The sequence below is a fragment of the Dasypus novemcinctus genome, chromosome 28, assembly GCF_030445035.2.
Source record: "Dasypus novemcinctus isolate mDasNov1 chromosome 28, mDasNov1.1.hap2, whole genome shotgun sequence".
Taxonomy (NCBI): Eukaryota; Metazoa; Chordata; class Mammalia; order Cingulata; family Dasypodidae; genus Dasypus; species Dasypus novemcinctus.
Window position 1 is genome coordinate 14,859,118 of NC_080700.1, and position 144,179 is coordinate 15,003,296.

Genomic DNA, 144,179 nt, shown 5'->3' on the forward strand with positions numbered 1-144,179 from the left:
AAAACTACTGCCCACGCCTGAATCCCCACCCCTCGCCGTTGGCCCCAATAAAGTCCTCAATCCCCCTGCCTCCCCCCCTTCCAGTGGCAACCCCCCCTCATCCGTCGCTCCCCAGCCATGGCCCCCCCACTAAGTATTCCAGTCCCCTTCTCGCGTTAATCTATGCATCCTACTTATCTCTAAATACTTCTCACCCCAACCTCACCAAGAACTGTTGGCTCTGCCTCTCCCCCTCCCTTCCTATCTATGAGCCTGTCGCCGTTAACTTCACATTCAATGAATCCACTTCAGTATACCCAGCCGAGTGCAACTGGAACACTTCCTCCATCCCCCTAACCTTTCAATCTGTTTCCTCCACAGGACGCTGTGTTCATTCTCATCAAGGTTCCCACCCCTCCCTTAGTGCTTGCTCTAACTACTCCTCTCCCAGCACTTCCGCCAAGTTCTTAATCCCCCTTAACACCTCCCAATGGCTTTGCACCTCCACCGGGCTAACCCCCTGCCTCAATGTTGCCACCCTCAACGCTACCCATGACACTTGCCTGCTCATCCTTCTCGCTCCTCGAGTCGTTTACCATTCTGACCACGAATTTTTCCGCTGCGTGCTGAGCAGACAAACCTCCCTCCACTTACAAAGGAGAGAGCCTGTCACCGCAGTCCTAACAGTCGCTACCCTTCTAGGTCTTGCAGGGGCAGGCACAGGGATCGCCACCCTCGCCACACAGTCCTCCGCCCTCTCCTCTCTCAGACAGGCCGTCGACGAAGATATCACCTACCTTCAAAATGCTGTAAAACATCTAAAAAATTCTCTCAATTCTCTCTCTGAGGTAGTCCTCCAGAACCGCCGCAGCCTCCTTGACCTCCTCCTCCTTAAGGAAGGGGGTCTCTGTGCCACCCTTGGAGAGGAGTGCTGCGTATACGCCAACTCCACCGGCTTAGTCGAGGACAACCTGAGAAAGGTCCAGGAGGGATTGGATAAGCGCCGAAAAGAGCGAGAAAATGCGAACTATTTTTCCAGTGTTCTCCATACCCTCCTCCCATACCTCCTTCCATTTTTAGGCCCACTCATCATCATCATCTTAGCCCTCACTGTAGGACCCTGGGCCGTCAAAAAAATAGTCTGCCTCGCCAAAGACCAAGCCAACGCGGTATTCAGCTCCTTTGTGCAGGTTCATTATCAACGCCTTGCCACTAAAGAGCCACCACCAAGCCATCCGCCGCGCTCCACCCGCCCCCGCTGCAAACACCGAACCGCACGCCTGTAACCTCCTGTCTCCCTTTCCTCACTCATCTCCCTCCTACTCCCCCAATCGGGCGAGGGGTTCAGGAACATCACGACCCCGTTTTGCTGGCAGAGCTCGGCGCGCGCCAGGCGCCGGCGTGCGCCGACCCCAGCAGCAGGCACATGCGTCCTGGCCAGACGCTGTGTCCTCTGCAGCTGAGAGCAGCTGGGAGGGCCCTCTGCTTCTCGCCACCAGCCAGTCCTCGTGGTCTCCCTCCTCCCCTCATCTTACCCCAGTACCCCGTCCCATACTGCCCCTGCTGCCACCAGTTCACCTCCCCTGAAGCACATACTTTTAAACAAAAGGGAGCAATTGTCCCCGTCTCCTTCCCACCCAGTATTGGCAGCCAGCGCTGCCCCTCCTTCTCCCCTTCTCCGTCTTCCGCCTAGCCGTTATCTAGACAGCCCACACTTTCTCCTTCCCCTCCCTTGCTCCTAACCTCTTAGCCAGCTTACTGTCCAGTAACCGCCTACTGTCCAGTAACCGTCTACGCAAGTAACAGCACCGGCCGGCACCAATCAAGTCCCTTTACATATACCTAGACCCTATAAAACCATGTCCCCTTCAACAATAAAGCAGACTTGTGCCTAGACCTTGTCTCCATGGTGTTTTTGCTTGCACTGCGCGTCCCCCGTGCCTGAGCGGAGAGAGCGAGGGCCCAACGGCTTCGTGCCAAACCCCCTCCTCTCCTTCGGCCACGAGTCAGCCCCCGTCCAGAGAGCCCGCCCGGCCAACCGCCGACCCTCCCGGAGGTCCGCCGCTGCCCGCATGCTAGCATCAAACTTTGTTCTGCACCTTCATCACCTCTCTCAGTGCTCTTAGAATTGAAGAGAGTTAGGGACATTCTATGGATTAGGGTTTGACTTAAGGGAATGTAGCAGTTGATATACCCAGAAATCTAAAACTTTTCCCACATCAGCAATAAAGCTGCTTCCCTCTCTCATCTTTCATGTGATCACTGGAGTAGAACTTTGAATTTCCATTAAGAACTTTTCTTTGCATTCACAATTTGGCTGTTGGTACAAGAGACCTAGCTTTTGGCCTTTCTTGGCTTTTGTCCTGCCTTCTTAAGCAAGCTTAATCATTCATAATTATGAAAGACTTTCAAGGTGGTAGGGTGGCACCATGTGGGAGCGTGGCGACAGCAAGGGTCGGCTCGTCTCCAGGCGCCGGTGCGAGTCGGACCCGGGTGGCGGGAACGGGCGTTAAGGCCCTCCGCTTGGGGTTCAGGCGTACTGCCCGCCCCTCTGCCCAGCTGCACCTGCTTCCCCCTCAGTGGCCTAACACCGCCTCTCCCCCGAGGGCCACCGCCGCGCCATGACAGCCCCGCCTCGCTGCCGCCGAGAACCCTGGCTACCCCGTCTTCTGCCTGCAACCAATGATGCACCCCTGCATGAATCTATCAGCCGTCTGCCGCACCCCGGCCACACCCCCTGCCCCTCCCCCATCTTCGCCCTATATTAACCGCTGTACTTCCTGAATAAATCAGACTTGCGCACAGATCCTGGTCTCCTCGGTAGTCTTCTTCCTACCGCGTGTCCTCCGCACCTTGCCGGCCCCGGAGCGCCTTCTCGGAAGGCCCCTCCATGTGTTGCAGCCCTCCGCCCGAGCCCACACCGCCCCTGCAGCGGACCTCCGGGCGAGCCCACACTGCGACATTTGGCGTCCAACGTGGGGGCAACAACTTCCCGGCCGGACCCCCACCCGACTCGCCCGCAAGGTAAGGACCCCCATCTTCGCTAGGCCCCACCGTCGGCGCCATGGGCGGCCGTCTTTCCTCCCGCCAGGCGCCTCAGGTTAGGGCCCTTGCTGGCCTTTTAGACACCAATCATATGAATGTCTCAGTAAAGCAGCTCCAAACGTACTGGGACCTTTTGCTGCCTTTCAACCCCTGGCTCTCCACTTGCCAGCTGTGGGACCTGGACACGTACACTAACCTCATTGACCGCGTCACGGCGGCTATGGAGTATGAGAACAAGCGTTTTCCCCCCAGCCTTCTCCCGACGCTCATCGCCATTCGCTCATGCCTCCAGGGCACCCCCGTCAATCGGGATGCTTTCCACTGCACCTGCGGTAAGAGCAAGGGAGAGGGGTCTCAGTCAGACAGTGATTCCGACACCGAGTCCTTGTCCAGCTGCCTCAACAATGCCCTGGACTCTTGCCCGCCCAACCGGACGCGCCTACCTCGCCCCAAGATGGCGAACTTCCGCCTTCTTCTTGGGAGGATAAAGGGAAGTCCCTCCCCCTATACCCGCCCCCTCTGGCCATGGCGCCATCTTGGCCCCTGCCGGAAGAGGAGCGGCCGCCATCTTACAAGCCGCCTACCCCCTGGGGCAGTCCGCCATCTTGTGAGGCGCTGCCATCTTGGGACGAGCCACGTTCTCACCCCACACCCTGGGCACCCCCCGCCGCGGATCCCTCATCCACCAGAGGGCCCATGGGTACTTGGCCCCCACGGGCAGAGGACCCCATGCATCAGACGCCACTCTTATACCCGCTGAATGCCGCCCCCTCGCGGCACCATCCGCAGGATTGGTACCCCTTTACAGCCGATGAAATAAAAAACCTCCGCAAGACTGTTAGAGAGGATGGCCTTGGTAGCCCATACGTCCAACATTTGCTTGAGGAGCTTAGCACTCAGCTCGCGGTTCCATATGACTGGGTTTCCCTCGCTCAGGCCATTCTAACCCCCGGCCAATTCATTGACTGGCGTGCTCACTTTACATCAGAGGCAGAAAAGCAAGTGGCACACAATGCCTGTGTCGGGGCTCGCCATCCCCCGGACGCTTACACAGGCACGGGCCAATTCGCCAATCCGGCCCAATATCACAACACCCCCCCCCCGAGTTCTGGCTCCAACTTTGCGAGCTGGCTTTACGCGCTTTCTGCAGCTGCTCCACCACCAGACCTGAGCGACTTGCCAAGCTAGTCCAACGAAAAGACGAAGACTTCGCTGACTTCGTATCCCAGGTTCAGGAGGCCTGCAAGCGCAAGGTCCCTGGCGAGCGTGCGCAACAAGCCCTCGCCCGGGAACTCATTCTGGAAGGGGCCACCAATGCCTGCCGACAAGCCATTCTACCAATGAAGGAAAGGGGAGTACACGACTGGATCCTGGCCTGCTCCCACATAGACCCGCAGGCCACCGCGCTGGCTCAGGCCATAGCCATGGCCATGTCCCTCTCCTCCGACTGCTTCAAATGCAGAGAAACCGGACATTTTGCCCGCGAATGCCCTCATGCCGCCCGACCACGACCATCCACGAACACGCCTCGAGACACCGGAGGAGCCAGACCACGCGCGCCTCCCACCCCATATCCCTGCTACAGCAAAGGATACCATTGGGCTCGTGACTGTCGCACCGACAACAGCCAACGGCAGACTTTAAACGCGAGAGGGGGCAGGCCTCAGCCCCACCAGCAAGAGGCCGCTCACCCACGCCGCCACCCCCTGCCGTAATGTGGACCGTTCCACTGGGACCCAAGAAACCAATAATGGAGTTAGAGGTTGAAGGCCAATGGTTCGAGGGAATCCTTGACACCGGGGCAGAAATATCCTGCTTTCCAGAAACAGCCACACACAACTGGGGTGTGCTCCCCGGCCCCCGCGTCATTGGAGCCACGGGAACAGCTCCCTCATTCCAAACCAGCCGAGATCTTATTTGGAAGGACAAGGAAGGCTGCCAAGGCACCTTCCCCCCCTTGTCCTGCCCAGCATTGACAATATCCTCTGGGGCCGGGATGTCCTCTCGAACTGCAGAGCCATTCTATCCACGGCTCCCCCCCAATGATATACGCCACTGCTCGCATTACACCTCCAGCACCCACTCCTCTTGAATGGGATACTGAGGAGCCCATTTGGGTGGAGCAGTGGCCCATCTCATCCCAGAAACTGTTAGTTCTCCGAGCTCTTGTCTATGACCAGCTTGACGCAGGACACATTGAGCCATCCACCAGTCCATACAACTCACCCGTCTTCGTCATTCAGAAGAAGTCAGGCAAGTACCGGCTCCTCCACGACCTGCGTGAGATCAACAAGCACATCCGCCCAATGGGCTCCCCCCAAACGGGGTGCCCCCACCCCATGGCTATACCTAGACACTGGTGCGCCGCCACCATCGACATCAAGGACTGTTTCTTCTCCATTCCACTGCACCCAAAAGACCATCCAAAATTCGCCTTCACGCTCCCGTGCACCAATCACCAAGAAGTAGCTGAGCGTTACCAATGGCGAGTCCTCCCGCAAAAAATGTGAAACAGCCCGGCCATCTGCCAGCTTTATGTCAAGAAGGCAATTCAGCCATTAAATAATTTTGCATACATTGTTCATTACATGGACGACCTTCTTGTGGCGCATGAAGCCCCCGGAGGCCTCCAAGCCATCGTCACGGCATTACTGCGCCATCTTAACGACCTTGGCCTACAAGTCCAATAAGATAAGGTATGCATGGAGCTCCCCTTCACCTTTCTAGGCTTCAACATCCACAATACCATCACACCTGCGGCCCCCCAACTGGCCATTTCACAGAAGCTATCTCTGACAGAGCTACAGCAAATCTGTGGGCACATCAATTGGCTCTGTTCGGCTCTCCTGATCACCACCGCTCAACTACAACCCCTCTTCCCCCTCCTGCAAACCAACCAAGACCCTCCGCAGGCCGTAACAAAGAAAATCGCTATTACCTCGGCTGCGCAGGAGGCCATCCGAGCTGTCAATGATGCCCTGCGAGAATGCCAACTGCAGCGTCACGACCCCAACCGAGCCATCTTGGCGCTGATCCTGCCTACCACGGGTACGTCCACCGGGCTCCTCTGGCAGAAGGGGCCCCTTCTCTGGCTCCATACCGCCAAAAGCAAGCTCAGAAAAATCGGCCCGCAAGTCACCCTCTGGATCTCCTTGGCCATTGACCTCGTCCGGCAATGCACCCACACATATGGTACTCCCCCTGACACCATTGTGTGGCCGCTTGATGCCAAGAAAAGCACCGCGCTGCTTCTGTCCAGTCCAGACATGCAAGTCCTTGTGGAACTCTTCCATGGCGAATTTGACAACCACTACCCCAGCCATCGGCTGCTTCAGGGCATCTCCCAGTTATCCTTCATCCCTCCACCGCACCACCCCTTCCCGTCTCGCCGCCCCTACCCACATGCCACCACCGCCTTCACTGACACCTCCAAGGCACAAGTTCGCAGCTGTCATCTACTTGCCTGGTACGTCAGAGCCTCAAATACTCATCCACATCAACGTGAACTCTGTCCAGGTAGGACAGCTCCAAGCCGTCATCCTAGCTCTCTGCGCCTGTCCCGACAGACCCCTCAACATCTTCACCGACAGCCTGTACACCTTGCAAGTCTGCCAAGTCTTGGCTTTCACCACGTTTTTTCCTGCCAAAAGGCCTATCGACCAAGCACTCCTAACTCTCCAGAGTCTCTTGGAAAATCGCACGGCGCCCTGGTACATCGCCCATGTGAGGAGCCATTCTGGCCTTCCTGGACCTATCGCCGCTGGCAATAACCTCGCCGATCAAGCCGTCCAAGCCCTCCCAGCCTCAGTAGAGCGCTCGGGAGGCCGACCACCTGCCCCTCCACCTGGCAACCTCCTCAACCAAGCCAAGCTACTCCACTCTCGATTTCACTTCTCTGCCAGGAGCCTTCACAAGTTGTTCCTGGAACTTTCCATCCAGGCCTGCAAGCACATGGTCAGATGCTGCTGAACCTGTGCACCCCTTCTGCCCCTTGGGCCCCTACAGCCGCAAGGAGTTAATCCGCGTGGGCTACGCCCCAATGCCCGATGGCAAATGGACGTCACCCACGTGCCCCAGTTCGGCAGGCTCAAGTATCTCCATGTGGCCATCGACACCAACTCCCACCTGTGCTATGCCGTTCCCCTCCCAGGAGAAACAGCCAAGCACTGCATTCAGGCCCTCAGACAAGCCATCCTCTTCATGGGAGTCCCATGGGACCTGAAAACCGACAATGGACCAGCATATCGCAGCGCTTCCTTCGCCGTGTTCCTGAGGCTATACAACATCACTCATCACTTTGGAATTCTGTTCAACCCCCAAGGTCAAGGCATGGTTGAACGCACTCATCTCTTCCTCAAGCATCTTATTCAAAAGGAAAGGAGCAACCATCCCTGCCAAACACCTGGAGAAATTGTCACCTCTGCCTTAATCCACCACAACCTCCTCTGCTTTGATGAGGATGGCCTTTCCCCAGTACATGCTCATTGGGACCCGTCCTACCGGCCCACACAGGCCCCCCTTGTTAAGTGAAAAGACCCCAAGACTAACATCTGGTCAGGGCCTGCCCCCCTCCTTGCCCAGGGAAGGGGTTTTGCTTGTGTCTTTCCAGATGACGCCGCCCAGCCCATCTGGATCCCAGGACACCTCATCCGGCCCGCCACAGCTGAACCGCCTGACCCGGAGAGAGAAACGTCGCCAGCGACACCTCGCCCCTCGGATGGCCATGATGACCCTGAATGCCAAGCCCGACCCTCTCCGCCAACAAGTTCTGTGGCTACTCCACCTAGCCCAAGCTGAAAGGGCCCGGCGGCTGCTGCCACCCACCTTCACACCCCCAAAGAGGCTTCTCGAACCCGCTGCCCGGCGAGGGCCCCCCCCAACAAAATGAGCGCTGGCCCTTCCTCTTCCACCTTCTTCGGCGCTTAATAAAAGAAAAGGGGGAAATGTAGGGTGGCACCGTGTGGGAGCGCGGCGACAGCAAGGGTCGGCTCGTCTCCAGGCGCCGGTGCGAGTCGGACCCGGGTGGCGGGAACGGGCGTTAAGGCCCTCCGCTTGGGGTTTGGGCGTACTGCCCGCCCCTCTGCCCAGCTGCACCCGCTTCCCCCTCGGTGGCCTAACCCCGCCTCTCCCCCGAGGGCCACCGCCGCGCCATGATAGCCCCACCTCGCTGCCGCCAAGAACCCTGGCTACCCCGTCTTCTGCCCGCAACCAGTGATACACCCCTGCACGAACCTATCAGCCATCTGCCGCACCCCGGCCACGCCCCCTGCCCCTCCCCCATCTTCGCCCTATATTAACCGCTGTACTTCCTGAATAAATCAGACTTGCGCACAGATCCTGGTCTCCTCGGTAGTCCTCTTCCTACCGCGCGTCCTCCGCACCTTGCCGGCCCCGGAGTGCCTTCTCGGAAGGCCCCTCCGTGTGTTGTAGCCCTCCGTCTGAGCCCACACCACCCCTGCAGCGGCCCTCTGGGCGAGCCCACACTGCGACACAAGGTTATTACAAAAATATTTCAAAGTTAAAGCAGCAGAAATCCAATGTGTTATTTGTGGTTTGATCAAAAATGATATTTTGTAGGTCAGTATATTTTCTATAGTAAAATTTACTTCATTTCCAGGAAAATCATTAGCTTACTTGGAAACTCCTCTTGTATACATGAATATATTTAAATAAAATTATTTTCATTAAGAGAAAACAAATAAAACTAACCCACAATTGCCACATATTCATCAGGTACAGTCCCATTTGACAATACCACATGTGACATTAGATATTATTTTTTATTTTTTAATTGTGTTTTTTTAAGATACATAGATCACAAAAAATGTTACATTAAAAAACATAAGAGTTTCCCATATACCCCACCACACTCCTCCCACATCAACAACCTCGTACACCATTGTGGTACTTTCATTGCATTTGGCGAATACATTTTGGAGCACTGCTGCACCACATGGATAATAGTTTACATTGTAGTTTACACTCTGCCCCAGTGGGTTATGGCAGGATATATAATGCCCAGCATCTGTCCCTGCAATATCATTTAGGACAACTCCAAGTCACAAAAATGCCCCCACATCACATCTCTTCTTCCTTCCCCTGCCCTCAGCAACTAACATGACCACTTTCTCCACATCAATGCTACCATTTCTCCCATTACTAGTCACAATAGTTCTACAGTAGAATACCAGTAAGTCCATTCTAATTCATATTTTATTCCTCCACCCTGTGGACCCTGGGATGGTGATGTCCACTCCACCTCTATATCGAGAGGGGGCTTAGATCCCACATGGTTGATGGAGGTGGTTCTCCTGCTTGCAGTTGTAGGCACTCTTAGTTCCCTGTTGTGGTTGACCATCTTCACCTCCTTGTTAGCTGACCTGGGTAAGTCCAATGAACCAAAGAGTAGGAGCCACAACTCTGCTCAGGCTCAGGGCCCAGCTGGCACATGGACAGTCCAGAGATTCAAGTCTCCTGACTATATACCAACCCCAGGACCAAGCACAGGTTCAGTAAAAGTGGCAGAAGAGGCATTGTAGAAAGGTCACATCTGAGTCCAACTCTCACACACTCAGGAGCACAAAATCCAAAGTAGGGCCCACTGACAATGCACTGAATTCCAGAGTGATCTGTCATGACCACAGAACCGGTGTGTCTCCGTAGCCCTCAAGAGCACCACTACCCAGGGTTGTAATTAGATATTATTAAAAGGCATTTTGCTGCACATCAAATGGTCCCTGACCTACTGAACGGATTTTAAACAACAACAAAATTTATTTTCTTCCACATTCTATGGAGGACATTGGAGTGGCTTACCTATGTGATTTTGAATGAGTCTTTCATGAATTTACAGACAAGATGTTGACCAGAGCTATTATTGTATTAAAGGTGGACTGTGGCTGGAGAATTCCCTCCAAATAACTGCTCTAAAACTATCCATGGGCACTGACACTCCGCCCCACACTCTTCCTATCCATCAATGTTAAGGCAGAGACATTGGGGATCTTGTTTGCTGACACTTCAGCCCAGTATTCCTGATAGCTTTGCTTGACTTCCCCAGTAGTCTAGGACACTTTCTCCCTCTAGGAACATTTCCTCCCTTTCTCCTTCACTTGGAGTCAGCCTTGCATTGTGCTTGCCAGCTTTTCCAGCCTTCTAGGCTCTATCCTATTTTTGTTCACAAGCATGTTTTTGTTTAGCCTTCTTGGCATCTGCTGCCCAGAAGACTCCTATTCAGTCTGGAGTAATATAATCTGTGCTCTTCGTGTGCTGATAAAATTGTAGAGAGAAAGACCATGGGACCTTTCAGAAACACACATTCAAAAATTCCTGTTGTGTTTCCTCTTCATCTCTTGAAATTTGAAATTCCTAACAGGGCAACTGACATAGACTTCCAATCAAGGCCCTATTTCATTACATTTGACCCTATAAATTAAAAGTCACCTGTCCTAAACCTGTCCTTAAAAGATGGAGATTCCCTCACCCAAAGAGATAAACTGACTTTTTTATTCTTAAATTGCACCATTATTTTTTTTCTTTTTTTTATTTATTATTATTTTTTAATTACATTAAAAAAAATATATGAGGTCCCATTCAACCCCACCGCCCCCGCCCCCCACTCCCCCCACAGCAACACTCTCTCCCATCATCGTGATACGTCCATTGCACCTGGTAAGTTCATCTCTGAGCATCACTGCACCCCATAGTCAATGGTCCACATCATAGCCCAGACTCTCTCACGTTCCATCCAGTGGGCCCTGGGGGGATCTACAGTGCCCCGTAATTGTCCGTGAAGCACTATCCAGGACAACTCCACGTCCCGAAAACGCCTCCACATCTCATCTCTTCCTCCCGTTCCCCACACCCGGCAGCCCCCATGGCTACCGTTCCCACACCCATTTCACATTTCCTCTGTGGACATTGGATTGGTTGTGTCCATTGCACACCTATGTCAAGTGAGGGCTTAGATTCCACATGGGTACTGGATGCACTCTTCCCGCTTCTAGTTGTAGACACTCTAGGCTCCATGTTGTGGTGGTTGACCTTCTTCAACTCCATGTTAGCTGAGTGGAGTAAGTCCAATAAGTCAAAGTGTAGGAGCTGAAGTCTGTTGAGGCTCTGGGCCTGGGTGTCATATTATCAGTCCGGAGATTCAAATCCCCTACATATATCTTAAACTCAGCACCAACTACAATTCCAATAAACTAGCATGCAAGTCTTGTGAAAAGAGATCCCCTCTGAGTCCATTTCCATCACGCAGAAACACCAGCTCCAAAGAAGGGCCATCTGTCATGGCAGTGAACCCCTTCTGCCATGACCATAGAACCCGTGGGTCTCTTTATCCCTCAAAAGAACCAATACCTGGGGTTGTATCTACCTTATCTGTCTCTTAGACTCTGTTCAGTTGTACATAGGGGTATTCCTTCTGACAACCTCCAGACTCTTTTTTAGAGACTCACAGCCTTATAATCTCACTTCGCCTTTCCATTTCCCCCTTACATTAGGTCAAACCACTTCCCAAAGTCATGTTATTATATGTAGACAGGTATATTCTGCTGTTCCGCATTGAATCTTTAATTCAAGGTCATTTTCTAGTTGCTTCTTCAGCTGGTATGTGGTAGTGATCCCTCGGTGCCAGGGAGGCTCATCCCCGGGTGTCGTGTCCCACGCTGGGGGGAATGCATCACATCTACACGCTGAGTTTGGCTGTGAGAGTGGCCACATTTGAGTAACATGAAGGCTGTCAGGAGGAAACCCCCAGGCACAATGCTACTCTAGGCCTTGTTCTTTTTGCAGGTGCATAGGCTCAAAAGTGTAGCCATTAGTATCAAGAGCCCACTGTTGGGCCCTCCTTCCTTCCTGGTTCTTGCCGTTGCACCTGGAGGATTGCCGCTGCTCTCCCAGGGCCCACAGAAGTGACCCCCCGGCCAGGAGCCCAGTACCCCCCCAGCTGTTGTTTTTAATTGTTTCCACTATGAGTATATATAGACATTACCATATACCCTGGGCATATGCCCTGTATAACTCCCTGTCAACCATATATATCCTGTCAATAACATCCCATATCAGTATTCCTCCGCTGCCATTGTTGAACCACTCTGTGATCCAAAACTTCCTGTAAAGTGAATCCCAACATGTCAGCTTCAGAAGAGTCTTAGATCACCAAAATTCATATATACAATATACAGTATTTCCCCAGATCCACCATAAAACCTTTTCCCTTCCACAGCAATAATCTTTTAACTTATTCATATCATATTTCCTGAAACTGATGTACAGATTCCGAAACTATAGTTTTCAAACAAGGTAACATTTGTGCTTACTATGTGGTCCATACTTTAGGTTGTACAGTTTTCTAAATTTTTTAGTTATCCTATGTTTTGTCTTATGGTTTTCATTATTAGTCTGTCGTCCCCTATATGTTTTTGGTGTAATATTAGCTGTTTTATATTCATCCTCGTGTACTCTCACATAACTCCTCTTTTGCCCCCTTATTTATCTTTGTTCTATCCATTGCACGTCCATTTTCCCCTCCCCTTAGGGCCCACAACGCCTGCCAATCTAATGCCCTGGGAGCCGTCCTTTCTCACGAGGGATACAGTTCTCTCTAATCGACGGCATTAGTCTTCCCCAGGATATGGGTCCACCCCACCCAATGGTAGAACCCACCTTGGCAAAATGAGCCTTCAGCTATTCCCTCCGGAGTCCGTCCCGCATCAGACCATACCCCCTGAGCGTCCTAACCAGGTGTCCCTCCTATTTATACTTTGATACGTTTTACTCAACATTTAGTTCTCAACGAACTTCTGCACTCTCCCATGTTTGTATGTTGCCCCTCCCTCCCACCTATTTCTTGGACCATATTACCCCTCTTCACATCCCCAGCCCCCCTCAAACCCAGAAAATCCCACCCGAAGGTAACCCCTTGCCCCCATTTTGTCCCTTATTTGTGCTCATACTTACCCCCAGCTCATCACAGATTTCACCCCTACAGACATTAACTCACATCCTTCCTCCATCCCCCGATTTCCAGTAAGCCACTTTTCCAGACTCTAGCTCTCTGAGGCAGTTAACTTATTTCATATCATTGAGGTCATATAGTATTTGTCCTTCAATGCCTGGGTTGCTTCACTCAACATAAGATTCTCAAGGTTCATCCATGTTATCACGTGCGATTGTAGTGTATTGGTTCTTACAGCTGAGTAGTATTCCATTGTGTGTATATACCACATTTTATTGATCCACTCATCTGTTGATGGACTTTTGGATTGATTCCAATTTTTGGTGATGGTGAACAATGCTGCTATGAACATTGGTGTACATATATCGGTTTGTGTCCTTGTTTTCAGATCTGATGGGTATATACCCAGCAGTGGTATTGCTGGGTCATATGGCAAATCTATGGATAATTTTTTGAGAAACTGCCAAACTGTCCTCCAGAATGGTTGGATCCTTCTGCATTCCCACCAGCAATGGATGAGTGTTCCCCTTTCTTCACATCCTCTCCAGCATTTGTATTCTACTGTTTTTTTCATGGCTGCCAATCTTATGGGAGTAAGATGGTATCTCATTGTAGTTTTGATTTGCATTTCCCTGATAGCTAGGGATTTGGAGCATTTTTTCATGTGCTTTTTAGCCATTTGTATTTCTTCTTTGGAGAAGTGTCTGTTTAAATCTTTTTCCCATTTTTTAAATGGGTTGTTTATCTTTTTGTTTTCGAGATATATGAGTTCTTTATATATGCAAGTTATAAGTCTGTTATCAGATATATGGTTGCCAAATATTTTCTCCCATTGTGTGGGTTCCCTTTTTACTTTCTTGACAAACTCCTTTGAGGTGCAGAAGGCTTTAATTTTGAGGTAGTCCCATTTATCTATTTGTTCTTTTGCTGCTCGTGCTTTTGGTGTGATATTCATGAAGCCATTTCCTATTACAAGGTCCTGTAGATGTTTCCCTACACTGCTTTCTAAGGTCTTTATGGTCTTGGCTCTTATATTTAGGTCTTTGATCCATCTAGAGTTGATCTTTGTATAAGGTGTGAGATGGTAATCCTCTTTCATTCTTCTACATATGGCTATCCAGTTCTCCAGGCACCATTTGTTGAATAGGCCATTCTCTCCCAGTTGAGAGGGTTTGGTGGCTTTATCGAATATTATATGGCTATATACATGAGGTTCTATATCTGAACTTTCAATTCGATTCCATTGGTCTGTGTGTCTCTCCTTATGCCAGCACCATGCTGTTTTCACTACTGTAGCTTTGTAGTATGTTTTGAAGTCAGGAAGTGTGATTCCTCCTATTTCGTTTTTCTTTTTCAATATGTGTTTGGCTATTCGGGGCCTCTTTCTATTCCAAATAAATTTCATAGTTAGTTTTTCTAGTTCCTTAAAGAAGGCTGTGTTGATTTTTATTGGGATTGCATTGAATGTGTAGATCAGTTTTGGTAGGATAGACATCTTAATAATATTCAGTCTTCCTATCCATGAACAGGGAATATTCTTCCATTTATTTAGGTCTTCTTTGATTTCCTTGAACAATCTTGTATAGTTCTCGATGTATAAGTTTTTTTACCTCTTTAGTTAAATTTATTCCTAAGTATTTGATTTTTTTATTTACTATTGTGAATGGTATTTGTTTCTTGATTTCCTCCTGATCTTGCTCATTATTGGTGTATAGAAATGCTACTGATTTTTGCGCATTGATCTTATAACCTGCGACTTTGCTAAACTCATTTATGAGTTCTAGGAGCTTTGTTGAAGATCTCTCAGGGTTTTCTATATATAGGATCATGTCATCTGCAAATAATGAAATTTTGACTTCTTCCCTTCCAATTTGAATGCCTTTTATATCTGGTTCTTGTCTCAGTGCTCGAGCAAGTACTTCCAAGACAATGTTAAATAGGAGCGGAGACAATGGGCATCCTTGTCTTGTTCCTGATTTTAGAGGGAAGGATTTCAGGATTTCGCCATTGTAAACAATGTTGGCTTTAGGTTTTTCATATATACTCTTTATCATGTTCAAAAAGTTTCCTTGTATTCCGATCTTTTGGAGTGTTTTTATCAGGAAGGGGTGCTGTATTTTGTCAAATGCCTTTTCTGCATCTATAGATATAATCATGTGGTTTTTTTCTCTCAATCTGTTTATATGGTGTATTACATTGATTGATTTTCTTATGTTGAACCATCCTTGCATACCTGGGATAAATCCTACTTGGTCATGGTGTATAATTCGTTTAATGTGTTGTTGAATACGATTAGCAAGTATTTTGTTAAGTATTTTTGCGTCTAGGTTCATTAGAGAAATTGGTCTGTAATTTTCCTTTCTTGTGGTGTCTTTGTTTGGCTTTGGTACTAGGGTAATGTTGGCATCATAGAAGGAATTAGGCAGTGTTCCTTCTGTTTTGATTTTTTGGAATAGTTTCAACAGCATTGGTGTTAGTTCTTTCCGGAATGTTTTGTAGAATTCACCTGTGAAGCCGTCTGGCCCTGGGCTCTTCTTAGTTGGGAGATTTTTAATGACTGATTCTATCTCTTTGCTTGTGATTGGTTTGTTAAGATCATCAATTTCTTCTTTCGTCAGTATGGGCTGCTTATGTATTTCTAGGAATTTGTCCATTTCCTCTAAATTGTCATTTTTGTTGGAATATAGTTTTTCAAAGTATCCTCTTATGATAGTCTTTATTTCTGTGGGGTCAGTGGTGATATCACCTTTCTCATTTCTTATTTTGTGTATTTGCATCTTTTCTCTTTTTTTCTTTGTTAGTCTCGCTAAAGGTTTGTCAATTTTGTCGATCTTCTCAAAAAACCAGCTCTTGGTCTTGTTTATTTTTTCAAGTGCTTTCTTATTTTCTATTTCATTTAGTTCTGCTCTTATCTTTGTTATTTCCTTCCTTCTTCTTCCTGTTGGGTTACTTTGCTGTTGTTTTTCTAATTCCTTCAAATGTGCAGTTAATTCTTCAATTTCTGCTCTTTCTTCTTTTTTGATATATGAATTTATGGCTATAAATTTCCCTCTCAGTACCGCTTTTGCTGCATCCCATAAATTTTGGTATGTTGTGTTATCATTATCATTTGTTTCAAGGTAGTCATTGATTTCTTTTGAGATTTCCTCTTTGACCCACTGTTTTTCTAAGAGTGTGCTGTTTAATTTCCAAATTGTCGTGTGAAGTCTGGGTCTCTGTCCCTTGCAAATTTCCAGCTTGACTCCACTGTGGTCAGAGATATTGTTTTGTATGATTTTGATCTTTCTGAATTCATTAAGCCTTTCTTTGTGGCCTAGCATATGGTCAATCTTGGAGAATGTTCCATGTGCGCTTGAGAAAAATGTATATCCTGCTGTGTTTGGGTGTAATGATCTATATATGTCTATTAGATCCAGCTCTTCTAATATACTGTTCAAATGTTTTGTTTCTTTGGTGATTCTCTTTTGAGATGTTCTGTCCAGAGTTGATAGTGGTGTATTAAAATCCCCCACTATAACTGTAGATGCATCTATTCTTTCGCTTAGTTTTTCCAGCGTTTGCCTCACATATTTAGAGGCGCCCTTGTTAGGAGCATAAATATTTATGATTGTTCGATCTTCTTGACAAATTGTCCCTTTCACTAAAATATAGTATCCTTCTTTGTCTCTCACAATTGTTTCGCATTTAAAGTCTATTTTGTCTGATATTAATATAGCTACTCCTGCCTTTTTTTGGTTGTTGTTTGCTTGTATGATTGTTTTCCAGCCATTCACTTTCAACCTCCATGAGTCTCTGGGTCTAAGGTGTGTCTCTTGTAGGCAGCATATAGATGGGTCGTATTTCCTTATCCAGTGTCCCAGTCTGAATCTTTTGATAGGTGAGTTTAATCCGTTGACATTCAGTGTTATTACGTTTAGAGAGTTATTTATGGTAGCCATATTTTGGTTGGATTTGTGTTTGTCATATTTTGTTTGTATTATTTTATTTTCCCTTTCTATTTTTGTCTTTCTTGTTGCTTTTACACTCTCCTCCATCTCTGACTGTCCTGTTTTTTCCTTTCTTCCTGCAGAATTCCCTTAAGAATTTCTTGAAGGGGAGGTTTCTTGTTGATATACTCTTTCAGTTTCTGTTTATCTGTGAATATTTTGAACTCTCCATCATTTTTGAATGCTAGTTTAGCTGGATAGAGTATTCTAGGTTGGAGATTTTTTTCCTTTAGTACCTTGACTATATCATACCACTGCCTTCTTGCCTCCATCGTTTCAGATGAGAAATCAGCACTTAATCTTATGGAGTTTCCCTTGTATGTGATGGTTTTCTTTTCTCTTGCTGCTTTTAGAATTTTTTCTTTGTCTTGCGCATTGGATAATTTGACAAGTATATGTCTTGGGGTGGGCCTGTTGGGGTTTATGAGCAGTGGAGTGCGCTGTGCTTCTTGGATATGTACATTTGTCTCTTTCAGTAGATTTGGGAAGTTTTCATTCATTATTTCCTGCAACACTCCTTCTGACCCCTTTCCCTTCTCTTCTCCTTCTGGAATGCCTATAATACGTATGTTTGAGCGTTTTGCGTTATCATTCAGATCCCTAAGTCCTATCTGGATTTTTTCTACCTTTTTATTGACCACTTCTACTATCTGTTTGATTTCCAATGCACTGTCTTCCACATCACTAATTCTCTGCTCTGCCTCTTCTAGTCTGCTGATATTTGCTGCAAGTGTATTTTTGATTTCTTGAATTGTGGTGTTCATTTCCATCATATCTGTTATTTTTTTGCGCATGTCTGCAATTTCCCCTCCAAGTGTTGTCTTCACGCTGTTAACCTCTTTCATTACTTCATCAAATTTGTCGGTGATAAATGTTCTGAGATCTTTCATTGCTTGTGCGAAGTCCTGCCCCCCTTCCTGATTTTCAGTTTGTTGATTGGATTCAGCCATGTTTTCCTGATTACTGGTTTGGTTTGTAGATTTTTGTTGCTGTCTTGTCAACATTTTTTCTTGACGGGTTTAATCAGTTCCTTAGCTTCTTTGTCTAGTCTTAGAGATTAATTAGCTGTTGTTTTTGCGTGTTATATCTTCTCTTTGTCACTTTGTTCTTCTTATTCCAATTTCTTATTGCTAGTTAAGCTCACTTTAAAGGAAAGTATTAGTGCTGGGGAAAGTCAATTGTGTAAGGAAGGAAAAAGTGTGAAGTAGTATTGGTGATACATGTTTACAAAGCAACAATATGAGTTCTGGGAGGATGGAGGTTAGATCATGTAAATTGTGTAGAGTTATAGTAGTAGGAAAGTACCTATAATGAGGTAGACGACTGAATATGGGAGGAATGTGGTACGTACTAAGAGGCTATTGTTTTTGTGAGAGAGGGAAAGAGAAAAGAAAGGTAATAGTTTCAGGGACGAATACCAGATGGAAAACTAAACAAAGGTATTAGAAATTAAGAGTTAGACACTTTGTGGATCAAAGAAAGGGAGATGGAATATAGGAGAGATAGCAGATGGTGGAGGATATCAAGTTGTAGGGGAAAGGGGATAGTGTAGATAGGCTAAATCTATTCACAGAGAAATGAGGCAGTGGAGGGTGAGGAAACCCAGCAAATGTGAGGTATTTCCTGTAGGACCTATTGTATTGTTAAGGTAAAATAGTATAAGAAGAATATTGGGGACAAGAAAGAGAGGATTGAAAAAAAAAAAAAGAACAACAAGAACAACAAGAACAACAAAAAATAAAAAATAAAAATAAAAAAAAATAAAAATAAAAAAAAGCAAAGAACAGAAACCCCGCCGCCAGGCTCGGCTGGGCTCAGCTGGGCTCCGGTCCCCCGCACGCCGCCCGCCACGGCTCGGCTGGGCTCGGCTGAGCTCGGCTTTCCCGCCCGCCGCCGGCGCAGCGTGGCTGGGCTCGGCCCCCCCGCCCGCCGCGGCTCAGCCGGGCTCGGCCGGACTCGGCTTCCCCGCCCACCGCCCGCCGCCGCGGCGCAGCGCGGCTCAGCTCTCCCGCCCGCCACCCGCCGCGGTGCTAGCTGCCTCGGCTCCGCCTACCCAAGGAGGGAGTCCTCCACACGTAGCTGGGATCTCCGTGTATATTTCACAGATGGATCCTCTCTGTTACCTTCCCTCCAAATCGATGTCCAGACACCTCCGGACCAGGAAAAATCCCGAAACAGCCGGTCCCAAAGAGGCTCCGACGCCTCCCAGCCGATTCCCCCCAGGAGCTAGTAACCGGGAAGTTCACTCAGCCGCCATCTTGCCTCCCCCTCCTGAAAAGTCCCAAATTATATCTTATAGACCAGTCCTTTCTGTTACCTTCCCACCAAATCGATGTCCAGACACTTCCTGCCCTGAAAAAATCCTGAAAAAGCCTGGTCCTGGAGAACCTCCAGCGGAGCCCAGCTGCCTCTTCCCAGGAGAGACGGCAAGGCAAGCTCACTCAGCCACCATCTTGCAGGAAGCTCCTGAATTGCACCATTATTATCTATGGTTTAATTTAGGGTTCACTGTTTATATCATGTAATTCTATGGATGTTTTAAAAAATCTTATACTGTTACCATACATAGCATATAACATTTCAGCTTTAGCCAAATTCAGAAATATATGTCAGTGCTCTTATTATGTTCATAATACTGGGCTATCAGCAAAACCATCCATTTCCATCATTCCAAATAGTAACCTTAAATTCTTATTCCATATCCTCATCCTATGACATGGGAACATTTCCTAAATTTTGACTCTGAGCTTGTTTATTTTAATTATTATAAGTCAGTAAGATCATACAATAGTTCTCCTTTTGCATTTGGCTTATTTCATTGCAAATGCTGTCCTCAAGTTTTCTCCACTTTGGATAAAACTTTTTATGGCTGAATAATATTATATTTTAAATATACATGAAATTTTCTTTATCCATTCATCAGCTGAGGGACACTTGATTTCATTCCGTCTTTTGGCAATTTCAATACTGTTGCTATATACATCAGTGCGAAAATATCTGTTTGAATCCCTGTATTCAATTTTTTTGTGTGGTATATGCATAGTGGTGGGATTGGTAAGTCCTATGGTTGTTTTGTATTTAGCTTTCTGAGGAACCACCAAATTTCTTCAATGGTGGCTGCATCATTTCACATTGTCACCAGCAGTGAATGACTGTTCCAACTTCTCCACATCCTCTCCAACACTTATTTTCATTGTTAAATGGCAATCATTATAACAGGTGTGAAGAGGAATGTGCTTGTGATTTGCATTATTCTGATGGCTAATGAAGTTGAGGATCTTTTCATGGGATTTCTAGCTATTTGTATATCTTCTTTGGATATTAAATATTTATTGGATATGAATTCCAAATACTTTATCTAATTGTGTAGGCTGACATTTTACTTTCATGATGAATGTTTATTGGTTATTTCATTTCCAAACATTTTCTGCAATTTGTTATATTGGATGGATGATTTCCAAATGTTTTCTCCAATTGTGTTAGTTGACATTTTACTTTCATGATAAAATCCTGTTCTGTTCTCCATGGCCCAGGACACTGGGGAGAGGGCTGTGTTGGGTCCTGGACTCTGTAGCCTGAGGGATGCCTCCTCTGGTCCTCTGCTCTGTACCTGGCCTGACAAGACACAGGGAGAGACATCCCCTGTGATCTGTTGTCATCTCAGGGACTCAGTAAAATCTCCTTAAACTCATGGGCAACAGTCATTCCACACCCTTAAAAACAAGGAGTGCCTCTTCTGAAGTCTTTTTTTAAAACTTTCAGTGAGAAAGCATTTTATTTATTTATTTCTCTCCCCGCCCCCCCCCAATTGTCTGCTCTCTGTGTCCATCTGCTGTGTGTTCTTCTGTGACCGCTTCTATCCTTATCAGTGGCACCGGGAATCTGCGTCTCTTTTGTTGTGTCATCTTGTGTCAGCTCTCCATGTGTGCGGCGCCATTCTTGGGCAGGCTGCACCTTCTTTCACACTGGGTGGCTCTCCTTACGGGGCACACTCCTTGTGCATGGGGCTCCCCTACGTGGGGGACACCCTGCATGGCAGGGCACTCTTGCACGCATCAGCACTGCACGTGGCCCAGCCCCACACGGGTCAAGGAGGCCCTGGGTTTGAGCCGCGGACCTCCCATGTGGTAGGCGGACACCCTACCCATTGGGCCAAGTCCGCTTCCTGTCTTCTGAAGTCTTAAAAGACCTCAGTCTGGAATTTGATCTCTGTCCATAAAGGCCCATTTTTTACTGTAACACTGCTTGGCCTCATTATCCACTCAACAGTAAATCTGTCTGGCCAAAAAATGGGACCTTAGAACCCAAATTCTCACACACCTCAATAAGTATTGTCAGTGCTTAAACAAGTGGAGCAAATCCCATATGTCCAGGCCATTTTTGAACTGTGCAGGCCACTCCTCCCTCTGTTAGTTCTGTCCCACTTTTCAAATTCTTCACTCTCCTCTCCCAAAAAACCCTTGCTATCCTCCTGATGCCTCATCAAAAACATCCTTAGATCTGGTAAACAACTCAGTTCCCCCTCCCTATGTGCCATTCTGCCTGCTGCTCTAAGCCCCCCTGCCCAATCCTACTTTTCTCCCTTGTCCAGAAACTCCCCTGGCCCCTAACTCCACTTCCAGGTCAGATTCACCAAACCCTCTGTGTGGCCATGCACCCTTCCCTTTCCCTGATCTCTCTCAAATCAAGCGCAGTCTCAGGCCCTATTTTTCTGATCCTCTCATTTTATCAAAGAATTTCAATACCTAACTGTCTCTTATAATCTTACATGTTGAAACCTCTATATCATTCTTTCTACCTGTCTGTCCCCAGAAGAAAAGGGATGTGTCGGCTTGCAGCCCAGACCAACGCAAATACCCTAAACCAAAAAAATGCTGCCAATAGCCCTGTCAGAGCCAAGGCAGCCCACCCAAAAAACCTACCCATAAATCCATTGCCCTTCCAAATTCCCAGCAGCCACCCCACTCCAGGCAAGTAGGAAAGCACCCTCCAGGGCCGTGCTTCAAATGTAAAAAGCCTGGCCACTGGTCCAAGCAGTGCCCAAATCCACAATTCCCTCTGGGGCCATGCCTGCTGTGCAAGCAGGGAATCCACTGGAGGTCTGATTGTCCCCAGGCCTCTCAAGGCAAGAGTGCATCAGTTACCCAGTCAGACCCCGCCCCTGGCTTCATCCTCTCAGAACTTCTGGGACTGGCAACAGATGATTAAAGGTGCCCAGGACCATACAGGCCCCCATGCCCATCTCCAAAACAAAACCTCTGGCAACTCTGACGGTGGCAGGTAAGCCAATTTCATTTCTTATTGATATTAAAACCACTTACTCTGCCCTTCCCAAATTCCCTGAACCCTTAGCTCTCTCCTTGGGATCAACACTGATGGTAGATGAAACAGTTTCACAACCCCTCACAACCCCTCTTTGCCATACTCACTAAAAAAACACCTGTTCACCCACTCATCTTAACACATCCCCACTGTCTAACTCCAATCCTTAAAAGAAACATTTTAACCAGGCTCAAAGCACAAATACTCATTCCTTCTCTTCAGAGCCCACATGGCATCTTCTTTCTCTGGCTAATAGGTCTATCCCCAAACCCCCTTCCTCTGCTCTCCTTTTTTCTGTCAAGCTCAGTCAATCTGGACATCTGGGACACTGAAATTCCTTTCATTGCTGTCCATCACAACTAGCCAAGGTTCAACTCACAAGTCCTACCCACATCCCATTCAAACCTCAACATCCTGTCCCTCCTGATGCCCAGCAAAGTATCAAACCTACAATTACCTCTTACAAGTAAGCCTTTACCTTACTCCTGAACTTTAAGTCTAAGTGTACTCCTAAAGAACAGTAATCCGAAATACATGTATTGAATGTCTATCTGAACTGCTGAATTAGTGCTCAACTGCATTTATACTGCTCAAGTAACTGGTTGCTGATTACTAATAAAAGTGTTCCCAATAACAAGCTTGCATATTACAAGCAACAAGAATTCCAGAAGAAATCTTAGAAGCAGTAAAATCAGAGATGTGAAATAATGAAAAGCTTAGAAACAGCCATACTAATGGAGTAAGAATTATAAATAAAATTAGTAAGCTTTATGTTTCTGTTAGTTTCTCTTAATTCTTTTGTGCTAGTCTGTTTGCTCCTAAATTGAAATGAATAGCTTATTTTTCTTCACAATATGGGATGAAAAATGTGAAACTTAATGGATATAGAAAGAAGTAAAAAGTTTGTGGGAGTGCTATGTAAGACAAAACTTATAGAAAGTATTATGGAAGGTAGCATTAAGTAAGTGAATGTGTTTTATGAAGGTGAAATGCCTTAAAGTAACTATAGTCCATATGATTATGGATAATAATAAGAAATTTGTAAAAGCATTGTTTAAACTGAAATGTTTAAATAAACTAATTCCAGGAAATCATTATTAAACAAAAACTGAATTGATAATAATAAATAGTAACTTCATAACAGGAAAACCTATCAGACGCCACCTCAATCTGCATATTAAAGTGGTGGTAGGGAGAAGATTATCTTGATGGCATTGGAAATCTTAGGTTTTCATAAAATGGAAAAAGTAAACTTTCCTGTACTGCTCAAATAAAATACCTGTTAATTAATGCAACCATGGTAATTGTATGTTGTAAAAGGTTTGCTCCGAAACAGTTTCCAAAATCATTTTAGTAACTTATGTATGTAGGATGTACAAAAAGTGTGCTTATTATTAAGAAAAAAAAGACAGTACTTTTGTCCTGAGAAAAAATGACTGGTTATTAAGAAAGAGTAAAATGTGGAACAAAACCTGAAAGACTACAGAAAGTGCAGAGGTTCATGGAAAAGGAATTTTTATGGGTAAAGTTGAGTAAGATTTGGTGAATCGATCTGTAAAGATTTAAAGCTTTAATATCAAATCGTATATTTTTTCTTTTTCAATATGTCTTTGGCTATTTGGGGCCTCTTTCCTTTCTGAATAACTTTCATAGGTTATTTATTCCAGTTCAGTAAAAAATGCTATGTTGATTTTTATTGGGATTGCATTAAATCTGTAGATCAGTTTGGGTAAGATAGACATCTTACTGATATTTAGTCTTCCTATGCACAAACAGGGAATATTCTTCCATTTATTTAAGTCTTCTTTGATTTCCTTTAACAGTGTTGTGTAGTTTTCTGTGTATAAGTCTTTTACATCTTAAGTTAAATTTATTCCTAAGTATTTGATTTTTTAAAATTTACTATTGTAACTGGTATTTGTTTCTGGATTTCCTCCTCAGATTGTTCATTATTGGTGTACAGAAATGCTACTGACTTTTGCACACTGATCTAATAATCTGCAAATTTACTGAACTCATTTATAAGTTCTAGAAGCTTTGTTGTAGATTTCTCAGGGCTTTCTATGTATAGGATCATGTTGTCTGCAAATAGTGAAATGTTTACTTCATCCTTTCCAATTCCAATGCCTTTTACATCTGGTTCTTGCCTCAGTGCTCAAGCAAGTACTTCTAATGCAATGTTAAATAGGAGAGGTGATAGTGAGTATCCTTGTCTTGTTCCTTATCTTAGAGGGAAAGATTTTAGGATTTCACCATTGTAAATGATGTTAGCTTTGGGTTTTTCATATATACCCTTTCTCATGTTCAGAATGTTTCCTTCTATTCCTATCATTTGCAGTGTTTTTATCAGGAAAGGGTACTGTATTTTGTCAAATGCCTTTTCTGCATCTCTAAATAGGATCATGTGATTTTTTTCTTTAGATCTGTTTATGTGGTGTATGACATTGGTTGATTTTCTTACGTTGAACCATCCTTGTACACCAGGGATGAAACCTAATTGGTCATGGTGCATAATTCATCTGATGTGTTGTTGAATACAATTAGCAGGAGCTTTGTTGAGGATTTTAGCATCTAGGTTCATTAGAGAGATTGGTCTGTAATTGTCCTTTCTTACTGTGTCTTTGTTTGGCTTTGGCATTAGGGTAATGTTGGTATCATAGAATTAGTTAGGCAATGTTCTTTCTATTTCAGTTTTTTGAAACAGTTTAAGCAAGATTGGTGTTAGTTCTTTCCAGAACATTTGGTAGAACTCATCTTGACACGGTCTGGCCTGGGGCTCTTCTTAGTTGGAAGGTTTTTAATGACTGATTCTATCTCTTTTTTTGTGATTGGTTTGTTGAGATCATCAATTTCTTCTTTCATCAATGTAGGCTGCTTATGTGTTTCTAGGAATTAGCCCATTTTCTGTAAATTGTCCTTCTTGTCGGCATATAGCTTTTCAAAGTATCCTCTTATGATAGACTTTATTTCTATGGGGTGAGTGGTGATATTCCCTTTCTCATTTTCTATTTTATGTATTTGCATCTTCTCTTTTTTTCTTTGTTAGACTAGATAAGGGTTTGCCAATTTCTTTATCTTCTCAAAGAATCAGCTCTTTGTTTTATTTTTTCTAGTGCCTTCTTATTTTCTATTTTATTTAGTTCTGCTCTGATCTTTGTTATTTCTTTCTTCTTATTTGGAGTTACTTTATCCTTTTTTTTTTTTTTTTTTTTTTTTTACTATTTCCTCCAAGTGTGCAGTCAGTTCTTCAATTTTAGCTCTTTCTTCTTTTTGGATTTATGAATTTATGGCTATGAATTTCCCCCTCAGTAATGCTTTTGCTGCATCCCATAAGTTTTGATATGTTGTGTTGTCACTTTCATTGGTTTCAAGGTAGTTACTGATTTCTTTTGAGATTTCCTCCTTGACCCACTGTTTGTCTAAGAGTATGTTGCTTAACTTCCATATCTTTGTGCCTAATCTTGTTCTCTGGCCCTTGCAGATTTCCAGCTTCATTCCGTTGTGGTCAGAGAATTTATTTTGTATGACTTCAATCTTTCTGAATTCAATGAGACTTTCTCTGTGGCCTAGGATGTGGTTGATCTTGGAGAATGATCCATGTGCACTGATAAGAATGTATATCCTGCTGTATCTGGGTGTAATGTTCTGTATATGTCTATTAAGTCCAGATTCTCTAATATATTATTCAAAGTCTTTGTTGAGATGTTCCATCTAATGGTGATATGTTGTATTAAACTCCACCAGTATAACTGTAGAGGCGTCTATTCGTTCATTTAGTTTTTCCAGTGTTTGCCTCACATATTTGGAGATGCCTTGGTTAGGAGTACAAATGATTGTTCTTTATTCTTGAAAGATTATCCCTTTCACTAATACGTAGTGTCCATCTTTGTCTCTCACAATAGTTTTGCATTTAAAGTCTCTTTTGTCTGATATTAGTATAAGTACTCCTGCCCCTTTTTGGTTATTGTTTGTTTGTAAGACTGTTTTCCAGCCATTCATTTTCAACCTCCTTGAATCCCTGGGTCTAAGATGGGTTTCTTGTAGACAGCATATAGATGGGTCATATTTCCTTATCCATTCTGCCAATCTGTATCTCTTGACAGGTGAGTTTAATCCATTAACATTCAGTGTTCTTATTCTCAAGGAATTACTTACACTGACCATATTTTCTTTGGATTTATGTATGTCATGTTGTTTTTATTTCTCTATCTTTTTAGTTGTTCTTACACTCTCCTCCAGCTCTGTCTCTCCTGTTTTTTTTCTGCAGAACTCCCTTTAGTATCTCTTGAGGGGCAGGTGTCTTGTTGGCACACTCTCTTAGTTTCTGTTTATCTGTGAATATTTTGAATCCGCCATCATTTTTGAATGCCAGCTTTGCTGGATAGGGTATTCTTGGCTGGAAATTTTTTTTAGTACCTTGACTATGTCGTATCACTGCCTTCTCACCTCCCATGGTTTCAGATGAGAAATCAACACTTAATCTTATTGAGCTTCCCTTGTATGTGATGGTTCTCTTTTCTCATGCTGCCTTCAGTATTTTATCTTTGTCTTGAACATTGGATAACTTGACAAGTATATGTCTTGGCATAGGCCTGTTAGGATTAATGCTGTTTGGGTGTGTTGCACTTCCTGGACATGTACATGCATCTCCCTCAAGAGATTTGGGGAGTTTTCAGCCATTATTTCCTCAAACACCCCTTCTGTCCCCTTTCCCTTCTCTTCTCCTTCTGGGATGCCTATAATGTGTATGTTTGTGCATTTTGTGTTGTCATTTACATCCCTAAGTCCCTGCTGGATTTCTTCTGTCTTTTTATCTAGCTGTAATACTATCTATTTGATTTCATATGTACTGTTTCTACACAGCGAATTCTTTCCTCTGCCTGTTCAAATCTGCTATTATGTACTTCCAGTGTATTCTTGTCTTCTTGGATTATGCCTTTCATCACCATCATATTCATTATCTTTTTATGTATGTTTACAATTTCTTCAGTATGTTCTCCCAGTGTCTTCTTAATACCTTTAATCTCTTCCTCCACTTCATTAAGTTGGTCTATTATATTTTTTTGGACAGCTTTGATTAGTTGTTCATTGGTCTGCATCTCTTCCTGGTTTTTAGTTTGTTCATTGGACTAGGCTATGTCTTCCTGTTTTTTGGTATGGTTTGTAATATTTTGTTGCTGTCTGGTCATCTTTTTAACTTGAAGGGTTTATTCTGTTGATTAGCTTCTCTCTCTGCTCTAGTATTTTATTTAGCTGCTGTTTTTGTGTGTGTGTGTTTTCTCTTTGACACTTTGTTCTTCTTGTTCTGTTTCTTTACTGATTTCTATGTTCCCTAGAAAGAAAAAGATTGAGGCTAGAGGAAGCGAAAGATGTAAGAAAAGAAAAAGGATAATAGTAATAATAATAGTAAAAGTTAAAAGAGGAACTATATTAGACCTAGGAAAATGAATATTTAACTCATATAAACAGTGTAGAGTAACAGGAATAATAAAGTGGAGTACCTACAATGAAATGGAAACCTTAATAGAGGAAAATATATAGGATGAATTAAAAGGCCAGAATGATGAGAGAGGGAAAGAAAAAAGAAAGGACAAAAAGAAATGAAGTTAATGAAAGTGAACAGAATAGATGAATTAGAAATATAAACCAGAAAAACTGAGGACTAAACAGAGAGTTGGGATGTTAGAATCATGACGAAAGTTGAAGACAGGAAGCTGAAGGAAGGAGAGATAAACACTGGTAGACAAAATCGGTATATACAGAAAAGGGGAAATCAAGGCAGAGGAAACACAGCAAAAAAGAAACAAGCCAGCAACACCTTGAGCAATTTACCTCTTTGTCCATCTCTCTAGATCAGTACTCTGAAGCCTCCTGCTCCATGGGTTCCCAAAACAGCTCACTAGGGCAGGATCTTGCTCCCACTCAGCCGTTTCTTGTGAGAGAGGTGGTGAGTGCACACTTAAATCGATGCCATCTTGCTCTCCCCTCCTCAGTACTTGTTTTTTATAAAGTTTTGGTAATGGATGGTGGTGACTGTAGTACAACATTGTGAGTTTAATTAAAAGCACTGATTTATATATTTTTATAAACTTTTTATAATAGATGGTTCTGATGGTAGTACAACATTGTAAGTGTAATTAAAAGCACTGAATTACATATTTGGTTAAAAGGAGAAATTAGGTCATATATTAGAATAAAAATTAAAAGAAAAAACATAGGCTTATACAATACAGTGTACTATATTGCAAATGGACTATATATATATATAGTTAATAGTACATTTATAAAAATATTCTTTCATGAATTATAACACATGTACCACACTAATGCAAGGTGTTAATAATAGGGTGGTATAGCAGTTTGATATGGTTATGAATTCCAAAAATAGATATTGGATTATGCTTGTAATCTGATCTGTACCTGGGCATGACTGAGTTATCATTAGGGCACTGAGTCTTCACCTCTCAGTGGGTGGGGACTCACAAATAAAAGGCATGGCAAAAGACAGAGTTGAGGGTTTGATGTTGGAGTTTTGATGTTGGAGTCTGATGCTGAAGACTTAAGCTGGAGCCCAAGCAGTAAGCTCACAGAGAAAAGAGAAGCCAGCCCCAGGAAGGAAGGAACCTTGAAGCCAGAGAGAAGCAAGCCCCAGGAACATAGGAACCTGGGAAGGCTGAACCCTCACAGAGGTCAGCAGCCATCTTGCTCCAAATAGACTTTGGTGAGGGAAGTAACTTATGCTTTACGGCCTGGTATCTGTAAGCTCCTACGCCAAATAAATACCCTTTATGAAACCAACAAATTTCTGGTATTTTGTATCAGCACCCCTTTGGCTGACTAATACAGGTGGTAAATGGGAGTAAACTATATTCTAGAGTTAATAGTTAAATGATAATATTCTTTCATCAATTGTAACAAAGGCAAACACATTAATGCAAAGTAACAATAGTGGGGGGTATATGGAAATGTATTTTTTACATGTTATTTTTGTAAACATATAAATTCTCTAATTAAAAAAATAATTAATTTGAAAAAATTTATATATCACTGCATCTGTATTTGAATACCATACCTTGTATGCTTTAGAAAGAAGCAAACCCGGTGGTTTTTCCCTGAGTACATGTGCTTGAAAAACCTTATGCAGATCAAAGGTTGGATTGGACTGTCCTGATTTGGATGAGAGTAGAGAGAAACTCAAATACAAAGATGTACTTTCCTTCTTCCCCAAATCCTACTGCAATGTCAGGAGAAACATAAGATGAAAATTAACTCCATTCCAATGCTGGAAAGTCAAGAGGGGTGCTACTATCAGCTCCTTACAGCAGTGTCTGGATGATATCAAGTCAGATAACTACATTCTGGCAGCTGGAGACTCTATAATCCATACAGATAGAAGAGGACCCTATTACCTACAAAACATGAGTTTTAGCAGAAGTGTCCCTACGACAATACCTGGATCCAAGGAAATAGAGGCTGGGAGAAGAGATAGTAGGTGATCAGCCAGAAAATTAATTAAAGGATGCTGGAACTGCTGGGTTAGTGCCTCCTCCTCTGCTCTCAGAGCAGATAACTCCCAAATGTGTTGCCAAGCCCAGCATGCTGACACAGTTCTCTACAATGGGAGTTCTGATAAGTGAGGCCCCGGCATGGGTATCTGGCCTAAGGGAGTACAGCAGTGCCCCAGGTTACTCACAGACCCCAGGGCACCAGCTTACTCTACCAGGGGAACAGAAATTCCCATATGGACTAAGGAAATACACTCCAGCTACCAAAACTTGTCAGAATTACTCAACTTTTCAAAAATCAACAGCATGAAAGAGAGGTAACAAGTAATAGGGAAAAGTGAAAAAAAAATCTGTGACGTGAGCAGAATTAATATTCTTTGAGGGATTTAAGGAGGACCTGCACCATAAAAATAAACAGAAGAACCATAAGCCATAAAAAAATTTTTTGAGCTCTGGGGAGAAAAAAAAAACTTGGTAAAACAATTTACCCTCACCATCAAATCAAGAGAAGAGTTAAAGAGCAGAATAAAAGCAACTTAAGATCAAATTAGTGAGGTAAAATACCAGGTGTGGAAGTCCAAGCACAAAGCAGAAGGACAAAACATGATGTAAGAGAGGAAATATCGAGAGATCTAGGGAAGTGGATTTGGTTCAACAGATAGGACGTCCGCCTACCATGAGAGGTTCAGGGTTCAAACCCAGGGCCTCCTGATCCATGTGGTGAGCTGGCTCATGTACAGTGCTGATGTGTGCAAGGAGTGCCCTGCCACGCAAGGAGTACGCCATGTAAGGAGAGCTGCCCCACATGAAAAAAAGTGCAGTCTGCCCAGGATTGGCGCCGCACACACGGAGAGCTGACGTAACAAAAAGAGACACAGATTCCTGGTGCTACTGACAAGAATGCAAGCAGACAAAGAAGAACACACGTGAATGGACACAGAGAGCAGACAAAGGGGGTGGGAAGGGGAGAGAAATAAATAAATAATAAATCTTAAAAAAAAAAAAAAGAGATCCAAAATTTCCAACATCCATCCATTACAAGTTCTAGGAAAGGGGAACACAGAACTTTATTTAGGTAGGAAAATACCTTTTTAATATATAAAGCTGAAGAAAAGTTCAGATCTTCAGAAGGAAGGGACTATAGCATAATGAATAAGAGAAGATTTAGTGTATAAACTCCAAGCTTGCGAAGATGGGAAAAGGTTGCCCATAAAATATCAGCTCTGGTATCGGACTTCTCATCTGTAATGAAAGAGTAATTCATTCTCTCAATATTTACTGTGTGCCTACCATGTGCAAAGCACTCCCCTGGGCTCTATATATCTTTCTCTTCATGGAGCTTACATTCTACTTGTAGGAACCAGACAATAATTTAAAACATAAGTAAAATATGTAGTAGGTTAGAGGATGATAATGCGATGGAGGGAAAATGAGGCAGGAAGGTGGGATTTTAGTTTTAAGATCATGGTCATGAAAGGCCTCACTGGGGGCAGTGACGTTGAAGTGAAGTCCTGAAGAAGCCAAGGGAGAGTCCACGGACGTCTGGAGCAAGAAAAACGCAGGCAGAAGTAACAGCAAGAGCACAGGCCCTAGGCAGGCCTGGCATCTTCAAGGGGGAATAAAGAAGCCAGAGTGCCAGGAGCAAAATGAGTGGAGAGGAAGACAAAGAGGTGACAGGGTTGGGGTGTCTAGGCAGAGCACAAAGAACTTGGCAGGCCCCTTAAAGATTTTGGCTTGTAGTCTCAGTGAGATAATAAACTGTACATTGAATCATGCCCCTGCAAAATACATGTTCAAGTCCTACTCCCCAGTGCTGTGGGTGTGAACCCATTCATAAATAGAACCTTTGAATGTTATTTGTTAAGGTGTTGCCAAACTGAATGGGGGCCTAAATCCCATATGGCTAAAGTCTCTATCTATAAGCAAAATAATTATACAAGGAGACAAAAGCCCTAAGAGAGAGATCAGGATGTAATGGAGACAGAGATGCATCTACAGCCAAGGAACCCCAATGATAACTGGAAAGCCAGTTTCTCAGGGAGAAAGCATGGTTTACAAACATTGTGATTTGGACTTGTAGCTTCCAAAACTAAGACAATAAATTCCTGTTGTTTAAGCTAATCAGCATGGGGTATTTTCATAGCAGCTCTGGGAAACTAAGACAGAAGGTTTGGGAGGATTTTGAGCACAGGAATGACATGACCTGATACATTTATTCAATGTCCTTCTCGCTGCTTGGTTGAGAAGAGATTGAAGGGGGACAAAGGCAAAAGCAGGAAAGTCAACTAGGAGGATATGCCTAAGAGAATGGTGGGTTTGCCCAGAGCCATAGTAGTGAAGGTTCTATGTTGGGTGCACTGTTAAAATAAAACTAGCAAAGTGTGCTGATAGATTGGTTGTGGGATGTAAGAGAGAAAGATATCCACTAAAATAGCTAAAATTAAAAACACCGACACCACCAGGGGCTGGCAAGGATGGAAGCAATTGGATCTCTCATATATAGCTGGTGGAAGTTTAAAATGGTAGAACCATTTTGGAAAACTACTTGGCAGTTTCATCTATACTAAATATACACCTATTTCATAACAGCAATTTCAATCCTAGATATATAAAAGATAACTGAAAACAGATATCCACCAAAACACTTGTACATGAATGTTTATAGTAGCTGTATTCATAATACCTCAAAGGTTGATACAACCCTATTTCTCCCTAGCCTAAAACACCATCTCCAAAGAACAAGAGTGAGGCCAGACAGAATGCAGCAGCAGCTCTGGTGTCTACAACTTTCTCATACAAGCCAGACCCATCCTCCCCACCAATCATATCAAAGGGCACTGAACTTGGCATCACTTAATCCTATGTATGTGTGTATGGAGTGACATGGGACAATTTTATTGGAGAAGTTGCAAAGAGTCAAATTGTAATGAAACTTAAAGCACTTTTTTCATGCCAAATGTCTGACTGGATGCATTTTTGATGATGTAGTTCTTGACTTACATATGAAGTATGGAACTTTCATGATAAGAAATGAACCAGGTGCAATATAAAGTGAAAACTAAAAATAGTTACCATATGACCCATCAGTTCCACTCTTCCGCATTATCCAAGAGAAATGAAAAGATATGTTCACACAAAAAATTATGCACAGATGTTCATAGCAACGTTATTCATAATATCCCAAAGGTGGAAACAACCCAAGTGTCTGTCAATTGATAAATGGGTAAGCAAGATGTGGTATGTTCATACAATGGAATATTATTAAACCATTAAAAGGGAATGAAATACTGATATATGCTATAGCATGGATAAACCTTGATTTAAGTAGAAGAAGCCAGAGAAAAAGATCACAGATTACCACAGCTACTGTATACCAACGTCTACATCCATTCTCTGTCTTCCCACCAGGGTTGACAAAATGTTCATATTCCTATCTAAGGACATCCCCTTCTCTTGTGAACTAGATCTCAGCCTACTCTTGTCTACTCAAGGACTTCATTCTGGCCCTCTCTCCTCCACAAATTATTCTCTCTTTTGATTACTGCCATCAGCAGACAAGCATGCTATTATTTCAAGCATAAAAAAGCCTTCTCTTGACCCAACACCCCTCTCTCATGACAATATTTCTATTTCCCTTTGGCAGAAAAACTAAAACCCTTTGGCAGAGTTGTTTACACCTGTTCTAATTCCTTTCTTCCAATTCTCTCTGAAACTGCTTAAATCAACCTTATCTGCCTATCTTTCCACTGAAACTGTTTTTTTCAGGGTCACTAATAATGACTGTTAACAAACCACGGTTTTCTTCAACCTAAGCCACTCCTTTTCAGACTCCCTTGCAGGTTCCTCCTCAATTTTCCAATTTAAGTTAGAGAATGCCTGAGACTCAGTCTTTAGACCTCCTCTTTCCCTTCGTAGACTCATTTTCTAGGTACGTTCTCTACACTTGTAGTGTTAAATACCTTCTCTGTGTTGATGACTTCCAAATGTATGTCTAGTCTAGACCTCTGCCCTGAATGCTAAACTAATACATATTCCTTTGTATGTCTAAAGAGCACCTCTAAACTTACCATTCCAAAACTGCATCTCTTATATTGCCCCTCAAATCTGCTTCTCTGGTCATGCCCATTTCAGTTTATGATAATGATATAGCCTGTGCATTAAATCAAAATTATTTCCAAGAGTACCTAGTCTCCAAGATGACCAAATAAGTAATATAGGCCCTACAGTCTTTGAATGTTCAGAAGGGATGTGAGACTGAGTGTGTATTCAGGGCTGCCTCCAGACGATGTGGGAGATATGCTAATCCAAACTGGCTTGGATGTGGAGAATATGTAACTCACCTGGAGGAAATAACCTATCTGATACTAAGATCTGAAGAACCTAACCAAAGGTCTGTTTACCATCACTGTTAGTCTTCCTAATCCTATATCCTCTGTATAAAAGGGTCTGGAAAAGGCTGTTTGGGGCTCGGTTTTTATTAGGACAAGAGTCCGCCGAGCCTGGCCGGTCAAAATAAACCAACTTCCTTCTCGGTATTCTCATGTCCTGGCCTTCGAAACCGCACCTATCCGAATTTCTCCACTAAATTTCTGGCGAGCCAGGCAGGAGGCGCTGAGAAGGTCAGAGGCGGCAACAGTTGTTTGCCCCTACCGGACGTCTCCGGGGAGGCCGGGAGGGCCCGGGTGAAACCCAGCCCTGGGCGCCCCTGGACACCCCATTTGAGTCCAGAAAGAGGTTGCGGTTTTCACTGGAGCCCTTCCAGAGGAGCCGGGGACACCGGGAGGTTTGAGAGACCCTGAGAACGAAGCAAGGAGCTCCACACGTCGGATTGGTAAGACCCCCCGGGGGCATAGTGCAGGGAAGGCCTAATTCTGAAATTAGGAGGGAGTCTGATCAACTCTCAAAGAGGAGGCCCTAGTACTCCTGAGAATACAGGAGGAAGCCGTCTCCTCTCCAGGTCCAAGGAAAGGAAAGGGGGGTGGTTGTGTGCGTGTGCTTGTGGCGACTGAGTGAGACGCGGAAAATTGCTTCTGTGGCGCGAGTGCGGAGTCCCGATCCGCGGTTCCGTGGTGACCTCATACGATCAAGGGCGGTCTCGGGGGTCCCTGCAAAGGGACCCTCTTCCATATCGGGGGCTTATACCGATCCGCTAAGGTTAAGAGGCGCCTGAAATTTCCCACGAGGGACGCGGCCGGAGACGGACGAAGCGAAAGGCTTGAGTGACTGTTGTACACCGCCGGCACAGGGTGGAAATGGGAAACACACACAGTAAAACCCCGTTAGGATGTATGCTAGAAAACTTCCCCCGTGCATTCCAGGGAGAGATGTACGGCATAAGGTTTCAGCCAGGAAAGCTTAGGATGCTTTGTGAGTTAGAATGGCCAACTTTCGGCATGGGCTGGCCCCAGGAGGGCACTTTGGATCCCCGGATCATCCGTAAAGTCCACGACGCAGTGACTGGAAATCCAGGGCATCCAGACCAATTCTCCTACATTGATGCTTGGGAAAACGCTGTGAGCCAAAACCCGCCTTGGTTAAGGAAGTGCATGACTAAGGAGGCTAGAATTTGCTTAATACAGAAACCGAGGAGTGCCGTCCCAGGGACCAGACCAAACAATCACCGTGCAAAGGGCACAGAGGAAGTGCGTCCCAAGTCCAGTGCTAATCCGCCCGTTTTGAAAGGGCCAGATGAATTTGAATTTCCACCGCCTTATGCGATGACTCCCGCCCCAGCGGTACTAAGGAATGAAAATGAGCTAGCCTCCCTAAGCAGTGACCCACAGTCCTCATCCGCACAGGGAAGTGCGATGTCCGCACCATCCCCGCCACTGCTTTTCTCACCACCCCCGCCTCTGCTTTTGTCGCCATCAGAGAGGGCACCTATACTATCCCCTCAGTTGCCTTTATCGCCATCTGCACCTGAGAGCCCTACGCCATCCCCACAGCAGCTTTTACCGTCTCCGCAGTGGTCTTTGGCACCTTCGGCAAGGAAAAATGCAGACCAGCTGCTTTTACAGCCAGTTGCCTCTGGCAACGCCACTGCATCGCTGCCGGTCAGTCAGGGAGGAGACGCTAAGAGATTACAGCTCAAACCACAGGGAGCCCGGGGGGCAGAGGGAGCAAGGGAAAAGGCTGCTTTCCAGTTCCCGCTCCGTGAAACCCGGGCCCCAATCTTTTACGATGCAGATGGCCAGGTTCGGGGGGGAAGCCCGACCTTTATCTATCAGCCCTTTACGACAACAGATCTCTTTAACTGGAAAAGCCACACCCCACCATTTTCGGAGAAGCCTCAGGCCATGACAGACCTTTTCCAGTCCATCATACAGACCCACAGACCCACCTGGGCTGATTGTAAACAACTTATAATGACTTTATTGAACTTTGAGGAGAGAATGCGGGTCACACAGGGAGCGCTAGCCTGGCTTAGAGAGCACCCACCTGAGGGAACTTTGGACAGTGATCAATATGCCCGCTTGCAGTTCCCAGAAGAGGACCCCCTGTGGGATCCAAATAGCGCTGTCGGGCTCAACCGACTAGAGACATTCCATAGGGCATTAGTTGAAGGATTCAAGGCGGGGAGCCGCAAGGCAGTGAATATGGCAAAGACCAGTCAAATTCTACAGGCTCTAGATGAGAGTCCTGCTCAATTCTATGAGAGACTGTGTGAGGCGTTCAGTGTATACACGCCCTTTAACCCAGATGCTCCTGAGAGCCAAACAATGGTAAATGCAGCATTTGTTGCTCAGTCACAGGCTGACATTCGGAGAAAGCTGCAGAAATTAGATGGGTTTGCTGGAATGAATATCTCTCAGCTCATGGAAGTAGCTACTAAGGTTTATGTCAACCGTGATGAAGAAATAAAAAGGGAGGAAATTAGGAAGATGAGGAAAAAGGCAGATTTTCTGGCCGCAGCCATAGTGGAAAAGTCCATTCCTGTAACAAGGAAGGTAACTTGGCAAGCCCCAGCCCCAAGGAGAGGGAAAGGCCCACGTCTAGGGTGAAATCAGTGTGCATACTGCAAGGAGGATGGATATTGGAAGCGAGAGTGTCCTAGCTGGCCACTTGACCCGGCCTCTGCAGCCAAAGCATTAGCCAGAAAGGCCAGTGGGGTATCACAACCCAAACGCTGGGACCGTAAAGGTTCAGAGAAGAAACCTGCAAATCAGATCATTGGGCTGGCGGGAATGGAGGACTCTGATAGAGATTATTAGGACAGACCGGGCTCCTATTCCCTTGGCCCCGAGGAGCCTATGGTCAGAGTTCAAATTGGGGGCCGCACCATACAGATGATGGTTGACACTGGGGCTCAACATTCTGTAATGACCAAGCCAGTTGGGCCTCTATCAAAAAGACAAGCCACTATCGTAGGGGCAACTGGCAAAAGTGCCCAACGGCCTTTCCTTCAAGCCAGGACCTGCAACATTGGGGGAAGGGAAGTCACTCACGAATTCCTCTATCTTCCGGAGTGCCCAGTCCTCCTCCTGGGTCGAGACCTGCTGTCAAAACTACAGGCTCAAATTACCTTTAGTGCCACAGGGCAATCCACACTGATCTTGGGGCCACAAGACCCTCCGAAGGTAGCGCTAACCCTTCCTCTGCAGGAGGAATGGAGACTATTTTGCCTCAGTGAGACTGGCCAATCCATGGCCACACAGCTCCCCTTTGAAGATGTGCCTGAAGTATGGGCAGAGGGGAACCCGATGGGGATGGCACATGACATTCCTCCAGTTATTATTGAAATAAAGCCTACAGCCAGTCCAGTAAGTATAAGGCAGTATCCAGTTCCACGCGAAGCGCAAGAAAGGGTCCAGCTACATATTCAGAGATTGCTGAGTGAGGGCATATTGAAGCCGTGCCAGTCTCCGTGGAACACCCCTCTCTTCCCAGTTAAAAAGCCAGATGGAGATTACCGCCCAGTCCAGGACTTACGAGCAGTTAATTTGGCAGTAGTAGCCCTTCATTCTGCAGTTTCAAATCCTTATACTCTGCTCAGCTTAATACCAGCATCGGCAATCTATTTTTCATGCCTAGATCTTAAGGATGCTTTCTTCTGCATTAGGGTAGCACCAAGGAGTCAGCCGATTTTTGCCTTTACATGGGAAAATCCAAATTCAGGTGAAAGGCAGCAGCTGACATGGACGCGATTGCCTCAGGGATTTAAAAATGCACCCACTATTTTTGGACAAGCCCTGGCCAGTGACCTCAAATCCTTTAAGGCAGAAAGCCATAACTGTTTTCTTCTCCAGTATGTAGATGACCTCATTCTCGGAAGTTCCACCTATCAGGACTGTGCTGGTGGAACCCATGCTCTTTTAAAACATCTACAGCAGAAGGGCTATCGGGTGTCTAAGAAAAAGGGCCAAATCTGCCTACCTCAGGTCAAATACCTAGGTTACAAAATAACACAGGGGCACCGTGAATTAGGACTTGAAAGAAAGGAAGCGATCTGTAGTCTGCCTGAGCCCAATTCTCGCCGGAAGCTGCGAGAGTTCCTTGGGGCAGCTGGATTCTGCCGCAATTGGATCCCCAATTTTGGGGTTCTCACGCGCCCTTTATATGAAGCCACAAAGGGGGGAGATAGGGATCCCCTGCTCTGGGAAAGCCCACAGAAAAATGCTTTCACTGCTCTCAAACAAGCTCTAATGGAAGCACCGAGTCTCGGACTTCCGGACCTCAGTAAGCCGTTCTACCTCTATGTTCACAACCGCCAAAGCATAGCAGTAGGAGTACTCACTCAATACCTCGGTTCCTGGCAAAGACCTGTAGCGTATTTATCTAAACAACTGGACACTGTAGCCCAGGGATGGCCTTCATGTTTGCAAGCTGTAGCGGCTGCAGCCGTGCTTACAGTAGAAGCTATAAAATTGACTCTTGGGCAGCCTATTATTGTCCGGGTTCCACATGCAGTAGTCACAATCTTAGAAGCCAAAGGAACACATTGGCTTACTAACAGCCGCCTGGTTAAATATCAGACTCTATTATGTGAAAACCCATCCATCCGGCTGGAACTTGTAAAAACCCTAAATCCAGCCACCCTGCTACCCGTAGAGCCAGGGGTTCCAGCCCATAACTGCCTGGAAACATTGCAAGAAGTATATTCCAGCAGGTCAGACCTTCAAGACCAGCCATTGGCAAATCCTGACATGGAGTTTTTTACAGATGGGAGTAGCTTTATGCAGGGCAGCAATCGATGAGCAGGATATGCTGTAGTAACATCTGAGACCACAGTAGAGGCACAGCGCCTCCCAAATAACACATCAGCACAAAAAGCTGAACTCATTGCCCTCACCTGAGCCTTGCAACTTGCAGCCGGAGCCAAGGTTAACATCTACACAGACTCCAAATATGCCTTTCTTACCCTGCATGCGCATGGAGCCTTATATAAACAAAAGGGACTCATTAACTCGGGAGGCAAGAGCATTAAATACGGCACACAGATTCTGGAGCTACTAGATGCAGTTTGGGAGCCTGCCAAAGTAGCTGTAATGCACTGTAAGGGACACCAGACAAGCCACAGCCCCATTGCCCAGGGAAATCGGAGGGCAGACGCTGAAGCAAAAAGAGTGGCACGGGAGGGATCCCTATCTGAAAACCTGGCCGGTGCTCTCATTCCTCAACCCCTTAATTATCAGAACATCCAGTATACACTGCCTGTTCTTGCCCCGCAGCCTCTGAGTCACTGAGAGCCACAATATACTCAAGCTGAGAGAGAGTGGATACTATCTGAGGGCGGGACACAAGGGGAAAATGGATGGTGGACATTGCCTGATCACAGAATAGTTGTGCCACAAATATTAGCAGCAGCCGTAGTTCAAGACTACCATGAGAACACACACTTGGGAAAAACTCATCTTAAGGAAGTGTTAGAAAGATTCTTTTACATCCCAAGACTAGTCACTATCACCCATGCTGTATGCCAATGGTGTGTGACATGTGCAAAGAATAACCCTCGCCAGGGGCCCACAACAGCCCCAGGGGTCCAGAAAATTGGTAGTATGCCCCTCGAAGATCTAGTAGTTGATTTCACTGAAATGCCACGATCTGGAGGCTATAAATATCTCCTAGTCCTTGTTTGCACGTTTTCTGGCTGGGTGGAAGCCTTCCCCACTCGAACAGAAAAAGCTGAAGAAGTAGCCAAGGTTCTCCTTAGGGAAATTATTCCTCGCTATGGGCTACCGCTCTCAATTGGCTCTGACAATGGACCAGCCTTTGTCTCTGAAATCACTCAAAAGATTGCAAAGGCACTGCGCATCCAATGGAAACTGCACACCGCTTACCATCCTCAGAGCTCAGGAAAGGTAGAGCGAATGAATCGTACAATAAAGACTTATATTGCCAAGATTTGCCAAGAAACTGGGCTAACATGGGTGCAAGTACTTCCAAGTGCTCTCCTCCAAATTCGAGCCAGCCCAAGCCGAAAACTAAGCCTAACTCCTTATGAAATCCTCTTTGGGAGGCCTCCTCCCTTAATCAGAAATATAGAGGGGGATCTTAGAGAAAGAGGGAACTTATCAATAGCTCAGCAGATGATAAGCTTAGGAAAAACCCTACATAACCTGCATCGCTGGGTCCAAGAAAGGGCCCCCATTAGCTTAAGCAGCTCTGTACACCCGTACAAGCCAGGAGATGCAGTCTGGGTCAAGGACTGGAAGTCAGCTCCACTAACTCCTCGATGGCGAGGGCCCTATCTTGTCATTTTATCCACCCCCACTGCAGTTAAGGTGGCTGAAATCATCCTGTGGATACACCATAGCCGAGTCAAGCGAGCTGCCTCAGAGTCCTGGACCTGTGTTCCAGATACCCACAGCCCAACCAAACTCATCTTGCGAAAAAGGGGAACGCCGAGCCCTGCTCCTGTCACACCCCGGAAGCTGACTGGTCTACGCACAGCCGAAGATTGAGGAGGGAACACCGAGCTCTGCTCCAATCACACCCTGGAAGCTGATTGGTCTACGCACAGCCGAAGATTAGGAATCCGAGAACTGCCACGAAACTGGTGTGGAACTTGTATGCTTGGTACAATAAAACCCTCCTTCTTCCTCATTCCCCTAACAGAAGGGAAAGAGCTAAGCCAGTATATCAAAACATAAAGGAAAAAAGGGCTGTCATTACCTGGGGAGGTGAAGAATGGCCCCCTGAGCGTATAATCCAATACTATGGGCCAGCAACTTGGGCAGAGGATGGCATGTGGGGTTACCGAACCCCTATCTATATGCTAAACCGAATCATCCGCCTACAAGCGGTGGTAGAAATAATAACTAATGAAACTGCCCATGCACTGAACTTACTAGCCCAAGAGCAAACTAAATTCAGGAATGCTATCTATCAAAACCGTCTTGCCCTAGACTATCTCTTGGCAGCTGAAGGGGGAGTTTGTGGAAAATTCAATCTCTCTAACTGCTGCCTTGAATTAGATAACACTGGAAAGGTTATTGATGAAATTACAAGCAATATAGTAAAAATTGCTCATGTCCCAGTGCAAACCTGGAATGGTTGGAATATAAATAACCCCTTTGGAAGCTGGCAGTCAATAGTAAACAATTTCAAGCTTCTATTGGGAATAGTTGCCCTCTTCATAGGAGCATGCACCATCCTTCCATGCCTCCTACCTTTCATCATAAGCAGAATGCGCACCCTAATAAATGGTGTAGTAAAAAGGCAAACAGCTGCCCATCTCATGGCTCTATATACATACCAGCCAGTCCAGAGGGACTCAGACAATAGTGATGCCGAAGCTTAATAACTTAAACTCGGCCTCAAAGGGGGGAATATGATATAGCCTGTGCATTAAATCAAAATTATTTCCAAGAGTACCTAGTCTCCAAGATGACCAAATAAGTAATATAGGCCCTACAGTCTTTGAATGTTCAGAAGGGATGTGAGACTGAGTGTGTATTCAGGGCTGCCTCCAGACGATGTGGGAGATATGCTAATCCAAACTGGCTTGGATGTGGAGAATATGTAACTCACCTGGAGGAAATAACCTATCTGATACTAAGATCTGAAGAACCTAACCAAAGGTCTGTTTACCATCACTGTTAGTCTTCCTAATCCTATATCCTCTGTATAAAAGGGTCTGGAAAAGGCTGTTCAGGGCTCGGTTTTTATTAGGACAAGAGTCCGCCGAGCCCGGCCGGTCGAAATAAACCAACTTCCTTCTCGGTATTCTCGTGTCCTGGCCTTCGAAACCGCGCCTATCCAAATTTCTCCACTACAATAACCCTGTACTTCCAATTATTAAGGCAAAAAAGGAATAGTTGTTTGTTTGTTTTAACATACCCCACATCTGATCTGCCAATCCTTTAAAATATATCCCGAATATGACCACTTCTCACCTATGCTACACTATTGTCCTGGTCCAAGCCACTAATATCTCTTTGCAAGATTGATGCAAATAGACATAATAACTGATCCGCCTTTTTTTGCTTTTGATCCCTTTCAGTCAACTCTCAACACAATAGGCAAAAAGATTTCTTTCATAAAAGGAAAATCACGTATCGTGCCTTTCCTTCTCAAAAATCTCTGCCACCCCATCTCAGCTCAAAGTAAAGGCCAAAGTCCTCACAATGGTGGAAAGGGTCACTGTTGCCCATCTTTACACTACTCCAAGCCTGTATTCCCTCCCTCCACATACCAGGTATGCACCCCCTCAGGGCCTGTGTTCTTGCAGTTTCCCTCCCCAGACAGCCACATGGCTCACATCCTCACCTCCTTCAAGTCTTTTTATTGTCTGTCTTTCCCATATGGAAGTTCCAATAAGACACGGATTTTTTGTTTGTTTGTTATAGCCTCAGTGGTTGGAACAGTGCCAGACAAATATTAGGCACACGGCTGCAAATCACAAGTTTTGCTGTATCAAAGAATGAAATGCTTTAATTTAACATAGTTTGTATTTCCAATAAGATCTGTTCTATACTTTTGCAAATTTTTTGGTAAATTTTAATTAGGTAAAAAAGAATATTTACAAAATTTGTAAGGCATAAGTGATGTAGGCTATGGGTGGAAGGCTCTTTGTCTCTTCAGAGATAACCTAATCTGAAGGCTGTGGGTGTGGAACCATAAGAGGCTGCAGTCCTGCCCTTCGGGACAATGACAACAGGCTCCAGTCCCAGAAAACAGTTTAACAATGCAAGGACTATAAACTTTAAGTATTTAGGGGAAATGCAAAAAGTAAATATGCTAAAAGCTTATCTAGAATATCTGGAGTCCATGCTAAAAGCTTACCTAAGATGTGGAAGATATATATGCTAATTGAAGCCTATTGAGAACTGAAACAAAGGGACCATTTGGCCTTTCCTCTCTGTATAAAAGACATTTGAAAATCTTGTTTGGGGCTCGGGATTCAAACAGAAGTTCCCGAGTCCGGCCAGCCGTCAATAAACCATTTTTCCTTCTCAAAATCATTCCTGAGTCCTGGCCTCTCTATACTCAAATAATTGAACTTCTCTCAAATTCTACAACATAAGGAATAATAATAAAACAAACAGCAGTGTTTTTACTACCTACTTTAAGAAAGAGAAAATTACATCTCTCAAGTTCTCAGAAGTAACTCAATTTTGTATTTATCATTATTTTGCTTTTCTTCATACTTTTACTGTAATATTTATCTCCTTAACCAAAATTTACTTATTTGTCCCTGTTTTTAAACGTTACTAAAAGGAAATCATATTGATTTACCTATTTTCCTCACGAATGTTCCTAAGAGTCTATGTTCTTCTGTATAGACATAGCTGAATCATTTTTACAGCTATATGATATTCCATCCTATACCTATACTGTTTATTCATGCATTCTGTTACAAACAGAAACTTTACAATATTGAATTTTCCTATCCATGAACATGGCTTTTCAATTTATTTAAGTCTTGTTTAAGGTCTAATACAGTTTTATAATTTTTGCTACAAAGGTCTTACACATCTTTTTTAGATTTATATTTAGGTACTTTACATTTTGATGCACTTATTAATTATATCTTCTTCAAAATTAAATTTCAATTGTTGAGGTACAGAAATTTAATTGATTTTAATATACTAAACCTTGATCAACTCTATTATCAAGTTAGATTACTGGTTCTTTTATTCATGAATTTGTTTCTTTGGTTTGTTTGAGGGACCAGGGCCTGGGGATTGAACCTCATATGTAAGGTCTGCACTCAACTGCTTGAGCATTATCCGCTCCCCGTGAATTATTAATAGTTCCTAAACATGTGTATTTTAGCTTTCCTCTATTGGTTTCTAAACTTTGGGCACTTATATTCTGAAAATATGGTCTTTATAAGATTGAGACTTTAGAATTAGAGAACTTCTTTGTGACCTAACATGTCTTCGATTTTTATGAACGTTCTCCTGGGTCCAAAAAATGAGCATATATTCTCTGTGGATGCATATTTCTATACATATATTAAATTAAGATTATATAACATTTCTGGGAGCAATGTTTATGCCACAGCTAAGTTCATTTATCTAGCATGATTCTGGTTATTTAGCACCCAAGCTAATTCAGAATTAAGTGTCCTTCAGTTAGGTAGCTCTTCAACAAAGGTAGGGCAGATATAACCATCACAGTTTACCAAAGTGAGACTTCATGCTCAAAGGGTTAAATAACTAGTCCGGATTACCACAACAAGTGGCACACCTGTAGTCTGAACTTTGATTTGTTTTACTTTGTTTATAATTTAAGGCAAGAAATCTCAACTACCCCTTTATTCCACTTCTCCTTGGCATTTCAATAACCACTGGGGTACGGTGCTTTATAATTCTACACCCCAAAGCTCTCTCCCAGCCATCTCCTTTACTGCTACTTTTTATTTTCACTGAAATAAGTAAAGAAACATAAATGCATACACCTGTACTGGGCAACGGTCACGGCGGCCTCAGGCTCGGCCCTGAAGCCCGGCAGGTGCCGGCTCAGGTGGTCCTCCAGGGATCGGCGATCCAACCTGTGTTGCGGCAGCACTTCGGCCGCTTCGGGTTCGCCACTATTCCCGGGCTCCACGGCTGTCGCCGCTGCAGGCCGCAGGCCGCCACGGGGCTCCAGGGTCAGCTTTCCTCCAGCCCCAGGAGCGACTGGACCGCCCGGCCGCCGGGGCGGGGGCTGCTCTGCGGGCGGTGGTTCCAGCCAGTCACGTTCCGGGCACCGCTGCCCAGCGTGCGGTGACTACGGCTCCGCTGGGAAAAGCCAGAAGTTCCGGCTGTGTGTTCGGACATCAGAGAGTTTTCCAGTCAGCCTCAGAGCTGGAGGCCTCAATTTGTAAGAAAACAACGTGGCGGTCAAAGCTAAGGGGGAACAAGAAGGGAGAGACCTCCACCACCCCAAATGTAAGACGCCGGCGGCGCAAGATCCTGGAGGGTGCGGGTCAGAGAAAAGCTCCTCAGAACCTCCGGCCCAGGAGAAAAGAGCCTGGCGTTTCTCCTGCCCGAGCAGCGGGCCACGCGCACCGGCCCTGCCCATCGGTCTCCACGACCCCGGGAAGCGGAAGCCAAAGAGGGGAGGGGTCACCTTGAGGGGCGCGGCGGCGGCGGCGCACCGGAAGCAGCCGCGGGGAGGGGTCTCGTTGAGGGGTATAAAGGCAGCCACGCACCGCAAGTGGAACCGCGGGGAGGTGGAGACGTGTCTGTGGGCGCTGGGCCCTCCGCTGACTGAGCCGAGAGGCCGGTGGGTGCCTCCTCACTTACCCTGGTGGGCAGCGCGGGGCGGCGGGGAGGCCGGGATGAAGGCCTCGGCGGCAGCGGGCCCGGCCGTGGTGGCCGAGTGTGTGGAGCGGCTGAAGCAGGAGCTGCAGGACCTGGAGCGGCACCTGGTCGAGGAGAACAGCCGGCAGGCCGTGGGGGGCGCCCGCGGAGGGGTCGTCCGGCCCGGCGTGGCGCACATGAGCTCGGAGGTGGTGGACTCCAACCCCTACAGGTGAACGGCGCGCCCCCAGTTGATGCCCCTCTGCCTCCCTGTTCCTCATCGGAATTACGTTCCCCAAAGGGCAAGGCTACGTGCTATACTGGTCAGATGCCCTTTCTCTTTAAAAAACCGAAGCGAGTCAGCCACATGGTGCTGCTGCTGTGCCGGCAGAGGACACGAACCCAGAGTTCTCTCGCCTCTGCCTCACGAGGCCACCTCCCTCCACATGAGGCCTTAATCATGCCAGTCTCGAGGAAACCCTGCAGCTGGTGAACTTCCAGAAGGTGACGTTCACTGTAAAATCCCTTAAGCATAAACGTCAAGTTTTCTAAAAGGTTCATAAACCAGGGGCCGGGGAGAGGAGCCCAGGATTGGCACCATTCATAAGGTGCTCGGGAACGTCTCTGACCATTCTACTTCACCAGTCCTGCCTGTCCCTTTCCTTTCCTAAGGCTTCTTAATTCAGCAGAAATAATGTCTAAAATGTTTTTTTCCTTTTTTTCAGCCGCCTGATGGCATTGAAGCGAATGGGAGTTGTAAATGATTATGAGGTATGATAAACCTTCCCAAATTTTTGAAGATGATTTGAATAAATGAAAATTTCTGGTGACATATTGATGAAGTTACTAAGCAACACATACATAATTTTTCATTTGACAGAAAATCCGTACTTGTGCTGTAGCAATAGTAGGTGTTGGTGGAGTTGGTAGTGTGAGTGCTGAAATGCTGACGAGATGTGGCATTGGTAAGGTAAAAACATTTCTCTTCACCGATCATATAGAGAAATACTAACTCCTGGAGTAAATGAGGTACAGGTTAGGTTTCTTTCCTCATTACTAATGGTTTATTGATTTGTGGCATATTTATTCAGACGCTCGTTCTTCTGAGGGTTTAAGACAGATCCCCACTCAAATGGAAGCTGATGTTATTGCTAATTAAAGAAAGAACTAAGTTGTGTTCAGAAACTTTTTAGTTTGGGTGATATGACCATTTGGACTTACATGGTTTTAGATAAAGAAACTTAGGAAAGACGCTTTTAAATTGATAGCCTGTGAGTAAAACACTAAAACATCCAATATTCTAAACACATGCTTTATGCTAGATAGATTACAGCATGTGCCTTTATTACTTTGAATTTGAACTGGAGAATGATCCAGATTTTTTTTAACCCATTCATATTTTACTTTTTAATAAAATTTATTTGGATTGTGGGTGGTAAGTTTACCTATCTTTCATTTATAAAGCTAAATGTTAGATACATGGTAATTGGATAAACTTTCCACAATCATATACCTTTTAGTTTATCGTTTCGATAAAGCAAGAATTCTCCTACAAAGTACCAATGCTTTAAACATGTGGATTCACCTATGTCCCAAATTCTTTAAAGAAGATGGTTTTAAAATTGGCACTCTTTTATCAAGATAGAAAAGCCAAACAGCACAATAATAAAAATGTTTATTAAAATGTTTAATACCTCTCAAGAAGTTTTAAAAAGCCAGTCAAAAATTGCTTTTAGCAATTTTTAGCAATTTTAGCTTGAGTACTCTAGATGATTAAATAGGTTAGGGGTTCTTAACCAGGGATTTCAGGGGGTCTGTGGTCTTGAATTGAATAAAATCAACTTACTATATTTTTTCTGATCTCTAACTGAAATCTAGCATTTCTTTCACTTTTGAATGTATGCAATAAATTATAGTAGTCTTCATATATTATAGTTGTTGAATATCTCAAAAAATCACTTATGCTCTTCCATTATTCAAAATTACGGTTGTTGTCAGACCTGACACTAGTTGTTTGTCATAAAACTATCAGTTGCTACATTCTGAGAAGGGGTCTGTGGTTTTCACCTAACTGGCAGAGGGTTCCATGGAACAAAAAAGGTTAAGAAAACCCCTGGACTAGGAATACTAAAGACCATCGAGATCAGTGGTTCTTAAATTTGCATCAGAATCACAAGGCTGGTTAAGACACAGATTGCCAGACTTTACCCCAGTGGTTTTAATTCTGTAGGTTTGGGGTGGCCTAAGAATTTGCATTTCCAAGTTCCCAGGTGATCTGGATGTTATTGATTCAGGTATTACAATTTCAGAACCACCATATTCTTGTTATTCAAAGTCAAATTCATGGAGCAGCAGGGGCACCAGCACCAACATTTAGGAACTTGAAATGAAGACTCGAAGCCTAACCCAGACCTACTAAACCAGAGACTATATTATAAGATCCGCAAGTGATTCACATGCACATTAAAGTTTGGGGCGCTTGCCTGTATTTCTAACAAGTTCCCATGCTGATGCTATTGGTCTAAGGCCACATTTTGAGCAGTAAGGATCTAGATCAGTGGTTTTCAAATATTGCTGTAATTAGAATTACCTAGGGAATTTTTTAAAAATTCTGATGTCAGACTGTAATCAGAATCTCTAGGGATGGGACTCAGCTACCTGTCTTTTTTTTAAATTCTCCAAGTGATTCCAATGTGAACTTGAGTTTGGAAGCTAAGGCTCTAACTAGATAAGTTTCAGGAAGTCTTTCTTTAATATATAAAACAGATAAGAAGCTGATTCATGAGTTTTAAGTAAGGAAGTGGAAGATGAAGACCCAGAGTCTTTTCCATCTTAATAGTATCTGGAAACCCTTGAGTGCCCTAGATTACCAGATCCAGATCAGCTGCTTTACTATAGATGCTACAAGCCTAACATGTGAATTTATTTTTACCCACAATTAGCAAATTAGCATCAGAAATTGAGTTACAATTCACACCTTCTATTCCCAAGTTAGTATTTCCTACAACCTACTCATAAGAACCTATGAGACAAACTCAAATTTAATAGCTTTCCAGACCTAATAAGTATTTGTTAAATGAACTTAAATCATGTTTTGGAGAAATTTTCTATGATTAGAAAATTACCACAGAGGGATAAATGGTATCTTTTCTAGCAGTTAAGAGTTATCTAGATTTTGATATGGGTTGGATTAATTTTTTTCTTTATAGTTTCTGTATTTAGAAGAAGAAAATCCCATATTTGTTTTCATTATTAAATTTAAGATACTGAAAGTTGTATTACAGACTCCCATAATTGTAAATCAGGAAGGGACCTTGGACATCATTGGGGCCAACCTCTTTTTACTGATAAGTTATGGGATCTGTGACCCTTGCAAACACTGTGTGTGTTGATGTAACAGAGAGACAGATGCTGTTTGAAACAAGCCTAAGTATATGGCTGGAAACAATTGGTTTCTATAGTAATGTGAACAATCCTATTTGAAACGGTGTTTGCTGGCATGAGTATATGTAGTGTCATATTCACAAAAGGATTCAGGTATACTATAGTTGTAAGTTATAACATTTTTATCTTATTTAAAGGGTTCATTTATGTAATAGGTTCTTGGTTTTTAGCATAATATTAAAATTTTAGAATAAAATAGGATTTTGGCAGTTTTTAAAAATCCAAATGAATAAGATGAAAATTAATTTTCAGTGACTCATTTACTATAGGGATTCTTAACCTTTTTTGTTCCACAGACCCTTTTGCCAGTCAAGTGAAAACCACAGACCCCTTCTCAGAATGTAATGGGAGATAGTTTTATGACACTCAACATCAGATATCAGAGAAATAAAGATAATAAGAAATAAAGATAATAAGAGAAATAAAGATAAAAGATAAGTTGATTTTTTTTTTTTTTCCCATTCAAGTTCACAGATCCCCTGAAATCTTTTCATAGACTCTTGGGCATCTGTTGACCCCTGGTTAAGATCTCCTGATTTAGAGGGGCAAGGGAGCATTCTGTTTAGGGTGCAGACACTGGATTGAGAAAGTGTGAATTTGAATCCCACTTCTACTGAATATTAGCTGAGAAGTGGTTGGGCAAGTGCCCTAGTTGCCTCACTTCTGAAATGGAGATGATAATACCTGTGTACTTACCTTGTTTGTTGTTAGAAGCATTAAGTGAATTAATATGTGGCCATCTAGTGTTTTAGTTAAACTGTTTTAAACACATCAAATGTGAAGTCCACTAGTTAATTTTTTTAGTCAGTTTTTCGATAAGATTTTCACTAGAGTACCACTATTTTTATTTTAGTTGCTGCTCTTTGACTATGACAAGGTGGAACTGGCCAATATGAATAGACTTTTCTTCCAACCTCATCAAGCAGGATTAAGTAAAGTTCAAGCAGCTGAGCATACTTTGAGGTAAATGGAATAGCTGTTAAGGACCATATTAAGTGAAATCCTTGTATATTTGGGTATGAGTTAACCTGATATGTAAAATGGACCCCAATTTTTCACTATACAAATGCAGGTTTCCATTAACAAAGAATTCTCTTCCTGTTAGAGGGGTGGATTGGTAAGCTTTTATGGACCCTGAAATTTGAATTTCATAATGCTCATGTCATGAAATGTTATTTTGCTTTTGATTTTTTTCTAAACCTTAAAAAAAGTAAAAACCATTCTTAGCTTTCAGGCTGTAACAAAAACAGATGGTGGGCCAGATTTGGGCCATGGGCTTGGAGTTGTCATTTGCCAAGCCCTGCTCTAGAAGTTCCTCTGTGGTACTTGCACTGAATTGAACGAGGAACGAAAAACTTTTTGTTAGGCTGAACTTTAACTACCAGAGATGGTAATGATTTAATTTCCAGCATATAGATTGACCAAGATTGGGGTAGGAACATTTTTATAATTCTTATCAGTCTACTTGCTTTTGAACCTAGTCCTCGAAAATGCAACATGAAATAGAACAGGACTTTGGATTTTCCTTAAATAGCTTGAATTTTTCTTTATTCTGTTAAATGCTCTTTAGCTTTTTTCACTTTTTTCCTTCTTGATTTCTCTTATTATTCCTACTAGTAATCTTTATCTTTGTTCCCCTTTTCTCTCATAGACACATTAATCCTGATGTTCTTTTTGAAGTACACAACTACAGTATCACCACAGTGGAAAACTTTCAGCATTTCATGGAGAGAACAAGGTGAAAATGTTTACTTATGATTTTTTGTATAACTTCCAGTTCAGTTAAATATTTATTAGAAAATATACTGAGTTGTAGATATACATCGATATATATTTTAATATATTTTAATCTTGTAATTTTTGTGCCATTTCTGTGTATTAGGAGCTCAATTAAAAGTATATATTGTCTAAAAACAACAAAAAACCAAACCCTGTAAATTGTAATGCTATAACAAAAGATCCAAAATATAAGTTCTGTGTTCCATATGTTATTTCTACATAAAATCAGCTCTACAGAGACTGGCATAACATCACTGAAATAGTAAACTGTATTAAATTAATTTTTATTACATTCACATTTATAGTGACTGTATAAAATGAACAAAAGTCTATGAAAAAGCTGATAGGGAAATGCTAACTCTTGTGAAGAGACTACTCCCTTCAATTTTTGTAGAGGAATTATTACTACAGTAACATGTTTTATTCATAATAGTTATTCAGTACTTGCTATAAACTAATGCTTCTAAGATACATAAACATTTACTCAAAGACTGTGCGGCTGAACAAAGTCTAATTAGAATGCATTATGTCTTGAGATTTTCAAATAAAATTTTTCTGTGACTAGTAATGGTGGGTTAGAAGAAGGAAAACCTGTTGACCTAGTTCTTAGCTGTGTGGACAATTTTGAAGCTCGAATGACAATAAATACAGTGAGTATTCCTGTTGTATAAGATATTATACTTATAGATTTATGTATTTTCTTATATAGTCAATATATATTATCCATCCTAAAAATCCTGAATTTAAACCTTTTAATAATGTATATATATTTTCTAAGGAGTATCAGGAATTGAACCCAGGACCCCATACATGGGAAGCAGGAACTTAACCACTGAGCTGTATCTGCTCCCCCTGTATATTAGTTATTTTTGGTGTGCTTTTAGGCTACTTTTGAAATTTATTTCAACAGCTATAGGACTTGTCTTGCCTTGCAGATGTTGCATATTTTGTATTATTAGCCTAATCTCTCATACTGATAGACGAAAGTATAAAATAGCAATAACTTCTGATACACAATTTTTAAAAATAGATTAATATTTTGTACTACTCTTTTTTTGGTCAGCTTTAGTTTTAACTTTTGTTAGGTATTTTAAAGTAAATTTGTAACTGTACAAATTGCCAATAAAAACTTTGGTTTCTAAACAATAAAATTTTAGTTTCTCAAAAGTAAAACAATTCTTTTGTATTATTTTAACTTATCAAATGAAATTTTGGATTTTTTTGTCGCTGAAATTATTTTAGAAAAGTGAATTTTTACATAAATTTTTACTTAAGAAATCCAGTAATCTATGGTTCAATTTAAACAGATATTTATTGATTGCTTGCTTGAATACTGTCAGTTTATTCTTCAAATGAACAATGGCAATTGTTAAGAATTCCATTTATATAACTTCCCCCTTTTTTATTCAGAAAATTAATTTTTAAAATCCTTGGTAATTCATTTAGTTGACCTGAATTTTTCATGAGAAGAATTGGTGATGAACTACTTGCTCTCTTACGTTCTTCCTTTGTTTTCACCTATTTCTACTAAGGCTTGTAATGAACTTGGACAAACATGGATGGCGTCTGGGGTCAGTGAAAATGCAGTTTCAGGACATATACAGCTCATAATTCCTGGAGAATCTGCTTGTTTTGCGGTATACATTATTCATTTTGGGCTATTTTTCACTGTTAGGTACTGAATTTCTTAGGGGTATTAAAAATATAGTACACTTTACAGGAAAAAGAACACTTTGAATATGATAGAATGCTATTCAGAATATCTCATACTTCCTTTCTTTGAAACGTGTTTTCTTTTGTTCCTTTTCATGTAGTGTGCTCCACCACTTGTCATTGCTGCAAATATTGATGAAAAGACTCTGAAACGGGAAGGTGTTTGTGCAGCCAGCCTTCCTACTACGATGGGAATGGTGGTTGGAATCTTAGTACAAAATGTGTTAAAGTAAATGGGGGCTAATTTTTCAGAATAGTCTTATCTGCTTTTGATAGAAATATTTCCTGAAGAATTTAAAAATTTTAAATAACCAGCTAAGTATTTAATTGTTTTAAATATTTTGTTTTATACATGTGTGTCTATTATATATAATCATATTGTGTGTGTATATGAATATATAAGAATATTATTTCCTCCCTGCATTTGTAAGAGCTCATGTTATGTGGTATACGTTGGTATTGATATATTTATGAAGCATTTAACCAAAAGATGCGGTCACCCCTCGGGCTGAAGTGTGGTTTGCTGACCTGGCGGGGGGCGGCGGCCGCGGTAGGCCTACTCCAAACCGCTGCCCCTGTAATAGGGTGGTTGGTCGGGCCCACCGCCACCCCTGAAGGAAGCTCGGCATGGGCGCAGAGTGCCCTCGGGTCTCCCCTTCTCGGCAGCCATGCTTCCGTGGCCGCCCCTCCTCCCAGATAGTGCCACACGATGCCTTCTTTCTCCCTGCGCAGGCGCAGGGCGGAAAAATCCAGTCTGCCCTTTTCCCTCTCCCCGACAGCAGCAACAGCCAGGCGTGGGCGGAAAAATCCAGTCTGCCCTTTTCCCTCTCCCAGACAGCAGCAACAGCCAGGCGTGGGCGGGAAACTCCAGTCTGCCCTCTACCCCAGCAACAGCAGCCACCAATCACTAAACCCTGCCACTTCCCCCAGCAACAGCAACAGCCAATCCCTAATCACCACCCCTCCCCTGCCCAGTACCGCCCACTGACCTTTCTCCGGCAACCAATCAGAACAGGGCGTGGCTTCGACCAATCAGCCTTCCCCAGCCCTTATAAAACTGTTGCCTCTCCCTCAATAAAGTGGACTTGCGTGTTTACCTTGTCTCCGCGGTAGTTCTTCTGCTGTGCGCCCTCCAGTCCTGAGAGCCCCCGACAAGGGCCTGGCCTCCCTTGTCCCCAGTTCGTCACCTGCTTCTCCGGGCGACCCCGTCAGCCAAACCGCGCAACCCCTGTGAGACCGACCCCTCGTCCCAAGCGGGACCGACCCCTCGTCCCAAGCGGGACCGACCCCTCGTCCCAAGCGGGACCGACCCCTCGTCCCAAGCGGGACCGACCCCTCGTCCCAAGCGGGACCGACCCCTCGTCCCAAGCGGGACCGACCCCTCGTCCCAAGCGGGACCGACCCCTCGTCCCAAGCGGGACCGACCCCTCGTCCCAAGCGGGACCGACCCCTCGTCCCAAGCGGGACCGACCCCTCGTCCCAAGCGGGACCGACCCCTCGTCCCAAGCGGGACCGACCCCTCGTCCCAAGCGGGACCGACCCCTCGTCCCAAGCGGGACCGACCCCTCGTCCCAAGCGGGACCGACCCCTCGTCCCAAGCGGGACCGACCCCTCGTCCCAAGCGGGACCGACCCCTCGTCCCAAGCGGGACCCCACCTCTACCGACCGAGCAAACCGTCGCAAAAAGATTTAAATCTCTGCAGGCTTGACCAAAGGGTAGTGACATAGACATGAAAACCCTGGGCTTCTACTATCTTTATTTAATTATTACTAAAAATAATCTGAATGTGATTAAAAACTAACCAGGGTATCATTTCTGCTATCCAAAAACCGTATCTAGCAACCACACCTATCTAAACTGTAACTAAAAAGAAAGAAAAAGGTACCATATTAGCTAAAATTAATGTCCAAGAGTTTATGAACCAACTCACAATCATTTTATTAAAGGCAGAATACCTTTAGGTTTTTTTCAGTCCATAATTTTTATTTCACTTTACAACTTTAATTAGCTTCTTATGTGCTTCTTAAGCCTCCTATATATTAAGATCAAACTGGAACATAAAACAAGGAGGCATCCTGATCTTAGTATCCGCTGCCAGAAAAGAAATGGTAGAAAGCGTATATAAGAACTTTCAAGGTAACAGTCTAGGGCTGTTGCACGTAAGAGAAAATAGCCTGTACAAGCTTCGGTAAGCCCTAACTGAAACATTTTGTAGCATGGTACAAAAGAGAGAGAGAGAGAGAGAGAGAGAGAGAGAGAAAATGCATGGTTACAAAGTATTCTTTTAAGGATGTATCATATTTAACCAGCCCTCTGTTGGTGGACATTTGGGCTACTTAAAGATTTTTACTATTATCAACAATGCTGCATATATCTTGCGTATATCTTTATGTACTAGACTTTTGTACTGTGAACTTTTAGATGAGGAATTTGAGTAAATGCAGTTTGTTTGGTTTTTTTAGGAGGTACCAGGGATTGAACCCAGGACCTCGTACATGGGAAACAGGCACTCAACCCCCTTGAGCTACTTCGCCCCAGTACAGTATTTATCTTCACAGATATTATAGAAGTTTCCCTTCCAAAGGATGTACATTTCACTACAGTATAAGAGTACGTTTCCCCAACACTTTGATAATAGTGGCAATCTAATAGATGAAAAATGGATCTCATTGTAATTTTCATTTAATTGTGGCAAGGGCTGAGCACGTACATTTTTCTGTAAATTTTCTGCCCATCTTCTTTGCTCGGTTTTTTGTCTTTCCTTAGTGACATACTGTAAGACCTTGTATATTAAGAATATGCACTTGAAAATGTTTGTCCTTTTATCCTTTCTTTTGTACGTGATTTTTTTTCTCTATACAGAAGCTTTTCAGAGGAGTCAGATTTGACTTCTGGGATACTGTAAACATTCTATATCTTGATCTGGTAATGCTTACTTGGATGAAGATTTGTGTAACAATTCTTTGAGCTGTACATTTAAGATTATATATTTTAGTGTGTGTACATTATATATGAAAATGTTTAAAAATTAAGGATTTGGTATCATATTTCAGGAATTTTTAAGACACACTTTTCCCATGTTTTAACCTCTGAAATCAGGATGCTTCTTAAATGTTGTTGACATGTCATTGGTTTTTTTATATTTTTTAGTGATTCATAAAATAAGAGTGTGTTCCACAGTTAGTGAAATAACCTTTTATTTCATTCATTCAGTAACTCTTTAAGCATCTCCTATGAGCCAGGCCCTGTGTGCAAGATAGAGTTTTCTGGGTATCATGCTACAAAATCATTACCTATTCCAAATCATTTTTTTAAATATTCAGATACTTTCTTCTAGAACTTTTATGGTTTTATTTATATAAATCTACTTTGCTTCATTTTTCCAGATTTCTGTTAGGTTTTGGTACTGTTAGTTTCTACCTTGGATACAATGCCATGCAGGATTTCTTTCCTACCATGTCCATGAAACCAAATCCTCAGTGTGAAGACAAAAATTGCAGGAAGCAACAGAACGAATATAAGGTATATGTCAGTCTATGAGAATATATGAAGGATCATAGTGCTCAGGACAATAACTCAAGAAATAGAAACAAGTATTTAGATTTGGAATACAAGATAAACAGATTCCTCCTCAATTTTTAAATTTTTATTTGTTTGCTGTACTTCTAAAATGGAAGTAAATTTATGTACAAAATCTTTACTTGCTTTTGCTAGTATAAAAAGCCTATCTGAATTCTTGATTAATGCCTCAGAGAACTGAGAATGGATAAAAACATCTCTTGTTTGATTTCTACAGAAAAAGGTAGCAGCACTACCCAAACAGGAGGTTGTTCAAGAAGAGAAAGAGATAATACATGAAGATAATGAGTGGGGTAGGTATTCCTTTATGAATTAAAATTGCAGCATAAAACAAAATCTTCCATGGCAGTGAATATAATTATTAAAATATCTTACAAATTTTTAATGGTTATTGCTTGTTAAATTAAGATCCTTAAAATTATTATATGATCAAATTTAACTCTAGGTATTGAGCTGGTATCTGAGGTTTCAGAAGAGGAACTGAAAAACTCTTTGGGTCCAATTCCTGACTTACCTGAAGGGATTACAGTGGCCTATACAATTCCAAAAACTGTAATTTTAAAATCTGATTTATCCATAATAAATATCATATAAGAAAAACTTTGTATTTATCATCACCATGCGGTATTTGTTTCTGATATTTTACACTATATAGCATTAAGATGTGAGAAGTATTCAGTGCTAATATGGTGATATACAAAGCATATTTTAAACTGACAACATAGACATAAAATAGTTTCATTTACTCATTAACAGATCGAGTATTCTAGATTTTGATGAAAATATCAAAATCAATTTGTACATTGATAGTTTTAGCCATACCACCATTTAAAAATACTACTTCAGTACAGATCTCAAAACTATTCAAATTGCTGCCTTATTTTGAGTGGCAGGTAGGGATAATAAAGGACTTTTTCTTTCCTAAAAATTAGAAGACATATTTATTAAAGAAAATTTGCTTTATAAACTTGTTGAAAATGGTTAGGTTTACTGAGTACATACTCCTAAATCAAGAATTTTACATGCTTCTTTCCTTCATTAGTGGACAGCAAGAAGATTCTGTACCTGGGATAACAGTGGAAGATTCTAGTGAAAGCTTGGAAGACCTCATGGCCAAGATGAAGAATATATAAATAACGGACTGGCAAATATTTGATTTCCTATGTTGAAGCTTATTCCCTTGCAGTTAAAAACATTTGTTTTAAGATCAGTAAAACTTAAGGCAACATCAACTGATGTATAAATTTTCACTGAATTGTTATACTTTTTGAAAATATTTTGTTGCTTCATGCTCCCTTCCCCAACCAAATCACTTTCCCGAAACTCCTGTGCCACTCTAATAAGTAAACATCAAAGGATTATTATAGGTGTTTATGAATTTTACCGAAAACTTCATCAGTTAAATGTTTTGACTGATTTGGGGGGGTGGGGTGGTTTGTGAGAGGGTGAGGCAGGATTGATCTGATGCTGTAGTCTTCCTTTTCCAAAAACCCCTTGTCTTGTGTTGCCTGAGGATCATGGATAATAAAGTAGTATGTGATCCTCAAATGCAGCTCTATTCAATAGAGCTAGCAAGTGCAATTGTCTTTCGAATTGCTCTGTACAAGAAAGTTGCCCACTGCTACTAACTTGACCTACAATGAGTTAAAATTAACCTATAATATAAAGACATCTTATCTTCTTAAAGGTTTCCTGATGAAATACAAGTTAAAATGTAGTCATTGTAATAGTTTGTAAAGCTATCATTATGGATAGACAGATAAAGGTTCTGTTATGAAATACAAATTATATTTTATACTGTACCAAGGAAAAGAAATTATTGCATCTGTGGTATATCTGGAATCACTCTATTAATTGTGGAGCAAGAGACAGAAAATTTAGGCTCTTAAGATATCCGTATCACATAGGCTACCTTCTGAATATTTTACTTCATTTAATTTAGATTTCCTAGATGTTGTCAAGAGTTAAGCCTCCACAATGACTGACGTGTATTTTTTCCCAGGAGAGGTATCTATCTTCCCTTGATCCTGACCAGAAAACTGGTTTTCTCTGGAGGGATAACGTAACAAAAGCATAAAGAACCTTGGTTGAAAAAAATCCCTAATGTTTTGGGATCCTTGGTTGAAAAAAACTCCTAATGTTTTGGAAACCAATAAATAACCATTACCAGCAGGCTGTTTCTATTCTGAATCTTTTGTTTTGGTGAGTTTTAGTTTTGAAGATTTGAATGTCTAAATTATATATCTAGGGGGAGAAATGTTAAAAAAAAATAGGACACCCCATGTGTAAAATAAAGTTCTAAAAACTAATCAGAATGCCCCAAATATCACATGTTTTTAATATACACTTGAGGTTATCAGATCATATTGTTGTGATTCTTGTGTTTACCATTAAGAAAATAAGGGCATAGTTTGTCTTACCCTTGAAATTTATCTTTTACCATTTCTTTAAAATTCAGCTGTCATCACCTGTGAAATACTTTTTCTAGTTTTAGAGATTTTTTTTTAATTACAGAAGTTGTAAGCTTACAGAAAAATCATGTAAGTAATTTCCTTATACCTGCCCCCATTTTGCATTAGTGTGGCACTATTGTATTACAGATGAGACACTATTGTAATTGTGACATTAACTAGAGCCCACAGTCTACACTAGGTTCTCTGAGCAGTACAAGCCTATGTTTTTTTTTAACATTAATATGTAATTTTTATACTGGTAACAGACGCCACCCAAAATTTCCCCTTTTAACCACATTCAGAATATATAATTCAATGGTGTTCATTATATTTATGCTTTGCTACTGTCACCACCATCAATTACTAAAACTTTTCTATCACCCCAAACAGAAACTATGTCAATTAAGCTTTAATTCCCCACCCCCTAACCCTACACATCAGCCCCTGGTATTCAGGTTTCTGATACCATGTATTTGCTTAGTGTAATTATTTCACACCTGTAAGATCATAAAATATTTGTCCTATGTCTGGTTTATTTCACTCAACATGATGTCTTCAAGGTTAATCCATTTCACATATATCAAAATTCTGTTCCTTTTCACAGCTTAATTATACTGCATTGTGTGTATATACTACCTTGTCTCTATCCATTCGTCTGCTGATGGACACTTAGGTTGGTTCCATCTTTTGTCAATTGTGAAAAATGCTGCTATAAACATTGGTGTGCAAACATCTTTTCGAATCCCTGCTTTCTTTTGGGTACATACCTAGAAGTGGGATTGCCAGGTCATACAGCAAATCTATACTTGACTTTCTGAATATAGATTGCCAGAGGACAGGGAAGAATAGGGAATAAGGAGTTAAGGCTTAAAATATACAGAGTTTTATCTGGGATGAAAGAAATGTTTTTGGTAATGGTAGCACAATATTGTGAATATAATTAACAGCAATTGATTATATATTTGAATTTGGTTAAATGGGGAAATTTCAGGTTGTATATATGGTACTGAAATAAAAATTTTAAAAAGAAAAATCAAAACCCTGTAGAGTCACCCAAGCGCCTCAACTTGAAGATGCTACTCAGCAAGTATTGGACACATAAAAGTATTCTGTAATGTTCAATATACTTTTAAGTTATAATGCAAACTTTAGCCCTCTTTTATAAACTGGAAGGGAAAAGTGGACTTAACATTGCACTTTTGTTTTAAAACACACACACAGTAAAGTGTGGCTGCTATATCTTTCACCTTTATAATTAACACAGAAAGTTACATGTATTAAAATTATTGATTATAAAAATTATTGTATATAAATACAGCAATTGGTACAAAACAATATCTAAAATGTAACGTTTATAAAATCTGTAAAAAATACTTAATTTTCAGTATAAAATTGGCCAAGTAATTTGCATTTGAAGTAAATGAAGACACAGACTTAAGACTATTTAAGAAAGAAGATAACGAATATCACATCCAATTTTGGGGAAAGGTCAATAAATGCCAAAGAACTTGACCTTTACTGCACCAATGTGACTGTAGACCTTATGCAGATATGTACTACACGGTAATAACACAGAATATGTAAAGCAAAGGAAAAGCAGAGGGTCTGGCCCAGTCTGCTCAAGGAAAAGGTGTAGAATACAAAACATAGAATTTTTTATTTTTAATGCACCAATCAGTGATTCCTGTGACTAGTTTTTAAGACAATCCAAATCTTAAATAAATATTGTCCATTCAATCCTCAAAAATTTTCTTTAAGGTAGAGAGGTGAAAGACTACTGCTAAAAAGCATGCCCAAGAAAACAAGGTGTAAAGCTTTTGAGAGATGGAAAAAATCATGGAATTCTTGAACTTGACTCTAACTGTTCTGACAGCTCATGGAGAAGACTAATCCTTTCTTCATGTCATTAGAATTGTGTCTATATGCCTGCATTCCATACACTAGGAAAATTTTAAATAGAACAGGCACAATCATGATTCAAACATCAGTGTAGTCCAATACAATTTCATACAAATGTCAAATCACATAAAGTTAGTAAAAGTTAACTCTTCTTAAAAACCTAACATTTTTCTTACAGTTTTTAAATTCTAGTGTTCTAAATGTTTCTTAATTTTTACCCTAAGGTGCATTTGTACTGAATTGGGATTGCTGCTGTTACCTTTGTCCTTGAAGGAAAACATTAGGAGAGTGAGTTGTTTTTAAGCTAAATGCGTCTCCACTTGATGAGTGTCGTAAAGGAGCTTTTTCACCCAAAAGTGATGCTTCTGCTTCTTTTATTTCCATTGCCCTTTTATATAGTGCAGCAGCCTTTTCAAAATCTCCTCCTTCATAGCTTTGATGTTTTAAAAAATTCTTAAAATGAAAATTAACATAACCTCTTAACAATTCTAAAGGACCTTGTAGGATACAGAAAAACAAGTTACCATTTTTTTCAGCAGACAAAATATCCAAACTCTTCTCCTTTCCATCTATACTGCTGTGGAACACTGCAGTATTTTATATAGATAGTATTAAGACAGTGTAGTAATGGATGTAGGGAATTTGCAAGGGGAGGTAAGGTATTCCCTCTGTCCTCATGTAAACACAAATGAGGAAGCAAAAGTCAAACACGATTCATGGTAAATAAGCTCTGAGGACGTCAAATTGACCATTTTGCTCCCACAACCAATTAGTTACAAATGTAAACCATCCTTCACCATTTGCCATTATATACTCCTCTACAGAGCATCGTGCAGCCTTTATTTCACCTCTGGATATGCAGCAATAAATATTCTGTGTTGTCCTAAGAGGAGTCAAAGCTGCTCTAAAAGAGAGTTGGGCTGTAGAAGGAAAGTAAAAAAATTCTTACCTAAGCACAGCTAAATTTTTTAATGTTTCTCCAACTCGAGGATGCATCCGACCCAGGCTGTCTTCATAAATCTTGAATGCCCTTGCACACAATGGCAAAGCTTCAATGTGTTTTTTCTTAAAAAAAAAAAAAGCAGTAATGCTTACTTGAACACAGTGGGTTTCTGAAATTACTTGAGATTAAGCTGGCCTACTGTGGTAAGCACTTAAGTTAATATCCATAGATTAATTTATAAACAATCATAATATGAGATGCAGTATAGTAGCCAAAAATCTGAGCCTTAGACCTGACTTGGTAACCATTCGACTTTAATCGGTAAACATAAGCACAAACCTCTCCTGACTGCCCAGTGAGTACACATCTGTTCTTTACTTATCAGAGGAAAATGCCACAAGCCTAAAGACATTCTTATATAGGACTTAGGAGTCTCCAGTATTTAAATATTAAGCTCATATCCTAAACTAAACACTCAGTTGGTGTTTTACATGAAGAGGAAGGAACCATCTTCAGTAGTCTCAAGTATTAAAGGAAGCATTAGAGGATAAATAATCTAAATTTTCTTTAATCATTTGTAATGTGCCATACCTAACTCATGTTTCTCTCTAGTTTATAACAAAACATCATTCATTTGTAAAGAATTAAAATGGGGGAACTTACCATTTGGCTATAAAGAACAGCTAAATTCACCAAGGCAGTTGCCACACTAGGATGCTTTGGGCCAAAGGATTTCTGTCGAATTTCAACAGCCAACTCATACAAAGGTATAGCCTTGTCAAGTTTCCCCTAAAAAATGACAGTGAAATCTGAGGGAAAAAATGTTAAGGCAATAAAAACTATCTGATCAGAAAGCTGTTCCCATTAAGATAAAATATGGTATTAAATTATTTGAGGCAAACTGATGTGGCTCAAGTAATTGGGCTCCTGTCTACCATATAGGAGGCCCAGGGTTCGATTCCCAGGGCCTCCTGGTCAAAGGCAAGCTGGCCTGTGCAGTGAGCTGGCTTGAGTGGAGAGCTGGACCTTGCATAGAGCTGGCCCATGTGGCATGCTGACCCTCACAGGAGGGCTGGCCTGCACAGGAGTGTTAGCCCACGCGGAAAGCTGGTGCAGCAAGATGATGCAACAAAATGACACAGGAGAGAAAATAAGAGACACAGCAGACCAGGGAACTGAAGTGGCGCCAGAGATTGAACAACTCTCTCCCACTCTGGAAGGTTCCAGGTTCGGTTCCTGGTGCCCTCTCTAACAAGCAGACACAGAAGAACACACAGTGAATTGACACAGCAGATGGTGTGTGTGTGTGTGTGTGTGTAGAAATAAATAAATCTTTTAAATTATTTGAGGGAAAAAAAATCTCAGTAAAAGCATTCTTCTCAGTTCAACTGCTAAAGTTATAGAATAGAATAAAATATATGAAGAGATTATATGGTAAAAAATATAAAGGTAAAGTTATATGAATAAGAAAATACTCTGATGATTCAGAAAGCCCTTTAGGATCACCAATTTACTTCTCACTGTTCCTGGTGGTGGAGAAATGTCAGTCAGTTGCTACTGTACATAGTTCAGAGATAGCATCATAAAAACTCATTTCCACTTATCTCTTTCCCTTTAAACCCCTTCCAGACTCTTTTAACTATTTCCTGTTATTGAAAGTTGGGCAGAATTGGTAACAATGATAGCAGTGTCCACTTCAGTGCCAACAGATTATTCAAAGACTGGGCACAGTCAGGGTGGTCTGGTCCTAGCACTCTCTCTCTCATTTCTAAGGAACGCTTTAGAAACTGTTCAGCTGTTCTATGAACAAAACCCAAAATGGTTTAATTAATTTATACTCTAGAGGTCAGAATCACTCGTCGTTATGTAGAGAAATGATACAACATTTTTTATTCTTAAATCCAAGATAGTTAAAGGATTAAGCTCAAGATTCTCTCTCTCCCTCTTTCCCACCCCATCCCTTCCTGCCCTTTTCCGAAAACTAAAAATGCTTTCCCTCAAAATTTGAGGGCCTAAAATATAGATTCTAAAATATGTATTATCCACTTCTCCTAAAGACAAACCCCATAAATATTTTCCTAAACAAACTTCTTAAAACTTTAATATTAGACCTAACTCAAACAAAAGACTTTTACTTACTCCCTCTCCCTTTGATGTTAATACTAAATAGTTTTTTAAAAAAAGAACCTCTGTGAAGTTGGGATAAATATTTACATTTTTTTCTAACATCCAAAATGTCAAATCTGTTCTTTTTTTCTGACATTCAAAGAAGTCCAAAAATACTTTTTCAGAAAGTGTACACATAAATGCCATTTTTGGTATTTTATATCCAAAGAACCTGAAGGAATAAAACCAGCAATCATCCTTACTCTTGTCTTTACTCTCCAGTAATCTCAAGTTTCACTTTTCATAAACACATAAAACAAACTACAGAAGCTACAGAATAACTTTCTAAGTACTAAGGAAACACTGTGAAAGCAGAGAAAATACATGAAATTTGGCATGGTTTTTATCAGTTTTTTCTAGCGTTTAGCAATTTTTTTCTATGATAAATTTGAGAGAAATGGAAAATAGCTTTGCTTCTAAGAGACAAACGGATACATGTTTTCATTACCTGACACTGTGGTACTCACTCCAGGTTATTTTGGAGATAGTAGAGAACGCCCAGCTCATTGAGCGTCCGGGCATTATCAGCCGTGTCTTTACCTAAAGTGAGCTCTTCTAACTGTGGAACCCTTCTACGTAAAAGGACAAATTCATACTGGAGCAAACACAGAAAGAAAAGCAATCACCAAGTAAGCATAATCTGTGATTCTGGAACAATATATTGAGTGTAAAAAAATGAAAAATAAAAATATTTTTCTGTTTTCTTTTTAAAAGTAAATCACATTATTTTAAGTGTCACACTGAATCTAATGGTTACTAAGACTACACATTTCCACATGGCATCATATTCTAAAAATAAAAGCTTTTTGTGTGAAAGGATTATGAGATATTTTATTTATTTATTTATTTTTTTAAATCACCCAAATTTTAATAGTATGAGAATTAAGAATCCAACTCATATGAGATCAAAAAAGAAAATCAAAGGAAATTACAAGGTAGCTATAACACAATGAAAATTAAAACATTTCGCATCAATGACTCTAAGCGATAAAATAAATTAACTGGTAATCTCTCTCAGAAGAATATTTTTTTTTCTCATTTTATTTTATTTTATTTTTTTTATTGACTTTGTAATAATATTACATTAAAAATATATATGTGAGGTCCCATTCAACCCCACCCCCCCACCCCCCCTCTCCCCCCCCCAACAACACTCGTTCCCATCATCATGACACGTCCATTGGATTTGGTAAGTACATCTTTGGGCACCTCTGCACCTCATAGACAATGGTTCACATCATGGCCCATACTCTCCTCCATTCCATCCAGTGGGCCCTGTGAAGATTTACAATGTCCGGTGATTACCTCTGAAGCACCATCCAGGGCAGCTCCATGTCCCAAAGACACCTCCACCTCTCATCTCTTCCTGCCTTTCCCCACACCCATCGTCCACCATGCCCACTTTTCCCAATCCAATGCCACCTCCTCTATGTGGACATTGGATTGGTTGTGTCCATTGCACCTCTATGTCAAGAGGAGGCCCAGATTCCACATGGATGCTGGATGCAATCCTCCCATTTTCAGTTGTAATCACTCTAGGCTCCATGGTGTGGTGGTTGTCCTTCTTCAACTCCATCTTAGCTGAGTGTGGTAAGTCCAATAGATCAGATTGTAGGTGCTGGAGTCTGTTGAGGCTCAGGACCTGGCTATCACATTGTCAGTCCAGAGATTCAAATCCCCTAAATATATCTTAAACCCCAACATTAACTGCACCTCCAGCACATTAGCATGAAAGTCTTATGAAGGGAGATCCCATCTGAGTCCAGATTCATCACACATAAACACCATTTCCAAAGAGGGGCCATCTGCCCTGGTAGTTAACCCCATCGGCCATGACCATAACTCCCATGGGTCTCTTTAGCCCTCAAAGGAACCAATATCTGGGGGTTGTATCTGCTTTATCTGTCTCTCTGACTCTGCTCAGTTGTGCATGAGGGCAATCCTTCTGCCAGCCTCCAGACTCTTTTTTAGAAACTCGTAGCCATATAAACTCATTTCTCCTTTCCATTTCCCCCTTACTTTAGGTCAAACAGCATTTTAAAGTCATGGTATTTTATGTAGACATGGATATTCTGCTGATCCGCATTGAACCTTCCATATAAGGTCATTTTCCAGTTGCATCATCAGTTGGTAGTTGATAGTGGTCCCTCGTTGCCAGGGAGGCTCATCCCCGGGTGTCATGTCCCACGCTGGGGGGAAGGCATTGCATTTACATGCTGAGTTTGGCTTCGAGACTGGCCACATTTGAGTAACATGAAGGCTGACAGGAGGAAATTCCCAGGCACAATGTTGCTCTAGGCCTTGTTCTTATTTTAGGTTTATCAGCTCACAAGCATAGTCATTAGCATCAGGGGCTCACTGTTGAACCCTCACTCCCTCCCGGTCCCCGCCACTGTACCTGGGAGACTGTCACTGCTCCCCTAGGGACCACGACAGAGCACCACTGGCCAGGAACCCAGTACCCCCCCTGCTGTGGTTTTTAATTGTTGCCACTATGAGTATATCCAAACATTACCATGCACCCTGGACATATGTTCTGTACAGCTCCCTGTCAGCCATATATCACCTGTCATTGGTATCCCATACCAGTATCCCTCCATTGCCATTGTTGAAACACTCTGTGATCCAGAACTCCCCGAAATTTGAAGCCCAATATAATGTCATGGTCCCTTACTAGGGAATGGCATATAGCGATGGGTTTAAAGGATAAAGAACTTGGATAAAGTTAGATAAAGAACTTAGATAAAGAATGTTGACTTGAAAAAATTCCACATCCTATCTTTTTCTTCCCCCCCCCCCCTAATTATTCAGCTTTTCTTCACAGGAGTCCTAGACCACAGCAATGTATATATATAATATACAGCACTCCCACACATCCACCAGAAAACCTTTTCCCTTCCACAGTGATACTCTTACTCCCTATTCATATCATATTTACTTAAAGTGATGTACAGAGTCTGAGACATTAGCTTTCTAACAAGGTGACATCTGTGCTTACATTATGGTGCATACTTTAGCATACACAGTTCTTTACAATTCTGGTTATCCTATGTTTTACATTATGGTTTACATTATCAGTCTGTCATCTCCTATATGTTATGGTGTAATATTACATGTTTTATATCCATCCTTGTGTACTCTCAAGAAACTCCTCTCTTACCCCCCATTTACTTTGGTTCCACACATTTAACGTCCATTTTCCCTTCCACCTTGGTGCCCACATTGACAGCCAACCTCCATTTCCTGAGGAGCCACTTCCAGAGATAGATGGAATAGTGTTCAGGGCCTAACTTGCTCAACTGCCCCAATGCCCTGGGAGCCACACTTTCTCTCGAGGGATACAGTTCCCTCTATTTGATGGCATTAGTCCTCCCCAGGATGTGGGTCCACCCCCACTCTCACTACTTGGGTTTCTACCCCATGGTGTCACCCACTCTGGCAGAATGAGCATTTAGACATTCCCCAGGAGCCCGTCCTGCATCAGACCCTCCCCTCCGAGCATTCTAAACAGGTAACCCTCTTTATTATATTTTGATATGATTTTCTCGGCATTTTACTCTCCACCAACACCTGACCCTCTCCTGTGTTCGTATGCTACCCCTCCCTCCCCCCATTTTTGGGCAACGTTACCCATCCGTCCCTCCCCAGCCACCCTCAAACTCGCAAAGCCCCAACCAAAGGCAACCCCTTGCCCCCCTTTTATCTCTTCTTTGTGTTCATACTTACCACCATCTCGTCTTAAATTCCACCCCTGCAGACATCGGCTCATATCCTTCCTCCACCCTCCGATTTCCTGTAAGCCTATCGTTCAGTCTCTTGCTATCTAGGGCAGCTTGTTTATTTCATATCATTGAGGTCATGTAGTATTTGTCCTTCAATGTCTGGGTTGCTTCACTCAACATAAGGTTCTCAAGATTCATCCATGTTATCACATGTGTTTGTAGTGTGTTTGTGGATTATGAGATATTTTAGCAAAGTGAACATATACCTCAAAGCGTTTCAAAAGATTAGAAAACAGAATTAACTTGCAGATATTTACCAGCCCCAATGCTTAAACATTTAAACAAGTATTTAAAATTGCACCTAGCACTTTAAGTCATAACAAAGAAACATGCGATGTTTGGATTTTACCAGCAAGTTAAAGAATAATGTTTCTTGCTTTCAAGAGAAAGAGTTTCTCTACATTTGCATCTAAGATAAAATGTTAACTAAATTTCTTTTATTCCCTTTTCCAACTCTATAAAAAAAGAATCAAACCAGCTTTAAAATCCATCTTCCAAAGTTTAACATTGAAATGAACTTCAAAATTTTACTAATTTGTTCTCAATAATACTATCCTTTAAATACATATAAGTAAATAAGAAAATTTTTATCCTTTTTCAGAAGTCATTTTAAAATAAAGCTCCTAAATGTGAGAGTTATGCGCCTATATTATGTTATGCCAAAATGCTCTTTACCTCTTTAGTTCAAACTCAATACAAAAAATCTTTCATTACCAAGTTGCCTTTTCTTCTCATGGCTCTCTGATGAATTTTAAAGGATTTTTTCCTAAAATCTTCAGCTTGTTCGTATCTTTAAAAAAAAAAGGCAAAATAAGTCAAAAGAAACATGTTCTAAATATCATACTTCAGTGAAATGAAAATATTCCTCTCCTAGTGTAAAAATTGCTTTTGACTATTAAATATATTATTATTTCTAGAAGTGATATTCATATGGAAATATAAAACTCTAACAAAAACCTTCAGAAAACAAAATCTTATGGAATAGGAATGAATTAGTCCTCCGAGCAGCTGGCATTTGTTTTTAACTGGGTTTAACTCAGCAGGGCAAGCTAACTAAATGAAAACCCAAAATTTGAGTTTTATGTCACCTTCCATACAAGGTAATTTTTGGTCAAATATAAATCCAAAATTCTTACAAAATCTGTGTTAAACAGTACTTCTATAAGTTAGAAGAAAAAATTCTAGTATATCACTTATGATGGAACAAAAGAAATGATTTCTGATAGAGGAAGAGATTCCAATCAGTGGCTGACTGAATTTGGCACACAGGCTATAGTTTGCTGACCTCCATATTATGCTAATTAGTAGTCTCAATATTACAAAGCTAATCAGCGAATGAGACAGGACTCGAACTCAGGCCTCTATGATTCCAAAGTCTATACTACAGCCTCCACGCATCTTCAAATACAGATGAATCTTGTAGTTTTAATTTTGTTAACCCCATGAATAAAGATGAATATTATTTGAACATGGTGCATTCAAAAGAATAGAGAACAAGGAAAAGTACACAGCCACCAAACAAAGCCTATCACAAAAGTACATTAAAAACTGAAACTCTCCCTCATAAAACCAGAGTTTGACTGATCTAAATCTAACTTATTCTGCTTCTGGTACAAAGTTGCAAGTGCCTCAAGTTCCCGAGCAATATGTGGATGGTCCACCCCATAAGCATTTTCTGAGATTTCCAATGCCTGTTTATGTAACTGTTCTGCATTGCCAAACTTCTTCCACTGCACATACACACTTGCTAGCTGGTGGAGGGACTGAGCAACTCTTGGGTGATCTGGATCTAAAGCTGTTTCTCGAATTTCTAAAGACCTCTGCAACGGCACCACAGCCTGGGAAAATAAAAAGGTTAAAGGGCAATTAAAAAAAGAAATACTATAAGATCTGTCATCTGATGAACCCTTAAGAATCTTAGCACAATAAATGAAAAGCTGTACTAACCCCTTACAAGGAAAGAAGAGTAAACGTGTCAGACCTCATGAAATCCCACACCATCACTGGCTCCCCGATGAAGTTACCTGACTAAGAAGGCCTAGATCTTTGAGAAATCGCCCCAGAGTTTCGGAAAGATCAGCTAAGCAAATCATGGTCTCCTCGCCTTCACAGTCTTTCTCATACTGCTTCAATGAATCAAAATATTCCGCTGCCATCGCACTTTTGTCTATGTCAACAAACTGCCAATAACTCAGCAACTCAGCAAAGTGTCTTCTGTTTTAACAAATAACAGTAATTTCATAAAAAAACAAAATTTAAAATAGTGAAAATGCCACAATTCATATTGTGCTAGTTACACTGATCAGTAGGTAAGTATAGTATAATAAGGTAAGGCTATAAACTTGGAATGATCTCGACTTGAATCTGTGTGACCTTGAGCAGGTTGTCCCACCTTTTTCACTTCATTGTCCTTATCTGCAGAAATGGAGATACCAACACTATGTGCTTCAGGTGTTAGACAATGGCACATAGTAAATCCTCCATAGCTTGGCTGTTATCACTAACAACATTATGATTACTCAATAATAGAAATTTATCTGCATCCTTTTTAGACATCTCATGATATCTATAGTTGACTGCTGAACTTACCCCAAAATCATCTCAAATGATGGAAATTAGAACAGAAGAAACTATTGAAATACAGCAAATTATCACAGTGTCTATGTTGTATTTTCATCCAGAAACAGATTGATGAAAGTAAGCTTATTCATTTGTAAATGATATTGAGTAGGATGGCAGAGCTGGTAGACCTAAGAATGAATTTGATTTCCGAGCAAACACAGAAAAGTGGGATGGAAATCAGAAATAATGTAAGGAATTCAGTGAAGAAATTTGACTGTTCACTGAAGAGCAAAACAAATTATGTTATGAGAAGTGACTAAATTTCTAAGTGAGGCAGGAAAATCCTCATGAGGCTCAGGAGATCAGAAGTACGGCTCATAAAAAGGTGGTTCTGCCACTGATAAATTCAAACAACCTGGAGGAGACAAACAAAATAAATTTATGACTCACAAGGTAACCCCTTCTTTAATTTCAACACAAGTAAGATCCTATTTGGAGCCCAGAGTCTGATTTAAAGGCCACACTTTGAGTTGTCTGAGGTCCTGAGAGGCAGACAATATGAACAATTCTGGGTGCTTAAATTCAGTAAGCTATAAACCTGCCCCAGAAGACATTCCAGCTCTGATTTTATGTTGCAACAATTACACTATCATTTTACTTTTTCTCTTGGAAAAGAAGACTTCATGGCATATTTGCAAATTGTCCTAAACTTTCTCCCACACGGTACTTCAGGTACCACTATAAACTGGACCAGTTTTTAAATGGAAAATGCCATTGTTCTCTTTGCTAAACTGAACAACTATTTTAAATCCATTTTATTGTTTCCCTGGACAAAGATGTTCTACAACAAGTTTCTTACCTTTTATAAAGGTTTTCAGATACAAAGAGATTGAGGAGGCAATGCTGCAATTTCTGCTTACTTCCCTGCTGCTGAAAAAGCCAAGAGAGTTCGTCTGCACTTCTCCAAGTCACTCTGTCCTGACTATTACAAGAGAAGGGACAGTACTCAATGATATCTTCCCACAATGAGATTGCTTCAAACAGTCTTCAGGAAAACATATTTATCATATGCCCCTGACTCTTTAAGAATACTCTATATTGAGAAAGTTAGCTCAAAGTCATAAACTTTACCAAACTATGAAAATAAATTCAATAAAATTCAGTACCACCAACCAACCAAACTCTAAAGACATTTCCTAAAATTGAACTACCAAAAAAAAAAAAAACTTCAATGGATCTAAATATACACCCTTGGATACACAATGGCACACATATTTTAAACTATTTAACTAGAATTAAATAAAAATAATAAAAATAATCCTGACTTGATTTCACCTAAGTTTAAACCTTTGGAAAAATATTAAGGACCCAAAGGTAGAGTGTGTTGTAGAAGCTACATAAGAACAACATGGACATTTAGAATACCTTAGCTGCATGGTGAAATACTTAATGAGCTTTTGCCTATATGAAGAAATAATGCTTGGACTGTCTATATACTCCAATCTTACTGTTTCCCAAGCCTGGAGAAAAAAAGGAAAAATAATACATCTTATTTTCTCTAAGTTGCTATACATATAACAATGAATGACTAAAAAAGAATTGATAATTTTTTCAATTTTATACCTGTGTAATTGAAATGGCATTTGAATATTTTTAAATTCAGGATATATTCATGTGAAAAACATAAATTAGAATAAAGATTCCTGTACTAATATTTTAAGAATTCAAAATGAAATTGAATTCAAAATTTTAGTTAATATATTAAAGATCCCATAAATTTGGAGTGAAAAAGTACTAAAAAGAGTAAAACATATTTTAAAAATACACAATAAAGGAGAAGGTTAAATCAGTGAAATGACAGTCACACCCACAAATACCATAAAGCATACTCAAATAAAAGACTTCATTTGTATTTGTACACATCTATAAATCAACCACAGAACTGCAAATGATAATATAGTATTAGCCAATATTTACTAAGCATTTACTGCTCTGTGCCAGACATCATGTCTAAAATCTCAGAAGGACCAAGGGCTGTCTCTTTACAGTCCCTGGGATAAGCTTGAAAGTTGCCAAGGTTGTGGAGCTATTAAGCTGTGAAGAATTGGGCTGTGAATGGAGGCAGACTGACCTACAGAGGACAAGCTCATTACTATAGTGTAATTAAATGGAACATAAAAGTGAAAACAGTATTCTTTCTCTTCTAAAAAAATTCTACTTTTAAAGTAATAGCTACCCCTTTAAGGTAGTACATAAGCAAATTTTATAGCTAACCTAAAATCATTACAAAATCTTTTGTAATACCAAATTTCAATTTTGTCTTATATTTGAAACATTTAAAATAACAACATTGTAAAACCATGCAATGATATGTTGATGTTTCTAAGCAAAAAAAGAAAAAAAAGAAAAAAACCTTATTACGAAGTTATTAAAATGATATTTACTTGCAAATGTTGAAACTTGAGTCAACAAACACATCTTGTATAAACTGTGAAGAAGGGAAGTGAGGGCAGTGCAGGACGTCTCGGGATAGTTCCATCAGTTCTGATTCACTCACACCATTGTGACTAATATTGACAAGGCAGAGAATCTAGGGAGAAAAACAAATCCACATGATCATACAGCACCTCCGCAAGTAACCAGCAGTCATTTAAAGTTCTACAATAATTCTTTTGTTAACTTTTTATTCAAACTTATCATTAAAATGATGTATTAAACCAAAAAAGATTTCTGACAATAAAACACACCATCCAAAAGGCTTAATCAACTAAGAGTGCATATATAAGATTTAGCACACCAAATATAGCACACACAGAAAAAAGTTTAGTGAAAAGTAAAACTGCATGAAATGTACTATTAAAACCGATGCAGGGTTCCAATTCTGGGAAGATGGTGGAAGAAAATGACCTTCCTACAACAAACACCTAACAGTAGCTGACAATGTAACAAAACATTTCTAAATGCTCAGCTGAACTTGCAGATTAAGAAAGGGACATCCCCGAGTGCCAAAACTGAGGCTGAGGGCGATAAGGTGGCGTAGGCATGGCTGAGGTGACAAGACAGGCAGCAGGGCCAGTAACTGGGATTCGCACGCCCAGGCGAGGAGCTGGACACGGAATGCTTGCCAACACCAGCACCTCCGAAAGGCCCTACCTCCAGTTAGGAAGTGCATGAGCAAAACATGTGCCCATAGGCACAGGACAATGACAAGAACGCTTATAGATGTGAGGGTGGGACAAGAAGTTAAAACCCCAGGAGGGAAGCGGATGTGGCTCAACAGATAGAGCACCCACCTACCACACAGGAGGTCCAAGGGTTCGATATCCAGGGCCTCCTTGACCCATGTGGAGCTGGTCCATGTGCAGTGCTGCTTCATGCAAGGAGTGCCGGCCCACGCAGGGGTGCCCCCGTGTACAGGTGCCCCCCATGCAAGGAGTGGCCCCTGTGCAAGGAGAGCCGCCCAGCACAAAACCACAGCCCACTCAGGAGTGGTGCCGCACACAAGGAGCGCTGACGCAGCAAGATGACACAGTAGAAAGAGACACTGATCCCCTGTGCTGCCTGACGAGAATACAAGCCGACACAGAGAGTGGCCATTGGAGGGGGGCGAGAGAAATACATAAATAAAATCTTAAAAAAAAAAACAAAAACCCAGGAACCTACAAGCTGAGAAATTAACATAAAAATGGATTCAAGTTCAAACTCTAAAAGCAAGGTTGCTGGAGATAAAATACTCAAAAAGAAGAATTAAACACACAAGCAACAAACAATTTAAAAATGTTAATTTTAACTATATGATACTGATACTTGGAAACAAATTTTTAAAAAGATGTGCAGGACCATTACGGAGAAGACGACAAAACACTATTGAAAGACACTAAAAATTGACTGAATAAAGGGAGGGTTATTTAGGTTTCCATGGAGGAGAAAACTCACATAATTTTCCCCAATTTAATCTTTAAACTCAATGCAATTCCAATTAAAATTCATGACACTTGCTGAGCCATTTCTAAATTCATATACGGCAAATTAGCCAAGACAATTGTGAAAAATAATAATGAAAGGGGACCTGCCCAAGCAAATATCAGGACTTACTTTAGAGTTCTACTAACCATGACAGTGTGGTATTGGCAAGGGGCAGAGAAAACTGGAGCAGGAGAGTCTAGAAACAGGCCCATGGTAACATGTTAGTGTGCTACTTGACAGGGGGCTTTACATTTATCATGCAGATACACTTACATAAATGATATCTAAGTAACTTTATGAGAGCTAAGTTTTTTGTAAACAAGAAATAATAGGCATTAACTGTTAAGGAAAAGAGTTGATAATTTTGACCTTGTCAAAATAAAACTTTGTATTATGAATGATACAATAAAGTTAAAAGACAAGAAACAAACAGTACATTTTTATTTGCCAACTCTATAACAAAGGATTTGTATGCAGTACGTTTAAGAATTCCTATGCGTTTCATATTCTTAAAAATGAAAATAGTTTGTAACAAAACACCTATGAGAATTTGTCACAAGAAAAAAATTGGTATTTATGACCTAATCTTTCAGTTCTTTTGCCTTGATTTTATTATTTCTTGGTCATTTCAAACACCTTACACAAATAAAGAATTCTAAAATGTAATTTACAATCTTGGTTATACAATCCAAGTGAATTCCACCATGGCTTGGGAATTACCTGGTTCTTGAAATGAGCCTGAAAGGTTCTGCTGGTGTTTTGTTTTGTTTTATACTTTTTTTTTTAAGATATCTAGATTACGTTAATGATACATAGAAAATGTAGGGGATGCCCATCAGCCCCACCCCCAGCCCTCCCCCGCTCCCCACGCCAACCACCACCTTCATCAGCGTGGCACGCCTGCCACAACCAGATACACACGTCGGAGTGCGCCACCAAATGTGGACCGCAGCCCACATTATCGTTCACACTCTCTCCCACACAAATTTGTAAGTTACCACAAGATATACCATGGCCTGCGTCCATCACTGAAACGTCATTCAGGACGACCCCAATGCCCCGGAAACTCCCACCTGAAAGACCAATCCCAGCCTCAGCCCGAGCGCCACACAGCGCAGGCGCCTCTGCTGCATCACGCCATCTTCAATGCTCTGCAGTTACACGTTCCTGAGCTGACTTCTTCAGATATGCTGAAATGTATAATGACTTTATAGGAAGGGGTTTTTTGTTTGTTTTTTACAAAAAGACAGTTCTAAACTGTGATCAAAAAACTTTATTACTTGCAGTGCAGTTAGGATTGGCATTAATCTCACTAGAAGCAGGAATGGCTACCTTACCTTTTCTCTTCTTCAATATAAAACAAATCTAGTCAGATTTATTAAATTCTCACCCAGAAACTTTTGTTAATCCTGATCATGGGGATATTAAGTAATTTGAAACCTATACAGAAGTATAAGAAAGTTTGAAAACATGAGCCCAATGCGCAATTGTCTTTTTCATTTTACTTCAAATGAATTTATGGGTTTGTTTTTTGGTATTTTTTTCCCTTATTTTTGTAATAAGTAATCAATACAGGTTATCTTTCTAATTTAAAATATATATCAGTATTACCACTAAAAAAAACAACTCCTACACATGAGAGTAAGACAATATGTTTACAAAATGGGTAAAGGACTTGAACTCAGTTCACAAAAGAGGAAACAAGAATAGCCAACGAATATAAAAAGATGATAAATCTTAGTGGTAATCATGACAAGGCAAATTCTACCAAGACATCATTTCTGGCTAACAAGCTCACTATGGTTGCAAATGTACCTGTATATGTTTATTTCACATATTTAATCACAAATTTTAAAAGATGTTTTACCTTAATTCATGTATAAAGTAATCGTCTTTGCATACTTTTTAAATTATACTTTACCTGTTTCATTAGTTCTGTATCATTGGCCATGGACTCCTGTATAGATTGCAGAACAAGTCTATATAATGAAACAGTATCTTGACATTGGAAACACTGATGAAGTACATTATCTAAATTTCCTCTCTGCCCAGCACTGTTGGAATTGAGAATAGATTTCATTTCTTATGGCCTACCAACATTTGTGAAAGTTTGGGGGTAAATAAAACAATACTGTTTCTATTTTTTTGTACTGCAATTGATAACAGGAATTCAATAAAACATGATGCAGGAAAATGCAGTTTTATGGGGCTGCTAGAGTCATTGAGTTAATTTTGGTGTACCATTTAATTCAATTCAATTATCATATGCTGGCACTTACTATGCATTATTGAATATATGCTGCTATTCATTATGACTATAAAAATGAGTAATACAAGGGTCCTATCACCCAGAAGCATGCCACCTGTATATATACAGAAAACAGGAAAATAATTGTATGTTAAGTTTTATTAGTTAGTTACCCATGCAAACTACATTTGTTTACAGCCAGAATTTGGAAAACAACAGGCTAAAAACAATCATTAAAGAAAAGGTTTGTTTTAAAATAGTGACACAATACTTACTAGTAGTCTCTTTGTTAAACATTAAGATGTGTAAAGAACACAAAAAACAAAAGTGGTCCACGGTCCCTTTTAAAATAGATCATTTCAATAAGCATTATGAAATGTATGGAAGAAGCCTCACATTCTAAAACTGTACTTATGCCAGCTACTCAAGTTGACAGCTGCCAGATACAGTGCTACAAAACTGATGACAGTAGAAAAGGATGGTAGAAATATGGGTAACTGAAAGTTTTACAAAACTGTTTTTTCATTTAAAATTTGGTGCTTACGATGAGAGTATGGAATTAAATGCTAGAAGTACTCAATTCAGTGTCTAGAAATACGAGTTGTGGTAGGATTATTATCTATTGTGATTGATACCTAAATATTAAATTTTTTAAAACTCTGGTTTAGAATAGACTAAGGATAAAGATGTATGGAAGAAAAAAGGAGTGGAACATTCTAATGCCTTACTGAAAGGCAAAATACTAATGGATATGTATAAAAGAAGAATTTCTATTTTAAAATGAAAAGTTTATCAGGATTTTGAGAATGGAGACAATTACAAATTCCAACTCTTTTTCTTCGAAATTGAACAAATGTAAGTTAATAGTATGAAATGTTAATATCAGCCAAAAAAAAAAAAAAAACCACAACACTATACTAGGTGAAGGAGACCAGACATGGAGTACTACATATTGTGTGATTTCATTTATATAAAATGTGAATATAAATCAGTTTATAAAAATGAAGTGAGATTAGTGGTCATGTAGGTCAGAGGAAGGAATGTTAAGGGTTGTGGAATCTTCCTTTTTGGAGTAATGAAATTGTTCTAAAATTTTTGAGATGATGAATGTACAACATTGTGATTATCCTAAAAGTCATTGATTATACACTTTGGAGAGAATAGCCAGAAGCAGCAGCTATGTAGAGTGGGGGAAGCATAGAGAGATGAGAGGTGAGGCATTTTCTTGTTTGTTTGCCTGTTTTTGTTTATTATTATCATTGAAATAATGAAAATGCCCTAATAATGATGAAGCAATGAACACACAACTACACGCTTATACAAAATACCATTGGTTGTACACTTTGGACGAATTCTATTACTATGCTTTATTAATACGTCTCAATAAAATTGAAAAAAATTCCAACCAACATACATATCTACCTACATTCAAGGACACATGACAAAATAACGTTTTTGTGCCTTGGCTACATGCTCACTTTCTCAGCGCCGGGGGCCTCGAGCAAGTGATACAGAGCACTCACGGGTGGGTCCCAAAGGTGAAGACGGCCTTCTTTTGCCATCCCCAGTAGGGAGAGTTAGTATGATGAAAACTGAGCAAACATATCCAGCAAGTCATGACAATTCATGACCTACTCAATCTTCAGTCATTAATGTAGTCACATTCTCATAGGTTGCTTGTATCACTGTTAGAGTAAACAGAATCTGAGTGGCCCAAGAGACTGCTGGAGTGATCCGTTCTCAGTTCCACACGGTGAGGAAGGGTCTGCAGCAAACGCAAAACACACAGAAGAGCATTTAAATTAGCCAGCACTTACCGTGTAACCATTTTGCTGAAAAGGGTGACATAAAGAGCACAGCAGGTTGTAGTAGAACGACAGTGTAGCAGAACTCCTGCATCAGGTTCCCAAAAAACAAAACAAAAATACAAAACCATCCTGGAATTGAGCAATCTTTACAACTGAGCCATCAACAAATACCCCGGCGAGCACAACACCGTCCCTGCCGTCCCATCAGTGGCATCGCCACGGGGGAAGCCGGGCTGTGGGCAGCCCTCCTGCCACAAAGTTGCACAAGCCATCACTGTGCAAGTGCGTTTTGCTTTGAAGATACTTTCTATTATACATCAAAGTAAATCTTAAGACCAAAATCTTTTTAATGCCTATTCTATAAATGTCATTAGTTTTTAAGATGGAATGCATTTTACAAGGTAATTACTCAATGCCAAATAACCTTATAATAGTAGAGAGTTCTTATTTTTAATTTTGAGTCTCATGTAAGAAAGGCAGGAAAGCTGATAGAATGAAAGACAGCATCAAAATGAAAAACACTTACCTGCTCTTTACTCAGTTTATTGTCTACAGAGTCACATTCTGCAATTATAACAGATTTTGCATCTTTTGGATTTAAAGGATCAAGATGAAGTGTAGGCCACAATCTTTTATTTGAAGGAAAAAAAAATGAAATTCTCTTCTCATAATACAAAAGCTATAATCTACTCACAAAGGTTAGAATTCATTAAGAACTTACATTTTAATAATACCCTTATAAAGTAAGCAAAGCTAATTTCTGTTAATCATATTAATAGTAATACTAATTTATTTCATTCATCCTAACATGAGTATCATTACTTTCAACTATTAATCACAACAAAAATTATAAAATAAGGACCATATGTATTACTGTTATACAAGTAGGTGGTAAACCATTCTAATTCTATGTTCTATACAATCAGGAAAAGTGAAACATAGGTATTGGTTCCTTTAAGAAGAAGAAAAGACACAGCATGTTCCATAGGTACATATAATCCAGTCTGAATTTAATTTTCCTATAGCATGCATTCTCACAAGGATGGTGCAAATTGGTTGAGGGGGTGGTGTGTGTGAAAAAATCTTACTCTTTTTATGCACAAGCACAGACATACATACATATCATACACACATACACTGATATACAGAATATGTGTGGTATTAACATTTCATGGGGAGGAGGCAATTAGGAGAAAAATGTCTAAACAGGAAAACAGTTCTCCAGGATATCACCCCTGCCTGGCACTCCCTGTTCTCCTCATCCATAAATTAAACTGCCCACTAGACATTGCTACTTGGAGCTACAATAGGCAGCTCAGACTAATCATGTCTAAAAACTAAACTCAGGATCTTTCCCCCACAAACCTGAGCCTTCTTTGTGATTCCTATGTCAGCAGATGGAACCACAATTTACTTAAATTCTCAGGTCAGAAACTTGTATATCTTTTCCTTCTCTCTCACATGTCACATCTAAACATCACCAGATCCTAGAGATTCTATCTGTACTTTAATTCATCCATTTCTCCCATCCTCACTGATACTTACATGAAAAATATGAAAACAACAAACACATATCAAAAACAGTTTCCTTATTTGCACTTGAAACACTTTACGTAATCTAAAAGTTAGCATCCTACCTCCATGCTGGATGGCAAGTTTCTACATTCACAGAAACAATTACTCTTACATTCACTGGCAGTGGATCTATCAGCCATTCCATGTGTTTTTCAACTTGCTTAAAAATATAAAAACAAAATCAATCTATTCATTTAAAATCTACTAGACAACCCAATAAAAGCTCCCCAAGTAAAATGGAATTCTCATTAAGTTTCTCTTACTCTGTTATTAATTAAGGATAATATCCTATTTTGGGATTATTTCTCTTAGAACATTAAAAGAACAAATAGTAAAACACTGTTATTACTGCTCTGAATTCTGAACACTTAAGAAAACATTAAGCCTTCTAAAAATATGCCAAAGTGACCATTCTTTGCTAATTGTGTTAATGCAGTTGGACTTTCCCAAAAAGATACTAGTGTCTACTGACATAAGGTATACTTTTATCCACATGCTTCCTCCCTAGGAGTTAAGCAAAAATAAAATAAACAACATCAACCTCTTCTCACAAATACATCATTTGAAAGTCTGCTGCAGCCATTACTAATATTTTTGCCTGAGTATATTAGTAGTTTACAAAGTGAAAACAGTACCTGAACTTGATCTATAGAATCAATGATGCTGCTGCTGCTGCCCTGATGGTGGGCCTAGAGAGCTTTTCTAGCCAACGTGGAAACTCCTCAAGAAGCTTACTGCATCAACTACAAGATAAGAACACATGCCAATGAAGAGAGAGACACTTTATTACAGCTAGTGGGAAATATTCCAGCCCTACTTTTAAACCCAAATTGAGTCGCCAGGATGACCCAGGTGTATAAAGTGTTGATTTGAAAGCTTCTACAAAATCAAAACAAATGGATACCAATGAAAATTGGTTTATCATCAGGAACTTACCCACCTCAAAAATCTCAGAATCTGAATTAAAATGCTAAATGTTCTAAAAGCTGGCATACTATACCTTTAAAGTGAGTCGCTTAATAATTAAGGAAGACTCTGAGCCAGTTGACATGGGCCTCCCCACAAAATGAGAAAGAATTAGTGTGTTAGGGGAATTCTTCTGTTGTAACTGAATCCTGGAAGAAAAAGATAAGACTTTTTTTGAAGACTAATGAAGCCTCTTTACTGTCAACAACAAAAAAGAACTCACAATTCACTAAACATCAAATGCCACCTTCAGGCACCACATGGTCAGCCACCTTCATAAATACAGAGATTTACATTTTTACTCCATTTGTTGATCCTTTAAATAAACTTTTAAAAGTAATTATAGATCCATTCTAATTACAAATTGGCATAAACTAATTTAAGTACAGTAGTCTGTACTGGAGATTAAGGCATTAGCAAAATGAATGTATCTTTCATTATTAAGTATAAAAATATTATTTCCCAAATATGACTTAAAAGGGCTATAAAAAGGAAACATATGCTAACACTTCAATGTAAATGATATTTATGAGTGAAAGAATATACTTACTATTTCTTTTATTTTTAAGTATTGTAATAAACTAAAATGAAAGAAAAAAAAATTATTCTCATATTATTTGAAGTCCATGATTAAAAGAATTAGATTGCATTCATGGTAACAGTTATCCTGCCTTTTGGTGTTCTTTAAGATTGATTTCATTCTAAATAGCGCATATTTGTCTTATGGTTTCAAATATTTAAAATCTCAATGAAACCTTTAAGATGAAGTCAATGTTTGAAAACAAAAGCATATCACCTCCATAATTCACCTAATTCCACACCACACAGCCCTACTTCCTTACACAGCATTCCCTTAGTGCTTCTATATAAATTATGTATGTAAGTACAAATGCTCACCATTCCTATTTCTTTGTTAACCTATATCTTTCTCTTATATCCAAATTATATATATACTTCGGCATGAGCCTATTACTTTACTCCTTTTCTCTTTAATGTTTTGTACAGGTCACACAGGAAGCCAGACATGCAATAACGTGTTCTGTTGAATGAATTCAGCAATTTAGACAACAACAACATAAAACAACAACAGTTTCCACTGCATCATACCACTTGGATAAAAAGAAAAAGACTTTCCAGAACCTGGTCCTCCAGATACAAGAAGAGGTGGAATTGGTGCTGGTGCTGCCACTAGATCATTAAGTCCTTGGTAATACTAGAAACAAAAGGGAATTTAAATTGTGATGATGCACATGCCCCAGAATACTAAATACAGTTGACTTATAATCATCCTCCATCATTTAGTTAATAATAGTAATAATACCTCTCTCATAAAATAAATAAAATGACTAATCTATCACTCACTATGTAAGTATTCTGCTAAGAACTTTGCATGTATTGTTTTATCAAATCTTCAGTAGCCCTCTGAGGTATTATGTTAGTTCTCGCTTTACAGACAAGAGAATCCAAGCTTAGTGTGGTTGAGTAACTTGATCAAAATCCACAGGTACGAAACGGTGGAGACAGGACACAAACCCAGGCAGTCTAAATTATTAAAGCACAGATGTTGATGTTAGCTACTATAATATTCTTTAACATATTAGTTCTTACACAGATTTTTTACATTATTAAGTATTTTTTGAACTTGGGCATAGATTCTTGTGCACTTCAAATTCTACTAATTTGTTCAGATATTTAAGGGTGTTGATTAGACCAATAAAAAGGGACTAATCTGCCTATTGGATAAACTTCTGTGCTTTGTTTTCTGAATGTTTTAATAATTTGATTCTTCTAAGAATTGCCTTACTATTTCTACCAGGCTTCCTAAAATCCTAATCTTGGTCTGGGTGGTTACAGATGGTGGCATAATGAGCATGTGGGTTATAAATCGTAATCTATAGATGAAAATGTTTGATGTTTATAAGTTTATTTGACTCTTTCACTATACAATAAACTTAATTGCATCTCAACATGGATAATCAAAGCATAAGGGCAGTCTTCACCTTGACTCTGTTTAGGTGGGAACACAATCACAACACAGCCATTAAATGGGGACTGATCTCTGTTGGAACAAGCATGCTTACTTTCTCAAATCCCAACTCATGGGTTGAATTAGAAGCCTGTCGAAAAGTTTCCATTTGCTCTTGTTCATCATGTATGTCCCACAGAACATCACCAAAATCATCTTCTTCTGGAATGGAATCTTCACTGCCCAAATCCTTACTCTCCAGGTCTGTGTTCTCAAAGCCCAGTATGTCCTAAACACCAAGAACAAGCACATGAAAATGAATGAGTATAAAAACCTTGCAGTGTGGGACAGCACACAGGTCTGCAGTGAGCTTTACCTACTTATGAAGGCAAATCCAAGCCAGGAGGCCTTTGTACAACTACAAAAATATGTCTATAGTTATAAAAACAAACACCAATTGAGAGAAAAAGGAAATACTAAAAACAATAAAAAAGAAAACCTTTTCCTTTTATTAAAAATAAAGCTAGGGGGGTATTTGAATCTTATGGAACTTGTTTCCTGAAAAATGTTTCACAATATCTTTGGTTATATCTGGTGGATGAAAAATTTTAAAGATTTCTATTAATGCCTGAGAAATAGATTGTGTTACATTTTATAAGAATTTAATTACTAAGATGGGGTTTCTTGGTATCAAATACCTCTGCCGTTATGTCTAGTCTTCATATTAGATGACTGAAAATATGTTGTGTGTCCTTCAAGCATTAGAAGATGGTTAATAAGTTCATTTTTACTTGTGGCCATTCATTCTACCCAATGCATTTTACTTATCATGATCCTAAAATTCACAATGTTATCGACAAGATCAAAATCGGTAATAGCCTTTAGACTAAAGAATACTCCACAAATAGTGTTGGCAGAACTCGTATCATTAGGTTTGGAGCTTACTCTTCTCAGCTAACAAATCTCCATGCTGGTAATGCAAATTAATCAGAAAAGATAATCTAATCCCCTACTTTTCAATAGGTCCCCAGTACCCTGGGGAGGTGGTCAAGGGGCTAACCATGGTATATTTTCCTTTAATATGCGTTTCACTTGAAGATGGGGCTATTTTGTTTTATAATCATTATTAGCATGTTTGCTAATGTATACTTTAAAGCTGATTTTTATATTAAATATAAACAGGCATACTACTGAGCAGAATATATAACTCTTATAAAACCTCAAGATAATACTTGAAGCTTCAAAGAAAGTTTGACCTTGAGACACCTCTGTGGTCCTCTGTTCTCAGACCCTAGAGGTGAGCTGTCCTCCTCCTCTGCTGTCAGGGATCATGTGGTGGAAACATTTGAGAAGGACTTTTCTGATACATAAAAATTCAAAGTGTACAGGGAAGCTAAGGAGACTCTATTGCAAAAACCTAAAGTTTTCCTCAAATACTTACCTTTGAACGGGCACTTTTGAAATATATTTTACATATAACAAGCATTCAAGCACCAGAGAGCTCTGTGAGAAAGACGAGAAAGAAAGATGTCTAGTGTGAGAAATATCATGGTAAGATCGTGAGGACGAACTGACAACAGAAACAGCCGCATTGTTTGTAAATAACAAGTGGTTTGAAAAAAAAGTGGTTTTCTCTGGAAAACTCCATTTTACGGAAAACAGTCTAAGATATTTTAGATGAAAATCTTACAGGGTTTGCATATGTACCTGTTTAATAATGTTTTCTACATAAACATAAGTTTTATATACTCCTTCTACAGGATCTCCTGAGTGATCAATGAGCTGGAAAAAAAGAGAAGTGTGAAAGTAAGATACACAAAAATAAGAATAACAGAAGGGGGAGGGAGTAGTAGTGGTAAACACTTTTTTATACATTTTTTTAATTAGGGAAGTTGTGTGTTTACAGAAAAATCATGCATAAAATACAGAGTTCCCATATAGGGATAAACAATTTTATAATGCTAGATTATGCACCAGGACTGTTCTAAGTACTTTACATTTATCCTCACAACAACTCTACAGGGAAAATATTATTATCCCCACTTTACGTAGAAGGAAACTAGGTAAGTTCGGTAATATGTCTGAGGTCACACATTGGTCACATGGAGTCTGTATTTTTATATTTTCCAGAGCATTCAGTTATAGGGGATTTTATGTGGACAATGTTACAACAAAACAAAAAGTTTACATTTTTTTGCCTATGTGTGCAAATTCTGTCTTATTTCCATACCACTCAACATAAATAACCTTTGAAATACACCAGTATCAAATTTTATACCAGCAGTTATAACTCTACAAAATATAAAAAGCAAAATGATACTTTGCTATATAAAAATGGTACTTTGCTGAGTTTACTGAAAGAAGAAGGCCCTATCTATAAAGAACATACATATGGTTAATAAATGATTAATATTTGATAAGATTAGAATATTAAACTAGAATGGTTTCAAAAAGCCTATCAAGTGAATTGGCATGGAAATTCATTTTACATTTACAAGTATAAATCATGGTAGAGAGAGCTTATTTTACTCCTATTTTGATTAAATAAATTCAGCATTCTAGTATATTGCTTTTAAAAAGCAGTATTTATAGGATAAAGGTAAGTGATAGGAATTAATATCTTTTCTCATGGGACCTGAAAGAGTAGCTTGATACTAAAATAATTAAAACAAAGAATGAAATGGTTCTGGAGATGAACTATAATAAAAGTACACTTCTTTTTATCCTTAAAGTTCTTTGGTTTAATCTCTGCTAGTCTCAAGCTGTCTTTTCCACATTAAAAGATGCAAAGAAAAATTCTGGCTGGGCACAGAAATCCTAGAGTTGTTTTCAATATACTCTTAACACTAATTATAAACACATATATCAAGGTATCTCAGTCTACAGTATTGCAAAGCCTATAATTTGTTCTAAAATCCTGCCACGCATCTCTCAAACCCATCCTCAGTTTTTTGTTTTTCCCAATGTTCTTAGAAAGGTCACTATAAAAAGGCTTCTCTTTACACTAATTCTCAGTGAGCAGAGAGAAGACTCAGTCCTTGTGAGAAAAGCACAGAGAAGAACCTGTCATGACCACTCACAGAGCATATCTGTAGTCATATATTGCTATTTATTTCTCTCCTCTCTATCCACATCTAATCCATTAGGAAACCTGGTTGGCTCTACTGTCAAAAATTTATCCAGAATCCAGCCACTTCTCATGACCCCCTCTACTACCACCCTGGTCCAAGCCACCAGTGTCTCCTGCCTGGAAGACTACAATAGCTCCCTGACTTTGCTTTCCCCCACGACCCTCCAAACCAAGGTCTACTCTCAACACAGCAGCTTAAGACATCACTGTCACACGACCATGTCAGATCCTGTCATTCTACTGCTTCAAGTCCTCCAACGGCTCCTATGCCATTCCAAAAACGAAAAGCCAAGGTTATTTAAATCGTCTCTAAGGTTCTTCACGATCAGGCCACCTGCTGCCTCTGGCTCTCTCTCCTCCTCTGCTCTCCTCCGTCACTCTGCTCTAGCAACACTGGCCTCTGTTCTCTCCCTAAACGTGCCAGGCTCACTCCCATTTCCTCCGCTCCTGCTCTTTCCTCTGCCAAGTATGTTCTGAACCAGATAATTTTTATAATTGTACTATTAACTATAGCTCAAGGTTTAATTTAAGGCTCACTGTTTGTGTAGTGCAGTTCCACAGAGTTTTTAAAAATTGTTACTCTACGACCATATATACAACCTAGTCTTCCCCCTTTTAATTACATCCAGATATGTATTTCAGTGCTGTTAAGTACATTCACAATATTGTGCTACCATCACCATCATGCATTATACCAAAACATTTCCATCGTTTCAAATAAAACCCTGTACATTTTATGCCTCATATTCCATTCCCTATTCCCACCCCATTTCCTGGTAACCCACATTCTAGATTCTGACTCTACGAGTCTGCTTATTAAAATTATTTCATGTCAGTGACATCACACAATACTGGTCCTTTATGTCTGGCTTTTTTCACTCAACATGATGTCTTCAAGGTCATCCATGTTGTCTCATGCATCAGAACTTCACTCCTTTAAATGGCTGAACAGTGTTCCACTGTATATATATATTCGCACCACATTTTGTTGATCCATTCATCCGCTGATGGACACTTGGCTTACTTTCATCTTTTGGCAACTATGGAGAAGGCTGCTATGAACATCAGTGTGGAAAAAATCCTAGTTTTCAGTTCTTTTGGTTGTATACCTAGTAGTGGGATTGCCAGGTCATCAAGTAATTCTACACCTAATTGTCTGAGGAACTGCCGAACTGTCTTCCACAGAAGTTGCACCATTTCACTTTGCCACCAGCAATGAATTAGTGTTCCTATTTCTCTTCATCCTTTCCAATAATTGCCATTTTCCACCTCTTTAACAGCAGTCATTCTAATGGGTATGAAATGGTATCTCATTGTGATTTTGATTTGATTTCTCTGATGGCTAATGATGTTGAGAATCTTTTCATGAGCTTTCTGGCCATTCAAATATTTTCTTTGGAGAAATGCCTATTCAAATCTTTGGCTTATTTTTTTAAACTAGGTTATATGTCTTTTTTGTTAAGTTGCAAGATTTCTTTATATATTCTGGAAATTAAAGCTCTATCAGAGAAAGATGGAGAAAGACATAGGACTCTCTTCTCTTCCAGAAAAATAGCTAGAGGACAGGCAGAAATGGCCTGGAAAAATATCTTGTAGGGCTTAGCATACCAGAAGGCTGGACCCTGCCCAGAAGAGAGAGGGGCAAAGGAAAAGAATCACATTGGTAAAACTGTAAGTTAGAAGGAGCAAGTCTGGCAACTTCCCCATCCTATAGACACTCTTGAATTCCCAGGCCTTGGGGCTTGCAGCTACAGACAAAGGGGGCCCCAGAGATCCAGCTCCTCAGAAAGGGGGGAGAGAGGAATGCAGCCCAAGGCTGACTCAGCTTCTGACCCACAAATCTGGTCTGCTGTGCCCACGAACCTGTCCAGGACAGGTGGGGCCGCACCATTGTTTGTCCTGGAAGCCACCAAGGGGCTAAGGAGATCCGACCCTCTCAATCTCCCTCTCTACTGACCTGGACTGGTTGAAGACAGAGGGGAGTGGACTTATTCCCTACCTCAGGAAAGGGATGGGACTGCCAGCAAAGGCTGGAGAACTGCCTCAGAGAAGTTTGAATATAAGGCTCTTAACTTCCGGGCAGGATCCTCTATCACACTGATATGGTCCCTGTTGCAGCAAACATACTCCAACCAGGATTTGAAATGAGGCTGCCAACAATCGCCTTCTGCTGGAGAACTAAGGAAGTGCATGGGAGGAAATTAAAGCAAATATGATTTCAAATGTTTTGTCCATTAACTTTGGTGGAAAATCTTTCTATTTTTAAATTGTCAATTTTCATGCTTGCCAGCAGTAAGAGAGATGCTCTCATTCATAGCTGGTAGAAATAGGCTTTGGTGCTGTCCTTCTGTAAAATACTTTGAAAATATTCTTCAAATGTCTGCAAATGTTCATAGGTTTTGAACTACAATCTCGATACTTGAGAATCCATCTGAAAGACATGAACGTAGATCAATTCTCCATGTACAAGCATTTTTGGCATGTATTTATTACAATTTAAAAATTGGAAGTAAAATCTTGCTTTTGTCCGTTTTTGATTAGTAGTGAAGTTGGATATGTTGTCAGATCCACATTTCTTATTTGTATCTGTTCTTTAATGCTGCAGGTTTTACTTTTATAGTTTAATACTTCCACACCAAGACACAACTGTGACAAAGTTTAATCTTCAAAATTCTTACAAATGATTTTAGGGGAAAATATGTGGACTGGGAGGAAGAACATATTAAAAGAGAGAAAAAAGTTTTTTAATGCTTTTATTATTGAAATTAAAACATTTGTGGCATTATGTGGTATTAGCAGAGTTGTGAAATGGTAACAATTTTTTTTCTTAAGAAAAATAGCATGATAATAAATATGAATGACTTTTTCAAATGTATTGAAAGACACTGTGCAATAATAAATATACCTTTTCTTTTTTTTTGATTTTGTAAAAATATTACATTAAAAAAATATGAGGTCCCATTTGACCCCACCACCCCCATCGCACCCCTCCCCCCCCCCCCCAGCAACACTCACTCCCATCATCGTGACACATCCATTGCATTTGGTAAGTACATCTCTGGGTATCTCTGCACCTCATGGTCATTGGTCTACATCATGGCCCACACTCTCCCCCATTCCATCCAGTGAGCCCTGGGAGGATTTACAATGTCCGGTGATTGCCCCTGAAGCACCATCCAGGGCAATTCCAAGTCCCAAAGGCACCTCCACATCTCATCTCTTCCTGCCATTCCCCATACCCATCAGCCACCATGTCCACTTTTCCCACTCCATTGCCACCTTTTCTCTGAGGTCCTTGGATTGGTTGTGTCTGTTGCACCTCTATGTCAAGAGGAGGCTCAGATTCCACATGGTTACTGGATACAATCCTCCTGCTTTCAGTTGTAGGCACTCTAGGCTCCATGGTGTGGTGGTTGCCCTTCTTCAACTCCATCTTAGCTGAATGAGGTGAGTCCAATAATTCAGATTGTAGGAGCTGGAGTCTGTTGAGGCTCAGGGCCTGGCTATCATATTGTCAGTAAAAAGATTCAATCCCCTAAATATATCTTGAACCCCAATACCAACTACAATTCCAGTAAAGCAGCATGATAGTCTTATGAAAAGAGATCCCCTCTGGGTTCAGTTTCATCACGCAGAAACACCAGCTCCATAGAAGGGCCATCTGACATGGCAGTGAGCCCTATCTGCCATGACCGTAGAACCCGTGGATCCCTTTAGCCCTCAAAGGAACCAATACCTGGGGATTATATCTACTTTATCTGTCTCTTAGACTCTGCTCAGTTGTGCATAAGGGAAATCCTTCTGACAGCCTCCAGACTCTTTTTTTTTTAGAGACTCATAGCCATATAAACTCATTTATCCTTTCTATTTCCCCCTTACATTAGATCAAACAGCATTTTAAAGTCATATTATTCTATGTAGACAGGGATATTCTACTGATCCGCATCGAACCTTCAATTCAAGGTCATTTTCCAGTTGCATTATCAGTTGTTAGTTGATAGTGATCCCTCGGTGCCAGGGAGGCTCATCCCCGGGTGTCATGTCCCACGCTGGGGGGAAGGCCTTGCATTTAGATGCTGAGTTAGGCTTCGAGACTGGCCACATTTGAGTAACATGAAGGCTGTCAGGAGGAAATTCCCAGACACAGTGCTGCTCTAGGCCTTGTTCTTATTTCAGGCCTATAGGCTCACAAGCATAGTCATTAGTATCAGGGGCTTACTGTTGGACCTTCATTCCTTCTCGGACCTTGCCGCTGCACTTGGGGGACTGCTGCTGCTCCCCTAGGGACCACGGCACAGCACCCCCAGCCAGGGACCCAGTACCCCCCCAGCTTTAGTTTTTAATTGTTGCCACTATGAGTATATCCAAACATTACCATGCACCCTGGAGATATGCCCTGTATAGCTCCCTGTCAGCCATATATCCCCTGTCAATAGTATCCCATACCAGTATTTCTCCACTGCCATTGTTGGACCACTCTGGGATCCAGAACTTCCTGAATATTGAAGCCCCAATATCATGTCAGGATCTCTTACTAGCAAAATGGAATATAGCGATGGGTTTAAAGGTTAGATATAGAATACGTGTTGACTTGGAAAAATTCTACATCCTATCTTTTTCTTTTCCTTTTTTTTTTCCCCTAATTATTGAACTTCTCTTCACAAGAGCCCTAGACCACAGCAATTCATGTATGCAATATACAGCACTCCCACACATCCACTACAAAACCTTTTCCCTTCCACAGCGATACTCTTACAACCTATTCACAACATATTTACTTAAAGTGATGTACATAGTCTGAGACAATAGCTTTCAAACCAGGTGACATCTGTGCTTACATTGTGGTGCATACTATAGGACACGCAGTTTTCTAACATTTTTAGTTATCCTATGTTTTACATTATGGTTTATATTGTCATTCTGTCATCCCCTATATGTTTATGATGTAATATTACATATTTTATATCCATCCTTGTGTATTCTCATGAAACTCCTCTCTTACCCCACCTTTACGTTGGTTTCACACATTTAACATCCATTTTCCCATCCCCTTGGTGCCCACAGTGACAGCCAACCTACGTTTCCTGAGGAGCCACGTCCAGAGATACTTGCAACAGTGTTCAGGTCCTAAATTGCTCAGCTGCCCCAATGCCCTGGGAGCCACCCTTTCTCTAGAGAGATACAGTTCCCTCTATTTGATGGCATTAGTCCTCTCCAGGATGTGGGTCCACCCCCACTCTCACTACTTGGGTCTCTACCCAATGGTATCACCCACTCTGGCAAAATGAGCATTCAGACATTCCCCAGGAGCCCGTCCCGCATCGGACCATCCCTTCCGAGCATCCTAAACAGGTAACCCTCTTAATTATATTTTGATACGATTTTCTCAGCATTTTACTCTCAACCAACACCTGACACTCTCCTGTGTTCATATGCTACCCCTCCCTCCCCCCACTTTTTGGGCAATATTACTCATCCGCCCATCCCCATCCCCCCTCAAACCCGCAAATCCCCCTACAAAGGCAGCCTCTTGCCCCCATTTTATCTCTTCTTTGTGTTCATACTTACCGCCAGCTCATCATAAATTCCACCCCTGCAGACGTCGGCTCACATCCTTCCTCCACCCCCTGATTTCCTGTAAGCCTATCGTTCAGTCTCTAGCTCTTTGAGGCAGCTTGTTTATTTCATATCATTGAGGTCATGTAGTATTTGTCCTTCAATGCCTGGGTTGCTTCACTCAACATAAGGTTCTCAAGATTAATCCATGTTATCACGTGTGTTTGTAGTGTATTTGTTCTTACAGCCCTGTAGTATTCCATTGTGTGTATATACCACATTTTATTGATCCACTCATCTGTTGATGGGCATTTGGGTTGATTCCAACTTTTGGCAATAGTGAACAATGCTGCTATGAACATTGGTGTACATATATCGGTTTGTGTCCTTGTTTTCAGTTCTGCTGGGTATATACCCAGCAGTGGTATTGCTGGATCATATGGCAAATCTATGGTTAGCTTTTTAAGAAACCGCCAAACTGTCCTCCAGAATGGTTGGATCCTTCTGCATTCCCACCAGCAGTGGATGAGTGTTCCCCTTTCTTCACATCCTCTCCAGCATTTGTATTCTTCTGGTTTTTTTTTATAGCTGCCAGTCTTATGGGAGTAAGATGGTATCTCATTGTAGTTTTGATTTGCATTTCCCTGATAGCTAGAGATTTGGAGCATTTTTTCACGTGCTTTTTAGCCATTTGTATTTCTTCTTTGGAGAAGTGTCTGTTTAAATCTTTTTCCCATTTTTTAAATGGGTTGTTTATCTTTTTATTTTCAAGATATAGGAGTTCTTTATATATGCAAGTTATAAGTTTTTTATCAGATATATGGTTGCCAAATATTTTCTCCCATTGTGTAGGCTCCCTTTTTACTTTCTTACCAAACTCCTTTGAGGTGCAGAAGGCTTTAATTTTGAGGAAGTCCCATTTATCTATTAGTTCTTTTGCTGCTCGTGCTTTTGGTGTGATATTCATGAAGCCATTTCCTATTACTAGGTCCTGTAGATGTTTCCCTACACTGCTTTCCAAGGTTTTTATGGCCTTGGCTCTTATATTTAGGTCTTTGATCCATCTTGAGTTGATCTTTGTATAAGGTGTGAGATGGTAATCCTCTTTCATTCTTCTACATATGGATATCCAGTTCTCCAGGCACCATTTGTTGAATAGGCCACTCTCTCCCAGTTGAGAGGGTTTGGTGGCTTTATCGAATATTATATGGCTATATATGTGAGGTTCTATATCAGAGCTTTCATTTCGATTCCATTGGTCTGTGTGTCTCTCCTTGTGCCAATACCATGCTGTTTTCACTACTGTAGCTTTGTAGTATGTTTTGAAGTCAGGTAGTGTGATTCCTCCAATTTCGTTTTTCTTTTTCAGTATGTCTTTGGCTATTCGGGGTCTCTTTCTATTCCAAATAAATTTCATAGTTAGTTTTTCTAGTTCCTTAAAGAAGGCTGTGTTGATTTTTATTGGGATTGCATTGAATGTGTAGATCAGTTTTGGTAGGATAGACATCTTGATAATATTCAGTCTTCCTATCCATGAACAAGGAATATTCTTCCATTTATTTAGGTCTTCTTTAATTTCCTTGAACAGTCTTGTATAGTTCTCGGTGTATAAGTTTTTTACTTCTTTAGTTAAATTTATTCCTAAGTATTTGATTTTTTTATTTTCTATTGTGAATGGTATTTGTTTCTTGATTTCCTCCTGATCTTGCTCATTATTGGTGTACAGAAATGCTACTGATTTTTGCGCATTGATCTTATAACCTGCAACTTTACTAAACTCATTTATGAGTTCTAGAAGCTTTGTTGTAGATCTCTCAGGGTTTTCTATGTATAGGATCATGTCATCTGCAAATAATGAAATTTTGACTTCTTCCTTTCCAATTTGAATGCCTTTTATATCTGGTTCTTGCCTCAGTGCTCGAGCAAGTACTTCTAAGACAATGTTAAATAGGAGTGGAGACAATGGGCATCCTTGTCTTGTTCCTGAGTTTAGAGGGAAGGATTTTAGTATTTCTCCATTATAAACAATGTTGGCTGTAGGTTTTTCATATATACTCTTTATCATGTTCAAAAAATTTCCTTGTATTCCAATCTTTTGGAGTGTTTTTATCAAGAAAGGGTGCTGTATTTTGTCAAATGCTTTTTCTGCATCTATAGATATAATCATGTGATTTTTTTCCTTCAATCTGTTTATATGGTGTATTATGTTGATTGATTTTCTTATGTTGAACCATCCTTGCATACCTGGAATAAATCCCACTTGGTCATGGTGTATAATTCATTTAATGTGTTGTTGAATACGATTAGCAAGTGTTTTGTTGAGTATTTTTGCATCTAGGTTCATTAGAGAAATTGGTCTGTAATTTTCCTTTTTTGTGGTGTCTTTGTTTGGCTTTGGAACTAGGGTAATGTTGGCGTCATAGAAGGAGTTCGGCAATGTTCCATCTGTTTCGATTTTTTGGAATAGTTTCAGCAGGATTGGTGTTAGTTCTTTCCGGAATGTTTTGTAGAATTCACCTGTGAAGCCGTCTGGCCCTGGGCTCTTCTTAGTTGGGAGATTTTTAATGACTGATTCTATCTCTCTGCTTGTGATTGGTTTGTTAAGATCATCAATTTCTTCTTTCGTCAATATGGGTTGCTTATGTGTTTCTAGGAATTTGTTCATTTCCTCTAAATTGTCATTTTTGTTGGAATATAGTTTTTCAAAGTATCCTCTTATGATAGTCTTTATTTCTGTGGGGTCAGTGGTGATATCGCCTTTCTCATTTCTTATTTTGTGTATTTGCATCTTCTCTCTTTTTTTCTTTGTTAGTCTCACTAAAGGTTTGTCAATTTTGTTGATCTTCTCAAAAAACCAGCTCTTGGTCTTGTTTATCTTTTCAAGTGCTTTCTTATTTTCTATTTCATTTAGTTCTGCTCTTATCTTTATTTCCTTCCTTCTTCTTCCTGTTGGGTCACTTTGTTGTTGTTTTTCTAATTCCTTCAAATGTGCAGTTAATTCTTCAATTTTTGCTCTTTCTTCTTTTTTGATATATGAATTTATGGCTATAAATTTCCCTCTCAGTACTGCTTTTGCTGTATCCCATAAATTTTGGTATGTTGTGTTATCATTATCATTTGTTTCAAGGTAGCCATTGATTTCTTTTGAGATTTCCTCTTTGATCCACTGTTTTTCTAAGAGTGTGCTGTTTAATTTCCAAATCGTGGTGTGAAACCTGGGCCTCTGTCCCTTGCAAATTTCCAGCTTGACTCCACTGTGGTCAGAGATATTGTTTTGTATGATTTCAATCTTTCTGAATTCATTCAGCCTTTCTTTGTGGCCTAGCATATGGTCTATCTTGGAGAATGATCCATCTGCACTTGAGAAGAATGTATATCCTGCTGTGTTTGGGTGTAATGATCTATATATGTCTATTAGTTCCAGCTCCTCTAATATACTGTTCAAATGTTTTGTTTCTTTAGTGATTCTCTTTTGAGATGTTCTGTCCAAGGTAGATAGTGGTGTATTAAAATCCCCCACTATGATTGTAGATGCATCTATTGTTTCACTTAGTTTTTCCGGCGTTTGTCTCACGTACTTAGAGGCACCCTTGTTAGGAGCATAAATATTTATGATTGTTTGATCTTCTTGACAAATTTTCCCTTTCACTAAAATGTAGTATCCTTCTCTGTCTCTCACAATTGTTTCACATTTAAAGTCTATTTTGTCTGATATTAATATAGCTACTCCTGCCTTTTTTTTTGGTTATTGTTTGCTTGTATGATTGTTTTCCAGCCATTCACTTTCAATCTCCATGCGTCTCTGGGTCTAAGATGTGTCTCTTGTAGACAGCATACAGATGGGTCATATTTCCTTATCCAATGTCCCAGTCTGAATCTTTTGATAGGTGAGTTTAATCCGTTGACATTCAGTGTTATTACTTTCAAGGAATTATTTGTGTTAGCCATATTTTTATTGGATTTGTGTTTGTCATATTTTGTTTGTATTTTTCCCCCATCTAGTTTGTCTTTTTTTGTTGCTCTTATACTCTCCTCCAACTCTGCCTGTCCTGTTTTTTCCTTTCTTCCTGCAGAACTCCCTTTAGAACTTCTTGAAGGGGAGGTTTCTTGTTGATATACTCTTTCAGTTTCTGTTTGTCTGTGAATATTTTGAACTCTCCATCATGTTTGAATGTTAGTTTAGCTGGATATAGTATTCTTGGTTGGAAATTTTTTTCCTTTAGTACCTTGAGTATATCATACCACTGCCTCCTTGCCTCCATGGTTTCAGAAGAGAAATCAGCACTTAATCTTATGGAGATTCCCTTGTATGTGATGGTTTTCTTTTCTCTTGCTGCTTTTAGGATTTTCTCTTTGTGTTGAGCATTGGATAATTTGATGAGTATATGTCTTGGGGTGGGTCTGTTGGGGTTTATGACCAGTGGAGTGCGCTGTGCTTCTTGGATATGTACGTCTGTCTCTTTCAGTAGATTTGGGAAGTTTTCAGCCATTATTTCCTGCAACACTCCTTCTGACCCCTTTCCCTTCTCTTCTCCTTCTGGAATACCTATAATACGTATATTTGAGCGTTTTGCATTGTCATTCAGGTCCCTAAATCCTAGCTGGATTTTTTCTATCTTTTTATCGACCCCTTCTACTATCTGTTTGATTTCTGATGTACTGTCTTCCACATCACTAATTCTCTGCTCTGCCTCTTCTAGTCTGTTGATATTTGCTGCAAGTGCATTTTTGATTTCTTGAACTGTGGTGTTCATTCCCATCATGTCTGTTATGTTTTTGCGTATGTCTGCAATTTCCCCTCCCAGTGTTGTCTTCATGTTGTTAACCTCTTTCATTACTTCATCAAATTTGTTGGTGATAAATGTTGTGAGATCTTTCATTGCTTGTGCGAAGTTCTGCTCCCCTTCCTGAGTTTTAGTTTGTTGATTGGATTCAGCCATGGTTTCCTGATTACTGATTTGGTTGGTCGATTTTTGTTGCTTTCTGGTCATCCTTTTATCTTGACGGGTTTAATCAGTTCCTTAGCTTCTTTGTCTAGTCTTGAAGATTAATTAGCAGTCATTTTTGTGTAAGTGTTATATCTTCTTTTTGTCACTTTGTTCTTCTTATTCTAATTTCTTGTTGCTGGTTAAGTTCACTTTAAAGGAAAGTATTAGTGCCAGGGAAAGGCAATTGTGTAAGCAAGGAAAAAGTGTAGAATAGTATTGGTGATATATGTTAACAAAGCAAGAATATGAGATCTGGGAGGATGGAGGTTAGATTCATGTAGATTGTGTAGAGTTATAGCTGTAGGTAGAGTACCTTTTATGAGGTAGATGACTGAATATGGGAGGAATATGGTATGAGCTACAAAGCTATTGTTTTTGTGAGAGAGGGAAAAAGAAAAGAAAGATAATAGTTTCAAGAGTGGATACCAAACAGAAAACAGAAGAAAGGTATTAGAAATTAAGAGTTAGACACTTTGTGGATCAAAGAACGGGAGGTGGGGGGTGGAATATAGGAGAGACAGTAGATGATAGCGGATATCAAGATGCAGGGGAAGGGGGATAGTGTAGGTAGCCTAAATCAGTTCACACAGAAATGAGGCAGTGGAGGATGGGAAAACCCAGCAAATGTGAGGTGTTCCCTGTAGCACCTATTGTATACTTGAATTAAAATAAAATAAGTGGAAAATGAGGGACAAGAGGGAGAGAGAAAACCGAAAAAGAAAAACTAATTATAATAAAGAAAAAAAGAAAGACGAGCAGAAAGGAAGAAAGAAAAAGAGGGTGGGCAAATGGTGGGGAACAGGTAGGGGGAAGAGAAATACAGGTATACACGTGCCACAATTGCAACACTATCTAAACCAACAACGAAAAAAACCCCTAAATAACTGTATAAAAAAAGGACTTTGGGGGACACGCTAGGAGAAAAGACTAGGGGATAATGCAATATTAGCAATCAGGGCATCAAAAAGAGTAAAAAATAAGATAAAGTGAAAATAAAAACAAAACAATATGAACCAATAAAGATAAAATGCAAACGTTAAGGTCCAGGGCACTCAAGGACCCCAGGTAGACCCCAGGGCATGATGGATTCAGGAGTGGAAAGTCTGAGACACTGAAGACTCAAGAGGTGTGAGTCTGGGGTGTGGACCACCAGAGTCCAGGGGACCCAGACCTGGCAACCTCAAATCTGGTCAACAGGAAGCTTAGGAGCCCCGTAGTGCAACACAGTCCTCAGGGATCCCCGTAGCTGGGTGCCAGCCCCGTGGGGGAAGCCAGGTCTGCAAACTCTATATTTAATGTCTGATCACTGCAATTCACCTACTCCTCAGGGTTTCAGCCTTTGGACAGCTCCCTCCCTGTGCTCCCACACAACGGCCACTTGAGGGCACCTCTACACCACAGCCAGTTCAATGACCCAGATCCCAAGCCCCGCCGGGTGGGCTGGGCTTCAGCTGGAAACGCCGAAAACAGACTCCAAGACCGGAAGTCCCAAACTTCGTAAAATATTCCCCAATCGGCTTCCAGACGTGTCCCCCTCCCTCACTGCACCCTACAACAATCTCCCAATTGTGTCCCCTTATTGCCAAAAATCCAATTCCGTTGCAGATCGGCAGCCGGACCTGTGGGGATGGGGCTCCAGGCGGAAGCGCTACCCCCCCGTCCGGCGACCAAAACGTCCCCCGCTTCACAACAAAACACCGTCTGTCTCCCAAAATCGATCTGCAAAGGAGTCCTGTCCCATCAACCCCCCACCAGCCGGCCCAGTACCCACGAATTCCTCAGCACCACAGAGCCTCCAAAATAAGGAAAAAAACAAACAAAAAAACAACCCTGGCCGCGGCGGCTTCCCGAGCTGCTGCAGCGCCCGACACCGCGGCTCCGCCCACCCAAGGAGAGAACTTTCCGCGCCCAGCTGGGACCTCCGTTTATATATTATAGAAGTATCCTCTCTGTTACCTTCCCACCAAATCCACGTCCAGACACCTTCCAACCAGCAAAAATCCCCAAAACAGCGTGGTCCCAAAGAGCCTTCAACACTGCCCAGCTGCCCCCTGCAGAGACGTTACCAGGCAAGTTCACTCAGCCACCATCTTGCCCCCTCTCCACCTTTTCTTACTACCTGTAAAAAAAAATTTTATCCAGCCTTTACAACCTCCTTTCCCAAGGCCCTTAGAAGCAGGTCTGCAACCCATTACTGGGTCCAGGTCCAGATTTTAGCAACTAACAGGGACAGTCCTAAAGACCCAGATCAGGTTAAACCAAGAATCAAAGAACAGGAATAACACACAGTTTTTCCCACTAAGTTCCTATGAAAGAGTGATTGAGCATCTGAGTAAACTCACCTTCCTAACCAGATTCCTAGACATCAGCAAAAAATTACAAGCCATACTAAGAAAATGGAAGAAATGGCCCAGGGAAAGGAATAGACCAAAGCCCCAAAAGAGACATTGAATCTGAGACAACTAGTCAATGAGATGTACACAAATTTCCAAAAGAAAATTAATGAATTGAAAGACAATATGGCTAAAGAGATAACAGCAAGAAAACATGGATGAAGCACAAAGAAGAACCAGAAAAACCGAACAGAAAAGTAAGAGAGCTCATGGCAAGGAAAGACATGAAAGATAAGATCAGAAACACATTAGCAACATATAACAGCAAATTCGAAATGACAGAAGAAAGAATAAGTGATACAGAAGACACAACAGACAAAATTGAAGACAGAAAAGAACACAGAGAGAAAAGAATGGTAAAAATGAGCAGGGGCTCAGGAAGTTGAATGGTAACACAAAAATGCAATGATGTATATGTCATGAGAAGGGAAGGGAAAAGGGGTAGAAAGAGTGTTTGAGGAAATAATAGCTGAAAATTTCCCAACAATCATGAAAGAAATGGATTTACATGTCCAAGAAGCACAATGTATCCCAATCAGAATAAATCTGAATAGACCTACCACAAGACACATATTACTCAGAAGATCAATCATCAAAGATAAAGAGAAAATTCTGAGAGCAGCAAGGGAGAAACAATCCGTCACATGTGAGGGATGCCAAATGAGACTTACTGTAGATTTCTCATCAGAAACCAGGGAGGTTAGAAGACAGTGGTATGATACAATTAAGAGATGAAAAAAGAAAAACTGCCAGCCAAAAATTCTTTATCAAGCAAAACTGTCCTTCAAATATGAAAGTGAGTTTAAAATATTCAAAAATGAACAAAAACTAAGAAAGTTCATAAAAAAGAATCCACCTTTGCAGGAAATATTAAAGGGAGCCTTACAGACTAAAAGAAAAAGACAGGAGAGAGAAGCTTGCAGGAGAGTACAGAAGACAAGAATAGCAGAAAGAATAACCAAAGAGTAAATAAGACAGAGGAAAATAAGATGACATATGAAAATCAAAGAATAAAATGGTGGAAGAAAATAATTAACTTACAGGAATATCATTGAGTGTGAATGTCTTAAACTCCCAATCAAAAGATATAGGCTGACAGAATGGATTAAAAATAAATGAGCCATGGGAAGCGGACTTGGCCCAATGGATAGGGCATCAGCCTACTATATGGGAGGTCTTTAGTTCAAACCCCAGGCCTCCTTGACCTGTGTAGAGCTGGCCCATATGCAGTGCTGATGTGCGCAAGGGTGTCCCCCAAGTAGGGGAGCCCGGTGCGCAAGGAGTGCACCCTGTAAGGAGAGCCACCCAGCGTGAAAGAAAGTGCAGCCTGCCCAGAAATGGCACCGCATACATGGAGAGCTGATGCAGAAAGATGATGCAATAAAAAGAGACACAGATTCCGGGTGCTGTTAACAAGGATAGAAGCGGTCATGGAAGAACACACAGTGAATGAAAACAAAGAGCAGACAACTGGGGCGACAGGGAAGGGGAGAGAAATAAATAAATAAAATAAAATAAAATAAAATAAAATCTTTAAAAAAAATACATGAGTCATCCACATGCTGCCTACAAGAGACTCCTTTAGACACAGGGATACAAACTGGTTGAAAGTGAAAGGTTGGAAAAAGAGATCTTCATGCAAACAGTAGCCAAAAAAGAGCATGGGTAGCTATACTAATTTTGGACAAAACAGACTTTAAATATAAAAAAGTTATGAGAGATACAAAAGGCCCTTATATATTAATAAAAGGGACAATCCACCAGGAAGAATTAATCATAAATGTCTATTACCTAACCAGGGTACCCCAAAATACATGAGGCAAAATCTGGCAAAACTGAATGGAGAAACAGACATACCCACAACAATAGTTGGAGGCTTCAACACACCACTCATATCATTATATGGAACAACAAGATAGAAGATCAACAAGAAAACAGAGAACTTGAACAATCTGATAAATGAGCTAGACCTAGCAGACATATATAGAATACTGCCTCCCAAATCAGCAAGTTATACATTCTTCTCAAGTGCTCATGGGTCTTTCTCCAGGATATACCACATGTTAGGTCACAAGCCAGGTCTCAATAAAACAAAGAGAATGAAATTATATAAAGCACATTTTCAGGTTGCAATGGAATTAAACTGGAAATCAATAATAGATGGGATAGAAGTAAAATCACAAATGTGTGGAGGCTGAAAAACACACTCCTAAATAATCAGTGGGCCAAAGAAGTAAGTGAAATGAGTAATGAAAATGAGAACATAGCTTATCTAAACTTATGGGATACAGCAAAGGGAGTGCTGAGAGGGAAATGTATAGCCCTAAACACATATATCAAAAAAAAGAAAAAAGAACTAAATATCAAAGATATAACTGAACAACTGAAGAAATTAGAAAAAGAACAACAAACCATTCCCAAAGAAATCAGAAGGAAAGAAATAATAAAGATTAGAGCGAAATAAATGAAACAAAAAATAGAGAAAATCAACAAAACCAAAATCTGGTTCTTTGAGATCAATAAAAATTGAAAAACCCTTAGTTAGACTAACAAAGAAAAAAAGAGAGAAGATGCAAATAAATAAAATCAGAAATGAAAGGGGGGAAATTACGATTGACCCCACAAAATAAAAAGGATTATAAGAGGATATTATGAGAAACTGTTTGGGAACAAACTAAACCACCTAGATGAAATGGACAAATTCTAGAAAAACACAAACAACCCTACACTACAAGAAATAAAAGAATTTAACAAACCAATCACTTTTAAAAAGATTGAATCTATCATCAAAAATCTCCCAACAAAGAAAACTCCAGGAACAATCCTGTTTAAACTCTTCCAAAATATTGAAGAGAAGGGAAAATTATCCAAAACATTTTATGAAGGCTAACACTACCCTAATGCCACAGCCAGATAAAGATGCTATAAAAGGGCAGTGGACTTGGCCCAGTGGTTAGGGCATCCATCTACCACATGGGAGGTCTGCAGTTCAAACCCCGGGCTTCCTTGACCCGTGTGGAGCTGGCCCATGCGCAGTGCTGATGTGCACAAGGAGTGCCCTGCCATGCAGGGGTGTCCCCTGCATAGGGAGCCCTATGTGCAAGGAGTGCACTCCATAAGGAGAGCCATCCAGTGCGAAAGAAAGTGCAGCCTGTCCAGGAATGGTGCCACACACACGGAGAAGTGACATAACAAGATGACGCAACAAAGAGAAACACAGATTCCCATGCCACTGACAATAACAGAAGTGGACAAAGAAGATGCAGCAAACAGACACAGAGAAGAGACAACTGGGGTGGGGGGGAGGGGAGAGAAATAATTAAATAAATAAATCTTTTAAAAAAATAGTATAAAAAAAGAAAATTGCAGTTCAATATCTGTAATGAACATAGATGCAAAAATTCTCAACAAAATATTTGAAAATAGAATTCAACAGCATATCATGACTTATACACCACATCCAGGTGGAATTTATCCCTGCTTTTCAAGAGTGGTTTAACATGAGAAAATAAATTAATGTAGTTCCCCATATTAATAAATTGAAGGAAGAAACTACATGATTATCTTGATGGATGCAGAAAAAGCATTCAACAAAATCCAGTGTTTCTTGATAAAAACACTTCAAAAGATAGGAATAGAAGGAAAATTCCTTATTATGATAAAGGAGACTGAAAGATTTCCTTCTAAGATCAGGAAAAGACAAGGATGCCCACTGTCACCATGGTTATTAAACAAGTGCTGACATTCTAGCTACTTGAGCTAATAAATGAGTTCAGCAAAGTGGCAGGATAAAAGATCAACATGCAAAAATCAGCAGGGTTTCTGTACACTAGTATTGAACAATCTGAAGAGGAAATCAGGGTAAAAATTCCATCTACAATAGCAACAAAAAGACTCAAATACATAGGAATCAATTTAACCAAAGAAGTATAGGACCTATATGCAGAAAACTACAAAACAGTACTAAAAGCAATCAGTGAAGATCTAAACAAACGGAATGACATTCTGTGGTCATGGACTGGAAGATCAAATATCAAGATTTCAATCCTTCCCAAATGATTTACAGATTCAATGCAATACCACTCATAATTCCAACAGCCTACATTAAGGAAATAGAAAAGGTAATTACCCAAATTCATTTGGAAGGGAAAGTGCACTGAATAGCCAAAAGCATTCTAAAAAAGAGAAGCAATGTGTGAGGAATTTCACTGCCTAACCTTGAAACATACTAGTCGAAACATAAAGATACACATTAATCAGTGGGATAGAATTGAGAGCCCAGAAATAAACCCTCAACTCTACAGCCAATTGGCATTCTACAAACCTACCAATGCTATGTTAATGGGCCAAAACTGTCTCTTCAACATGTGGTTCTGGGAGAACTGGATATCCATAATCAAAAGAATGAAAAAGGACCCCTATCTCACTCCCTATATAAAAACCAACCCAAAATGATGGAGGACCTAATTGTAAAAGCCAGGACCATAAAAATACTAGAAGAAAATGTAGAGAAACATCTTAAAGACCTTGTGATAGGTTGTGGTTTCTTGGACTTTATACCCAAAGAATTCACAACAAAAGAAAAAGATAGATAAATGGGACCTTCTCAAAATTAAACACTTTTACACCTCAAAGGATTTTGTCAAAAGGATGAAAAGGTAGCTGACTCAATAGGAGAAAATATTTGGAAATCACATATTTGGTAAGGGTTTAATATCCATGACATACAAAGAGATCCTACAACTTAACAATAAAAAGACAAATGATCCAATTAAAAACATCAAAAGACTTGAATATACCTTTGTCCAAAGAAGATATACAAATGGCAAAAAAAACACATGAAAAAAATGTTTAACATCACTAGAGATTATGGAAATGTAAATCAAAACTACAGGGAAGAGGATATGGCTCAATGGATAGAGCTTCCACCTCTCGTTTAGGAGGTCCAGGAATCTATACCCAGGGCCTCCTGGCCCATGTGGCGAGCTGGCCAAAGTGTAGTGCGCTGTGCACAAGGAGTGTTGCCCCACACAGGGGTGTCCCCTATGCAAGTAGTGCAGCCCTGCACAGGAGGAGCCACCCACACAGAAAGCTGACGCAGCAAGATTACACAACAAAAAAAGACACAGAGAAGAGACAATAAGAGACACAGTGAACTAGGGAGATGAGGTGGAGCAAGAGAATAATCACCTCTCTCCCACTCTGGAAGGTCCCAGGATGTGTTTCCTGAGCCACCTAATGAGAATACAACAGACATAGAAGAACACACAGTGAATGGACACAGAGAGGAGACAATGGGGCAGTGGGGGAGGAGGGGAGAATAAGGGCAAAAAAGGAAAACTGTAAAAAATATAAAATTAAGTCTCTTTTTAAAAAAATAAAAACTACATGAGATATCATTTCACACCTATCAGAATGGCCACTATTAAAAAGAGAACTATGAGTGCTGGAGAGGATCTGGAGAGATAGGAACACTTACTCAATTTTGGTGGCAATGTAGAGTGGTACAATCACTGTGGAGGAATCTTTGGTAGTTCCTAAAGAAGTTGACTATAGATTTGCCACATGACCCAGCAATACTACTACTAGGTATATACCCAGAAGAACTGAGAGCAGTGACACAAACAGAAAATCTGCTCACTGATGTTCATAGCAGCATTATTCATGATTGCCAAGAGATAGAAGCAACCCAGGTGTCCATCAATAGATGGATGAACAAACTGTGATGTATACACACAATGGAATATTATGCAGCTGTAAGAAGAAATGAAGTCATAAAGCATATGACAACATGGATAGAGCTAGAGGACATTAAGTTGAGCAAAGCAAGCCAAATGCAAAAGGACAAATGCTGTATGATTGTGCTACTGTGAACTAAATATATTGTGTACATGGAATTAATAACTTGAGTATGGGTCACCAGAAAATAGAATGAGCTTAGAGAATGGAGAGCTGAGGGTAACTTGTGCAGAATTTGTAAAACAGGTGTGTGTTAATTTTGGAAATGAAAAGCTGAAAGCACAACATGTTTGTAATTAGCAGTACTATTATGTAGGCATGGCAGTGGTTTAAAGGGAATGTCTAAGGTCACACATATTACTAAAAGGAAAGCTAAAAAATGTAACATGGGAATGTATAGTATGGTAATACTGCATGTGAATTATGAATATGGGTAAAACTGCATATATAAAACCATTTTTCTTTGAAACTGAACTATGTTAACATTACAAGATGTTAATATCAGACAAAAAATATTGTGCTAAATGAAAGAAACCAAACACAAAGTACAACATATTGTATGATTCCATTTATATAAAATGTAAATATAAATCAATTTATAAAGATGAAATTAGATCAGTGGTTATGTAAGGCTGAGGAAGGATGGAGGGATTGAGACGTGACTGCTAAGGAGTGTGGGGTTTTTCTTTGTGGAGTAATGAAATATTTCCAAAATCTTCTGTGATGATGAGTTCACAACATTGTGATTATACTAAAAGCCATTGATTATAAACTTCAGATAGATTGTATGGTATGGGAATATATCTCAATAAAACTTCTTTAAAATAAATAAATGTGCAGGGATATCCAGAAACAGAGCAGCTATGTACAGCAGGAAAAGCATAGAAAATTGAGAAGTGAAGAATTTTCTTGTTTGTCCACTTGTTGTTTATTATTATTGAAATAATGAAAATGCTCTAGTAATGACTGAAGTGATGAATGTGATTATACAAAGTACCACTGATTATATACTTTGCATGAATTGTATGCTTTATTAATGTATATCAATAAAATTGATGTTTTTTAAAAAGTAAAATAAAAAAAATATAAGACCTTCTATCAGATATGTGGTTTCCAAATATCTTCTCCTATTATGTAAGATGTTCTTTTACTTTCATGATAAAGTCCTTTGAGGCACAAAAGTTTTTCATTTTGATGAGGTCCCACTTAACTATTTTTTCTTTTGTTGCTTCTGCTTTAGGTATAAAGTCTAAGAAACCACTGCTAAACACAAAGTCCTGAAGATGCTTTCCTATGTTTTTTTCAAGGAGTCTGATACTTCTGTCTCTTACATATCGGTCCTTGATCCTTTTTTTTTTAAAGGAGTAATGGGGATTAGGGCCTCATTACATGCAAAGTAGGCATTCAACCACTGAGCTACACCTGCTCCCAAGCCCGTGATCCATTTTGAGTTGATTTTTGTAATATGGTGTGAGGTAGGGACCTGCCTATATTTTTACAATCATTTTTCTACAGCACTTGTTACCTTTTAACATAATACATATTTTGCTTATTTATTAAACTTATTTATTATCTGTCTCTCCTCACTGAAATAGAAAGGTCTACAATTTTATTTGGTATCCCAAGTACCAAAACAGTGCCTGGCACAAAGTAGTACTCAATACATTTGTTGAATGAATGAATGAATGAATGAATGAATGAAGGAATGAATGAGTTGATTCATTCTTAGTTCCTTAAAGACATGGAAGCAAATATCAATTTACATGAAAATATCCTTACCTAATTTCCTTGTCTTTGTTAAAATCCCACTATTCTTGATATTTCTATTATCAATTTTCCCATAGAAGATTAAAAATGGAAACCCTTTGAATTTTACCTTGACTTTGCTGGTCTTGTTCAGATTAGAAACTTGATCAATCAATTGCTGGACAGAGTTGGAACTAACTTTCCCGTCCTCCAAACAATGATAAATTAATCGTGGTTTTCCTTCAGGGTTTTTCAGAAAAGCTTCTTCACAGTCTTCCAATAAGAGGCTAGATTGGAAGTTGTCATTACTTGTGCTACATTGTACTGTGGCAGCAAACCATTAGTCAATCAACCTTAGTGCCAATAATGGGATTTTACTACAATGAATAACAGCCAGAAAACGCTCTATTGAAGAACAATCAAAGTTTTCAAAAATGGATGTTTTTGTAGATCTCTTCCCTTGTGGTATTAAAATACAATACATTTATTAGCAGACAATGAGAGGAGTTACATTCATTGTGCATTCATTTAAAATTTAAAGCGTATGTAACTTTGTTTTACTTTTAAACCTAAAAAAACTCATAAATATTGTTAAACATGACTTAAAAATAATGTATTAGACCCATGAGACTTTGCAAATAAATGGAAAATATAATTCCATTTATAAATACATGATTTCCAAGTTAATATAAATATCAACCTAAAGGATTCAAGGTTTTTCTCTTCTCTAGCCCATTAGCCTTTTCTCATCCAAGGAATAACCCAAATCCTTACACCCAAAATACACAATAGGGGACAAATGCAGGAGGTTAGAAGATAAACATGAGAGGATAAAATTCCTGACTGAGGTAAAGGTAATATAATTTTTTAAACTTTGCTAGAGGGTAACAGAACTACATTTTGTGCTACTCCTATTTAAAGTCTAGAAGAATCTTAGAATAATATACTGAAATTTTCTGCACTATAAGGCAAATTGGAACTAATTTCCCTTTCTAAGTGAAAGTTTGTCTCAAGAGAAAAATTAGTGTGTGTGTATAGGGGAGAGAACTATTACATGGTTGTGAATCTGTATGATAAACTGAAGTACCAGCCCTAAATAAAAAATAGAAAAAACCAATATTCTGTTATATATTTCTGTGCCAAGCCAATCTATCCAAATCATAGACATTTTACAAATTATAATAATCTTGACCATGTTCTACAGAACAGAATATTAGAATTTCAGAGGTTCATTTGTTACTTCTTTAGAAGCAAAGTCTGTGGCCAGAGTGGACCTTCTGTTCAGGTACATGTTCCTAACTCAAAACCACTTCCTACAAAACTGACATTTGGGACTGAAGAGGAAATGATAGGTTGTTGGGGATATGGTTCAAATAATTTGGAGGGAGGGAAGTAGATGGGGATACAGATGAAACAAATTGGTCATGACCTGATTATTTCTGAAGCTAGAGAGTATGACAGGTCAGTTGTAAGGGTGGCAATTTGTCCTTTGGGACTCAGTCAGAAAGTGGCCTAACTAGAGCAATTTGTAGAGTGGGGTGCTAGAGGAGATGCCACTTTGTGAGACTGGCCAGGAACTAAAACTGTGAGGCTGACCAGTAATGATGACAGTTCAGTCATAGTAAAGAGCTCCTGCTTAACTAAGTTCCATAAAGACAGCGGCTAAAAAGAATGGAATGGAACCAAGGATAGGGCCTAAGAAGTCCTACAAGGTGGTATGATTATCCTTTGGGCACTGAAGGCTTCCCAAGAGTGAACTCTTTTCCCTTGAGAAAGATAGATGATGCACTGAAGAAAACCAGTCTGCGTCGAGCCTTTGTACTGCCATTCAAAGTAAGAAGACTTCTCATCTACAAGGTAAAAGCACTCCAAGTGAACCTGAGCACTTAGTAGTTATTTAGCTCCTATACTTCACTCTAAGAGATTTCTTCTATGATTCTAGACAGAGTCAAAAGTATCAATGATGGGTTATATGCAAGCTTGTCTGGTAAAGTTTAGAGCCCCACATACTTGCATACAAAGTTATATCAGAGTTGATCTGCAATAAAGGAAAATGTTTGGAAAGATTAAATCCAATCAGGCAACAAACCCAGGAAGAAAAATCAACCACTGATTAGACCCATTTTGTCCTTTAGTTATGTATCTAATTTGTAAAAATAAAAAACTGTATTTGAGGCATTCTTTGGTGTGATTATATTCACATTATAAGGGACCATCCAGTTTACTGGGTTTGAGCAGTAAGTGCCTCAGGGCATTTTAAAGTATGATTCAACACCTACACAAGTATTCAAGTACACATGTAACCACACAAAGTTCAACTGCCTCTCAATCTGCATCCAAAGAAAGACAAAAATGAAAGTTAATATTGATCATTGAAATCAGGGTTGATATAGCCTGTGCATAAATTCAAAATTGTTTCCAAGTGTACCTAGTCCCTAAAAGTCCAAATAAGTAATATAGGCCCTAGAGTCTTTGAATGTTCAGAAAGGATGTAAGACTGAAGGTGTATTCAAGATTGCATCCATACAAATGTGGAAGATATGCTAAATCCAAGCTGGCTTGGAATGTGGAGAATATGTGTTAAATCAAACTTACCTAGAGGAAATAACCTATCTGATACTCAGATAAAATACTGAAGAAACTAACCAAAAGTCTGTTTGCATACAATCACCATTTGTCTCCCTAATCCTATTTCCTCTGTATAAAAGGGTCTGAAAAAGGCTGTTCGGGGCTTGGTTTTTTTATTAGGACAAGAGTCTGCTGAGTCCGGCAGGTCAAAATAAACCAACTTCCTTCTCAGAGTTCTTGTGTCCTGGCCTTTGATACTGTGCACACCCAATTTCTCTACAACATTTCTGGTGACCCAGATGGGACTGCACTGAGGTCAGAGGTGGCAACAGTTGTTTGCCCCTCCCAGATGTCTCCGGGGAGGCTGGGAGGGCCTGGGTGAAACCCAGCCCTGGGTGCCCCTGGGCACCCCACTTGAGTCCAGAAAGAGTTTGCAGTCTTTACTGGAGCCCTCCCGGATGACCTGGGGGCACCAGAAGGTTTGAGAATCCCTGAGAACAAAGCAAGGAGCTCCCCACGATGGACTGGTAAGACCCCCGAGGGCATAGTGCAGGAAAAGCCTAATTCTAAAATTAGGAGGGAGCCTGATCAACTCTCAAAGGGGAGGCCCTAGTAGTCCTGAGAATACAGGAGGAAGCTGTCTCCTCTCCAGGTCCGAGGAAAGGAAAGGGGGGTGGTTGTGTGCGTGTGCTTGTGGCGCCTGAGTGAGATGCAGAAAATCATTTTTGCGGGGCGAGTGCGGAGTCCTGATCCGCAGTTCTATGGTGACCTCATACGATCAAGGGCGGTCTGGGGTCCTTTGCAGGGACCCTCTTCTGTATTGGGGGCTTATACCAATCTGCTAAGGTCAAGAGGTGCCAAAAGCTCCCGCGAGGGATGCAGCCAGAGACGGACAAAACGTAAGGCTTGAGTGACTATTGTGCACCGCCAGCACAGGGTGAAAATGGGAAACACATACAGTAAAACCATGTTAGGTTGTATGCTGAAAAGCTTCCCCTGTGCATTCCGTGAAGATGTGTATGGCATAAGGTTTCAGCCAGGAAAGCTTAGGATGCTTTGTGAGTTAGAATGGCCAACTTTCAATGTGGGGTGGCTCCAGGAGGGCACTTTGGACCCCCAGATCATCCACAAAGTCCACGATGCAGTAACTGGAAATCCAGGGCATCCAGACCAATTCCCCTACATCAATGCTTGGGAAAATGCTGTGAGCCAAAACCCACCTTGGTTAGGGAAGTGCGTGACTAAGGGAGCTAGAATTTGCTTAATGCAGAAACCAAGGAGGGCCATCCCAGGGACCAGACCAAACGATCATCGTGCAAAAGGCCCAGAGAAAGTGCATCCCAAGTCCAGTGCCAATCCACTTATTTTTGAAGGGTCATACGAACATGAATTTCCACCACCTTATGCAATGACTCCCGCCCCGGCAAAACTAAGGAATGAAAATGAGCTAGTCTCCCTAAGCAGTGCCCTGTCATCATCATCTGCACAGGGAAGTGTGACACCCACACCATCCCTGCCGCTGCTTTTGTTGCCATCAGAGAGGGCACCTATACCATCCCCACAGTTGCCTTTATTGCCATCTGCACCTGAGAGCCTTATGTCATCCCCACAGCAGCTTTTACCATCTCTGCAGTGGTCTTTGGCACCTTCCACAAGGGAAAATGCAGACTAGCTGCTTTTACAGCCGGTTGCCCCTGGCAATGCCACTGCAGTGCTGCCCATCAGTCAGGAAGGAGATGCTGAGAGGGGGCAACCCAAACCACAGGGAGCCCCGGGGGCAGAGGGAGCAAAGAGAAAGGCTGCCTTCCAGCTACCTCTCCATGAAGCCCGGACCCCAATCTTTTACGATGCAGATGGCCAGGTTCAGGGGAGAAACCAGACATTCATCTATCAGTCCTTTATGACAATGGATCTCTTTAACTGGAAAAGCCACACCCTACCATTCTTGGAGAAACCTCAGGCCATGACAGACCTTTTCCAGTCCATTATACAAACCCACAAACCCATCTGGGCTGATTGTAAACAACTTATAATGACTTTATTGAACTTTGAAGAGAGAATGCATGTCATGCAGGGAGCTCTACCTGGCTTAGAGAGCACCCACCTGAGGGAACTTTGGACAGTGATCAATACGCCCGCTTGCAGTTCCCAGAGGAAAGGATCCCCTGTGGGATCTGAATAGCGCCATTGGGCTCAACTGACTAGAAACGTTCCATAGGGCTTTAGTTGAAGGATTCTAGGCAGGGAGCTGCAAGGCAGTGAATACGGCAAAGACCAGTCAAATTCTACAGGCTCTGGATGAGAGTCCTGCTCAATTCTATGAGAGACTGTGTGAAGCGTTTTGTGTATACACGCCCTTTAACCCAGACGCTCCTGAGAGCCAAACAATGGTAAATGCAGCATTTGTGGCCCAATCACAGACTGACATCCAAAGAAAGCTGCAGAAACTGGATGGATTTGCTGGAATGAATATCTCTCAGCTCATGGAAGTAGCTACTAAGGTCTATGTCAATCGTGATATAGAAACAAAAAGGGAAGAAAATAGAAAAATGAAAAAAAAAGGCAGATCTTCTGGCAGTGGCTATTGTGGAAAAATCCATTCCTGTGTCAAGGAAGGTAAACTGGCAAGCCCCAGCCCCAAGGAGAGGGAAAGACCCATGTCTAGGGCAAAATCAGTGTGCATACTGCAAAGAAGATGGACACTGGAAGCGAGAGTGTCCCAGCTGGCCACTTGACCCGGCCTCTGCAGCCAAAACATTAGCCAGAAAAGCCAGTGGGGCATCACAACCCAAACACTGGGTCCGAAGAGGTTCAAAAAAAAACCCCTGCAGATCAGATCATTGGGCTGGCAGGAATGGAGGACTCTGATAGAGATTATTAGGACAGACCAGGCTCCTATTCTCTCAGCCCCACAGAGCCTATGGTTTGAGTCCAAATTGGGGGCCACACCATACATATGATGGTTGACACTGGGGCTCAACATTCTATAATGACCAAGCCAGTTGGGCCTCTATCAAAAAGACAAGCCACTATCATAGGGACAACTGGCAAAAGTGCCCAAAAGACCTTCCTTCAAGCGAGGAACTGCAACATTGGGGGAAAGGAGGTCACTCACGAATTCCTTTATCTTCCAGAGTGCCTAGTCCCCCTCCTGGGTCCAGACCTGCTGCCTAAACTGCAGGCTCAAATTACCTTTTTTTTTTTTTTAAATTTTTTAAAATTGATTTTGTAAAAATATTACATTACAAAAAAATATATGAGGACCCCTTCAACCCCACCTTTGATGCCACAGGGCAATCCACACTGACAAGGGCCACAAGACCCTCCGAATATAGTGCTAACCCTTCCTCTGCAGGAGGAATGGAGACTGTTTTGCCTCAGTGAGACTGGCCAATCCATGGCCATGCAGCTCCCTTTGAAGATGTGCCTGAGGTATGGGCAGAGGGTAAAACCCAATGGGGATGGCACATGACATTCCTCCGATTATTATTGAAATAAAGCCTATGGCCAGTCCAGTAAGCATGAGGCAATATCCAGTTCCACGCGAAGTGCAAGAAAAGGTCCAGCTACATATTCAGAGATTACTGAATGAGGGCATATTGAGGCCATGCGAGTCTCCGTGGAACATTCTGCTCTTTCCAGTTAAAAAAGCTGATGGGGATTACCACCCAGTCCAGGACTTATGAGCAGTCAATTCAGCAGTAATAACCCTTCATTCTGTGGTTTCTAATCCCTAATACTCTTCTCAGCTTAATACCCTCATCGGCAATCTACTTTTTATGCCTAGATCTTAAGGCTGTCTTCTTCTGCATTTGGGTAGCGCCCCGGAGCCAGCCAATTTTTGCCTTTACATGGGAAAATCCAAACTCAGGTGAAAGGCAACAAACATGGATGCGATTGCCTCAAGGATTTAAAAATGCACCCACTATTTTTGGACAAGCCCTGGCCAGTGATCTCAAATCCTTTAAAGCAGGAAGCCATAACTGTTTTCTTCTCCAATATGTAGATGACCTCATTCTCAGAAGTCCCACCTATCAAGACTGCGCTGGTGGAACCCATGCTCTTTTGAAGCATCTACAGCAAAAAGGCTATCAGGTGTCTAAGAAAAAAGCCCAAATCTTCCTACCTCAGGTCAAATATCTAGGTTATAAAATAATGCAGGGGCACCGTGAATTGAGACTTGAAAGAAAGAAAGTGATCTGTAGTCTCTCTGAGCCTAATACCCACCAGAAGCTGTGAGAGTTCCTTGGGGCAGCTGGATTCTGCCGCAATTGGATCCCCAATTTTGGGGTCCTCACACGCCCTTCATATGAAGCCACAAAGAGGGGGAGGGAATCATGATCCCCTGCTCTGGGAAAGCCCACAGAAAAATGCTTTCACTGCTCTCAAACAAGCTCTAATGGAAGCACCAAGCCTCGGACTTCCAGACCTCACTAAGCTGTTCTACCTCTACCACCACAACCACTAAAGCATCGCAGTAGGAGTACTCATTCAATACCTTGGTTCCTGGCAAAGACCTATAGTGTATCTATCCAAACAACTGGACACTGTAGCCCAGGGATGGCCCTCATGTTTGCAAGCCATAGCAGCTGCAGCCATGCTTACAGTGGAAGCTATACAATTAACTCTTGGGCACCTATAATTGTCCGGGTTCCGCATGCAGTAATCACAATTTTAGAAGCCAAAGGAACACATTGGCTTACTAACAGCTGCCTGGTTAAATATCAAACCCTATTATGTGAAAATCCATTCATCCAGCTGGAACTTGTAAAAACCCTAAGTCCAGTCACCCTGCTACCTGTGGAGCCAGGGGTTCTAGCCCATAACCACCTGGAAATATTGCAAGAAGTATATTCCAGTCAGCCAGATCTCCAAGACCAGCCACTGGCAAATCCTGACATGGAGTTCTTCACAGATGGGGGTAGCTTTATGCAGGGCAGCAATCAACGAGCAGGATATGCTGCAGTAACATCTGAAACCACAATAGAGGTGCAACGCCTCCCAGATAACACATCAGCACATAAAGCTGAACTCACTGCCCTCACCCAAGCCCTGCAACTTGCAGCTGGAGCCAAAGTTAACATCTACACAGACTCCAAATACACCTTTCTTACCCTGCATGCACATGGAGCCTTATACAAGCAAAAGGGACTCATTAACTCGGGAGGGAAGAGCATTAAATGTGGCACACAGATTCTGGAGCTACTAGAAGCCATTTGGGAGCCTGTCAAAGTGGCTGTAATGCACTGTAAGTGACACCAGACAAGCCACAGCCCCATTGCCCAGGGAAACTGGAGGGCAGACGCTGAAGCAAAAAGAGTGGCATGGGAAGGATCCCTATCTGAAAATCTGGCCACTGCTCTCATTTCTCAACCTCTTAATTATCAGAACCTCCAGTATACACTGCCTGCTCTTGTCCCGCAGCCTCTGAGTCACCGAGAGCCACAATACACTCAAGCTGAGAGAGAATGGATACTCTCTGAGGGTGGGACACAAGGAGAAAATGGATGGTGGGCATTGCCTGATCACAATCATTATTAGCATATCACAAATATTAGCAGCAACTGTAGTTCAAGACTACCATGAGAACACACACTTGGGAAAAACCCATCTTAAGGAAGTGTTAGAAAGATTCTTCTACATCCCAAGACTAGTCACTATCACCCATGCTGTATGCCAACGGTGTGTGACATGTGCAAAGAATAACCTTCGCCAGGGGCCCACAGGAGCCCCAGGAGTCCAGAGAACAGGCAGTATGCCTCTTGAAGATCTAGTAGTTGATTTCACTGAAATGCCACGATCTGGAGGCTATAAATATCTCCTAGTCCTTGTTTGCATGTTTTCTGACTGGGTGGAAGCCTTTCCCACTTGAACAGAAAAAGCTGAAGAAGTAGCTAAGGTTCTCCTCAGGGAAATCATTCCTTGCTATGGGCTACCACTCTCAATTGGCTCTGGCAACGGACCTGCCTTCGTCTCTGAAATCACTCAAAAGATTGCAAAGGCACTACACATCCAATGGAAACTGCACACTGCTTACCATCCTCAGAGCTCAGGAAAGGTAGAGTGAATGAACCATACAACAAAGACTTATATTGTCAAGATTTGCCAAGAAACTGAGCTAACATGGGTGCAAGTACTTCCAAGTGCTCTCCTACAAGTTAGAGCCAGCCCAAGCTGAAAACTAAGCCTAACCCCTTATGAAATCCTCTTTGGGAGGCCTCCTCCCTTAATCAGAAATATAGAAGGGGATCTCAGAGAAAAAGGAAACTTATCAATAGCTCAGCAGATGATCAGTTTAGGAAAAACCCTACAAAACCTGCATCACTGGATCCAAGAAAGGGGCCCATTAGCTTAGACAGCTCTGTACACCTGTACAAGCCAGGAGATGCAGTTTGGGTCAAGGACTGGAACTCAGCTCCACTAATCCCTCAATGGCGAGGACCCTATCTTGTCATTTTATCCATCCCCACTGCAGTTAAAGTAGTGGAAATCACCCTGTGGATACACCATAGCCGAGTCAAGCAAGCTGCCCCAGAGTCCTGGACCTATATTTCAGATACCCACAGCTCAACCAAACTCATCTTGCAAAAAAGGGGAACACCAAGCCCTGCTCCAGTCACACCCTGGAAGCTGACTGGTCCACGCACAACTGAAGATTGAGGACAGAACACTGAGCTTTGCTCCAGTCACACCCTGGAAGCTGATTGGTCTACACACAGCTGAAAATTAGGAATCCGGTTTAATCTGTTACAATGCCCCTTTGGCTATTTTTCCTACTTCTAGCCCTAACCCTCTCCTGGTCCCAGGCTGACACCACAGAGTGTGAGCCATGTATTCAAAGGTGCGGACAGGGGCCCATGTCAACACCGCATTAATATATCATAGTCATTACACCTGCAAGGACCAGATAACAACCTGTCAGTTGCAGGAAATCTTCTATAGTGTCTGTAACACATCTGGCCAAATAACCTGCTATGACCCTAGACCCCCAACAGTCTCCCATAAATGAGAAATAAGAGTGCTTGATCAAAATGGAGAGCTACTTTCCTCCACCTCAGTCACTAGCCAGAACCAATGAGTGTCCCTCCTATTTGATGCATGTCAAGTTATAGACTCCGGAATACCATGGAACACAGATTGTGGAGGGCTCAGCTGGGAGCAGACGTATATTCATAACAATAAGCATATGTGTGCTCCAGAAATAAAAAGTGCAGCCCAAGGAGGGGGGGGGGGAGGTTTGGTGCAAATACATAGGTGCATACTACTGCCCCTACTGGTCTTGTGTCACCTGGGCCACCTGGAACACAGACATAGCTAAACAAACGGCTATCCTCACCAAGGATATGGCCCTGGCTAATTGTCACGTGGTCAATGTAACCCCTTAAATCTCACTATCCTTAAACCTGAATCCTGGCAGACTCAGGGAGTCCAAATGGGCCTCTGTATTGATGGTAAAGGAATAGACCCAGGAGCCTACATCTGGGTTGGGTATTGGGAATACCCACTCACAAATAAAGCCCATTCTGTGTTCCACTCCTTCTATGAAGAAATGGAAAAGCCCTTTTCCATCCCACAGGCAGCAAGAAACCTCTTTATAAGCCTGGCTGAAGTGGTAGGGGCAGCCTTAAATGTCTCCTCATGCTACATATGTGGAAGTACTAATATGGGAGACCAATGGCCCTGGGAAAACAGGGAATACAATTACAGCCAACCACATAATGCAACTGACCTCCCAGCTGTCCCCCAAGATAGTATGTGGCCCTTGTAAATTTCTGTCATAGGAAAATATTGTGCTTCAAGGGCCTGCCTAAGCTCTTCTATAGCTGTTGGAAACCTAACATGTACAGGGGGAAAATTCCAAAATTATATCACAAATACAGCAGAGCCTTGGGGAACATGGAATGAATCTGACCTCATTCTCATAAATCATTCTTTTCCCAAATTAATCACAGTGTGGAACTCCAATGCAAAGGGCCCCTTTATTGCCCCAAATGGTTTGTAGTGCATTTGTGGGAAGGCTGCATTCTGAAAACTTCTGCAAAACTGGTGTGGAACTTGTATGCTTGGCACAATAAAACCCTCCTTCTTCCTCATTCTCTTAACAGAAGGGAAAGAGCTAAGCCAGCCAGTATATCAAAACATAAGAGAAAAAAGGGCTGTCACTAACTGGGGAGGTGAAGAATGGCCCCCTGGGCATATAATCCAATACTATGGGCCAGCAACTTGGACAGAGGGTGGCATGTGGGGTTATCGAACCCCTATCTATATGTTAAACTGAACCATCTGCCTACAAGCTGTGGTAGAGATAATAACTAATGAAACTGCCCATGCACTAAACTTACTAGCCCAACAGCAAACTAAATTCAGAAATACTATCTATCAAAATCGTCTTGCCCTAGACTATCTCTTGGCAGCTGAAGGGGGAGTTTGTGGAAAGTTCAATCTCTCTAACTGCTGCCTTGAATTAGATAGCACTGGAAAGGTTATTGATGAAATTACAAGCAAAATAGTAAAAATTGCTCATGTCCCAGTGCAAACCTGGAATGGTTGGAATTTAAATAATCCCTTTGGAAGCTAGCAGTCAATAGTAAACAATTTCAAGCTTCTACTGGGAATAACTGCCTTCTTCATAGGAGCATGTACCATTCTTCCATGCCTCCTCCCTTTCATCATAAACAGAATGTGCACCCTAATAAATGGTATAGTAAGAAGGCAAACAGCCGCCCATCTCATGGCTCTATATACATATCAGTCACTCCAGAGGGACTCAGACAATAGTGATGCCGAAGCTTAATAACTTAAGCTTGGCCTCAAAAGGGGGAATATGATATAGCCTGTGCATAAATTCAAAATTGTTTCCAAGTATACCTAGTCCCCAAAATGTCCAAATAAGTAATATAGGTCCTACAGTCTTTGAATGTTCAGAAAGGATGTAAGACTGAAGGTGTATTCAAGGTTGCATCCAGATGGAATACGGAAGATATGCTAAATCCAAGCTGTGGAAGATATGCTAAATCCAAGCTGGCTTGGAATGTGGGGAATATGCAACTCACCTGGAGGAAATAACCTATCTGATACTCAGATCAAACACTGAAGAAACTAACCAAAGTTCTGTTTGCATACCATCACCCTTTGTCTCCCTAGTCTTAAACCTCTGTATAAAAGGGACTGAACAGTGCTATTTGGGACTCTGTTATTATTAGGACAAGAGTCCGCCAAGTCCAGCCGGTCAAAATAAACCAACTTTCTTCTGAGAGTTCTTGTGTCCTGGCCTTCAATACCATGCACACCCCACTTCTCTACAACACTGTTACTTATAATTTTCATTCTCTTACAAAACAAACAACTGCAAAGTAACATTATATTCAAAATAACTCTTTGAAGCCTATTTCTAATTAATCTGCACTGTGACCACACAGTTTTACATGAGGATTTTTTTTTTTAGTTATTGGCTTATAACCAAATTATCCCCAATGCTTTAAAATACAATCTACCACATTTTCCTTTACTTCAGATATCTGCTTATTTCCCACTTTGACTTTGACAGAACTTGGATGAGCAACACTAATTCCAGTATTACTCACTGATGTCATTGATGTCACAAGGAAAGTTTTTTTTCTTATGACTTGCTGCTTTTAGAATTCTTGATACTCATGGTGGGAGACCCCAACCCCCAGTCCTTGGAGATAATAGGACTCAAGCAGCCACTGGATTGCAATAGTGGACACCAATCCCAAGTGCCAAGGATTCCCAGTACACGGTAATATCCTCAAAGGTCATGGGGTCCTTCAGGGCTTTTGCCTCATTTGGTAAATTGGAGCCCACACCCAGATAATGATGAAAGAAAGCAGGGTTATTAACACCAGTAGCAGGACAGGAGACCAGGGTGTCTCAAATTTGCCTTTTCCAAGCCATGGTAAGCAGAAATTTCCGTGGATTCAAACCGGAGAGAATAGGGTAGTTACCATTACAATGGTGGGCAAGTACCCACAAGGGTGAAGCCAGTCCTGAAATAACCATAAGCAAAGGCAAACTCAGTTTAGAATTATAATCACAATAGCAAGCATACAGGAGTGAGAGGCTTGACTTGAAGTAACCATAAACAAAGGTAAGTTTATTATTACAATTACTATACCAAACATTCACAAGGGAGAGGCTAGAAAAAGTAACCATTAACAAAGGTAAATTAGTCTAAGATTACCATCACAACAGTAAGTCTAGGCTAAATCCACCCAGTTGCAGTAATTTCAGCTTTTGCTGTTTTATAATATAAAGGCATCTATAAAATTATCTTATAAGTTACATTTTCTAGTACGTTTCCACTTAAAAACAAGTTGGACACTTTCATTTATTAACTGAGCAATTAAAAATATTTTATTAGTTTAACAGTAATGTTGCTAAGTTTTTCTGCTTTTCCAACAGTTAAGCTAATTCTACTTGTGATTGAATTTACATCAAATTCAATTGCAAGATAGTACTGATATTTAAAGACTCATTTTTAGATTACATTTCATCATTACCCCATTTGTAACAAGTGAACTCCAAATCTGATTTGCATGTTCCTAGGCACAAGTAGATTGATAAAGGTAAAGTAAGCACAGATTAGAACAGAAGAGATTATTTTACACACTTACTTAGCATAGGGAAAGACCTGATGGAAAGCATTCTCCAGGAACTTTTTAATCTTAATTGATAGTGCATGAGGAGGTTTCTTATTCTGCAGAGGACAGGTTTAGTAAATGGCCTAGATCTTGATTCCCCATTCCCTCCCCGTATTAGGCACAACTGAGGCTAAAGAGGACCAGCATGCTGGCTACACCAAGTAATTGGCTCCCATGTTAATTAAGAAATTAACAATCTTACCTGCCATGTCCAGGGTCACCTGAGGCTCCTCCTATTGATGATTCAAATGTGGCTTCCATCTTCTCAGGAGAATCTAGGAACAAACATGCTATTATCCAGGAAAGATCTGTGGGGAACACTCTTGTCTGATAACTTGGACTGCCATAAATTGCAGATACTGAATAGGTTTTGAGAATTGTATACCAGCAGATATGCTGCCCACTAGGACTGAAAGAGAGAAAGACAGAAAGAAATGAAAGAACAGTGACTCCAAGCACAGAGCCATGGCTGCAGGAATCTGGGCCAAAGGGACCACTTTGTGCTGGGAGAGTGGGGAACCCACCCTTGTAGGGGAGGAGGACAGAGCATTGAGCCACAGAGGAGTATTCCCAGACCTTGAAAGCTAAAGGAATTTGCCCTGCTGGTTTTCTGATGTACTTGGTAGTGTGAACTCATTTTCCCTCCAATTTTTCCCTTTTGGAAAGGAAAGATTTTACTAAGCCTGTTCCATCATGTATTTTGTAAGCAGATACTGATGTAGAGGAATTTGGTCCCTTGATGAATCATATAATTTTTGGAATAATATTCTTTATACATCCAGAAAATCTAATGGATATTTAACAGGGATCACATCACTTCTTGTATCAATTTGGGAAAGACTGGTTATTTACCATGGGGAGTCTCCCAATTCATGAACATGCTGAGACACTATTAATTTATATAATATTTAGTTTATTTCATCAGTTTTGTAGTTTTCAGAATACATTCCTATATATATTTTGTACAGATTTTGTTTTAAAATTCAGGTGGAGAAAGAAGAAATGGGAAGCAGCCAAACCTGGAACTCAGTGCAACCCAGTGGAAAAAGTAGAAAAAAATACCAAGTGCATGGCCATGTAACAGAATTACTTCTTCCCAATGCCTGTAAAATTGCCACCATTATTTCATTTATTTATAAGCTATCGTCATTATTCATTGATATGCTTATGAATTTAAATAAAAATTATATTTTATATCAAGTAATAAAGAATAAAATATTTTACCTACATTTATTACTTCTATGACACTGTTACTTTACTGTTGCTAATCCAAATTTCTGGCCTATATCATTTTCCTGCTCCATGAAAAACTTATTTGAATATTTGTTGATGAGTTCTGTTGGTGATGAAATGTCTCAGGTTTTGTTTGCCTGATAATGTATTAAATACTCCTTCCAATTTTAAAAGATTATATTACTGGATAGGGAAATTATGGGCTGCATTGTTTAAAGAAAATACTTTTAGCATTCCATTCCACTATCTTCTTACTTACCTGGTGGATCAGTTAGGATTCTCCAGAGAAACAGAAACAATATGATATATTACACATGTAAATATTAAGATATTTATTATAGGAATTTGCTCACTCAACCCTGGAAATTTGCAGGTATGAATTCCATAGGGCAGCCAAATGTTGATAAACTCAGTGAAGGTCCTGTTGAACTCCTTAGAAGTGGGTTTACTGAAGGAGAGATAAATGTTTTTCTTTCTTACTTCTGAAATCCCCATTCTTGCTTTAAGGAATCCAATTGATTGGATGAGGATATTCTTCTCATTGGTGAAGGCAATTTCCTTTGCTGTTGTATATATAATCAGCCACAGATACCATAAACTGAAAAATGATTTAAATCTAAGAACTACAGCAACAGTAACAAGCAGGCCAGTGCTTGCTTCACAAAACAATGGACACTGTAACCTAGAGAGCTGATGCATGAAATTATCTAACACGGTCCATCTGATGTCTTCTTGGAACCCCCTGACACCCTCCTTATTCTGTACTTAATCTCTACATAAGCACAGTAAGTTATATTTTTACCTAACCTGATTAATAAATTGTCTTGTGTTCAACCAGAAGCATACTCACCATTTCTCCAGAAGAAGGTACAAGTCCTTGGGTGATATTCAATTTTACCCTTGATGTGCTTCAACTTAAATACTGTAACACAAGGTTATTAAAATTTAAGCTATATATCAAGGGGATAAGAGGAGGAATAAAACAAATATATTTACTGTATGTATATATACAAACATATTCATAATAAAAGGGAATAATTCTTATTAGCATTAGACCCCTCATTTCTGCAGCTCACCAGGTTGTAGGTGCAGTTAGATCAAGCTTCACCTTAGAAAGGATATCTTTGCATGTCCCACATGCCTATGAATTTCAATAAGGTGGAAGGGCGCTGAGTTTTTGTTAGATTGATAGCTTACCCACAAATGACTTTAACAGCAAGTATATAGTAATTGGTACTTCTTGCTCACTAGGTTCAGTGAGTGAGCACTATGTTATCAATATAATGGGGAAGTATGGTGTCTTGTGGAAGGGAAAGATGATCAAGGTCCTCACAGACTAGATTATACCATGGGGCTTGAGAGTTAATATACCTCTGAGATAGATGATGAAGGTGTATTTCTGGTCTTGACAGCTGAAATAAAACTATTTCTACTGGTCTTTATTAATAGGTATTGAGAGGAAGCTTTTGCCAGCTCAAAGTCTTCATAACAGTGTACCCAGAAATGTCTTGTCTCAAGCAATGATATAACACTGTAACAGCAGCTGTGATTGAAGTCACCACCTGATTAAGTTTATGATACTCCATTGTAATCCTAGAAGACCCCTTTGTTTTCTGTGCAGGTCAAGTAGGGGAGCTAAATGGGAATATGGTGGGAATCACCCAACCCTGCATCCATCAAGTCCCCATAAAGGACTTGATGGACACTGACTGGGGACACTGCCATTTGCAATCCCTCAAAGAATGTGGTATTTCTTTTGGTTTAATATGTTCCTTGTTAGAGGCTCATACTCCACAGATCAGGGAGTCAATGTGGGAATTCTGCCAGTTGTTGAGTATGTCTATTCTAACTTTACATTCTGGAATTGGGAATATAACCAAAGAATGGGTACAGGGACCCACTAGACCCACTTTGGACACACCTGATCTAAAATTCTAATGATCACCTCGGGTCCATTAGTTCCTACCCTGACTACTGTACTCCAGTAATATTTTGGATCTTTAAGATTTAAAATCAATTCAGAGCCAGTGTTTATCAATACCCCAAATGTCTGAGCATTTTCATTTCCCCAATGCACAGACACCCTGGTAAAAAGTGATATGTTCCTATAGGAAAGCCAGAAAATAAACTATATAAATCTTTCATTCAAAGGATTTTGGTTTTGTAAGCTTTGTCAAGTATGGAAATTGATTGAGGGATCATGACTTTTTTTGTGTGTAATTCAAGTTAGACTTTTATTTGCTTGAGTTAGAATACCTCTGCTTACATACAGCAAATAGGAAATTACTATATAGTGTACCTATTTTACTTCTAGGTTCCCTATGATCAACAAATCAATGCCATAGGTCTCTTCAAGACAGACTATTCTGATTTCCACTTTGACTCTACCCTCCATTATGGTAGACAAGCTCTTTGTGTGTGTGTGTGTGTGTGTGTGTGTGTGTGTGTGTGTGTGTGTGATAAATGCCCCTGATTTGCTCCTGCCAATATAGGATTTGGTCATTCCTATTGGTCTGAGGGATCCAGTTGATGGCAGAAGTTCCCACAGTAATATCTAATCTACAAAGAAGAGCAACCAGAGCTCTTCAGGGTATAAGGAGATTCTCTAACAAATTCATTCTTCACAGTATTGATGAAATGTTAGGTAAAGAAGGTTAAGGAGATACAGGTTAAGTAAATAAAGTAAAGAAATTCATCTCATTTCTTTCTCTGTTGATTTTCCCAACACAGAAAAGCCCAGAAGCAGATGGTTTCAAAGGGGAATTTTATCAAACAGTGCAATAACAATTAATACCTATCCTGCTCAAACTTTTCAAAAAAATTGAATAGGAAGGAACACTCCTTAACACATTCTATCAGGCCAAAGCATACATTCATATTCCCCAAGGTTATTCTTTATATAATAGTTATTAAAATTACATAAGACTATATTTTACTCTGCATACATTTATATTCCTCATATCAATACCAGATAAAGATACCAAAATAAAACTACAGATAATACACCTTATGAAAATAACTGCAAAAATACTTGAAATACTAGCAAACTGAATACAACAGGACATAAAAAGAATTACACATGTGATCAAATTTGATTCATCACAAGTATATAAGGGTGGTTTAACATAAGGTAATCAATAAATGTAATAAACCAACACAGAAAAAAAACACTCAGTTGGGAAGTGGCTGTGGCTCAATCAGTTGGGCTCCCTTCTACCATATGGGAGGCTTTGGGTTCATTTCCTAGGGCCTCCTTGTGAAGGCAAGCTCATCCACATGCTTCAGAGAGCTGCCCAGCCCACAAGTGTTGCAGAGCGCCACCTGGCCCAAAGTGCTGCAGAGAGCTGACTCAGTGAGGTGACACAACAAAAAAAGGGAGACAAGCAAAAAACACAGAAGAGCATGCAGTAAATGGACAGAGAGCAGACAGCAAGCAAGCCTCAAGGGGGGAGGGGAAATAAAAATAAATAAATACAGACACAGAAGAACCCACAGTGAATGGACACAGAGAGCAGACAGCATGCAAAAAGCCACAAAGGGTGTGTGTGTGTGTGATAAAAACAAACAAAAAAAACACAACCATCTCAATTGATGCAGAAGAGGCATTTGGCAAAATCCAGCACCCTTCTTGATAAAAACACATAGTAAATAAGGAATAGAAGGAGACTTCCTCTACATGTTAAAAGACATCTATGAAAAACCCAAAGCTAACAAAACATACTCTGTGGTGAAAAAACACAAGCTTTCCCTCTAAGATCAGGAAGAAGACAATGATTTGCACTGCCCCCACTCTTATTCAACACTGTCCTGGAAGTTTAGCTAGAGAAATTAGGCAAGAGAAACAAGTAAAAAGTATTGTAGAATTTGAGAGAGGTTCAATTATTTGCGTATAGAAAGACCAGGACTCAAGAATGATTTTGAGAAGGAAAAATGGTTTATTGATGGTTGGCTGGACTCGGGGGCTTCCTGTTGCAAACCTGAACCCGGAACAAGACTTCTGAATTTCTTTTATACAGAGAGGAAAGGTTAAATGGTCCTTTTGTTTCAGTTCTCAATAGGCTTGAATTAGCATATATATCTTCCACATCCTAGGTAAGCTTTTAGCATGGACTTCACACATTCTAGATAAGCTTTTAGAACATTTGGTTTGCATTTCCCCTGAATATTTAAAGTTTATAGACTTTGCATTGTTAAACTGTTTCCTGGGACTGGAGTTGTTGCCATGGTCACCAAGGGCAGGACTGCAGCCTCTTACCGTCTCACACCCACAAGTCACAGACAGCTTCGGTTATTTCTGAAGAGACAAAGAGCCTCCCTCCCATAGCCCACATCATTTCCCCCCTTTGCCAAAGTTTACCTTGCTAAGCTTTGGCATAATTATTGTTGGAGCTATGAGGTGGATGGCTGTTTGTTGTTTTGATTAATTACTTATCAATCTTTAGTGTAGCATCCAGGACCTTGTTTTTAGAAGTTTAGAAGTTTTTATTCTGGACAGCAGAATCCTGGGTTGGGGGACCCCTGCAGTCATCCCGGGGCCACCAGCACTCACGTGGACTTCTAGTCAGGCTCCAGATCCATCTATTAATTTTGTTTTACTCTTAAAGAGTTTACACCTTTAATCTTAAAGGGGTGCTGAAGGGAGATGATCTCTTTTCTGTAACTGCTTCCTGCTGGCCATGGGCTGTAGTCATAGCCTAACAACGTGTAAAACTCTTATTTTAACTGAAGGAAGATAGATCTGGCCTTCTGTATGAAGTTGGATGAAGTTTTCATATGGTTAATAAGATGTTCACTCTGAAAGAAACAAACAATTAAAATTTTGGAATACTCATTTTTAAAAGAGGACATTGGATTACAGAGGTAGACAAGGTTAGGTGCTTATAAAGATGGCACCCCCTTTTAAAAGCTGGTGGGAACAGTATATATATATATTTCTAAGTTATTTATTTTCAGAGAGAAATTGCAATAGATACTTAGCTTTGTTTGAAGACACATTTCAAGCTGTTTAATGATTGGCACTCATGTGCTCTGTCAGATGCTCCTGGTGAACTGGCATCCTTTGGGCAACTGGTTTCATTCAGGATTAGTACACCAAGTTGGAAATTTTCTTAGTTTTCAGCTGTGGGAGTGATCAGAACTACAGAATAAAGGTTTTTTGTTTTGTTTTGTTTTTTTTTTTTACATTTTGGTTTTAATTGTACAATTTCTGGTAATTTTGACTTGTTCAATAGGTGACTCATTATTAGTAAGCAAGCTTCATTTTTGCTACACAGTAGAGTACAGTAGAGTAGTAAGTTGATTGACCCTGGCTGAGATTACCACTTTATTCTGTAGACATGTTTATTAACTGTTTAGAAAATGAATTTACTAGGAATTTAACATGTCTAATATACTTTTACACTTGATCCAAAATAGAAAAGATAACGTCATAATTATTAGGCATATATTTAGTGCAGAATAAAAGTACAGCACTTAATATTAACTAATGTATCATTTAATGCATAAGGATTCAGAGTTGCAATTAATAGTTTTAAGTTTCAGCTTTATAATACTTTACATGTTATTTCTCCATGGGAGCAGGCCATAATGCCAATTGTGCTTAAGTTTTACTTACAGTATCCTGGTATCATGGCTCCACTTAGCATGTTCTTCACACAGTGAGCAAGTCGCAGCATTGTTGATCCATACTGAGTTAGCATTGGCTGCTGCAGGAGCTTGAAACAGCAACATAGTTTCCATTGACTTCAGGAGCAGAACCAGAGGCTGATATAGCAAATATTTTTAATTGAGGGGTCAGTGACCAGCCTAGCCAAAAACTCACATGGAGAGGCAACCTGCAATGTATTCAAGGCCTGGTTTGAATGCACAAAAGAGTTTGACAATGTTTAAGTTTATTCCTTGTTTATATATGTATTTTAAACAAGTTAGTGCAACACATCATATTAAATGACTGTTTACTTATACAATTTTACCATGAAGATAATAGTAGGTATTTTACTTTAGTAATAGAGGGAGAAAAACTATTTTTCATTGTTAAAATGAAAACTGAAGATTCCCAATAGAATCAAGATAATTTTTTATTACCATTTATTTAAATATGCACCTTCAGACAGGTTTTATTATCATGAAGATTTTTTTTTTCTTGCCACAAATACTAATTCAAGTTTTAGTTAACAATGACTTCTAGAACTAGAACTATTTAAACATTTTCAGTTTGGAAGATGTTTTACAAACTTTTTATAATAGACTACAACCACATTGACTAGTTACCTTATGTTTCAATAAACTTATTAAGCTATATTTACTAATCAAAGAAATTTACTTTATTTCTTTGAGAGCATATCTACAATCTTTTTTAGCTAATTTTATTAACATGAACTTAAATTTTTATTACTCTAAAGATTTTGTACATATGTTAATTTCATTTATAAGTTAACTATGGGAGATTACACTTAAGCTAAATAAAATTGAAACCATTATAGTTTATGCAAGGAATGTTCTCTTTTTATTTTTTCAGGAAGCTAAAACTTTTTCTTTAAGTTATGAAAATGAATAATTTTTTTAAAAAAGCACATTGACTACCAGGTTTCAAAACACATTACACAATTAATTAATTAGTTTAATCATCTCTCCATAGAGTTTATGGACTTTACTTACTGAAATTTGTCAACAGAGCCACTAATTATTTTTATTTTTGTTGGAAAGAAATCTTCTGGAAGAAAATAAGGCTCACCTGATTGTGGAGAAGAAAAGAATTTATTCTCAATCTTGTAAGAAGGGGCACAGAACCAGAAAATATGGCTGGCACCCCAAACAAAGAAAAATGACACAATTTATACCTTTAAGCCTAGGACACAAGCTCTTCCTCTGTTTTTCCATAGATTGGATACTTCAGAAGTTACAGCCTATCTGAGAAGATCTAACTTTCCTGTGCAAAAGTTTGTGATTTAACTGCTTCCTCTATCACATTCCAACTATTCTAGTTTTTACCTGCTCCCCTTTGTCAAATAAGGAATGGAATTTAGTGCTGAATCGGTATTGACTTAGCTCTTTCTTGGGCATCTCTTTTATTGCCTATAGGACTGGCTTAAGTTGGTTTCTTTTGTTGCTGTTTAACCTGGGAGTGGGAGACTAAGGCAGTAGGCTGCCAGGTTACATTCATCAATATTTCCTTCCTTTATGTGAAAACTAAATTAATCTTTGTTTTTTTTACATTTTATGGCTGATAAAAGGCTTAAACTTGGAAATTACAGGGCAAACTGATTCTTAATTCCTTAGCCTAGTATATAGGTTTAATCTGCCACACCTAGTCTTGCCGTCAAAGCCCTTGCAAAGAGGAGGCCCTTTCCCAATAGTTTCTGTAATCAGATTTTTATATGACCTTTTCATCCTGCTTAGTCTAATTTGGGCTCCAAGAATATTTATTCACATATATAACTGCATATTTAATTTTTAACAATTAGAATAGAGCTCTTTTAAGAATTCTCAGGGAAATGGACTTGGCCCAGTGGTTAGGGCATCCGTCTACCACATGGGAGGTCTGCGGTTCAAACCCAGGGCCTCCTTGACCCGTGTGGGGTTGGCCCATGCACAGTGCTGATGTGCGCAAGGAGTGCCGCACCATGCAGGGGTGTCCCCCGCGTAGGGTAGCCCCATGCGCAAGGAGTGCACCCTGTAAGGAGAGCTGCCCAGCAGGAAAGGAAGTGCAGCCTGTCCAGGAATGGTGCCGCCCACATTTCCTGTGCCGCTGACAACAACAGAAGTGGACAGAGAAACAAGACGCAGCAAATAGACACAGAGAACAGACAACTGGGGGGGGGATTAAATAAATAAATAAGCAAATCTTAAAAAAAAAAAAGAATTCTCACTTGTTAATTTGATACTATCATCCTGATATATGAAGACATACACCGAGCAAATGGTAGGCACAAATAGAGTTAGACACAGAAACACAACTCATTGATGTTACTTATAATTTGCATTATTTTATATACTGTTTAGCTTAATTTGGGTTTCAGAAATATATATTACTTATATAACTGCATATTTAAATTCAACAATTTGAGTAAATAGGCATACATGAATAGTTTGACACAAAAACATAACTTTAGTTACTTAAAACTTTCATTTTTTACAAAATAAGTGTGACTGCAAAACATTTCAAAGACTCCTGAAACTCTTCTTAATTTGCACTATGACTGTGCAGTTTTACACTATGACCATGCAGTTTTACACAAGAATTTTGTTTCTTAACTAATGGCTTGTAACCAAAATGTTCCCAATGTTTTAACACAATTTTCTTTTGTTTCAGAACTTTATATTTTACCTTGAATTCAGCAGAATTTTGGATAAGCAACAAGATTAATTCTATGTATATTTACTGAGGCTATTTGAAGCCTCAGGGAGACAGACTGTTTCTCTCATGAATTGTCACTCTTAGGAACACTGACCGTCAAGGCAGTAGACTCCCCCCTCCCCTTTTTTTCCACCCCAGTCCTTGGAGATAAGAAAACTCCAGTGGTCGTTTAAACCCAAGGGCTAAGAATTCCACCAGGCAGCAATTTCATTTATACTTGGATTCATGAGAAAAAGCAGGGTTACTAATACCAGTAGGACAGGAGCTGTTATGAAATAACCATAGGGAAAGGCAAGGGGTGAGGCTAGGCTTGAAGTAACCATAAACAAAGGTAAGGTTAGTTTACAATTTACACTTACAATAATAGTTTCAGGCTATATTCAACCAGTTATAATTTCAGTTATTATCTTTCCACTGTTTTATAATATAAATGCATTTATTAATGATCTTAACTCTTAGTTACAATTTTTATTAATTTTTTTAACCTTAAGGTGAATTGGATACTTTTATTAAGCTACAAGAATTTTATTAGTAACAATTCTTTGAAGTCCTGCCTTTCTTAGTAATGGAACAAATTCTCATCTACAAGGTATGCATTTAATTCACCAGCAAGAGAGCACAGGCATTTAAAGATTCATTTTAAACTATGTTTTTACCTTTTTACCATGAATTCTTAGGTGCCAGCAACTGACAAAAGCCAAACATAGATTTCAAAGTGGCACTTCATTCTTTTTTTTTCCTTTTTTCCTCTATAGTCTCACAAGCCTGAAGTTCTTAGCCAGACTATTGAAAAGACTATTAAGTGCTTAGAGGTCTATTGTTTCAAACGATAGCCTCTTTTTTTCAGACAACTTTACAGATGTAAAACATTTCAAAGTATTTTTACAGTCTTACACAGAAAGAGATTTGGAAAAGTAAAGAAGCTGAGCAGAATGCAAATGTAATTTTTGGCCTTGACACCCTAGGGAGGGAACTTTACTGCATTTATTTTGATTCTGCTTTTCATCTCCTTCACCTTTCCCCTTCCAGGCAGTCAGTGCACAACAATCAAATAGGAATGTGACTTATGAATAGAAGGTGTGGACTCATTGGAAAGGGGCAAGCCACTCCCCCCTTTCCAGCTTTCTGCCAAAATGGGCAGACAGAACCTACTCAAATTTGGCACTCCTCATGGGGACCCAGCCACCCTGACTGGGGCAGCCCCAACAGACCCGGATGCGTGGCACAGACACAGATGGCCTCCAAGCCCTGGCAAAGGTGCAGACTCAGATGAGACAGCAGAGCATGCACAAACATCCAGACTCCACAGTTTTGTCCCATAATCAATTCACCCCCTTGCCAATGGCAAGGGAAGGTTCCAGCTTAAGTACATTCTACTTTACATAACCACACAACTTCAACACTAGCATTTAGCTGACACAGACAGAAGCACAATGGTTACTAATCTGACCCACAATTTCTCTCTCTATATTTTTCCAGCACGGTTGCCCTCACAGCCATCACAAACCTTAGAGAGAACACTTAACATTAATATTCAGTATAAAGACAACTCATTTGCAATTCAGCACCATAATGAAAGATTCCAGCTAGTTCTTTTTCACTGTTTAACTTTACACCCAGACCAAGCTTCACTAGAAAAGCTGATCCATTTTTCTGTAACCAAGTTTTTTTAAAAAATCCAGACCAATTTCCAGGACATTAGGACTTGAACCTATAAACAGTCCTTCCTATTATAATCAAGCCCCCACTCTTTCAGTGGATATAAGATCAGTACCAGATTCTAACATGCAGTTCGACAAACCCAAAACCCCAGGCTTTTCCCCAGTTTTCCTCTTTTTTCCAGACCTAGAGAGAATGGCTTAACCCCAATTTTCTGGGGCTACTAGGATTCTCTCGGGAGGTAATCAGCCTCCCTCTCCTAGCAATTAAAGCTAGGGCTTTCCAGACTGTGCTCACCTGGGGAGTCTTACCTTCTTCCATGTTTGGAGTTCTTTTTCATTCCCAGAATCCTTCTCTTCAGATCTTCCATTGCCCTCGATTTCTGTCGGGAAGATTCTGGTGGAGCCCACATCTTTTCTGGATTAAATTTAATCCAGGGGTGCCCAGATTGGGGTTCACCCGAGTCCTCCCAGCTTCCTCAGGGATTTGGAAGGGGCAGCAAAATGCTACCATCTCTGGCCTTCATTTGCAATCCAGGGAGAGCCCCCAAAAATGTTGTAGAATTTGAGAGAGGTTCAATTATTTGCATATAGAAAGGCCAGGACTCAAGAATGATTTTGAGAAGGAAAAATGGTTTATTGATGGCCGGCTGGGTTTGGGAGCTTCCTGTTGCAAACCCAAGCCCCGAACAAGACTTTGAGTTTCCTTTATACAGAGAGGAAAGGTTAAATGGTTCTTTTGTTTTAGTTCTCAATAGGCTTGAATTAGCATATATATCTTCCACATCCTAGGTAAGCTTTTAGCATGGACTTCATACATTCTAGATAAGCTTTTAGAACATTTGGTTTGCATTTCCCCTGAATATTTAAAGTTTATAGACTTTGCTTTGTTAAACTGTTTCCTGGGACTGGAGTCATTGCCATGGTCACTAAGGGCAGGACTGCAGCCTCTTACCATCTCACACCCACAAGTCACAGACAGCTTAGGTTATCTCTGAAGAGACAAAGAGCCTCCCACCCATAGCCCACATCAAAACCATTAAAATTGGAAAGGGAAAAATAACACTTTCCCTCTTTGCAGATGACATAAACTAATATACAGAAATTCTTGGAAAATTCACACAAAAAAAAGTCCTGGAACTAATAAATAAATTCAGCTAAATGGTATGGTACAAGATCAACACTCAAAATTCAGTAGTGTTTTTATATACTATTAATTAATAATCAGAAAAAGAAACCAAGAAAAACATGATTTACAATAGCCACTAAATTAATTTAATATCTAGCAGCAAATTGAACCAACAATGTAAAGGACTTGTCCACAGAAAATTATAAAACATTGCTGCAAAAATCAAGAAAGACCTAAAGTTAATGGCAGGACATATTTCTTCAAGGATTAGAAGACTAAACATTATGTTTTGATTTGTATTTTCCTTATGGCTAATGTTGTTGAGAGCATCTTCTCATGGGCTATCTGGACATTTGGACAACTTCCTTGGAAAAACATCTGTTCAATTCTTTTGCCCATTTTTCCATGGGCTCATATGCCTTTTTATTGTTGCAATGTGGAATTTCTTTATATATTCTGGATATTAAACTCTTACCCAATATGTGGTTTCCAAATATTTTCTCCCATTGTCTAGGTTGTCTTTTCCTTTCAGGGTAAAATCCATTCTGGTGCAAAAGTTTTAAAGTTTGAGGAGGTCCCATTTACCTTTTTTTTTTTTTTTTAATATTTTCTTGTGCTTTGAGTATAGAAGTGAATAAACTATTGCCTAATGAAAGATACTGAAGTTGTTTCCCTGTGTTTTTCTTCCAGGAGCTTTCAATTCTGGTTTATATCTAGGTCTTCATTCCAGTTTGATTTGATTGTTGTATATGGCGAGAAGTACAAAAACACCTGCATTCATTTGTACATGGTCATCAATTTTTCTCAAGCCCATTTTTTAAAGAAACTATTATATCCCCAGTGATCCATCAGTTGGCCATAAATATGTGGGTTGACATCTGAAACTCTCAATTCAATTTCAGTGGTCAGTATGTCTCTCCTTATGCCAGCACCATACTGTTTTGACTACAATGGCTGTGTAATAATCTATAAATTTGGGAGGTTCAAGTCAAGCAACTTCATTTTTCTTTTTCAAGATGGTTTTGACTATTGAAGAACCTTACCCTTCCATACAAATTTGATGACTGGCTTTTCCATTTCAGCAAAGAAAACTGTTGGAATTTTCATTGGGATTGCATTGAATCTATAAATCACTTTGGGTGAAGTGTTTAAAAACGTTCCAGCTCCATGTGATGTCCCATCAAGAGCTAGCTACTTTTCTTTAATGTAGGAATTATTAAGTGGAATTTTATTTCTATTAGCAAAGCCTATGTACTTACCATAACACAAAAGGAAAGTATTAGAACAATATTGGTTATTTCTCAAATTGATCTTACTGGTTTAAATGTGTAAAAATTTTCTGGATAAATTCAGTTGCTCAGAAAATCAGAAGAGATAAAATTGAAAACAATATATTGTCATACCTAAATTACAAGGGCTATGAATAAAAATCAGCTCTAAATTTCTTTAGTTTTTATTCCAGTGTGAACAAAACTCATTATTAAAGGACCAAATATTATAATAATAAAGACATGATGGATATAAAACAGTATATGTCCTATAATATACTTTTATTTACATTACATATATAAGAAATCTGGATTCAGCATTCTGTCATTGATTTGGGACAGGTTTTTTGTGTCAGTTCAATTAAAGAACAGGATTCAAAGAAATCTTTCTTTCTAGCTAGGGACTTTGCATTTATTTCTGCCTTACAAAGCTGAGCAAAGTACTCGAATCTTGAAATCTCATTTAATGAGTCTAAAACCTTTAAGTGACAAAAAGAAATAATGAATAAAATGATATACTATTTTTATTAGGCTTTGCTAAGGAAACCTCACAAATATTAGCAAGTTCTTATCAGATTTATCCTACCAGCAACAATAGTTTTAGAAATGTCCATGGAGCTCTCCAGCATTTTACAGAAAATGAAATGGAAGTAGGGAGCTGATATATTCTTTTACAAAGGCTTTTAGAGACCACAGTTACCATTTGACCCAGCAAGCTCACTTCTAGGTATAAATGCAAAAGTTTTGAAAGCAAGGTCTTGAAGAGATATTTGCATTATAGCAGCATTATTTACAAATGCCAAAAGCAATACAAGTTTTAACAGTGTATGAATGGGTAAGTAACACATAGTAATTTCTTCTTTACAAGGGAAATCAGAAAATACTTAAGAGATGAATGAAACCAAGACAAAACATATTATAATATAAGGGATGCAGTGAAGGTTATACTCAGAAATTTATAGCTGTGAATGCCTATATTAAAAAGGAAGAAAGATATCAAATTAAGAACTTCACTTGACATGTTAAACTAGAAAAAGAGCAAAGTATACCCAAAGTTATCAGAAGGAAGGAAGATTAGAAAAGAGATAAATAAAATAGGGTAGAAAAACACTTGAGAATAAACAATAAAAAAGTTGGTTATTTTTAAAAATCAATAATATTAACAGGACTATCTAGACTCACAAAGGAAAAAAAGGAAAGACACAAATAACTAAAATCAGAAATGAAAATGGTGATGTTGCTACTGATCTTACAGAAATAAAAAGGATTATAAGCAAATACTGTGAACAACTATACACAACAAATTATATAATCCAAATGAAATGGAAATTTTTCTGGAAATACACAAATTACCTAAATTGACTCAAGAAGAAAATGAAAACCACAGCAAGCTTATAAGAAGAGATGGAATCAATAGCCAAACACCTTCTATCTAAGAAAGCCCAGGACCAGATGGCCTCACTGCTGAATTCTACCTAGCATTTTTTTTCTCTTTATTTTTTAAAAATGTTACATTAAAAAAATATGAAGTCCCCATATACCTTCCAACCCCCTCACCCCACTCCTTCCATATCAAAAACCTCTTTCATCTTCATGGGACATGCACTGCATTTGGTGAATACATTTTGGAGCACTACCTAGTATTTAAAGAAAAATTAACACCAACCCTTCTCAAATTCTTGCAAAGAAAGCATTCTAGAGGAGTGGCACCCCTAACTCCTTCTCTGTGGCCAGCTTTCCCGATTGCCCAGGCCCCTCTACCCCCAGAAGGACCCTGTCCCTGTGGCCTCCTCTCCTGCCATGGGCCTCCTGGCCTCAGCGTCCAGAGACCAAGATGTCTTGAGAGCAAAAAGCCCACAGGGAGCCCCTGAGGCTGGTCACTCACAGCAGCCAAAGGGTCACCACCGAGAAGCCACAGTGCTGCCTGTGAAATGCCACCCTCTTGGTTCCGTTACCAGATTTTGTTTAGGTTCTTGGCTATGCTGCAGAAATAAATTTCAAGAACATGCTGCGTGAGTGAGGCCAGTAATTTATTCAGGTAGGGAGGGATGAGTAATGGGAGAAAATAACAGATCAGGGGTCCCCGGTAGAGAGGAAGGGGGTGAAAAGTGATAAAGAGGGCTGATTTACAGAATTTCCCATTATAGATTATATATCCCCAGGTTTACTTGCATGGCCACATGGCAGAGGAAAAATGGTGAGAGCAGTGCACAGAGGGCAGGTATGGGACCAGAGATAAGAGAGTGGGAAAGCAAGAGCACTTAGCTCTGTGCCTGCCTTTTGAACTCTAAATTATCCCACCCCTTTGCTAATGGCAGGAGAGAGATTCCAGCTGCTTGCTGTTCTGAGTGATCATCCCACCCATCAATTCCCTGTAAGGGCCCAACCATAAAGTCCTTAGGGAATATCCAGGGTTTCTTCTGGCTTCCAGAGGAAGTCTCTGTTCTGAATGGCAAGATCTTGTGGGTGATGGGTCTTCCAGCAGCCATTTTGGGGGTTATTGATGCCCATGTGGACTCTGCCAGGTTCCAGATCCGTCTATTGAGTCCCTATTTTACTAGCGGACTTCCGTTCCATGAGAGGAGTGGGGTGTGGGTGGAGACCCACCTGACATTCCTGCAGGCAAGGCTTTGTTGGCTGAGGTTGAGGCTCGGTCCCCATGGCCCTACTGCACGCAGGCCTCCCTGGTACAGCTCCACAGTTGGTTTCTGGTTGGTTTCAGGGAAGGGGAGGGGTGGTGCTGTCCCTAGTGTTGACCTTGGTTCTCCAGGAACTCCGCAGGTACCAGGGGACTAAAGGGACCCCTCCCCCAACACACACAGGAGCCTGGGCTGGGGGTGTGTCTGTCTAGTCCGCCCCCGGGACGTCCTGTAGAGGTCGCCCTTCTGAGCCAGGCCTCACCGGAGTCCTCCCTCCACCCCCGCCCACCCCCTGGGCCACCCCCTCTTCCTGCTCCGTGGCTGCCAGACCGAGCCACCGGCCGCCTGGCCCCGGGGAAATGAGAGCTGTTTGCCCGCCAAAGACCATGCGGGGACCTGAGGCAGCAGGAAGGCCGAGCCAGGGCGCTCCAGGGCTCCCCAAAGTCAAGGAAGGAACGGGGACGGGGTGGGGGTGGGTGGGGGGGGGTGGCACGACCTCCCCCTGCTGAGGGGCGGTGAGTCCCCGGGGGGGAGAGGGGGTCCAGGGCGGCCCAGGGCGCTGAGTCTAGGCCTAGGGCCCCGCAGGCCTCCAGTGTCTGAGCACGCCTTGGGCTTGGCGTGGGACCCTCCAAGCGTCGCCCACCCCAGACTGGAGCTGCCCTGGTGCCCCTGCCTTGCCGCCCCGCCGCCTTCTAGGAACTACTGGAGCACACCTACCGTAACCACGAGCGACAGGACTACAGCCTGGAGAACCTGCCGGAAGCGCACGTGAGCCAGGTGGACCGCGCCCGCGCTCGCACTTGTGCGGGAACGCGTGGGAGCCGGCAGACCTGGGAGCCACGCCAGACGGCCGCGCGCAGGACTAGCAGAACTAAGCACCCCGCGCCCGGGGAGTTTTGCTCCCGTCCCCCAAGTCCCAAGAGGTGGAGGCGGTAGGCCTGGGGCGTTGACCCTACCCTGCTCCATGCTCAAACACTGTACAGCTCCCCTTTGACAAATACGCTCTTGTTTCAAATGTAAAAGCACAGTTCCATCAAGTCTGCGGTGAAACTTTTCCACAAGCACATCTTGGGGCGTCAGGGAATTTAATACACAGCTTTTCTGGAGGTGATCTCTAGTTTTTTGAGCCTGAGAAAAGTTTATTGGGAGAGGGGAATCAAGTTTTCATATGGTTTCCCAAAAGTGATGTACATTTCAATAGATTTCTATTTTTTAAAAATCTGTGCTTTCTTGTGACTTTAAAGAAAAACAAACAAACAAACAAAAAGAGAATATCATTTAGTATATACATACCATGGAATATTTTCAGGTGTAAAAAGAAGTGAAATTCTTATACACGCCATAACTGGATGAACCTTAAAGACATCAAATTGAGTGAAATAAACCAGATACACAAGGACATATATTGTATTAATATAATCTCACTTTTATTAAATAATTAGAGCAAGCAAACTCAGAGTCAGCATCTAGAATATCGGTTACCAAGGGATGGGATGAGCAGAGGAAATGAGGCGCTAATGCTTGAATTGTACAGAATTTCTAATTGGTTTGATCATAAATTGTGTTAATGGATGGTGATGATGGTAATACAACGTGAAGATAATTAATAGCACTTAACAGTAGTTGTCAGTATGGTTAAAAAGGGGAAAGTTTAGGTTGTATATGCATTAGTAGAATGAAAATAAAAACAAGCAAGCATAGTACTACACCATGCAAATTGTGAATGCTTCTGTAGTTGATGACCTTTCATGATGTGTAAAATATGTACTAAACTAATGCAAGTTGTTAATAATAGGGTGGCATATGATAACTCTATATTTTATTCATGACATTTTTGTAAACCTACAACCTCTCTAATTAAAAAGCAAAATAAAGGAAGGATAAACAAACAGGAAAAAATGAATATTTAGATTATCCCACCAGACTAATAACCATACCCAATTGAGGTTTATTTTGAGGGCAAAGGGAATATGGAATGAGCAGTGAAAAAAAATAGTAATTATAAATACCAATAAGGCCTTGCGTCTAGCTGCAGAAGTAATGCATGTATTGTTATGAGTATCTTTCTTATTTTGTCATAAATATGTTTGCATGTATGTACATGTGGTTGCTGTTATCTGTTTTATGACATTTCCAACTAATTTTGAAGACTGTATTCATTGTCATGTGCTGTCTCTGAGGTTCCTGTTTCCCTATCTCAGCAGTCAGTGAGTGACATATTTCCTTCAAAGCCAGGAGTTGAAAAAAATACTAAAAAACCTCTTCCATTCTTTGCAGATTGGTTCTGAGCTGCAGCACTCCTTCTTAAAAAGCCTGGCTGTCTCCTCTTCTGGCTTGACCTCCTTCTTTTGTGGGTCCTAAAGATCAGCCAGAAGTGCAGTCTTAGGGTGATGTCTCCAGTACTGGGCATGCACAAGAACCCTGGATAACCCAGGGTTTGTGTTAGTTCTACAAGGCCCTTACTCCAATAAGAATCTTACTCCTCAGCCTTGTCCTGTCCAGGCTTGTAAGTTTCCCTGCTGCTTGACAATTATGTGTTGCTTACTGAAGGTAGAGTATGTCTTCAAATGCTTTTACCAAGTGCCACCTGTAAACCTGCTCTATCTTGAGATGGGTGAAATGAATGTCAATCTTTATCTCAGTCCTGCAAGGAACCCCCAGCGTGGACAAAATTCACAATCACATTTATTTTTGGTTTTTAAAGGTCCATATTTGTTCCAGTGTACACCTTGTGTTCACTATGTCACAGTAAATGGATTTGCAAGGGTGTGGCAGGAGAATAGACAATCCATATGAGAAGTTTCCTACAAATTAGTGAAGATTAATTTAGATGTATTTGGAGAAATATAATGCTTTATTGTTAAGATGTGTATAGGCTAGTGAGAACGATGAAGTAATATTTATGGTCCATGGATGAGTCAGAATAATTGAAGGAGCCAAGTCTTTGAGTTTATGATCCTGGGAACAGACTGGTTTTATGTAGAAACAATGGAAGTTCACCTATTTTAACAAGATATTTGGAGGGAAGACAGTCTGTAGGTACAGATATATTTGTTTTATATATTTGATAGTGTGAAATTGTTAACCTTAGCTTATGTATGCTCTTACTTTGAAATTAAAATAGCATTAGTATTTATAAACTAAGAGTGCAATGGTAAGGCTGCTGGAATTTGAGGGAAAAAGGAATCAAGTCTTATAGATAAAGAGACGTTATTGATGGCCCACTTGCACTCTTAGACCATAAATTTAAGTTAAAGCAGTCAGCAAGATCATGCCTTATTCTGAAACCATGTTCAGCAGTGAGGATGGGTCCAGAATAGGCAGAGTTTTGATTTTGCCTTATTAGTAAAGCAGGCACAAAGAGCAAGGGTAGTTAATGAAGTGTGAGATGAACTGATTATATTGAACAATGATGAGATGAATATATGAGAAATACTGTCAATGATCATGAAATAATTGTGAGATAAAATTATGAGCACCTTAAAGGAGTGTAAGGCATTTGAAATTGAAAATTGATGATGAAGAAAATACAAGAATGGACATTGAATTTAGATTTGAGGAAAAATAAGGATTATTAAAGTCATGTGTTTATACACACCCACCTTAAGTGTTTGATTGCCGAAAGGACTCACAGGGGTCAAGCAGTTTACACTTAGGTAAGAGCTTTACAACTGGAAAAGGAGAAAACAAAGCAATAGGGGGAGAACATTACGCATTGCAAGGATCTGACAATATCAGGCATGGACATTTTTGTACTTCCACCACAAGTCACAGAGGACACAAGCTCAATTCAGGTCTCAAGTTACCAACAATGTATACAAATTGGGAGGTGCCAATAAGTCCAAAATCTGCTGGGGTGTGGACAACTCTTATGGTGAGCTGGTCAAGTAAGCACATTCTATTTGGTCAGGCTGCACCATCAAATCCCTCTCTCCAATCCAGGCTCTCCCAAATCAGGTGCAAATCAAAAGTCTTATTGTAACTACAAAACTAAGCAGACAGGATTAAACATCTGAAATAACTCTGGGCCTGTGGAGATTAACAACCATTTATGTTTAGTTAATAGATTACACAGCTTTGGCCAAAGGTCAATAGATGTACAGAAAAGCTGGTAGTCAATGCAGACTTGCTATGCAGGTAATAAGAGAGAAATTAATAGGACTGGAGGTCCTGGAGATGCTTCCCTATAATTGTCTTTTCAGAAGAATTAGATAGTTCTGGCTTTTATATTTAGGTCTTTGATCCATTTTGACTTGATATTCTTATAAATTCATGACTTAGGGATACTTTTATTTTTTTCTGTAAATGGAGATGTCATTTTCTGGCACCATTTATTGAATAGACATTTCTATACCAATTGAGTGTTCTTTGCCCCCTTGTCAAAAATCAGTTGACCATAAAAGCGGGGTTGGATTTCTGAGGTCTCAATTCAATACTATTAGTCTATATGTCTGCCCTTGTGCCAGTACCACACTCTTTTTTAAAAATGAGGGCTTTATAACAATTTTATTTTCATTATTATTTAATTAGAAAAGTTGTATGCTTACAAAACAACTATGCATAACATACAGGACCCCCACTCATGGCCACACCACCAGTACCTTGATTGTTGTGCAACATTTGGTATGAATGATGAAAGAAAATTAACAAAATATTACTAATTCTTATGGTCTATAGCTTATATTCAGTGTATTTTCCACAATCTACCCTACTATGAGCACCATATACTGAGCATTTGTTATGGTTCATGATAGAACATTCTCATATTTGCACAGTTAACCACAGTTCATAATCCACCATGGGGTTCTCTGTGTAATGCAGTCCCATGCTTTGAATAATCCATCAAAGTGGACATTCAGTGGTTCTGTTTCCTCACACAGTTGTGCTGTCATTTCTAGAACACTTTATCATTCCAAAAGAAAAATCCATACTCCGTATGCTCCCCTATTGTTAACCCTTCCCAGTGATAAAGTATCTTCTTTGCCACTGATGCAAGCATATTAACATATTACCACTGACTATAGTCCATTTGTTGCATTTTCCAATGTATCAATGCATTTCTAAAACTTTGTAATACAGACACAGTTGTTCTATTTCATAAAAGATCATTCTTGTATATTTATTAACCACAATCCTTTCATACCACCAATTTCATTACGTTATAAGAGCCTAGTTTATCTTTCTTTCAACTGACATTTATGTCCCTAGCCTACCCTTTCAGCCATAGTCACATTTATAAATCAGCAATGATAGTTATACTCACTATAATGTCATACCATCCACTCTATATATTTGCACACCTTTAAAGTCAAACTTATTCAATATTCTAGATATATTAAGCATCAGCTCCCCCTTCCAAACCCTCATTCTATCTCCTAGTAACTTATACTCTAGATTTTAACTCCATGAGTTTACTCATTTTATTTATTTCAAATTAGTGGTACCATACAATATTTCTCCTTTGGTATCTAGTTTACTTCATTCAACTTAATGTATTCAAGGTTCATTCCTGTTGTCACATACTGAACCAATTCACTTATTCTTACAGCTGAACAGTATTCCATCATACATATAAAAAACATTTTTTAATCCATTCAACAGTTGGTGGACACTTGAAATTTCTCCCATCTTTTATGTTCAGCGAATAATTCTACTAAGAATATATTGGTGCACAAATATGAGATTGGACCTTGCTTTTATTTCATCTAAATATAATCCTAGTCTCAGAACAGCTGGATTATATGCCAGAACCATATATAGCTTCCTGAGTAACTGCCTAACTGTCTTCCACAAAAGATATACCATTCTACATTCCAACCAACAGGGAAGGAGTGTTCCTCTTTTTCCAAATCTTCTCTAGCATTTGTAGTTTTCTGATTTTTAAAATAATATCCATTCAACTAGGTGTGAAATAGCTCATTATAATTTTGATTCACGTTTCCCTAATTGCTAATGATGTTGAACTTTTTTTCATGTGATTTTTGTTCATTTATGTTTCCTCTTTGGAAAAATGTCTATTCAAGACTTTTGACATTTTTCAATTGGTCATTTGTCTTTTTATTGTTGAATTGTATGATCTCTTTATATAATATGGGTATCAAATCCTTGTCAGATATGTGGTTCCCAAATATTTTCTCTCATTGAGTAGCCTGCCTTTTTACCTTCTTGAGACAGTCTTTTGAATCACAAAGTATTTAATTTTGAGGGGGTACCATATATCTACTTCCTTCTTGTAGTTACCATGCTTTGTAAGGTTTAAACTAATGCTAGAAGAAGTAGAAGACCTCAGCAAACATCACAATTAAGGAGTTTGGAATAGTCATCAAGAATTTACACTAAGTAAAAGCCCAGGACCAAGAGAACCAGCAAGATGGCAGCAGAGTAAGGATCTCCTAGAGTCAGCTCCTGCTACAGGGCAGTTAGCAAACACCCAGAGCTCTCTGGAGCTAGCCGAAGAACCTGTTTGGGGGCTCCAGGAGACCAGAACAGCATCCTGAAATGTCTTTGAAGGAGGGGAAGGAGGAAACTGCCCATCTGCAAAGAAGACTTGTAAGTAGAGGCTCCACACCCCAAAGGCTGGTGCCCATCCTCCACTGGAGGCACTAGCCACCTCCGGACTGTTCCACTGCTGGAATTGAAAGCTCCACTTCCCCAAAATGGGGGAGGAAGAGACGGTTGGGCACCAACTTCAGCTACTGATGAGGAAATTCAGTGGGCTACAGTGTGATCCAGAGAACAGCTAAGGTTTGAGCCTGTCCATGTTAGAAAAAAGCTGGAAGCCACCATCTTAACTCTGCCGCTGGCATGAGCAGAAGCGGGGTGGACTGAGGATCCCAGTGCTGATGGGGACCAGTTTCTTCCCATCCAGATCATATTGCAGATCTAGTCTAGCCCCAGTGCCACCTCCAGCAGGAAGGAAGCTGCAGGGACCTGTGGCAGTCACTCTGGGAAATTACCGGCCAAGCTGCCAAGGCCAGTGACCATACAACTCTGGCAGCACAAGCCACCCTAGGAGCTGCTCTGTGATGGGAATTGGAAGCTCCATTTCCCAGAAACAGGGGAGGAGGAGATGGCAGGTTGCCAATTTCAGCTACTGATTGGGAGATTTGACTGGCTAAGAGATAACCCAGGGAACAGCTGGGGAGAGAACCAGCCCAAGACAGAAAGAGGCCAGTAGCCACCATTCTGACTGCCCCAGCCTGAGGGGAAGTCAGGCTGACAGAAACTCTCAGTGCTGGCAGGAACCAGGTTCTTTCACACAGATCAGCCTACAGCCCTAGCCAAGGCTTCAGCCCCGCCTATGGTACGGAGGAGGCTGAGGAGCCCTGCATCACCCTATACAGATAACTGCAGAGAACTTGGCCTGGCATTGACTGAAAATCAGAAGTCTATGAGGGCAACTGGGGTCATCTTGGACCCACACTGCATAGATTGCTGCTCACATCTGCAGCTCCATCCCTGCCCTAGGGAGGGGAGAAAGGAATGTGAAGCTTCATCAGTCTTTCTGGACAACTACAGTCTAGGCCTGAACATGGATTATTCCACATAGCTGTGACTTTGTCCCTACCCCTGGCAAAGGAGAAAGTTGGAAGAAGCATCATTGGTCGCTGATGCAATGAGGGCAGCTTGAGCCTCCACAGCTTACAGCACCAACTACATGCTTGGTTCCTACTGCACAACCAGCAAGGGAAAAATGATAGGAAGCCCCAAACTGAAAGAGAAAAACTGTACCCAGAAAAAATACTCTTGTAAGCCAGATGCGAAGACACCAACAAAAAATTACAGTCTGCACCAAGAAACAGGAAGCTATGGCCCAGTTAAAGGAACAAGATAAGCCTCCAGATGACATAAAGGAGTTGAGGCAACTAACTATAGATATTCAAACAAATCTCCTTAATAAATTCAATGAGATGGCTAAAGAGATTAAGGATATTAAGAAGACATTGGATGAGCACAAAAAAGAATTTGAAAGCATACAAAGAAAAATAACAGATCTTATGGGAATGAAAAGTGCAATCAAGGAAATCTAAAAAAAAATATTGGAATCATAAAATAGCAGATTTGTGGAGGCAGGAGAAAGGATTGGTGAGCTTGAAGAAATGGCCTCTGAAAGTGAACATACAAAAAAAGAGATGAAGAAAAGAATGGAAACAATTGAACAAGATCTCAGGGAACTAAATGACAGCAAAAGGCATGCAAACATATGTCATGGGTGTCCCAGAAGGAGACAAGAAGGGAAAATTGGCAGAAGGAATATTTAAAGAAATAATAGTAGAAAATTTCCCAACCATATTGAAGAACATAGAAGCACAATGTACTCCCATCCAAAAAAAAAAAAATCCAAATAGACCAACTCCAAGACACATACTCATCAGAATGTCAAAGGCCAAAACAAAGAGAGAATTCTGAGAGCAGCAAGAGAAAAGCAATGCATAACATATAAGGGCTATCCAATAAGATTAAGTGAACATTTCTCACCAGAAACCATGGAGGAAAAAGACAGTGGTCTGATTTATTTAAGATACTACAAGAGAAAAACTTACAGCCAAGAATCTTACATCCAGCAAGACTGTCTTTCAAAAATGAGGGTGAAAGGATATTCACAGAAAAACAGAAACTGAGAGAATTTCTAAGCAAGGAGACCAGAATTTCAGGAAATCCTAAAGGGTGTGCTAGAGCCTGAAAAGAAAAGAAAGGAGAGAGAAGCCTGGAAGAGAGTCCATAAATGAAGATTATATCAATAAAAGTAACTGAAAGGGTCAAAAGAGTGGGGAAGGTGGCAGACTTGGCCCAGTG

At 40.6% G+C, this 144,179-nt stretch overlaps 2 protein-coding genes and 1 long non-coding RNA gene across 4 annotated transcripts; 1 reads left to right on the forward strand and 2 right to left on the reverse strand.

Annotated features, from left to right (window-relative positions):
• The first annotated feature begins 44,924 nt into the window (after nucleotides 1–44,924).
• On the forward strand, nucleotides 44,925–59,169 carry LOC101427555 (ubiquitin-like modifier-activating enzyme 5). Of its 2 annotated transcripts, XM_058289727.1 has the most exons (12): nucleotides 44,925–45,701; nucleotides 46,195–46,240; nucleotides 46,350–46,439; nucleotides 49,767–49,876; nucleotides 50,565–50,651; nucleotides 51,258–51,342; nucleotides 52,225–52,329; nucleotides 52,507–52,634; nucleotides 55,793–55,928; nucleotides 56,203–56,278; nucleotides 56,431–56,537; nucleotides 57,035–59,169. In XM_058289727.1, exons 1-12 carry the CDS (start codon nucleotides 45,508–45,510, stop codon nucleotides 57,116–57,118), a joined length of 1,248 nt encoding a protein of 415 aa, XP_058145710.1. In that variant the 5' UTR covers nucleotides 44,925–45,507; the 3' UTR covers nucleotides 57,119–59,169. The 2 variants fall into 2 exon arrangements, with proteins under 2 accessions (XP_058145710.1, XP_058145709.1); XM_058289726.2 differs by lacking the exons at nucleotides 46,350–46,439; nucleotides 56,431–56,537 and having other exon boundaries at nucleotides 44,926–45,701; nucleotides 57,028–59,169.
• Nucleotides 59,170–60,701: 1,532 nt separating this feature from the next.
• Nucleotides 60,702–62,082, reverse strand: LOC139437780 (uncharacterized). The gene is made up of 3 exons (XR_011647684.1): nucleotides 61,944–62,082; nucleotides 61,287–61,402; nucleotides 60,702–60,770 (listed from the first exon to the last, which is right to left on the reverse strand). It is a non-coding gene; the product is annotated as an uncharacterized lncRNA (long non-coding RNA).
• Nucleotides 62,083–62,929: 847 nt separating this feature from the next.
• On the reverse strand, nucleotides 62,930–113,038 carry LOC139437773 (nephrocystin-3-like). Its single transcript, XM_071212454.1, is given in 24 exon segments — nucleotides 62,930–63,080; nucleotides 63,914–64,041; nucleotides 67,943–68,018; nucleotides 68,825–69,066; nucleotides 69,253–69,442; nucleotides 70,650–70,772; nucleotides 71,216–71,356; nucleotides 72,267–72,320; nucleotides 72,322–72,380; nucleotides 75,678–75,810; nucleotides 77,822–77,897; nucleotides 78,335–78,441; nucleotides 79,450–79,547; nucleotides 80,023–80,076; nucleotides 80,079–80,168; nucleotides 80,388–80,502; nucleotides 81,461–81,477; nucleotides 81,480–81,566; nucleotides 82,435–82,608; nucleotides 84,027–84,101; nucleotides 106,002–106,195; nucleotides 112,366–112,513; nucleotides 112,667–112,742; nucleotides 112,938–113,038. Coding segments are annotated over 24 exon segments (2,709 nt in total).
• Between the last annotated feature and the right edge of the window lie 31,141 nt (nucleotides 113,039–144,179).

Excerpts from the sequence above, each read along its gene's own strand:
- LOC101427555 (XM_058289727.1), top strand. The coding sequence starts at position 45,508 with ATGAAGGCCTCGGCGGCAGCGGGCCCGGCCGTGGTGGCCGAGTGTGTG. Across the intron at positions 45,702-46,194 it reads GTGGACTCCAACCCCTACAG|CCGCCTGATGGCATTGAAGC; the intron begins GTGAACGGCGCG and ends CCTTTTTTTCAG. Across the intron at positions 56,279-56,430 it reads ACATGAAGATAATGAGTGGG|GTATTGAGCTGGTATCTGAG; the intron begins GTAGGTATTCCT and ends ATTTAACTCTAG.